This window comes from Panthera onca, chromosome A3 (assembly GCF_046562875.1).
Source record: "Panthera onca isolate mPanOnc1 chromosome A3, mPanOnc1 haplotype 2, whole genome shotgun sequence".
In the NCBI taxonomy this organism is placed as follows: Eukaryota; Metazoa; Chordata; class Mammalia; order Carnivora; family Felidae; genus Panthera; species Panthera onca.
Window position 1 is genome coordinate 108493595 of NC_138341.1, and position 144179 is coordinate 108637773.

General features: G+C 41.6%; 1 protein-coding gene and 2 long non-coding RNA genes across 4 annotated transcripts; 2 read left to right on the top strand and 1 right to left on the bottom strand.

Annotated features, from left to right (window-relative positions):
- The first annotated feature begins 28663 nt into the window (after positions 1-28663).
- GPCPD1 (glycerophosphocholine phosphodiesterase 1) lies at positions 28664-77458 on the top strand. 2 transcript variants are annotated; one of them, XM_078444246.2, is made up of 21 exons: positions 28664-28854; positions 33803-33879; positions 36359-36455; positions 40508-40592; positions 46385-46460; positions 48345-48386; positions 50287-50410; positions 54281-54512; positions 56388-56550; positions 56861-56993; positions 57735-57789; positions 60219-60311; positions 61607-61684; positions 62414-62453; positions 63855-63916; positions 65614-65679; positions 67202-67338; positions 67846-67981; positions 68410-68570; positions 72739-72810; positions 74011-74121. In XM_078444246.2, exons 2-20 carry the CDS (start codon positions 33831-33833, stop codon positions 72761-72763), a joined length of 1854 nt encoding a protein of 617 aa, XP_078300372.1. In that variant the 5' UTR covers positions 28664-28854; positions 33803-33830; the 3' UTR covers positions 72764-72810; positions 74011-74121. The 2 variants fall into 2 exon arrangements, with proteins under 2 accessions (XP_078300372.1, XP_060468745.1); XM_060612762.3 differs by lacking the exon at positions 72739-72810 and having other exon boundaries at positions 28665-28854; positions 74011-77458.
- Positions 77459-87570: 10112 nt separating this feature from the next.
- LOC132665596 (uncharacterized) lies at positions 87571-98337 on the bottom strand. The gene is made up of 3 exons (XR_013554574.2): positions 98164-98337; positions 91571-91699; positions 87571-90376 (listed from the first exon to the last, which is right to left on the bottom strand). It is a non-coding gene; the product is annotated as an uncharacterized LOC132665596 (long non-coding RNA).
- LOC145715369 (uncharacterized) lies at positions 91693-108533 on the top strand. Its single transcript, XR_014137431.1, has 2 exons — positions 91693-92643; positions 97183-108533. It is a non-coding gene; the product is annotated as an uncharacterized LOC145715369 (long non-coding RNA).
- Positions 108534-144179: the final 35646 nt, after the last annotated feature.

The following is a 144179-nucleotide window of genomic DNA, read 5'->3' on the forward strand; positions in this document are numbered from 1 at the left end:
GAGACAGACAGAGTGCGAGCAGGGGAGGGGCAGAGAGAGAGAGGGAGACACAGAGTCCGTAGCATGTTCCAGGCCCTGAGCTGTCAGCACAGAGCCCGACGCGGGGCTGGAACCCACGAACCGCGAGATCATGACCTGAGTCGGATGCTTAACCGACTGAGCCAGCCAGGTGCCCCTGCAGTGGCATTTTTAAACCTGAAATCTCCCGTGGAAACTGTGAATACATATACACATAATAATCCCCAAAATGTTTTTAGCACACTTGCTGTGTGCCAGGGACCATGCGTACCATTTCAGTTTTACGTTATATGTGCATACTTGTGTTATGTACGAACTCACCGGCACCTCCCAACAACCTTGTGAGGTACACACTATCATTGTCATTCGTAGTTTTGGGGGGAAACTTCTCGAATGCATTCCCAATAGTACAGAGAATGGTGGAATTTGATGAGTATGACTGTTTACTCTGAATAATAGACACTGTGAATGCAGTTTGGGGGGGTGGGTCACAAGAGTATAAAAAGCAGGAAATCGAATATATGTAGCAGAAATAGCATAAAGTAATAGTGCGCACACACATTCACACACAGTCACACACACTTATCTCTGAGCTTTAGCTGGCTCTCCGTGTGGCGGAGAACAGTTATTGAGGAATGCAGCCACTCAGTCACAGATCTCTTTCATATTCCAAACAGGCCTGAAAAAAAGCCATCTGAAAGGGGGAAAGGGAAGGGAAGGCAGATTAAGGAAAGGAAGGAATGCAACCTTATATAGAGATGTGGAGTTTTATATTCACCGGGGAAAGATAACTATGCCAATTATAGGGTATGTAGGAAAATGTTTAATTTCCTCGTTTTGGTTTAGACTAAGGACTTACGTCTCTCTTTGGGAGACTGTGCATGTGTTGTGTGTGTATGAGGCTTTAGCATCCTGAGGGGCAATGAGAGAATAAAGGGTTTTCTCTGTAACCAGACTGGCAGGGACACTTGGAGTTCAGAGTTAGGACTTAGGGACCCACATCCTTATTGGACTCTTGGAAGAGATTTGGAACACCGATACCTTCAAGAACCATCCTGACACCCATGTCCCCAACCTGTTGACCCAGACCAGATAAATCAGCCTTGAGGCCATGAAACACTCAGGGAGGGACACCTGATGAGGACCCAAGACAAAGTCATATGGGCAGGGGCTGGGTTTGAATGAGCAAAAGAGCTCTGTGTGGCAGTGAAAGAGACTCTTTCACAGACGGTAAAAGATGAGTTGGTGAGGGCAGATTTCAGAACTGGGGTGTGCCAACAGGAAGTCTCAGTGAATAACTGAACTGTTTGGAAAGTTTTCCCTTGAACTAGAGAAAACTTCTTGCCCAGCCTCATCTGAACTCATATCTTTCCCCTCCTATGTGATCTGAGTTTTCCTCAACAGTATGGTGAAATCTGACCCAACGGCATACCTTGTGAGCTGTGACAATCAGAGGGCACAGGACCTGGGGAGACCTGCATCCAAAGCAGAAAAGGGGAGGGGGAGGGCCTCTTAAGACTGGGGGGTTAATGGGGTCCATAATGGATATCGGGAACCTCTTGTGTCCCAAAAGAATGTGCTGGGGGCACCTGAGTGGCTCAGTCGGTTGAGAGTCTACTCTTGATTTAGGCTCAGGTCATGATCCTAGGGTCTTGAGATTGAGACCTGCTTGGAGCCTGCATGAGATTCTCTTTCTCTCCCCCTACCACTTCTTCTCTCTCTCTCTCTAAAAAAAAAAAAAAAAAAAAAAAAAGACGGTGCTGGCCCTCAAAGTGTCCAGAAAACCGACCCTTGAGTTACAGTAAGCTTTTCTCCTTAGCAGAGTAATCAAAATGCATTCCAAACATTTCTCTACAGAATTGAAAATATTTGTTCAACATTTCCTGTGGTAGAAATGTGAGATCATGTTAAAGGCTGATCAAAGAAGTTGTGGGAGCCATGTATTTCTTAAAGAGAGACATTCAGCACCAGTGGACCTCATGTTACCGTGTGCAGAGGATCCTTTATGCAAGGACCCCGGGTCCATGAAACACAAGCACATTTTAGCAAGAAAAGAGAGTGGTGTACGATGGGAAGCCAAGAGCTCCAGCTTCAACCCACCACCAGCCAGTAGGGTAACCTCCGGCACATCCCCTCAGCCTCTTGGAGCTTCAGGCTTCTCTTGTTCAAAATGAGAGGGTTGCAAAATCTGCCATTAGAGATTCATTCTTTTGGCCTAAAGTGTTTCCTCCTGCTAAAATATATGTACCCCTGAGTGTATGGTCAAAAACCATAATCAGGTATTTATGCTAAAGCGAATTTATTCAAGAACAGGCTTTAAAAAAATTGTTTTTAATGTTTATTTTTGAGAGAGGGGGAGAGTGAGCAGAGGGGGGCAGAGAGAGAGGGAGAGAGAGAAAATCTGAAGCAGGCTCAGCGCTGTCAGCGTAAAGCCCAACATGAGGCTCGAACCCACAAACTGTGAGATCACGACCTGAGCTGAAGCTGGATACTCACCCCACTGTGTCACCCAGGTGCCCAAGAAACAGGCTTTGATGGAGGAGAAGGGAGATGTAGAGGAGGTCACTGAGTTGGAGAAAAAGTACCAACGGGGGAGGCCGGAGAGGCCAGCATGCGGTTTTGATTGGACCTAATGAGCTAAGAGAAGAACAATGAGGAGTCTTGACATTGTTTCCATGTCAGAGTGAGAGGGAAGTAGAAGGCAGACACACGGCACCACAGTTGAGTTTTACTAAATATTGGCTCTCTTGGTAAACAGTTGCTAGCTGTGCTGGTTAAAACCCCGGGGGGCAAAACTGGGGTCGTCATATGACTGCCAGGTAGACCTCGGAGTGGGAGAATTAACTAATGCCTTTCTTTCAGATTTCCCCTCTGTAATGTATGTCTGGTGATCGTTTTCCAATTAAATCATTTATTGAGAATGTAGGAACGCTCTACTCTGTTTTATCAACTCCAAACTAAAAGATGAGTCAATGATTTAAAAAAGAAAAAAAGAAAAAAAGAAAAAAAAAAGGCAGCATCAGAGGAGGTCAGCCCTCAAGTTCCTTCCTGAGATATTTGGGTTGCCTGTCTTGCCTTGCATCTAGAAAGTGGAGGTATTTGAAGAAGGCCCAGGCCCAGGCCCACAGGACCCAATTAAAGAAAGGGAATGCGCCGTGCTCGGGGCTGACCAATTTGGCTGACTCATGGAGAGCAGAAAATGCACACTGTCGGTATTTACTGAGCAGTAAAAGGAGAGCTGTAAAATAAATAAACAAATAAAAATAAATAAATAAGTCACTGAAGAGCTGTGTCTTGTAGCTGGTGGCATCTCCTAATTTCTTCCAGAAGCAAGGCAGACACTGAGGTAGTGATGAAGCCAATGTCGTTTTCTACTTACAAGTTAAGCTGGTCACCTCAGTGCCGGATTCAGTACAAACAGCTCCCTTTAGAAGCAGCCAAGGAAACGGTCTTAACAAATACAGCATGCATGGATCGGTTAGGACAATCTCTTAATCCAATCATCTGATCCTTACAGTTCACCAAACAAAACAAAAATGCTGCTCTTGATATCATTTAAAAATTTGAATTGGGTCCTGCATACCATAAGGATTGTAATAATTGGCAGAAGAAAATATAAAAGTGGCATTTTGGGGGGCACCTGGATGGCTCAGTTTGTTAAGTGACTGACTTGGGTCCCAGTCATGACCTCACAGTAAGTTTGAACCCGCATAGGGCAGTCTGCTCTCAGCAGGGGGCCCACTTCAGATCTTTCTTCTGTCTCCCTCTCCCTCTGCCCCTTCCCCGATTGCCCTCTGTCTGTCTCTCTCTCTCAAAAAACAAACAAACATTTAAAAAACTTTTAAAAAGTGGCATTTTTGTCACTAAAATAAGCTTTCTTCCTCATAGAAACAAATACAAACTGGGCACATTTCCTCTTCAGAGTTTCCTCAAGGAAAAATGAGCTTAGGACCTTTGACCCTTGAGTATCTGTTGACTCACTCTCTACAGGTAAAAATCTTTTTAACTGTCTGAAGATTGGCCAATACAAGCCTATTCCCTGGAAAATACATTTCTTCCCAGAGAATTTTATCCACACACTTTTTTATGATTTATTTTGAAGCAATTGAAACATTTTTGGTTCTTTGGGTGGGGGGTTGGGGAGGATGACCTGAATTCACTTAACATAGGCTGAACTTTCCGGATCTGTAACTTGACAAAAGGGATTTATGGCTTTTATGAATGCTGGAAAGTAGGAGTTTCTGTGGGTTAAATTCCACTGATAACTTGCCGGTAATTTGTACCCAGCATTTAGTGATTTATTAACAAAACAGAAGGGGAGCTGTTTAAGGTGTTAGAGCAGGATTCAAATCCTGAGTCAGATGTAGCCAAGTAAATGACAGCTCCCAGTTGCATAATTATTAGACCTGTTGTCTGGCTCAGAGAGCATAACACAAAGTGGCTGTAGACTTAAAAGCGAGACATAGGACTTTGAAGGGTCTATTTCCTTAATGTTAATAGCTTCTATGAAGGTGAGAGTTTAAAGTGCCAGAAGCTCATCTGGAATTTCATTCATGCGCTCATCCACATGAGTTTAAGCCGAGTTCGAACCTCCTTTTCTTACTCCATTTCCCAAGACTTCAATCTTAGGGGCAGAAAAAAGAGAACAACAGTCAACTCCAATGAGAAACACAGGAAATGAGACTTGTGAGAAAATTCTTTCAGTCTCTGCATGTTAAGTTGAACGCAGCTGTGTGTCACTGAGGGCCAAGACCGCAGCAAAACAGGAACTGCTTAGTGAAACACTTCCCACTGAAGGGCTCTCAAGAATGTCCTTATTTTCGCTTTCAGATGCTGATTCACCTTATCAATGTTTAGATATGGATACTATTGGGGGTGGCTGGTCACATCCAGCAGGATCCCCAGAGAGGAGAGAATTCATTGTTTATGTCGCCTTTGGTTTGTTTCAAATCTAATAAGTTTCCTTAAAAGTTTCCCAGTGTCATTCATGGAAAAATTGGGCTGGCAGTATAACCATGGGAATAACTGTGATGATGGGGGTGGGGAAAAGGAGCCAAGAAGAGAATATAGAGGAAGAGAGAGGCTTACTTTAGATAGAATGGTCTGGGAGGCTTCTTCGAGTGGACAATAATTAAGCTAAGATCCAAAGGAGGAAAAGAAAGTGCTAGGATAAGAAGAGTATGGGAAGAGCTTTCATAAGAAGGTATAGCATGTGCAAAGGCCCTGAGGCTGGACAGGGCCAGTATAGTGAGCCTGAGAGACAGAGGTGTGAAATGACTTGGGGAGGTAGATAGAGGTACTATAGCAGCTAGAGGGCACAGCAAGTTTATATTTAATTCTAAGTGTGGTAGAAATCCATTGAAGGATGTTACATAGATCATGGCATGATGTGATTTTTAAAATCAACCTATTGGGGCGCCTGGCTGGCTCAGCTGGTTAAGCATCCGACTTCAGCTCAGGTCATGATCTCGAAGTCTGTGGGCTTGAGCCCCGCATCAGCCTCTGTGCTGACAGCTCAGAGCCTGGAGCTTGCTTCGGATTCTGTGTCTCCCCTTCTCTCTCTCACTTCTTCCCCCACTCATGCTCTGTCCCTCTCTGTCTCTCAAAAATAAATAAATATTTTAAAAAATCATAAAACATTCAAATCAAATCAACCTATTTAATGTGTAGAGAATGGGTACGATAGGGCAAGGAGATTGGGTGGTAGTGGAGGTGGACAGGTGTGAAGTGGGCTTTGGAGATAAAATCAATAGCCATTCTGATGAATTGGATATAGAGAGTGACGGAAAGGATGAATCAAGATACAATGAAGTTTCTCACCAGGAAGACTAAATAAGGGGTGGTACTGTTTACAAGGCAGGTTAGGATTAGGGTGTGGCAACAGATTTGGGAGGTGAGGAACTAAGAGCAGACACATTGTGATATCTGTGAAATTCTCTAATGGGAATATCAAGAAGGAAGTTGGATATAGGAGTCTTGAGTTCCAGGAAGAGATCATGGCTGGAGGTATTAATGTTGGCATTGTTGGTACCTACATGGTGTCAGAGCCGTGGGATGGATAAAGTTATGCAGAGAGACAAGAGAGAAAATTACCAAGTTTAGAGGTTGGATGGTAGAAAAAGAAATTTCAGACATGGTGAACAAAAGGGATTTATGGCCGAAGAGTATTTCCAGAAACAGTGGGATGGTCAACTGGGTCAATGATGCTTAGAGATCAGTTAATACAAGAAACAGAAAAATATCCATCAGATTGGGCAACCAGGAGGTTCGTGTTAACCATGATGAAAGCAGGTTCGATGAAATGATGGGGGCAAAAGCCAGGCCAGAGGGATTGGGGGAGGGGAAGAAGTTGAGACAGCATGTGGAGGGCATTCTTCCAAGAAACCTGGCTCTGATGAAAGTAGTTAAAAAGATCTTTGCTTCCATTCATGTTGTGCAAAAACAAAGCTCTAAGATTCTTTTCATATTAGTCTGGTTTTCCCTTCCTGTTTTGATTGCAAAGTCCTCTTTGCTTCAATTTTCAATTAGCACTAACTGGAAAATCACCTCCTTTCATCGCAGCATGAAACCTGGACATTATTGTCCTGTGAAGTAACTACTAATTATGTCGGCAAAAGTAAACTTCCTAAAAGATTGTGTCTTTGCTGAATAAAGATATCATTTAGGCAGCCCTGATTTCTTGTTAGAAGCTGAAAATATTTATCTTCACAAAACCAAATAGTTATTCAGGAGAAATAGTCTCCTTTATGGATCGGCCAAGAAATTGAAAATGACCTTTAAGGGCAGGGACAGTTTGTCTCCCATTGTTAATACGATAATAACTTTGGAGGAGGAGAAATTGGTCTGTCATGCTCCCTTCTGTTTCACTTCTTATCTTCCACAAGATGTGTCAGGGACTATTAGCCCTCAAGACTCTCTACCCCATTTCCAGCTCCCACATGAAAACTATTGCTTGACTTCTCCTTAAAATGCTCCTGGCTTCAATATTACATACATCCTTTGTGTCTTTTTTTCTTTTCCCAATCATCTTTTCCTTAGTTTAACTGAGCTCAGTTTCCAGGATGGCTCCCAATGATCTCTACCTCCTAGTATTTATTCATGTCCTTATGCAGTCCCCTCTTTCATTGAAAAGGGCCAATGTCTGTGACCAATAGGATATTACAGAAATAACAGAGGATGACTTCTGAGGCCAGATCACAAAAAGCAATATGGCCTCCACTTTGCTGTCTCTTGGACTGCTTACTCTGGGAAAAGGCAGCCACCGTGTCAAAAGAACAGCAAACAATTCACTGAGAGGTCCTCAAGGAGAGGAACAAAAGATTCATGTCTATAACCAGGACTATGTGAGTGTGCCATCTTGGAAATGGATCTTCCAACCCAAGTCAAGCCTTCAGATGACGACAGCCCCAGACTACATCTTGCTACAGTTTCCCACAAGACCTGGAGCCAGAATCACCCAGCTAAGCTACTACTGAATTCCTGACCCATGGAAACTATGATATAAAATGCCTATTGTTTTACAACACTAAGTTTTGAAGTTATAAAGCAATAGATGCCTAGTACATCACCAGCCCCTATCTGCTCCAGCCACCCAGCCGAGTGCAAGTAGAGAAGCCATCTTGGACACCTGGTCAGTCTTTTAGCCAGCTCCAGCCCCAGCTGCCATGTCACTGCAACTGCATAAGAAACCTGGGCAAGATCCTCCCAGCTGAGCCCAGCCAGCCAAAAGAACTGAGGGAGATAATATAATGGTTGTTTTACAACACCGAATTGTGGAATGGTTTGTTCTGCAGCAAAAATAATTGGAACAATGAAAGAGGGAATTGATCAGAGAACACTAGGATGTGTTAATGCTGGTCATTAGTTTGTAATGAAGTCATTATCCAGCGGTGTGACCTCCTCCAGCTTGGCATCTCAGGTTCAGGAGTAGAGGGAATAAAGGGTAGGGTTATGCAAGATTAATATTTTGCTACATGGCATGAAGAGACAGAAAACATTCCAGGGGTGATAAAACGGGCATGTAATGACACTGAATTTGATTTAAAAAGGAGAGAAGGAATCCAGAAAATGGAGGTGTGGTTCCTAAAGTCTTGTTGTCTAGGGCCAGTGGTACCCAAAGAATCAAGTTGTTAAAAAAAAAACAACACTACAAAACAAAAAAAGACAAAGCTAATGCATTTTCTCTTCTGAACTCTTTGCCATCTCAGTTCATTCACACTTTTGTGTCTTCCACTGTAATTACTTAGGCACTGAGTTATTTCCAACTATGACATGGTGACTTTTAATAGGGCAATGACCATCTCATTCTTTTGAACATCCTGGTAGTCCCCTGCCTTATGCTTTAATCAGGCCTTCAATAAAAGTTTGTGGCTGCTAGGCATTTAGTTTTTAAGAAGAAACATCAACATCCTCTTAATATTAACATTTTTCTTGATCATGAAGCAGAGTGCTGGAAGCTGTCAAATCCACTAGAGGGGCACCTGGCTGGCTGAGTCAGTGGAGTCTGTGACTCTTGATCTTGGGGTTGTGAGTTTGAGCCCCACATTGGGTGTGGAGCCTACTTAAAACAAAAAACAAAAAACAAAACAAACAAACAAAAAACACTGGAAATATGCTTCCTATCACTGTCTTTGGTCACTTTGATTACTTCTCTTGGTCAGGTCAACCTCCTCATTCTTGGGGTAGCTCTTGACTTTGGTGAGGCTTCCAATGGCAAATATTTCGGACTTGGATATTAGGTACACCACTTAATAATGAAAATGCTTATTCCTCAGGGAGGTAGGGTAAGGCAGGATGTTTTGTTTTGTTTTGTTTTGTTTTGTTTTGTTTTGTTTTCAATATGAGCCTTTGGCAGGGCATCCAGCTGGCAACAAAGTGACATTTAAGACATTATAGAAAGGACCTAGGAGATGAGTGCCCCTAAGCTTATCAAGTGGATGGTTTCTACTAGACGGTCAAGAGTAAGGTGATTTATTTTCAGAAAGCAGGTACATGCTATTAAGAGAATCAATAGGACAAAAGTTTATTCTCTTGACTTGTACGCCTGCTATTTTGAAGGTATTCTACTTGGAGAACAAAATGTGAGACTCATTGTCTGGGATTTCCATAAAAGCAGTCTCAGTGCCTGCTGATAAGTTACAAACTCTACAACAACCACTCCCAGACCATTAAAACAGGCCTGAACCCATCCTGTCTGACAAGTAGCTGATATTTCACAAAACAAAAGTGAGAAAAGTAAATGCAAATAGAGCCCAAGATTGCAACCCATGACTGTGTTGACTGGGCATAGAATATGAAATACCCCTATGTCTACAGCGTTGGGTTTTTAATCTCACTTAATACCCAGAAACTCTCAACATATTTCAAGCAGAGACAATCAAATGTGAATGCCCTCCTGTATCTACCAAAGCCTAAGGATTTAGGGACAGGAGACACCAACTTTCATTTCCCTAAAAAAAGAAAAATACAAAGGTTATTTATTACATACTTTGAAAAAAAAATTGTTGTTTTAAAATACTTTTTAACATCTTAATCTTTTTTGAGAGAGAGACAGACAGACAGACAGGGACAGAGAGTGAATGGGGTTGGGGGGGGTGGCAAAGAAGGAGACACAGAATCCAAAACAGGCTCCAGGCTCTGAGCTGTCAGCACAGAGCCCAACACGGGGTTTGAACGCGTGAACTGTGAGATCATGACTTGAGCCAAAGTTGGACACTTAACCCACTGAGCCACCCAGGCACCCCTGAAAAATTTTTTTAGATGACTTAATATCTTGAAAAGCAAAGCAGCTATAATTCTATAATCTCATTGTATCAAATAAATATGTAGGCTATTATATGAATTAAACATTAAACATACAAGTCTTTTTTCTGTCATTTAAAAAACACCTTAAGGGGCGCCTCGGTGACTCAGTCGGTTAAGTGTCAGACCTCAGCTTTGGAAGGTAAAAATCTTTAGTAAGTAAAGTAAATTTTAACAGTTATGAACTAAGTGTTCAAATAAACTTTCACCTATCGATGGCAGTTTTTTGTTTTTTTGTTTTTTTGTTTTTTTTAACGTTTATTTATTTTTGAGACAGAGAGAGACAGAGCATGAACGGGGGAGGGTCACAGAGAGAGGGAGACACAGAATCTGAAACAGGCTCCAGGCTCTGAGCTGTCAGCACAGAGCCCGACACGGGGCTCGAACCCACGGACCGTGAGATCGTGACCTGAGCCGAAGTCGGACGCTCAACCGACCAAGCCACCCAGGCGCCCCTCGATGGCAGTTTTAAATTTTTTTTTTTTTTTTTCAACGTTTATTTATTTTTGGGACAGAGAGAGACAGAGCATGAACGGGGGAGGGACAGAGAGAGAGGGAGACACAGAATCGGAAACAGGCTCCAGGCTCTGAGCCATCAGCCCAGAGCCTGACGCGGGGCTCGAACTCACGGACCGTGAGATCGTGACCTGGCTGAAGTCGGACGCTTAACCGACTGCGCCACCCAGGCGCCCCACGATGGCAGTTTTAATACATCACCTTGCAATTGCTGAGATTCTCAGCTATGATTATGCATAGTTTATAAAAATAGCTATCCTTTTAGCACCTGAGACTGGAAATGGCAGGGGATTTTTCCTAAATAATCAAGTTGTATAGAATCTGTAAGCTCAAAAGGAGATTTGCGTAGATGGAAACAACATGGTATAATTTAGTTCAGCCTAACTTCTACCTGACTTGGGGAATTTGTAGAATTTATCTCCGTATTTTTTTTTTTTTTCCTTAGAGAGATCACCCAACCCACAGTTTCACAACATCTCTGGTGGGTTGTAAATATTATTGTCTCTACTTACTGGCTGTGGAAATAGCATAAGAAGTTTGGGGATTTATCAAAGGTCTTCACAAACTTGGGGAAAGCTAAGTGAATTTGGAACCAAAGATGTTGAAGATCATCTTGATGTGTGTCATTTACCTTCTATGCAAATATTTTCCCACTTTTGCTTTGCTTTCATGAGTCATTATGTAAAAGCAACTGCACAAAGGTGGGGTGTGGATTATCAGCTGGCCTCTGCTGGCGGGGTGACCTGATTGATGGCAGGGGTGGCCAAGCCGTGCATGGCTGAGGGAATTCAATTCACCTGAGGCAGATCAAAGGCTCTAGAAGTTTAGTGAATACACCGCAAGGGAGCAGTGGCCCACTGGTCAGCTAGGGCTTATGGATATTTTGAGGTGGGTCATCGAATGGGCCTGTTTGCATTCAGCCAGGAGGTTGGGGGTCACTGTGGGGCCCTTTACCTTACTCAGGTTTCCATTGCTCAAGCCTATTGCCTAAAAGCAGCCTCTACAGGGGAGGCAATTTAAACCCAGGGTTGCAGGGGTGTCTGGGTGGCTCAGTCGGTTGAGTGTCTGACTTTGGCTCAGGTCATGATCTCATAGTTTGTGGGTTTGAGCCCCGCGTCCAGCTCTGTGCTGACATCTCAGAGCCTGGAACCTACTTCAGATTCTGTGTCTCCCTCTCTCTTTTTCCCTCCCCCACTCACACTGTGTGTCTCTCTCTCTCTTAAAAATAAAATAAACATTAAAAAAAATTTTTTTTTTTAAACCCAGGATTGCAGTATCAGGTCATGTGCAGGGACGAATGCTTTTGTTTAAGAGGCAACCCTATGATTTTAGGTGTCCATGTAATTTTTTCATGACTCGCATTGGCATCACCTTGAAAGCTAGTTGGTGTTCCACCATCTAGAGCTCCTGAAAATACCTGATCTAACCCAAGAATGTTAGGTGAGAGAGGAATCACAAAAGGCTTACGAAATGACCTATTCCTTGAGTATTACTCCACTGTGACTAGACTGTGTGAACCTCAGTGGTGATTTGAGGGTAAGTTAAAGTTTGAGAGGCACTGATCTAGGCCCTAGGTTCCAGGCCATCCCATTATTGTATTTAATTGCCTCAAATTATCCAAAGACCCATGACACCTCTCTCCGTCTCACTTCCACACATCTCTCTTCTGTTCTCTTTATCTCTTCACCCTCCTTCTCCTTCTTAGTCTCTTTCTCTCTCGTCCTCCCGCCTCCCTCTCTCCTTTTACTTCCCCCTCTCTCATCTATAGAACATATGCTAGGAAAATAGAGACCTTCAATTCAAGCATTTCTATGCGTATTTGCAAAGCCAAATAACCCAGCCCACATGGAGCATAAATCTGTAAAGAAACTGAGACTGGGGCATGGAAAGGTAGTGGTTCTGGTTGTTTCTGCCGAGTTGGAGCCTCTCTCTCTTCAGCAGCAGAGCAAGGAAGGAAAAGGCAGGTGGACCATGGCAAAAGGGGGGTTTTGCCTCCCTCCTCTGCTAGCCTGAGATTGGTCACTGAGATGTCATCACTTAACTGAAGTTATTGAAGAAGAGGCAAGGTATCATGACTCTGTACCCTTGCCCCCTTGTTTTCTTTTGTTACTGTTTTATTTTGATATAATTTCAATCTTAAAGAAAATTGCAGGGGCACCTGGGTGGCTCAGTCGGTTAAGGGCCCGACTTCAGCTCAGGTCACGATCTCGCAGTCTGTGAGTTCGAGCCCCGCGTCGGGCTCTGGGCTGATGGCTCAGAGCCTGGAGCCTGCTTCCGATTCTGTGTCTCCCTCTCTCTCTGCCCCTCCCCCATTCATCCTCTGTCTCTCTCTGTCTCAAAAATAAATAAAAACATTAAGAAAAAAAATTTTTTTAAAAATTGCAAAAAATAATGCAAAGAACTTCTGTATATTCTTTATCCAGATTCTTTTTTTTTTTTTTTAAAGTAAACTCTATGCCCAACATGCAGCTTGAACTCACAACCCCAAGATTAAGAATCACATGCTCTAGTGACTGAGCCAGCCGGGTGCCCCCAGATTAACCATTTTTTTTTTTTTTTTTAACGTTTATTTATTTTTGAGACAGAGAGAGACAGAGCATGAACGGGGGAGGGGCAGAGAGAGAGGGAGACACAGAATCGGAAGCAGGCTCCAGGCTCCAAGCCATCAGCCCAGAGCCCGACGCGGGGCTCGAACTCACGGACCGCGAGATCGTGACCTGAGCTGAAGTCGGACGCTCAACAGACTGAGCCACCCAGGCGCCCCAAGATTCATCATTTTTAACATTTTACTATATTTGCCCTGCTCCCTCTCATTCTCTCTGTACACACACACACACACACACGCACACGCACACGCACACACACACACATGAATTATTATCTCAGTAGTCTGTATCCATTATGTCCCTTACTCTTATCCCCATTTTTTTAATGTGGAGCAGACAAGGATCATACCATATTTTCGCAAACTTGTGATTTGAATTTTATGATTTGGGAGATTATCCTGATTGTTTAGTAGGAAAAAAGAAATTCAAAGTTCTCAACATTAAAAAGCTTGCCTTGTCCATGAATTCCACTCTTAGATTAATTAGGCTTCTGTTTTGTTTTTCCTCTATGCCTGTTTACATACTCTATCATCCTTGAGAACAAATAGCCACGTTTAAGCTGTCTTTCTAATCATTTTTATATGTATTTTTTTGATATGTCTGTAGGGAAAACTAGCAAGAGCTAACCACATTTTGCATTTGAGTGTGTGTGGGGTTTTTTTTCCAGCTTATTGAGATAACTGGCATACAACATTGTATACCTTTAAGGTATACACATTGTTGATTTGATACACTTCTATATTGCAAAATGATTGTCACCATAGCATTAGCTAAAACCTCCATCCTATCACATAATTACTATTCCTTTTTTGTGGTCAGATCTACTCTCTTAAAAACTTTTTTTTTCAACATTTATTTATTTTTGAGAGAGAGCAGGAGCGGGAGAGGGGCAGAGAGAGAGGGAGACACGGAATCCGAAGCAGGCTCCAGGTCCTGAGCTGTCAGCACAGAACCAACATGGGTCTTGAACTCACTAACCGTGAGATCATGACCTGAGCTGAAATCAGACGCTTAACCGACTGAGCCACCCAGACACCCCACTCTCTTAACTTTCAAGTACACAATACAGTGTTATTAGTTTTAATCACCATGCTGTACATTAGGTCCCCATGTACATCAGATCTCATAACTGGGAGTATGTTCCCTTTGACTAATATTTCCCCATCTCCCACATTCCCCAGCCCCTGGTAAACACCACTCAATTCTGTTTCTCTACTCCTAATACTTTAGTGTGTATTTCTTAAAAACAAGAATATTCTCTTATGAAATTAAAGTATAAGTTATCAAATTCAGAAATTCAACATTGATAGAATATTATTACCTAATGTATAGTCCATATTCCAGTTTTATTAATTGTCCCCAAATGTCCTTTATAGAAATTTTTTTTTCTGGAACAGGATACACTCCGGGAGCACATGTTATGTTAGATGGTCATGTCTCTGTAGCATTGTTTAATTTGGAACAGTTCCTCAGCTTTTAGACAAAGAAAGATGGGGTGACATTTTAGAACAGTATAGACCAATCATTACTTTTACATTATTAGACTCAGATTATACATTTTGGCTTGAATACTCCACATGCTATTATGCCCTTCTGCCTGTGTTTATTCTAAATTACAATCGGGAAGTTTTAGAAAGCTCACACAAGAGATGTTTTAACAACTTTGAGTCTAAGGTTTCAGTATAAAAATTTCAGATTCTCCATATCAATACTCCTTTCCCTGTAGGCTAAAATATTTTCCATGCCCAGGTTGGAACAACCAGAAAGTTCTGTGCAATAGTGGAAATGGTCTGCCCTTTAGATACCAGCATGGACTTGGGAAATGCAGAAAACTTGTGGGGCCAGACTCTTAACAGACATGACTCAGCAAGGCCATGGCCAGGCACTGGCCTCTTAGGAGGTGCCTTGGGGAAGGGAATATGAAGATTAATCAGAAAGGGTGGCCCTGGTAGTAGTTAATAGTCTTCAGGCTACTAATAACAAAAACCTGACTCTTCTTATCTTGTAAGAAAGGGAATATATTGGACTATACTCATGAATATATTAGAGCCTCACTACTTAAAAGTGTGGTCCCTGCACCAAGAGCATCACCATCACCCGGGAGCTCGTCAGAACTGCAGAGCCTCAAGCCCCACCTTGGAACCACTAAATGGCAGTCTGCAGTTTAACAGGATACCCAGGTGATTCACCTTCGTGTTCAAGTGAGAAACACTGACATGGGTGGGGCAGGGGTCTCAAGGAGATGGAAATAGCTGCACACCAAGCGCTAAGAGGCAAGAGCCAGGGCAATTCTGGAGCTGTAGGGGCACATGACTCTCCTGTTGGAGTTCACTGTCAGGAAGACTTAACACAAAGTCACGGAGATGAAAAGCACAGCATAGGGAATATAGTCAATAATATTGCAATGATGTCGTATGGCGACAGATGGTGACTACACTTGTGGTGAGCAGTAATATACAGAGAGCTGTGAAATCGTTATGTTGTACACCTGAAACTAATATAACATTGTATGTCAACTACACTTCAATAATACGATTTTTTTTTAAGTAAAAAAAAAAAAAAAGACTCAGCCCAAGTACGCCCTAACTCTGGTCTCTGTGTTCAAAACTCCCAGTTCCCAGTGAAGTAGTTTCTGTTCATACCCTAACCATGGTCCTCAGCTTCTCCCAGAGATCACCTGCACACCATTCCCCAATGTTCATGGCTTCCAGCGCCTTCTCTTTGTCCAGAGGTGTTCTCTGGCCACCTGCCTCAAGTGCGGCAAGCCAGCAGGTATGCAAAGCTCATGCCCCCAGAAGCAGCCCTCAGAATGAGAGATGGACTTGGGATAAAAGCCTCAGCCTCCTCACCCCTCAGCAGGACAGGGTGGTCTTCTACACAGCCTCTGTGCACCCCAGGAGGATTGAGCCCTGGTTGCCCACAGCGGTCACTCCCTCTCGTGTGATGGGCTGGAGACATGTTCTACTGGCCCTTGAGAGCGAATTGTTAAATTTTCAGAAATGTGGCAACCTTAGAACCATGATTAAAATAAATTATATTAAAAACAAAGGTAATACATACTCAAACTCACTTCCTAATTGCTTTCGAGGTTATTTACACCTATTGTATTTGTATGATGGAAATGCTGTATAAGGGCATGCAATTGTGTGTTTCATCCCAGCTCAACATTCAGTGATGTTAAGTTGGTAGGTGAAAATGGCCATGGTGGGGGTATTGATACTATGGAAATTGGCAGATGCTGTAAATTAGATTTTTTTTTTTCCTTCTGGAGGGTCAATACCATGAACTTACACATTCTTTACTGGCTCTTCTCCATTCCTTGTCCCCTTCCTCACTCCCTCATAATACTTTCTGAGATCACTATGCAAACAAACTACTTGTATACAAATCTTGGTCCCATAGTTTGCTTTTGGAGAAATGCAAACTCAAACAACAGGAGAGAAGGGCGCCTGGGTGGCTCAGTCAGTTAAGCGTCCAACTTCAGCTTAGGTCATGATCTCAAGCTTAGGTTCGTGAACTCAAGACCCACATCCGGCTCTGTGCTGACAGCTCAGAGCCTGGAGCCTGCTTCGGATTCTGTGTCTCCCTCTCTCTCTGCCCCTCTCCCACTCCCACTCTGTCTTTTTCTCTCTCTCTCAAAAATAAAAATACACATTAAAAATAATTTTAAACAACAGGAGAGAAAAAATTTTTCCAAGCTGACACCGCTGCTCATCTCTGGATCAATTAGCTATAGCCAGGGAGACTGGGTCTCTTAACACAAAGCTGCGACTATGTATCCACCCTTACAGTTTTCAAGCAATGAAGAATCCTTGTGAGCCCTGTAGTCACTGCAAAGGAGGCCTGATGGAACTCTCAGCCTGGTGAAAATGTATTTCAAAGGAGACATTAAGGGGAAAAGGAGCTGATGTGGGCTTCATTAGAGAAAGGAACTGAATTCCCTACTCCGCAAAGCTTGTGGGTGTTACGTGTATGGAATTCATGGGTTTTAGCACAGGTCAGTGGCTATCAGACTTTTAGAAATTTTAATCCAACAAGGTCAATTTAAAATAAAATTTTGGATCTAGACATAGGATTGCCAGTTTTTAATATTGCCAAATAGAGCATTATGAAACATCTGCCTTTTACTAGCCATGTGACCTCAACCTCCTTATGCCTCAATTTCCACAGTATTATATGGTAGTAAGAATCTACCATTGGTAAAAGAAAAAAATATATATAAAACAAAACAAACTACTGTCATTTCAATTTTAATGCTATTTTAACCTTTAAAAAGTAGAATAAATAGTATTTATTACAGGATATCTTTTTGTGGGATAAATTCGGCTTCATGGAGAATTAATGACACTTCCTTTGGGTTTCTCATTTCTCTTCTGACTAGTGAACGTGCCTCCAAGGAATCATTGGGGAAATCATTCTTCTGATCAGAGTTCTAATGGTTTTACAATATACAAAGAGACAGTCTCTGAAGTGAACAAACATAAAGAAGGAAATGAATGGTTTAATGGCAAGGATGCAGTGGAGATCACATGGTCCATATTTCAGACACTTTTCCTTCTGCTTCCTTCTGTACATCTATCCTGCCTGTCTGTTCTTTCCACTGCCTTCCCCTGTTGACTCATCTTGGACTCAGCCTGAGTATTTACAACCTCCTGGCCTAAATGTACAGCACTTGCTGAGGACTTCCTCCTCAGTGTCTGTTATGGGATGAACTGTGTCCCACAAAAAGATGAGTTCAAGTCCAACCCCCACATCTGTGAATGTGACCTTCTTTGGAAATGGGGTCTTTGCAGATAAAATCGAGTTAGGATGAGGTCGTTAAGGTTGGTATGAATCCAATATAACCCGTATCCTTAGAAAAAGAGGAGAAGAAACACAGACAGACACACAGGGGAGCATGCTGTGTGAGGACAGAGGAAGAGACAAGAATGAACCACCTACAAGTCCGCAATGTTGAGGATTGCTGGCAACACCAGAAGCTAAGAGAAAAACATGGAACAGATTCTCCTAGTGCCTTCAGAGACAGCATGGTTCTTCTGCTGGCTCTTCTGGCTTTCGGAACTGTGACAGAATAAATTTCTCTCATTTTAAGTCACTAAGAGTGCAGTACTTTGTTACAGGAGTCCTAGGAAACTATTATAGTCTGCTAGCCGAAGTTGCTGAGAGAAGCCTCTCGGGTGTCTAACTCTGGTCCACTCAGAGGCCAGCTTTGCTTCCCAGCCTGAGTAACTCTGAGTGGGGCAGTTTGACCTACGTGTCTAATATAGGAAGGCTGGCAGTCTAGGACCCACTGGAGAAAGACCAGTGAGTGTGGCCAGTGGCTTGAAGACATACGGGGAAGCAGGACTCTTACCCTCAATCTTCATTGACTTGCAACTTGGCTTTTAGAAGGGGACAATGAACCCCAAAGTCTCTCATTTCTTCAGCCATAATGAGAAACTCTCAATATTTTATCATGGGAGAAAGGGAAGCTTTCCAGGGTTGAATACCAAGGGCTAAAATAATGCTGACCAATACTGCCTTATTTTGATAAAATACCTTAATTTCTCCATGCCAGGCATTCTTGCAAGATATGGTTCCACAGGAGAAGAAACACAGCCTGATTAATGAACTAGCTGTTCCAAGGCACAAATATGCCAAACAAAATGGACTATTCATAAAATTATTAATCTGGGCCCTTTCTGGCACCAATAAGCAGGGTAGAGAGTCAAAAGAAAAAGAAGAAAAAAAGCTCACATCAACACCCAAAGATACTGTATGTGGTGTATTGTTTCTCTAATCAGATTGAAGCAGCTGAAATGGGAAAAATCTTTTTCTGGGGCTTTTTTGCCATTCTTGAAATTCCTCCACATTGCACTGGGAAAATAGACCTCATGACATGCAGAGCCAAGTGATGAATCATTTGCCATAAATAAATAAATAAAACCTGAATTTGAGCCAAACCAGTAAATCCATTATCTTTCAATCTAGGAGCTGTGGTGTGTTGGTAAATATCCAACAACCAAGTCTCCAGAGGGAAATGCTATGGTTTGCAGCCCTTGCTGGTTTCTTACTCCCACCATGACTTCATTTCCAGTCACCACCCTAAAGACAGTGAACTTGAAGTTGGGAAGAGGTGTCTACAACTGACTTGTGAGCTAGCTCCTGCACGCTATTGCTTAGGAGTTTATTTTAATAGTTATACTTGACATCTGTAGAGAACCTAAAAAAAGATGTTTTCTTTATACGGGGTGTTTCACAGAAGAACTCCTTCACAGTTGACGTCCTTTTTTAATCCTTATACTTGATGAGGTCGATGCTATCTTAGGTTTATAGGCCATAAAATTGAAAGCCTCAGAGAATGAGGGGTTTAGATGAAGCCAGGTAGCGGAGCTGAACCAGGCAAGTTATTTAATCTCAATGCCCTTTGTTTCCTTTGCTGCAAAGTGGTTTAATAAGAGGATCTCAAAGATGGTGGGGAGGGTTTAATAAAATAATGCATGTAAAATTCTTAGCACATTGCCTGGTATGCAGTTCTTCTCTATTTCAAATGCGATAAATATTCATTGTAGAACATTAGAAAGTACCAATAGGCAAAAAAGGAGAAAACTTAAAATATAAAAATTCCCATTTAAAATATTATAACAACATTGGTGCAGAATTCTGGTTCTGGCTTCATACGACTTAGGAAGGGCAGGCTGAGCATATGAAATATTTTTTCGGTGATGAAGTATCTGAACAATCGTTGAGTGCAATTCTGTTTGGTTCATCATGGGAGCTTAGGTCGCATACCGATGTATGCAAATTACTTTTTAAAATAAGTTAGAGCCGGAATAATAATGTTGTTGTCACTGGTGTGTGCTATGATGTCCTCTCTGGAGTGGGAATCCTAAGGAAGGAGATGTAGCTGGGGCCACAGGCTGGGACATGGGGACACATGGTGGTTGTAAACTATACCCCCCATGAATATTGCAAGAGAGATGGGGAGAGAACAGAGTCAGCTAAATTCATAGTTAGGGGGAGCTAATGTGTTTCTTCCAAGCCTGCTCATTGGTAAATGCTCTGTATGCTGTGTGCTACGTTGCAAAGGACAGCAAGGCCTGTCCTCTGAGGGGGGCAGCAGGCTGTGTGTGCAGCAAGCTTACCATGGAGAGGAGGGGGAGCGGTGATTTGCATGCCAAGGACATGCTATTTTTGGTAGGTGGCAGTTCTCTCTCTGAGTTGACTGAGGATTTTCAGTGGAAACATGAGGTGATACTTTTCTTTTGTTCCCCAAATTTTACATTCTCTTGTCTCGCTTTTGTTTCCTTTGTTACCATAACTCAGTATTTAGAAGATGGGCTGGTAGTTTAGTGTGCTTGTGTATGAAAGAATCTTTCCTGTTGTTCTCAGGCATGATAAAAAAATTAACACATATTCACATCTAATGTTTGAAAAACTGAGAAAAATGAAAAAAAAAGCAACAATGTCACATAGCCTCACTGTGCATTTCTTCAGCCTTTTAAAAAGTGTTCTAGCCACTAGGAGGAATTTATCTAAGGGATACAGGAGTGCTGATTCATAGGGGCACATGCACCCCAATGTTTATAGCAGCACTCTCAACAATAGCCAAATTATGGAAAGAGCCCAAATGTCCATCAACTGATGAATGGATAAAGAAGATGTGGTTTATATATACAATGGAATACTACTTGGCAGTGAGAAAGAATGAAATTCTGTCATTTACAACGATGTAGATAGAACTGGAGGGTATTATGCTAAGTGAAATAAGTCAGTCAGAGAAAGACAGATATCATATGTTTTCACTCATATGTGGAATTTGGGAACCTTAACAGAAGACCATGGGGGAAGGGAGGGGAAAAAAATAGTTACAAACAGAGAGGGAGGGAGGCAAACCATAAGAGACTCTTAAATACAGAGAACAAACTGAGGGTTGATGGGGGGTGGGGGAGAGGGGAAAATGGGTGATGGACAATGAGGTGGGCACTTGTTGGGATGAGCACTGGGTGTTGTATGTAAGCGATGAATCACAGGAATCTACCCCCGAAGCCAAGAGCACACTGTATACACTGTATGTTAGCTAACTTGACAATAAATTATATTTTTTTAAAAAGTGCTATAGCAACATCTATTTCTGTAGATATACATATATCAACATATACTTCTCAAAAAGCGGGATCATACTATGCACCTACCACTTGCTTTCTTTTACTTAAAAATAGACTGAACATCTTTCCAAGTCAGTTCGTAAGGAGTAATCACATTCTTTCAGTTATGTATCACTTATATATCCATTACCATACTTCCAACTGAAGGGTGTTTACATTGATCTACTTTTTTTTTTTGAAAATTTTTAAATATTTATTTATTTTTGAGAGAGAGAGATACAGAGAGCGAGTGGGGGAGAGGCAGAGAGAGAGGGGGGGCACAGAATCCGAAGCAGGCTCCAGGCTCTCAGCTGTCAGCCCAGACCCCAATGTGGGGCTCAAACCCATGAACCAAGAGATCATGACCTGAGCCAAAGTCGGATGCTTAACAGACTGAGCCACCCAGGTGCCCCGATTTACTTTTTTTTTTTTTAATGTTTATTTATTTTGAGAGAGAGAAAGAAAGAAAGAGCATGAGCGGTGGAGGGGTGGAGAGAGAGAGAGAGAGAGAGAGAGAGAGAGAATCCTAAGCAGGCTCCCTGCTGTCAGCACAGAGCCCACATGGGGTTCAATCCCACAAACCGTGAGATCATGACCTGAGATGAAATAAAGAGCCAGATGCTTAACCAACTGAGTTACTCAAGTGCCCCTACATTGTTTTACTTTTTACTTTTGTTTTTCATTTCTGTGTGTGTGTGTGTGTGTGTGTGTGTGTGTGTGTGTGGAGTTTTTTCTTTTTGGCAATTTCAAGCTATGCTACATGAATATTCTTGGTATATCTTTATGTGCCTGTATTAGTATTTTTGTAAATATATATTTCTAGAAGTACAATTTGTGGGTTGAAAGCTATGCACACTTCAATTATTCATAGCTATGATCCAAATATTCTCCAAAAAAGGGTTATCAATGAATCTGATAAGGATTAATATGCCAGAACACTCATTTCCTCACATCCTTCCAACAATGGGTATTACAAACCCTTATCACAGAAACAGGTAAGTTTCCATGATTTCCTCCTTATTAAGGATTCTTGGAAAGTGAGGAGGTTGAAGGCCACAGAACTACAGATGGGATGGAACAGATTGCTGCATGGGCTGCTAGGAGAGGTCTTTGGACCTAGAGTCAAAGGGGGCCATCCTGGGATCTGGGACTCACGGTTGCCCTCAGACCTCAAGGACTAAAGTGCTACACACAGTGTAGGCCTGTGGTGGCAGTAGGGTGGCATCGTAAGATGGTAGGTCCCAGTATTTGGCTCAGGGCAGCATCTCTTGTACGAGAAACAGGATGGGGAGCTAATGTGTACTGGAAACAGGATAGGAGGAGTTTAGTGCTCAGTCCCGTGCCAAATTTAAGTAGTCCTGTGAGATTAAAGATCTGTGATTCTGAAATCCCTTTAAACTCTATTAAAGATTAGATGATCCTTTAGGTGACTGAGTCTAAGTACAAGACAGGGTGGGCTGGGCTTTAGAAGGCAATCTTTTATTTCCTCAGGCAACATAATCCATCAATGCTATCTTATAGGCATTGTTCTAGGAACTGGAACTTCAAAATAGAAATAAGATAAGGTTCCTGACTCCAAGGAGTTTCTACTCTAGCTGGGGAGTGCAGAGGAGATTGAAAACCAGAAACCAGTACCTTCCCTGGAGTTCAATCCAGGCTTGAGGAACATTTGCTTATGTAAACTTCTCCCATATAAATTTTTGTCACACCCACAGAGGAAGAACTAAGGAGGGAAGAGGATGTTTGGAAGGATAATGCTTCCAAGATGAGTAGCAGATCACTCGATTGCTTCTTGGAGCTAATTTTACATTGGTTCAAGTAGGTGGGTGGGTGGCCAGTGAAGAAGGGTCTTGTAAGAGATTTTCTCAAACTTTGTACACGTGAATCCCTGGAGTTCTTGTTAAAATGTAGGTTCTGAATCAGCAGGTCTGGGGTGAGGCCCAAGAACATTTCTAACAAGCTCCCAGTGAATGTCAATGCTCCTGGCTCAAGAATCACACTTTGAATGGCAAAGTTCTAGACTGAGGAGGTCCTGAATCCTTTAGTATGACTGGGAAGGAAAGAAGTGGCTTGGGTCAGATATAAAGTTTGAGAGGTAGGTGGGAGATAGCTGAAGAATAGCTATCTAATTGTGGGGAGCCATTGGGACACTAAAAAGAGGAGTGATGAGTTGGGGAAGGTCGTGGAATCTAATTCAGAGAAGCAGACTATGGAGAATAAATCTCCTGCTTCCTCCCTTTCTCCTTCTCTGTCTAAGAATTGTTCTTCCTCTCCTCCTCCTTATCTTCCTCCCTTCTCATTATCATCATCATCATCTTTCACTGAGGCCATAAAAGTGGAGAATTACTTGAAGCAGGCAAAGGAGATTTCTAAAACTATAGATTCAACTTGGCCGATAGAACACAGACGACATATGCCAGCAGTATTTACAAAGAGGTGAATAGATACCCTGGAGGGAATCTTGGTTTGGTTGAGTTTGGCACACAGTGAAATCAGCACTATTGTGAAGACAAAAAAGAGATCTTTGGCTATTACAGGATTCTTAGGTCTCTGAATTCCTTAAAATTTCCAAGGTGAGTTTTTACCTATAAAACAATTTTGGGCTATTTGCCTTACACACTGGGTGTCTGCTTTGAGTGTAATTCTATGATTTGAATAGTGAATTAGTGAGTCGACAGTGGCTTCTCTGGACTGTGATCTGATACCTGAAATAATCACTGATTTTACTGACAAGTTTTCTCAGACTCTGAGTCCATTTTCCTATAGAACTTTCCTGTAATAAACTCTCTACCTGGAACTTCTCTCCCCAAACTCAGTAAAATCAACATCTGTACAACCAAATAGTTGAATTTATCAATGCTCAATTTCTGTAGTTGGCTGGGCAATACAATAATTCGGGAGACAATTTCCATTTCTTTTTTTTTTTTTTTTTTTTTTTTTAAATTTTTTTTCAACGTTTTTTATTTTTATTTTTGGGACAGAGAGAGTCAGAGCATGAACAGGGGAGGGGCAGAGAGAGAGGGAGACACAGAATCGGAAACAGGCTCCAGGCTCCGAGCCATCAGCCCAGAGCCTGACGCGGGGCTCGAACTCACGGACCGCGAGATCGTGACCTGGCTGAAGTCGGACGCTCAACCGACTGCGCCACCCAGGCGCCCCGACAATTTCCATTTCTGATGGTCTTTGGTTGACACACTAAAAATTAGTCCTCTAACCATGAATCATAGACATGATGTTTGTATTAAATAAAGGAAGGCCACTTATTCAGATTAAACAACAAAAAATGCCTAGTAGTTTGTTAAATCTGGAGGAAAAAGATGGCCTCAAAATTCTAGCTTCCATCACTTTCATAGGTCTTTAGAGTTTTCTTTCTTTCCTTTAGGAAACGATTTTGATTACTTTAATCTTTGATGGCTTAGCATTTTTATGTACAGTCACATTAATTGATTGCATGGTGAAGCTGATGAATCCCAAGTGGTTTGAATGATTCTCACCCTCTATACTCCTTGGGTTGGGACTTATAATTGCTTTTTTTTTTTTTTTTAAAGGAAAATGCAATAAGGAACACAGCCATAGCATGCACTTATTTCCATGAAAGGAAGACAAGGTTCTCTTGAGCCCCACTGGACTAGGATAATCCAGCTGGGTTGCCTTGGAATCCAAACTCAGAGGGCTATCTGGGCCAGGAAAGACAGAAGTTGTAGGATGAGGACAATGGATAAGTAATAGGGAATGGTGGGGCCTGTGTCGGGCTGGGTGTGCATTCAAAATTTAAAAAACCAAAAACCAAAAAACCAACACTGTATGAGCCATATATCCATGGCTGTAGGTCAGAATGTTATCTAACTAAATGTCAGTGTTGATAATCAGAGCAGTAATCCTGTAAGACAAGTGAGTGAGTGATGTGAGTGCAAGGAGAGGCCATACAATGGAACCCATAGCAACTGAATCCCTGCTTCTCCGGTGGGTACACACAACATTGCTCATCATTAAATACTGACTTCTAGAACTGATAAACTTACTTAATACTTTTTCCTAAAATTTTCAGTGATTTCTATAAGCGTGTTTATACCTGCTATGTGCCAAGCACTGTGCTGGGATTTGAAGGTCGATAATACGTAATCCCGACCCTCGAGAGCCTGATTACAGGAGGGCAGAATAGCACTATCACAGATAAAAGCAATCAAGTGGAAGTTCTCACTCTCATTTTCGTTTTATAGGAAAAATAACAATGGTATGGTGTAAGCCAACAAGTCAAGAGTAAGACAAAGGGCAGAATCATTGCCTCTAATCTCCCCCATCTAAATCATTCACATAATAGATGCACCACTATTGCCAAGAACCTCTGCCTTCCTGACTTCAATCCCGGCTCTCTGGCGTGTTGCCAGCCTCCAGTGAGCAGCTGGGATTTTGAGGCTGCTGTGTGGTAGCAGTGCTGTTAGAGTCCTTTTGTTCAAAGTAAGGATATGCCCTGAAAACAACAGCTCATTCTGTGGACAGTCATCAGTATTTTCACTAAAATGATAAAATGATAGCCAGTCGACTGCTGAACAATTTGAGCAGTAAAGGGAATTCCCTTGGGGAATCCATTCTGATGCAGAATGCACAAGACCGAGAGGCATTTAGAAAGACAAAAAATAATGAGAAGAAGAGGCTAAAAACAAAATGGCTCAGTTCAGCGTTTTCTGAAATAACTTGTGCTTTTTAGTTTTACGAGGTCTTGTCTCCTAGAGTCCATAAGATAGATGCCTTCTAGAGTTGTAATCATGTTAAATTACGTTACATGTAGTAATTTTTCTTTAGACACTGATGATATCCAGTTTTACCAATGTACATTTACAAATGGTATTCTACTCTCCTAAATATGAAAATTAGAGCTAACATTTATATGGGGTTGGTAAATGACCCCAAATGGGGCCCACACATGACTTATTTATAGATGAAAAGTTACTTTAGTCAAAATTGAATTGAAGATGTCCTCAATTACTTATGAAAAATGGTTATTTATATTCAAGGATTTATACTCAAAATGTCAGATGGTGAGGGGTAGGTTTCAAGTTGAAGTCTGGCTCCTAAATCTAGAACTTTTCCATCAATATCATTACCTTAACCCAGCAAACGTGAGTTGGCTCCTTGGTGAGTCACAGAAACTGCACTGGTTGAGTTGATACACAAAGAAAAAAACCCTTTATTTGCAGCAAATAAGGAGATCACTTGGAATAGCTTGCAAAGCCATGACTCCCCGAGAGAGGGTGAATGGGTACCTTCTGTGTAGGATTATGATGAATATTTCCATAGGGAAGCTTTGTCATCAGATGTAGAGGTGGACATAAGGTCAAGCATGCGCCTTAAGGAAACATCATATACATACATCGTATGTTATGTAAATGAGGCTGGGGCTCATTCCTTGGGAGGAGATTTACCTTTAATGAGTTAAAGGTCATGGTAGATTGTTCCAGAGGTCACTCCACGGCCCATCTGTGCAGGCTGGAGTTGGGGTTTAGCTCAAAGGGTGCAGGTGGTCTCGGCAGGTGGGAGGTCTTCTCAAGGCAGTTGCTATCACCTGAGGGGTGGTTTTGAGTTTCACTGGACTGAGATAAGAGGTAAGTTGAAAGAAGAGCTTAAGGAAAAATGCAAGACTATGGTTTGTGAGTACAAGCAAGTGGGCAGTAAAGGTCAGGTGTTGGGATCTAGCTGATGACATCACCACCTTTAAAAAAATTACAGTATAAAGTGAGATTATGCAGTGTTGATTTTAGACGAATGAAGTACCATATTTCATTATGTAATCAAATAAGATGTTAATATTTTGTAATATTCAATATATATGGAGCTCTTCTGGAAATAATGAGTAAATCAATCTCATTAATGATGTTTTTAAAAAATAATAACATTCCACAGAAGTGGCAGGAGGAAAGAATGTTTTATATTCTATCTGAATATCTCAATCAGAATGGGGCATATATGATGTAATCTAAAATATCTTGCACTATTAAAGAGTTTTTAAGCAAGGTTTTTTAATGTGGCATCTCCAGGAGTACCTTCTTCCCCTGTGTGGGTCCAGGTTTTTCTGTCCTTATTCTTCTTCCAATCATCTAATGCTATTGGCTTGTTTTAGATCTTGTAGAAATTCCTCAACTTCCAGCCCACTGATGGCATCTTTCGAATCTATGTAATGCTTCTATAATTTCAATAGGATTTAGGGAAGGAACACAGACTGGGTCCATCAACTTGAACCATGAACATCAGCCAATAATAACTTGACTAAGTGGTGATTACAGGAAAACAAAGATCTATTACACACATTTAAAGGAAGCAAACTTGGGGTGAAGAAATCCATCGCTCAAGTATGACTCACAACAGAAAGAAATGATATAAACTCCAAGCTATTAAGAAATGTACAATAGCAGACTTTAGCAGATAATGGTACATAATTAGGAGGAAATTTTAAGTCTTTAAGAAATTTGGGATTAAAATGAGCACTATCAAAAAACCACTGCATCCTGTGCCTAACACAAAGCAGGCACTTGATAATTATTTATTAACTGAATGGGTGACATTGTCATTAGAGCCCTGGGATCTCATCCAAGCTCAAACATCAAATGTGGTCGCGAGCAATTTGATTTATAAAACTAGAAACTTTCTAAAGCTAGCGTTTATCCGGTACAAACGCTTTTTTTCAACCAACTTGCGACTCGGAGCTATGTCTTAACTGCAAGAGTCCTTCAACATTCACTAAAAAGGTAGTTCTTTAATTGTCAGCACCTCACTTGATTTAAATGAAATCTGCTAACGTAATTTTGTATTAGAGGTTAACCAGAGGTTAACTTTGATGCCGGGCAGGTAACAGTTTAAGTTAGGTAAGTGGCAAATGCTGATTAATATTTCTGGGACCATCAAAGGAGAGAAAAAACTTCACTTTTTTTTTTTTTTTCTTGTAGGGTCGATTTTTCAGAAAACAAAAAAAGTACTACGTTTGCTGAGAGGGTCTTTCTTGCTCTAGGAAAAGTTCCTTTAAACTTTAATTTGCCTACAAATAACCTGGGGATCTCGTTAAACGCAAATTAGATGAGGGCTGAAAAGGTCCTGAGAATGCGAATTTGACAGCTCCCAGGTGACGCTGCTAGCTCTGTAATATAAACGCTCAAACATCTTAGGTCACCTAATTCTCGTTTTCAACTTTAAAGATTTGGTCCAAATGTGCTTGCTGTTTTGTAACGAAAGAAAGTTTCCAGAAAACCTTAGGCCTGCTAATTTCCATCACTTTTGAATGGCAAAAAATGCAACTCAGAACTGCGGTTCCGGCCTCCACATTCGGTCGTCCTAAGGCGGCTTCGGGAACCGACTAAGGAACGCGTCTAAGTCTCGAGCCCGGGTGTCTGCGCGGCATCCCGCCTCGGCTCGAGGTCTGCGGAAAATGCTCACAGCGGGAACTCCGGGGATGCCCGGCCGCCCCCGGCCGCCGATTCCCTTTCCAGGAACGCGCGAGCCCGCCCCCCGCGCGCGGCCGCCGATTGGCCAGGACGGCGCCGGCGTGACGTCACGCCCCGCCCCGCCCCGCCCCGCCGCCCCTCCGGCCCCGCCCCGCGGGGTGGCCTGGCGGTTTGGTCTGGAGCAGCTGAAACCGGTTTGAGCGGAGCCGCTTCCTGCCGCTCGGCGCCGCCGCGGGCTGCCTGGGGGAGCGCTGGCGAGGCGCTGACGGCGGGTGCCGGGCATCTCGGCCCGCGGCCCTCGCTCTCGGGCGCAGCGGTAGCGACGGCGACGGCGCGGACCCGCGGACCTGGCAGGTGAGGCGGGCCGCCAGAGGCCTGGCCCGGCGCTCGGTACGAGGGCCGCGGCGGCAGCTCACGTGGCGGTGGAGCTGTCAGGGCGGCCCGGCCTGGGACGTGGCGGGGCGAGGGGTGGGCAGGGTGCCCCGGCCCCGGCGGGCACTGCCCACCCCCCTCCCGGGGGGGGTGTGTGTGTGCAAACAGCGGCCTGGACCTTGGCGCCCGCACGTCGGTGGGCAGTCTCTGTTTATTCGACTTGTATTGTTTGCTGCCACGATTCCGCTGGCCTGCCTGGTGCTTAGTTCCCCTCTGAAAAATGTGTGAAGTCTCTTCCATGCAGCAGAAGGCATGGAGCGTAAGACCACCACGAGGAGACGAACTTAAGGAACGAAGAAACACAAATTGGCGCTGAAGCCGTTTGCGTACCCCTAACCCGCAGCGTGTCCCTCGCCGACCACCTCTCGATCCGTCCATAAGTAATTCCCGGTGTTTTGGCAGCTGCTTGTTTTCTGAAATTGCCCAACCGCATAGTGGAAGGCATGCTTGTGTAATTCAGCTGTATTCCAAAAAAAACCCCAAAGTGCCTTCCTGTCCTGGGAAGAGGTTCCAGGAATAGACATCTGTGCTGTCCATGCAGTTTTGGGAGAGCTGCACCTTGTCGCCAAATTTGTACTTTTCCCAGAGCCGTTCGGATTGCCTTGATGACTTCTGCGCCAAAGCCCCCCTCCTACCCCACTGCCCGCTTAGAAAGGGAATCATGCATGCGTTCAGTCATGAATCGTAGAGAATTGTTTCATTTTGAGGCCGCCGTGCCGTGCCGTCTGATGCAGTGATAACGTAGAACAAGATCCAACCAAGCAGGATGTTTCGACCTGATGATGTTTTCTTCATACTGTGCTGTGGGGCTCTCTGTGTGTCCCCAGCAGCTCCCCTCTCCGCTGCCCCTGCATGTGTCTCCATCTTGCTACATTTCTGACAGTTGTGACTTAGCTAAGAAGTGAATACAAGCTATCGGTCCTCTGTCAACTCCTGATGTTCTGGAGATGAGGAGTGAGTCAGGATGAAGCAAACAGGTCAACCTGCACATGGCCTCATCTGTTCTGGACCTAAGGACTAGGGAGAACCAGTATTCTGGACAAAGTAAGATTTAGGAAAAAGTTGTGTTCAGAAAAATAGTGACCACGAAAGAAGTCTTACAGCGGCAGAGTGGGTAAAATTTGATAATTACAGAATGTAGGTTGATGAATCAAATCTTTTTGTATGTAACTTCGCCAGGAAAAGTATGTGGGTTATACGTGAAATAATACCAAGACCAAGTGAGATGGAAAACATTTGGAAAAGTTTTACTGCATTGTTTACAAAGTTGAACAAGGAATTAACCTGAGTGAAATCTCCAGAAACGCTTTCTTTTATGAAAGTCCATTCATGTCTGCATACGTTTGATTAAAATATTGGCTCAACTGTACTGGGGTCAGAATAGTGGGGGGATCCTACGACAGGGTGAACAGAAATGAACTCTGAAAAACCTAGGCATTTCATATATTCCTTATGGCCAGTTATGAGGACCAGAGCTGCTGGCGTCTAAGAAAGAGCAAGACTTGGAAATGGCTTTTTTTTCTTTTTGAAGGAAAACAGAGATGTTCTTTTTGGCCAGAAAAACACACTTTAGCTAAAAATATCTATGACCTCAATTTAGCTCTAAACTAAATGTCCCTGTACCTTTGGTTTGCTTAACTATCCCTTTTGTTCCCCAAGCTGGTAAACCAGTAAGATCATGTGTTGGGATAGTTTATTTGACAAAAAGAATAGAGTAGAATTTATTTTGGCAGATAGTGTAAACTCTGAAGTATTTCTTGAATGTAAATTGCAATGTTATATTTTACTAATTGCTTGTGTCTTTAAAAAACTATTAAAATAGTGTTAAATGCTACTCAAAATCTCAGATAAGAATACTGTTTTATATTTGTCTTCAAAAAGCACAAAATGGAAGTTATATATAAAACAAATTGAGTTGGTTAAATAACATTTACAGTCAGCTCATACACATAAAAAGGACTAGGATTTTTCATCTTGTTTTGTGTATGTCTGTAAGACCTCCCCCCTCCAAGTTGGGGTGGTTTTTTTTTGTTTTGTTTTGGTTTGGTTTGGTTTAGGGTTTTTTGGCATGTATGGAAGAAGAAGTGTTGGTGAGTGTGTAAATTTTGCGTTCCATGACAGGACTGTATTTTACTTTGTCACTGTTTTGGTGGTAACTGGGTGTCAAAATTGTACATGCCAGTCCTGCACCAGAATTTTGGCCTCTGTCCACGATCAAGTAAACTGGTGTAGGAGCAGCTCCCCAGGCTTTTATTTGGTATGATATTAAATTGTGGGAGGAAGGGGAGTGGAAATTAAACCAGACTATAGGACTTTTGGCAATCCAAGCAGAAAATGATGCTTTGGTGATGTCCAGGGAGGTTTTTTTGGGTGGTATTTTTGTGGTTGTGTATATAGGTTTGTATAGTACCTTTACTGCAGCTGTTTACAGACAAGTTACTATGGCCACTCTTACAAGCAGCCTTAAGATTGAAAGTCAGTTTTAATAATCAGTTGAATTCTTTTATTAAATTTATTGTGTAAGTTCCCCATTTAATGCAGTAGAAATTTAGAGGTAATTTTGTACTAGTTGTTGATTTTAATATATAAGAATAATTATATTTGATTTCCCTAAAATTGGCTGAAGTAGATATTTAAAAGTGATCAAAAATAGTTAAGTACCACCTATGTAATTATGTAGACGAGATGATGTAATCTTAGTTGAAAATTGTGACAGTAAACACTGGGTGAAAGTAACAATTCTAGGTAGAGATTGAGGTTGGTTATTCAGCAGTTTTGCTGGATGATGGGGCTTTTTGCTGTGTCTTTAAATTAATTCAGTTACGTAAAAGCCAAGCTCTTTTGCTAGCCTTGAGGTTTCTTTATATTACATGAATAATTAAATGTAAGATGGCAGTGTTTCAGTCAACTATTTAATTATTAGAAAAGGATTATTCCTACTCTTAGAGTTATACTCAGATTGATATGTCATGTTAAAGGAGAGCTAATAAGATGTTTGGATTGGTTGAGGAGGGGGTAACAATGTAGAGCTATTTTTAGATTTAGAACATTCTTTGCTAGAACTGGATGTATATGCTTTAAATAGATCTTGTTTATTCTTAGACACAGAAAGTGGATTAAGGCATCTTAGAAATTATTTTGATCAAGGACAGGTTTTTCTCCAGCGCACGGTCTTGGGTTTTCTAGCTGAAATAGTAGAGTTATCAAATAGGGAATTCTGTATATAGGTGATATGACACTGACGGGTGGTCTTGCTTAATGTGCTTAACATTTCCGTCTTATAATTGATGAAAGTGGGATGATAAATAATACGTAGCTAACATTGAGCCTGGATTCTTGACCTTCATAGCAGCCCCCAATAGATCAGCTTTCTCAAACTCAGCTATATTATTAATATTTGCAGCTGGGTAATGATTTGTGGAGAGCTCTTCCGTGCACTGCATGTGTTTAGCAGCACTATTGGCCTCTACTGACTAGATGCCAGCAGTATCGCCCCTAGTGAGAACTGCTGCTATAGATCCACCTTGACTTTGAAGTGTAGTTACTGGAGTAGCAGTGTTCATTAAATGCCCATCGCATAGTTGTGCATGTATTCATGGTGGGGGGGGGGGGTACAGAAAAATGAATAGCTGTGAAAATTACCTTATGATTCTTTAAATAATGTATAAATGCAAATAACATTTATGCTGGTAAATTAATGAAATGATGCAGAGTAGAGCCATTGAAATTCTTTTAGGAACACATTGGTTCACATTGGTGAAATTCAGAGGGAGTTGGAGAAATTATGTGGAATATGATCTACCTTTGTGTAGAGTATGGGTTTTTTCTCTATATAAATTGTGTAACCCATTTTAGAATTGATACTGTATATATTTTTAAAAATCTATTTGTCATCTTTCCTCAGGTACTTAAATTAGGGGATAGTAAACAGATTGGTTTGGGTGGGGAAAACAACCAAGTAATGAAAAATCAACTAAAGAGAAAATGAGGATAGGACATCAAAGGCTTAGGGGTTTAGATTTCTATAAGTAATCAAGCTAATTTCAAGCCAGGGACATGAGGAAGAATATTCTAACTGACATAAATATATTATTGGGAAGACATTTAGAAGCCAAAACACAGGTTATAACGGATACTTAGGAGTTTGAATGAAGTTCAGACTGTAGACAGATAGGCATGGATGTAAGAATCAACAGGATTTGGTAATAGATTGCAGAGTCGAGACTCTAAATTCCAGTCTATAGAACTAGAGTAATGACAGTCCTATGGTTAATACAAAGAAAATCTGAAAAGAATGATTTATGGGGGAGGGGTGTGTTTCATTTTAAGTTATTAGTTACTTAGAAGCAGAATCTCCCTCTTGTTGCAGAACATAACTAGTTTGTTTCAGTGAATGGTACTTAAGTTCTTCAGTTGTTTCCTTGTTATTAAAGTTGAAGCGTTACTGAAGTAGAAATCTTTTCTTGAGCCAAGTTTTTTTCTATCTGTAGTTTTTTTGTTTTTGTTTTGCTTTTTTTTTCTTCTTCATAACATGAGCCTGGTCTGGAAAGATAGGCTGAGTTCAGACCAGCTGCTTATCAGAAGAGAAAGTTTGTAACAAGAGAATCTTGAATCCTTAAAAAAAATGTTTGGACACACCTGTTTTGCAGTCTTTCTGGCCCATACACACAGACTAGGTTTTAACATTAGGCCCTAAAAATTGCTAGGTACTTCTTAAAAAGTCTTTATATGTAAGTTTTCTGAAACCTTTTGCTCACAATTGAGATGTATTTTGGGTTTTTTGTTTGTTTTTAATTTGTTTCTTGGAGGTAGCTATCTAGAGATAAGATTTTTATATACTGTAAATGACGTTTTCTCTTCTTCTTTCTAGCACAACATTCTAAAATAAATCCATCAGAATGACACCTTCTCAGGTCACCTTTGAAATAAGAGGAACTCTTTTACCAGGTATTGTAAAGTTTTATTTTAAAACAAAATTTTAAGTTAAATGAGCATTTTTCTTATCTGGAATGTCTTAAATATAGAGTTTGTTAATACAATGGGCCTAATTTTTAGATGAAGATACCTTTAGGGCTTGTCTGATGTCAGAAATGTGCTTGGAGTATAGTAAAGTCATGGAAAAAAAACCATACTTCCCCAAATAGTAAATATCTTAGTCTCATGTTTTCCAAGAAAACTGTGAATGTATTTAATTTTGCATAGACAGTTGGACTATGATTTTTAAGTACTATGAAAATGAGGGAAGTTTTGCTAGTGCAAGAAGTTGGTGAAGTAAAATTAGTTGGCTAAGATAACTTTGTTCCTTTTTTTTTTTTTTTTTTTTTTTGGCTACTTGTATTTCTTGCTGTCTATTAAAGCAGTGTGAAATAATTTTAGTGTAAGCTAGCAAATCAAAACAGTATCATGCCTGGGATATGGATCTCCTTATTTGATATACTCTGGCTAAACTGACCATTTCTCAAATCTGTTACATTCCTTCCCTCTTTTGGGGGCTTTTTCAGATTATTACCTCTGTCTGTATCTTTGACCTCCCTTCTCCCCTTTAACTCTCCTTACTCTAACCCCACATTTAGCTAGGTTAGGATCCCTGTGAAATTCAGAATTTTAGTACCTTTAAGATTTTATTTGAGGAGCGCCTGGGTGGCTCAGTTGGTTAAGCATCCGATTTCGGTTCAGGTCATGATCTCACGATTCATGAGTTCAAGCCCCGCATCGGGCTCTGTGCCGGCAGCTCAGCCTGGAGCCTGCTTCAGATTCTGTGTCTCCTCTCTCTGCCCCTCCCCCACTTGTGTTCTGTCTCTGTCTCTCAAAAATAAATAAATGTAAAAAAAACGATTTTATTTGAGATTGATAGATTGTAACCACTGTGAAAATTTGACCTTGTGTTCATGCTGAGTGCCTGCACTTAACACAGTACCTGGCTCAGAGCTGGTGTAAAATATGTGTTCAAAGAATGAATGAATGGTTCACTTGTGTATATCCAGCATCTTTGGTATAGCAGCCATCAGAGCAGTTGACAGAGTGTGTGTTTGTCCAAGTTCAAAGTCTTAGCCAAGAAGATCTGGTAAAGCTCCATCTCTGGGCAGGATTCTGCAGATTAAAGATTGCTAGTCAGCTGATACGTTGTCTCCTTTGGGTCAAGAGCTCACCTCTAGTCCAGTGTGGAGCCTTCTCTATGGGTAGAAGACTGCAGAAGTGTATTGTACTCTCTCAGGGAATTGTTCACAGGCAGCTTAAACTAGGAGGAGGAGCTTGCGTATACCAGGCAAATGGACCAAGCACAGAATTAGCCACAGAAGGGTCAGCTTGATGAGGGTCTCAATCTTAATGACTAGAGGAAAGATAGTGGCGGATGTGAATGTAGATGAATCTGTAGGTGCAAAAGGGAATATTTGTATTTAGCAACAGTGTTTATCTTTTCTTTTTGTATCAGGGAGGGTAGTGATAACCTAAGTTTACTGCAAAACAAAATCTGGTTACCCTAAAGGATTGGTAAGTATTTTGATGTGAAATCTCTATATGTAACCCCTCTGTGCTTGACAAACATGTATTTAGAACCCCGAAAACTCCTGAAGGACTATCGCATTTGAAACTTTAGTTAAGTTTTAGACAATCCAAGCTTACAGAGTACTCATGCAGGTGGCTGAACCCAACTATAGTTCTCGTTTTACTAGAGTAGTGCCTAGAAGTTACTCAGAATGTGGAGGAGTTTGTCTTGAACTTTGTTCACTTGGGCTCCGTTCATCTTTCTCTTTTATGATACATAAGTCAAAGACTTCTTCATACTTCTATCCAAGAAGTTGTAGACTTTTACCGAATATACAAAATTCAGCAAATGTAGGCAATAGCTGTATTTTGGTTTGTCTCATGATGATAAGTGTTCAGGTAAAGCAGTAGTCATTATTTTAGTAAGGAAAATTAGATTTGTCACACTCTGAGTCTGTTTTGAGTAGTTTTTGTTATTGTTGTTACATCGCTGCTTTCCCATTGATCATTTTCTTGACATTTAGTGTGTTAATAGCCACTGTTTGTCCCTGGAAAAGACTGGTTACTATTTCTCTAGAATACTTAACATGCATTTAGTATTTGCCTTTTTAAATTGGAAGCTGCCTTGAAGGTAGGAACTGATCACTCGGACTGATCACTCTGTCTTCTTGGTGCTTGTTATTGGCTCAGTTAAGGAGTTGAACAAACGAAGGATAGTTCATCCCTACACATTCCTCCTTTTCTTTGGCTTTGGTTCTGTAGAGGTAGGTCAAGTTAAGAACGCAGGGTCCAACACATGTCTCTGGTGAGGTTCCTCCATCTGCTAAAGGGGACTCTGTATCCAGGTGATCTAGTGCAACGGACTGTTCTTTTCTTCTTTAAACTGAAATTTGAAACTTTCTTACTTATCCCACTGTAACAGGTTGTTCTGTTTCTTTAGGAGAAGTTTTTGCCATATGTGGAAGCTGTGATGCTTTGGGAAACTGGAATCCTCAAAATGCTGTGGCTCTTCTTCCAGAAAATGAGACAGGTGAAAGGTAAGCAGGAAGACAACAGTTGACAGAGTACTTGTGACATTCACATTATAAACTTAGGGGGGTTATAAGATACCTTCGTATAGTTTTCTCTTCTAGTTTTAATTTTTATCAGTTCTCACATGTGCCAAAGAGTGAGGTAGTTGTACAATATTGGTTGTAAACAAACAAGTTTCTCTGTTTCTCAATTTCTACCTCTCAACCATTTTCAGCTTTTGGCTGGTTCTTTTGGTAGTGACTACCATTTTTCTAAATAACTGGCTTATATTGCTATTTCTTTCTTTTTTTTTTTTTTTTTCTTTTTAACTTTTTTTAGGTATTACCTTTTGGCTCTCAGTACATATTCTTTTTTTTATATTTTTATTTTATTTTTTAATGTTTATTTTTGAGAGAGAGAGCAAGAGTGAGCACGAGCAGGGGAGGGGCAGAGAGAGTGAGTGAGAGAATCCCAAGCAGGTGCTGAGCTGTAAGCACAGAGCCCGACATGAGGCTGAAACCCATGAACCATGAGGTCACGATCTGAACCGAAGTCAGATGCTTAATTGTCTGAGCCACCTAGGTGCCCCTCTCAGTACATGTTCTTGATAAAAGATCTTATTTTTGCTTTAGCCTATAAAATAATTTTCTGTAGCAGAGAGTGGAACAAGTATGTTAGCTAATGTACCAAAATGAATTCACAACCAATATTAAATACAACACTAAACTTAGCATGGGTGTATTGGTGCATTGCCCTAGGGAAAGGAGGGTCTGGGTACTGGTTTCAGTTCTGTAGTTAACTGTGATCTTGGGCAGATCTGATTTCTCTAGGCCTAGGTCACATCATCTACACAGTGAAGAATCATGAATGTCGATAAAGGTGGGACTTGTTCAGTTGGGGATATTTGGAAGTGTTATGGGTTGTTGAGATGTTATGTGTGGGAGGTAAGGAGATATGAAATCTTAAATAGTATACAAACACATACAATGGCCTTAGGGAGAAGCACCAGATTGTGTGATTATTAGGCTCAAATTCTGTTTTCCTGTCGAGCAGTGCTACTGAAAATGTGGCCTGTGGGCCAGTGCTAGAGAAAAAACTTTATTGTCAGTGCATTATGGGAGAAATACAGAAATTAAGAGCAAGCAATGTTTATAGCAATTTGACATTGCTGGGACATTCATGCATGTCACTGTGGATTCATCTCTGTTGTACTGGATACATAGACCAGAAGTGTTGGTTGCAGGACAGGCAAGCAAACAAAAATTGGTCCTTCACAGCAAATAGTTTGAGGAGCACCAATGGCGAAGCAAAGGAAAATAACAATACAGTATCATAATGTAAGCTAACAAAAAGAAAAAACATCTATGAAACACTCTTCCCTATTTGTCATTAGTGTAATACATTTTTCAGCCAATTCTCAGCTTTTTTTTTTTTTTTTTTTTTAATGTTTATTTTTGAGAGAGAGAGAAATAGTGCAAGTTGGGGAGGGGCAGAGAGAGAGGGAGACAGAATCCAAAGCAAGTGAAGTTTTATTGGTAAATACTGGGATCACAGAGGAATGAGATGTTCATTCCTGTTTAGTGGCTGGTTTTTCCTCCAGTTTCAGATCAGCCATTCTGATCTGAAGTAAAACCTCATGTCTTTCTGAACTTGTTCCTAAAACACAACTCTGCTCTGGATGCTTGAGCTGCCCTGTCACCTGTCTTAAGTCCCTTTCCGCCAACCTGGCCAAAATTATGTGAACAGACAACACTTAACTACATAACTTCAAGGGACCAGCCACTTTTGCCTTACTGAAGTACACTGAAATGTAATTGATTTATATATGTAGGTAAACAGTGTTTCACATGAAGGAAAGAAGATGATGATGATACAAGATGATATAAAAGACATTTGCCTTGGACACCATTCTTGTATTTTAGAAGAGCGTTTGTTTGGATTTCAGTGTGCTCTGCATTTTTGTTTTTTAAGTAAACTTCAGCCTAGCACGGAGCCTAATGCAGGGCTTGAACTCATGACCCTGAGATTAAGAGTTGGCCGCTGAACCCACTGAGCCACCCAGGTACTGCCTCAGTGTGGTCTGCATCTAAGCTCTCTGTACCTCTTTTTTTAGAATCTCTTAAGCCTCTCCATACCTACAGGCTATTAGGATTTTTTTTTTTTCAACTTAAGATAATTTGAAGGTTGTAGTATTGTTTTCTAATAATGCAGAAAATGTGGGTCACTTGTGGTTTATTTGCTCTTGTAGATTTTATAGTATTTTGGGGCAGGATATGAGGGGGCTATTCAAAATCAGGCAGGTATACTAGACCTCATTGTCCCTGTGTCCTCCCTTTTCTTGAATTTCATCAGATTATGTTCATTTTTGATGTCACTGAACAGTTCTGGTTCATTTTTAACTTTGCAACCTTTATTTAAGGGAAATGGAGTAAAAAAATTCATTGCTTTGTTCTCCCCATCTCTTTTCATTCAGTGGTTCTTAACCAGGGGTGCACATTAGATCCACTTGTGAGGGCTTTAAAAAATACACGTCTAGATCCTACCCCTGGGCAATGAGGAATAAATAATGCTTGAGAGAGGGGCCCAGCACATTTTTCAAAGCTTCCCACTAATTTTATTGTACACATGGGGCTAGTTTCACATAGTCCGGCTGACTATGAATGAAATAGTATTAGAGATTTGCTATTTTTTTTGGAGCAGAGGTGAGAGAGAATTTCACCTCAGAGTTGGTAGAGTCTGCCTGGGGTGCTGTGTTGAAAAGATTCTGAGGCTTACCAGGGAAAAGTAGTGGGGCACGTATGCCAAGCATTTGCTATTCTCGTTTTATAGCAGTGCTTCTCAACCAACCTTACGTGTTCAGATACTCTGTGAAGTTTGATCAGACGCCACATGACCAGGCTCCACCCAGACCTATGAAATCAGAGTCTCCTAGGGTGGAGCCAAGGCATATGTATTTTATTGCTACCAGATGAATCTAATTGTTGACCATGGGTGACAGCTGGTTGTGGATATTAGGAACCAGGATTGAGTCAGAGTGAGGATAATGCCCTAAAGCCTGTGTTGGCAGAGCCAGGTGGGGAGCCGTGCTAGCCATCTGGTGTCATGGAAGAATGTTTGGAGCTGCTGTTTATTCACCGAACTATTCATGCTGAATTAAGGTTTGGGTAACGGCCTATGACGGTGGCTCTCAAACTTAAGTGTTCATCATCAGAGTCACCTGGAGGGTTGTTAAATTACAGATTGTTGGACCCTCCTCCAGAGTTTCTAATTCAGTAGCTCTAGGTGTGGCCTGAAAATTTGGATTTCTAACAAGCTCCAAGGTGATATTGATGGTCCTTGGGTCACACTTTGGATACCACTGGTCTATAACTGGAAGGTAAAAGTCAGTTATCATCATGAATTGTAGTGATTTCTTTCACTGTTGAGTCAAAACTTTTGAACAGCAATAGACTATGTTAGCGTAGCATTGTTCGGAGGAAGACGTTGAGTTGAGACAAGTAAGATACAGATACTGATTGCTTGGCTAAGGGAATGAATAGCCAGAGGCTGGGCGGGACAGTCAGAACAAGGGACAGTTGGGAACATGAGTATAGCTTGCCTGCCTCAGCCCTAAAGCCTCTTAGGCCTGTAACATCTCTGAATAGGTGGCAAGTCAGAGAAGATTCTGACTCTGGCTTCCACCTTTGGGCTACTTTTTCTGTTTGGAACACTCTGGCTCTTTTATGGCTGATTCCTTCTCATCACATAGCACTCCTGTCAGACAATTCTTCCTCATTGAGGCTTCTCCTCCAAAACCCCCTGTCATGTCAGAAAGGTCAAGCAGCCTTACTGCGTATGTTTGGTTATTTGTCTACCTTCGCAAGAAAGCAGTCTGCTTGAAGATAGGGCTCTTTCTGCCTTATTCATCACCGTGTTCCCCCCAGTGCCTGGTGCAGGGTAGGCCTGGAGTAAAATTTTGTGTGGGAATAAATAAATGCTGTTGGTCACAGACCTTGCTTGAGGGATTTTATGAATTGTGAAGTTTCTGTGCACTTTAGCTTCGTCTTAATGCTGCTGCTCTAATTCTTTTTTGTCACAGCATGTTATGGAAAGCGACCATTGTACTCACTAGAGGAGTATCAGTTCAGTACCGCTACTTCAGAGGGTGCTTTTTAGAACCAAAGGTATGTTTTCTTTATCTAGTTTCCAGTTTCGTTAACAAACTTACTTCTTTCAAAAGCAACTAATTTAAGTTTGGAAACATTCAAAGTAATATGAGTTTGGATCAAATAATGAAAACAGAACTCTAGCTTAATAATATTTTAGTACTAAAAATCAAGGAAGTAGCCACTTCAGAGGCAGACGATGTCTGCAGTGGAGTTTTAAAAGACTAATAGTAAGTATCTTCTGCAGTATTCTTGTTATGAAATTGGTTTTAATGATAAGTGAATGTTGTCAGTAGCTGTACATTTTCTGTTACTTTTGTAAACCTGTTAGTAACCAGTTACAAGGGTTTTCTTTTTGTTTCATTTTTTTAATCCTTATGTGGTATGAATACATTTGGAGGAATATATAGCCAGCCTTGAGTAATTCTTTAAAAAAATTATTTCATAACAGCCATCTCTCAGTGGCTGCGTTGTTTTAACTCCTATCAAAACTGAAGTCATTCCTCTTTAGATTTTTTCAACGATGGTGTTGATAGATTAGGATCTTTTCTGAAGGCTTTTGGAATATCTGTTAAACCTAATCTGCTTGCTCACAATGATTTATTATTTGGGGATTGTTTTCATATTTGGAAAAGAAAAAAAAAATTGATTCTTCCCTCTTATTTTAAAGATGCTTATTTCCTGAAAGGATTCTTTTCCTTCAGATTTTTATCTTTGAGCACACTTGGGCTGCATGTGAACAGGGGTTTAGGCAGGAGTCTAGGAAGCAAAACATGGAATAACCTTTTTAAAAGTTTTATTTCCCTTTGGGATCATTTAATACTTGTTACATGTGAAAAAATGCAAGCAGCCACTGTTAGCTCATTCTTTTAGCCACCATTACAGAAAAGAAAACTGACAAAGCCACTTCAGCTGTCTTTTGCACCTATTACGTTTCTTACTCCAAGAATATATTGTAAATACTCAGTGATTAAAACTACATTATGGTTGATCATTGTGTTGGCTTATCTTGACAATAGTCTCATTTTAACGACTTAAAAGATCGTTTATTTGGCATAGGGGTTATGCATTGTGGCAAAGTTTTTTAGTATAAATTGAACAGTTGTGCAGGGGCAGTAGGTCATAACACTCGTATCATCGAAGGTTTATTTGAGGATCCTGGTATGTGAAATTTGTAATATGTGAAATCAACTAAATTTTACTTACAGGGGTATTTGGACAAGAAAAATCATGAGTCTTTTGGGTGTAGTTTTCTAAAGTAAGACTATTGTCAACATGGATCAAATTAAGCCAACCTACAGTATTTTTCCTCTTCATTAAAAATGTAACCAAAAGCAGCAAATCAGTCCAAATTGCCTTTCTGAAAAAATTGGCAAGAAGTCTGCTTACAGTAAAAAACAAGTTTTTCCCCTTGTAATACTTGCAAAAGTTCACAGTATGTGTTGGTGAGTGTGTTTCTTTAAGTAGGTGCTCTGTATCGTGTACACATGTACCGTGTGATGCAGGGGCTGCCATGGTAAGTATGTTTTTCATGGACTAGAGTAAATAGCTACATAAAATCCCATGCATTATAGCTACAGGGTTTTTTTTCCCACATGCCAGCTTAAAGTGACACTTCCTTTCTTTTAAAAGTTGGTGGCGCTTTTTAAAGTGAAACATTTTAAATAGAAATAATTATGAAACTTTGTCTCCATTGTGCATTGTCAAATGATAAAACTAATGTGCAAAGAGCCTTAAACTGTAAAATGATACAAGCTATTAGGATATATATTTTATGAATATAAAGGATGATAGGAAAGCAAAGTAATTATGAAACATTGAAAATCTGAAATGAGTAATGAGATTAATTTTGCTGAGTCACAAGTTTTAGGAGGTAGTCTACCCAAGCATTTGTAGAGCCTAAGCTAGAAATCTTGTGATCTTGTCACTTGACCTTCATATTTCAGTTTCCTAATTTATAAAATGAAAGGCTTGAACTATAGATTTCCTAGGTCCCTTCCATTGCTAAAATTTTATTGCAAATAAATAAAATTTTACCATTCATGCTTTTTCGTCCATTTTTGCTCTTTCTAGCATATTCCTTTTAGATTAGAGGTTAAGAGTCTTGAAATCCCTTTTCTCTCAATTTTTCATGGCTAGCTATTCTCTTTCACTTTGTAGAATTCTAATAACATGTTAATAATGTTGAATTTTAAAATAATGTCATACGTGACAAATCAAAATATTATCTTAAACGTAGCACACAAAGGTGGTAGATATTCCTGGAATGAAAACACGGGTGTGAGTCTGCAGATGGTCCATTAATTTCACATCTTCACCTAAGATGATTTTTCAGTGAACATGTAACATTTTTTTATCCATGTCTGTCCCTCTATATTTGTGGCTGGAATTAGGAATGTAACCTTATACTGAAATGTTACCCAATTTTTTATTATATTGTCTTAGAGATTTTTCCTTCATTTCAGTGGAAATAGCTATTTTTCAGCAACTCATCTGCTTCTGATTTTTATAGGTGTTAATGTTTACTCATAATTAGGTCGTTACAATCTCTTACTTTGTTCTTAATCTCCCTAGATTTTTGTTTAAATCCTGTAACAAAAGAATCATCTGTGATGGGCACCTGATTGTTTATTTTTGCAGTAGCCCAGATTCTTGTTTTGTATAGTAGTTTTCTTAATAAAATTTTCTTGGATGTGAAATACCTTCACCTGTTAACCTCAAATTTGAACCATCTCAGAAATGTCTGTCTGCCTCGCTTTCTTCACTTCATGCTTACTTACCCATAGGTGACCATTTTCCTATTGGTCTTATTAAAAATAATTACTAAATAGCTATAGGTCTAGCCTCTGCCATCATAGATAAAAATTGCTCAGAACCCCTTTTTATATGCATCTTTTTTTTTTGATTTTTCAAAATGTGGAAAAACAATAGTCAATAAAGTTTTAGAAGTTTACATTTGCATTTTTCATATTTGAAAGCAGCGATATTGCATGACTAGTTGATAATTTTGCTACATGGTTTGTTCAGAACAAAACAGACCAAAAACCTCAGTCTGCATGTTGTTTCTCTCCATGCTTTTGATATTGCTGAGTGGTGTCAGTCACTGTTTAAGAAAGCAGTCATTATACTTTTTTCTTTCTTTTCAGAAATAGATTATTGGTATTTTTGTTAATATGTATGTTTGGAAACATTTCAGCAACTATCTGATTTAATATATGCTAAATTATGAAACAACTGTCAGTAATGGAATACTGTCTTGGACTGATGATGTTATTTTTTTCTTCAAAGATCCACGTACACTCGACTCCAAAGTACTTAAAATTGTGGCAGCCTTTTACAGAATGGAACTGTTCTTTTTTTTTTAAGATCTTGAAGAATGAGTTTATTACAGTTAGCATATTAAAAAAGATTGCATGTTTTGGGGTCATTACTGAGATTTTTAATTTCCCAGTGCTTAAGTCTTAAATTTCTTAAGAATTTCAGTAAGCTAAAATTTAAGATTACCTTCTAAAGTTTAATAAAGTAGTCACAACAATTTTGAAAGTTCAGTGTATTTTGAAACTTGGTGGATTTTTTTCTATATTGTAACATTTTGTTGTACCAACCAACATGGATTTGTAGTGTGAACGCTTGTATACACAATAAGTCACCTGTTGAATCAGCTCTTTGGACTGCTCCTCAAATGGTCCATTCTGTCAAGCCTAGGTTATTTTATGCTGGGAGTAGTGGTTTGCTACTAAAGCAGATGAGGGTGGGGTTATTAACATATTATTAAAATATGTTCTTTATCATATATATTTTATCCATAGGGCTATTCTTACGTGATTAAATGTAGATATTGTAGCCAACACTTTGTAAAGTTCCCCCCCCACACACACCTGAATTAATACAAAAACAAACTCTTCTATCCACTTCTTATCCCTGCTGATATTTAATATTATGTTCCTGGCACCCTTTGAAGTCACCTGTGGTTTAGTAACTTCTATAAGACTGTAGATGGCACCATCTTTGTAGCAAAGAGGGTATTTTCTGGGAAGGAGGGCATGCAGGGGAACTGAGAAGAATGGAGGAAGGGAATACGTTAGATCTTTCTGGCTGCTGTTTATTGCTAAGAAACATTGTTCCTTTTTTGATATATACATTTGCATCATCTTTTGAGGATTAGAAAGTTTGATGTTTAAAACAAATACAGAAAAATGTGATAGGGAAAAGTTGTAGTAAAAAATGTCTAGCGGATGTAGGGTTAAATGTATCTCCTTTTTTTTTTTTTTTTTTTTTTTTTATTTAGTGGAAATGAAATTCACCATATTTAAGATGAATAGTTTCACATTAAAAAAAAAATTCACGAACATCTGCCCAGTCTACCAGTTCATAAGTGAACCCTTAAAACAGGGAGGTATTCAGCTAGAGAAAATAAGTATTTGCTATATTATCCCAGCATTAATGATTTGAATGAATACCTAATGCTATTTTAGTTTTCAAGTTCAAAAGTTTGCAAGTTTTAAAAAAGATTTCAACCTCTGGTTATTTTTAAGTGGCAGAATTATCTCTTGTGTTTAATTATTTTCTGTGCCTAATTTGTCTCATGCTCATTTGTTCTCATTTGGCACATTTATTACTCATCAATATTGAAATTCTATAAAATGATATAGAAGAGTATTTAATGTTATCTAAAAGCGTACAGTATATAGAGTGAAACTTATATGTTCTGTGCTTTTTAAGAGTATGCTTAGGAAAGGGCTTGAAGATTATGTATGACAACATTGACAGTGATTATCCCTAAGTGGTATGATAATGAATGATTTGTTTTTTCTTTTTGCTTCTTTATATTTTATTAAATGTCTTCTGAAGATGCGAAAAGAAGAGAAATGTAAAATACCTTATGAAGTTACAGTTTGAAATTTTGCTTCTAAAATGTGTACTTAAGGGTTTTGGCACATAAGTTTAGTCAATTTTTTTTTAATTAAAGGGAAATTAGGAAACAGTACTTCAGGCCTTTAGGTGTTGATAGTTCATTTTTTTTTTAATTGCTGTAGATATTAACACATAAAGCTTTATTTTCTTTTTTTAGTAAGAGAGCTTGATAACAGAAGACAATATTAGTTGTCACACTGTATGAGTTTATAAACTCTAAGGCATAGAGTAAAACTAGATGTTAGTTCCCCTTTTATCAAACTTACTCTTCAAAGTTACACATGTACATGTCTTCTATTTTAGGGTTTTCTGTGCTTTTTAGAAACACTGGTTTCTATGAGAAATCTTACGTTCTTCTTGCTATTTACTTACTATAATAAAGCACTTTATTCCCTCTAGTTCCTTGAGTAACTTGTGATCATTGATCCTGAAGTACTTGTACCTACTGTTCCTACTATCACAGTTTAGGCTTTTTCCAAACACTTGGAGAGTTACTTACGATGAGCTACTTTATTCCTTGACTGCTGACATAACCAAGCCTAAATTATATTTGGTGTTAGTTTAACTTAAGACAGAACATCAGCTAAAGATGAAAATTTCTTTTAAAATATTTTGAATATTGTAGGCAGATTTAAGAATAAGGTTAAGATGGTTTTATGTGCCAGTTTCATCTCATTTTTCTCTGTTTACTGCCTCACCCTCATTTTCTTCCAGCACTCATCATGTTTTGTGACCTGGTACATTCCTGATTTCTGGCATATAACATTGATAAATAACAAGATGAATCTCTTGGTTTCATATTTAGTATAAGACCTAGGCCACAAACATCTAATGGAGTCATGGGTAGAAAATAAGATCTAAGAAATTATTGCAGACGTTTAACTTTTAAATTGCAGACTATCGGTGGTCCATGCCAAGTCATAGTTCACAAGTGGGAGACTCATCTACAACCACGATCAATAACCCCTTTAGGTATGGGCATTAACTGCATCTGTTTGAGGCATATGCATTAAAGTTACTAATATGCTGCACAATGGCTTAGTGGGATTTAATAAATTTTTATTCTAAAGTTTAAGGTCAATGCATTGTCAGTACTGCAAATTTCACTTAGCATATCATGGATCTTTTAAAACTAAACAGTTCTTAATTGCCTTTCTTTATAAACTTTGTTAGAAATGCTTGCCAAGTTATTTGGGGGGTGGTTAGATTGATTTATTGTGGAATATTTATTTTCATTTGGAGTAGTTACAGAGTTTGTAAAATACCATTCTTCTTGACTGAGCATCCATGGCTTTGATTACTTGCTCAGAGAGCTTCAGAGAACATTTGAGGAAAGAATTAATCCAAAACAAAGATTCTTAAATTTTTAACTTTGAATAGTAAGAGCAGTAGAATAAGTTATCCTATTTATTGTGTTTTGTTTTGTTTTGTTTTTAACTAGTAAGTACTTGAATAAGCTTGTATGATTCTGAAATCGCATTCAGATTTCTTGGTGGTAGCAGACGTATTTTCCTCCTAATTTACTTAAATACCTGCTGGCTATGTTTAAATGGATAATCAGTTTTGTTTTGTTTTTTAAACATCATTCAGTTTTCTTGTGCCTAAAAATGGCATTTCTCTTCATACAAGTATTTTTGAATTTTCTTTTCCATACTGAGATTATAAAATTTGAAGTTCATTTCACATACGTAAATTCCCCACTTGGATTCATCTGTAAATTGACTCAGTGCTGAAAACTGTTTCTTTTAGTTTCTAGAGAGAATTAACACTTAAAGATAATAAATGGCTTGCTAGTAGCTATCTTAGATTAGAAAGTAGTGAGAGATCCTGCTTTACCCTGTGGCAAGGGCACATCTTTGTTTAAACAGATATTTCATTCCATCCTCTTTATTGGATTTTCTTTTTTTGTTGTAATACATTTTTGATAGTATATTTAGAATTTTCATGATAGTGTACTTTAGAATTATAATAGTCCCATACTGAGGTTGGAAAATAATTAGGTATTAAAGATTAAAAAATAATTTGCGTTTGGAAGCATCTTGCCGTTAAATATATATTTACTTATTGTGAGAAGTGAGATGTTTGTTTCTGGTCTTCTAAAAATTAATGTTATACTTTTAGAAAACATAACTTCTAAACTTAAGAGCTGCGTGAAATCTACCAAGAATCTTTATTGGAAACTATCACACTTATTTTAAGGAATATATCAGACTTACGTTTATCGTAAAACTGGGAAAGGAAGTAGAAGGGGAGATAGCCTTTTACTCAAGAGGGTGGGGCTTACCAGCTTTTCTTACTTAGCTGAAATTTCTGTTAGAAGGGAATGTGCTAGCACTTATTCTTTTGGTAGTTCCTCACAGCTCTGTATACGCAGGTAAGTTTGTGCTGTTTGTAAAGCTTGTAGCCGGCTATAGAGAATAGTTGGGGTTTGAGGAGAATTACCTGTTAGATAAGTTCAGAATATGCACTACATAAGAATAAGCATTTTAATTGTGCCAAGACCTTTGGTTTAAACAATCAGCCGGGAGATACTGTTGTCCAGCAGCCAGTCTCATAAATTGGTGGGTGCAGAGGTTTGCCCCAGAGCCTCCAGAGCACCTCTCTGAGGAGTTTTCTTTCTCTTCTTGTAACACCACGAATCATCACCAAGTTTGTAAGCATTTTTACCGTTTGAGAGTCTCCTTAAAAGGGAATTCTTTATTGAGGGCTACAATAAATATGCTTATTCACTTTGCGCTGCTTGTAAATTTTAGATTTAATATTTTTAAAAATCCTTAAGGTGGGTGATTTCTCAGTTGTTCACTCTGTATACATCATGAATTTTAACTAAGTTTTTTTATTTTCCTTCAATTCTAGAAAGTGAAATTATTATTGACGACGGACAATTTGGAATCCACAGTAAGTGAGACTGAGTTTTGAAGATCTTTACTACTGATAATTGAGATGTTACTTTACATTTCATTGGAAACAGCACAGGGAACTATGACAGAGCATGATATTGAAAACAGAGACTAGATCCAAGAAACAAGTACATTCTCTTAAGTAATAGTTTCCAATATAATTCTTAAACTTTAAAATTTTATCCTTTCGGTTTGTATTTGACTGGTGACTTTGGGTATATGAGTTAATGTACTTAACTTGAAAGTATTATACCTAACTGTTAATATATCATCACTTTTTGACATTTATGTTTGATATTAATGTTTCTAAATGTTCTAAACTCTTCAGCTAAGTTTGTGCATTTTGTGTATGTGTATATGCATTTACAGTAAGATCCAGATTAAACAAAATGTTCCAGTAATTCTCCTGAGATTTTTAACAATTAACTTACAGTATAGTAGACAACGCTTTTTCTTCTGAATATGTTGAAAATGTTACCCATTCATATATTTTTTTGCTTCAGTAAATACTTCATCCTGAGGGTTTAAGTTGTCTTCAATGACTGGAATTCTCACAGTATAATAGCATTATCATGCTAAACTGCATTTTTATTTTAGAACCTATACTGTAGAAGTCAAAGATAGAAGCGGGGGGGGGGGGGGGGGGGGGGGGGAGGTGGTGAGCAGAATGTGTGCTTGCAGTGACTGTGAACCAGAGATAAATTGCTGATCCTAGATACTTGTGTTTATGCATTTCAAAAATATACATGCTTAGACAGTATTTGGATAGGAATTTAACTTCTTTTCCTTAATTTTATTTGGGATTACTGTATTTATATTACATTGTAAGGTAGCCTAAAATACTTGAATAGCTTTAGCATGTAGTGTTTTAGAGTCTTGTCTTCTTTATTTACAAAAGATTATATTTTTATGTCACATGTTTTAGAGAGCTTGGTTTATGGAGTAGTTTTCTCATGTCCTTAACTATAGTGCATGACATTACATCCCTCTATTGTATGTTAGTTACTATGTGTAGTTATAAATGTATGGCATTTCTTTCCTCCTTTGTAGTTGTTATTCTCTTAAAACTCAGCTTAAGTTAGCTTTCAGGATGAAAAGCCATTTCTCCAACTTTGTCCATTTCTGAGAAGAGTTTAAAATTAAAAAGGATAATGGTTTCTCTTTATTTTTAAGATTTGAAAATTATTAAACCTTTTAAAGTTATACCTAAAGGAAAAGGTTTCGTCTTTTTTTTTTTCAAGTCCTGTTGATAAAAAAAAAAAAAAAAAACAACAAAACAACTCACGTTCAGAACAGTTGGTAACTCTCTGGTATTTATGAAACTTTCATTACATATGTTAGCAAGAAATTTCAAGTTAAATAATGCTAACACAGTGTTACCATGATCATGCAATTTATTTATGGCAGAAAATATAAATGTGAGAATACACAATTCACTCACAGTTTTGTCCTTACCTTCTCATGTTTGGAGCTTCAGCTGTAGTGATATGACTAGTTTCACCTGCATAGCTCATGTGAAGCTTTGCAAGTGTGATCCCCAGTGAAACAGCTGCTAGATTAGAGATATTTGGAACATATATTCTTCCAGAAATAGATTTGTATAACTTCGATAATGGATTCAGTGAGAATTTACTTAAGTTTAAATTTAATTTACGTAAGTTGTTACATATGGTTAGTTGTTAATATTCATTTAACTTTTTTCCCCTTAATATAAAAGTGTTTTTCAGTGATAAATTTAAGACTATCTCTGTGTTTGCTTTGGAGAGAACTTCCAGTGATATATAACTTGAGTGTATTAAAATGTGAACATGAACTAGAATTATCAACGTGTGTTGTACTTAACAGATTGCTTCAAAACATATGTATAATAATTACTGTTTTCATATTTACTCTGCCAGATGGTGTTGAAACTCTGGATTCTGGATGGCTGACATGTCAGACTGAAATAAGATTACGTTTGCATTATTCTGAAAAACCTCCTGTCTCAATAACAAAGAAAAAATTAAAGAAATCTAGATTTAGGTATTGCAATGTGTGTATGTTACTTAGACCATTTGTTTTTACTAATGCTGTAGATTTCTTTTTTTTTTTTTTTTTAATGTTTATTTTTGAGAGAGAGAGTGCACGCACATGAGAGGGGGACGGGTAGAGAGACACACACAGAATCCAAAGCAGACTCCAGGCTCTGAGCTGTCAGCACAGACCCCGACATGGGGCTCAAACTCATGAACCAGAGATCATGACCTGAGACAAAGTTGGACACTTAACTGACTGAGCCACCCAGGTGCCCCTGACCCATTTGACTTTTAGCCTTTAAGTGTATAAACTAAGAACATAACACACCTATAGATAATGTTACATTTTCTAATTGAAGGGTCTTGTAAGAGTGAACTGCCTCCCTGACTCAGATTGTTACAGTTAAACATACTAGTCTTTTTTTTTTTTTTTTTAATGTTTATTTATTTTTTGAGAGAGAGAGAGACCAAGCATGAGCAGGGAAGAGGCAGAGAGAGAGAGGGAGACACAGAATCCAAAGCAGGCTCCAGGCTCCAGGCTCCAGGCTCCAGGCTCCAGGCTCCAGGCTCCAGGCTCCAAGCTCCAAGCTGTCAGCACAGAGCCCGACATGGGGCTTGAACCCACAAACCATGAGATCATGACCTGAGCCAAAGTTGGACACTTAATCAACTGAGCCACTCAGGTGCCCTACTTCTCTTAGTCTTAACTGCTAAATTTGAAACCAGAAAATTTTGGTTTTATATAGATAAGTGATTTCCAAGTGTATGTATCTTTGTAGTTTCTACTATTTAAAATTTCTTAGTGTTGCAGTATTTAAATTTGCCATTTGAACCCTGCGTTGGGCTCTGTGCTGACAGCTTGGAGCCTGGAGTCTGTTTCAGAGTCTGTGTTTCCCCCTCTCTCTGCCCCTCCCCTGCTCGAGCTCGCTTGCTCTTTCAAAAACATTAAAAAAAAAAAAATTTTTTTTTTTTTTTTTTTTTAAGAAATTAGATAATTAATGGTTGGGGTTCTGCTTGGATTGCAAATGCATACGGAGTCCTATACCATTCTTGTTTATGTAGAAGTTACTTTGAGTATTTGTATATATTATTGTGTTACTCAGGCTTATATTGGGATCTTTTTGTATAACCATACTTTGGTGGGCTCTACTAATTAAGTAACTGATTCCTATTGAAATAATTGTGTATGGGACACCTGGCTGACTCAGTTGGAAAAGTACGTGACTCTTGATCTCAGGGTCTTGAGTTAGAGCCCCATGCTGGGTGTAGAGATTACTAAAAAAAAGAAACTTAAAAAAATTCTGCATAACTAGAAATTTGTGTTTGTTCTGACCACCTTTCCCCCACCCCCCAATTCATATTAGTGATAGACTAAACCCTCATGGCATAGGAAATAAATTTACCTGCAAGAATATCAGGACTTTAAAAATCTAGCAAAGGTTAAACATTTTAACACTTTTTTTTTTAATGTTTATTTGTTTTTGAGAGAGAGAGAGAGAGAGAGCGCGCGCGCGCGCGGGAGTGGGGGAGGGGCAGAGAGAGAGGGAGACACAGAATCTGAAGCAGGCTCCAGGCTCTGAGCTGTCAGCACAGAGCCCGACGCAGGGCTCGAACTCACGAACCATGAGATCATGACCTGAGCCAAAGTTGGACACTCAACTGACTGAGCCACCCAGACACCCCAAAAGCTTGTACATTTTAAGTTAAACACTAGACGTGTTGTTCTGTCTCATTATCACTAAGTTTTAAATACAAGTTTCTCTTTTATTTGACTTCATCAATAAGGGGAAAGCAGTGTCTCTTTATGATAGATTATAACCTTCATATAGCTACTTGAAGAAAACCTTTAACATAAATGACTAAAATTCTTTCGTGGATCCCTTTAAACTTGAAATTTTTTATTTTATTAAAACTTTTTTTTTTTTTTTTTTGCTAAAACACATTGCTGTTAACAAAATTGTCATTTTTTATTTTTATTTTATTTTTTTTAATGTTTGTTTATGAAATGGGAGAGACAGAAAGTGAGCAGGAGAGGGGCAGAGAGAGGGAGACACAGAATCTGAAGCAGGCTCCAGGCTCTGAGCGGTTAGCACAGAGGCTGACGTGAGGCTCGAACTGACAGTCTGTGAGATCATGACCTGAGTGAAGTCGGTCACCCAACTGACTGAGCCACCCAGGTGCCCTAATAGTCATTTTTAAAAAAATCTTTATGCCTTTCTTGCCCACTTATTACTATGCAGTTGTGATCTCTTTTCATATATCCTGGTAGAAAATGTTTGTTCCTTCAGGCTAACTAATAGAGTCAATTGTCCAGAACTCTTAAGAGTTAGACTTCTGAGAAAAGATGATTTTTGTTTCTATTATTAAAATACTACTCTTGATTTTACTGTGTGATTATAGAACAGTATTGCTAATTGAGTTGTGTAGATATACCCTCTGAGAGACCTTGGGCCTCAGCAGTGGTTGGAGGCAGTAGGTTATGTAGAGAGAGCAGGCCCCACTAAAACAGTTCCATTATTTGTGTTATCAGATCTCATTTAAATCTAGAGTGAAAAGTTTTCATACCTTAACTGTTACTCTATACAGCAGGTAACATCACTTCTATGTTAATAGTTTATAATTGTTTAATCTATGTACACTGTTTTCTTTTTTCTTTTGTAATGTTTATTTTTGAGAGAGAGAATGAGAACGAGTGGGGGAGGGGTGCAGAGAGAGAGAGACACAGTATCTGAAGCAGGCTCCAGGCTCCAAGCTGTCTGCATAGAGCCCGATGTGGGGCTTGAACTTGTGAGATCATGACCTGAGCTGAAGTTGGACATTTAACCAACTGAGACACCCAGGCGCTCCTAATCTATGTACATTTCAATTGGTGCAAGAAATATTCTAGAATTGAGTTGACTCTTTGGCATTACAAGTATGCTATGCAAGTAATTGTTTCTCATTGGGAGGAGACTGGTTTTTGTGGCTCTGTGGCTTAGACAGTTTGGTCTTTGTTTTCATTGCTTGAAGCCTATAAAAAGTTTTAGACCCTTGGTCTGTTTTTTGTTCATTTGTTTCATTTAGAAAGCACATAAATATAAATACATAACACATGTAAAAAGTATGCATACACACAAATAGATTTAATACAATATTTTTCCTTAATAATGTGCTTTTCCCAGAGTACCTGGACTCACTGTGGATAAGGTAGAAGAAAAGGGAAAAGTTTTAATTTACAGCCTCCAACTCTAGTCTTTTAATGTACACTAACAATATGGTTCAATTTTATGCTTGTTTTACACGTATGTTCTTTAGTAAGACATTTCAGAAGAATTTGGCATGGCCAGTTATAAATGAGATAATAGTAAATGCCTCTGTAGATTCAGTTTTTTAAAAAACAATGAAAACAACTTCAGGCATAATGAGCATGTATCTTGTTTTTTTTAATACTTTGCAGAAATATATGTAAATAAAAACATAAGTATTTTATGAAACAACTAATGCCATAACCTGTAGTATGATGCAGTCTTATATAATATGGTATTTGTGTTATTTAAAGAATTAGCATATTCAAGGAAAACTTGTTTTTTAATTAAAAAAATTTTTTTAACATTCATTTTTGAGAAACAGAGTGTGAGTGGGGGAGGGGCAGAGAGAGAGGGGGACACAGAATCTGAAGCAAGCTCCAGGCTCTGAGCTGTCAGTGCAGAGCCCAACGCAGGGCTGGAACTCACAAACTGTGAGATCATGACCTGAGCTGAAGTCAGGGGCTTAATCAGTTGAGCCACCCAGGTGCCCCCAGGGAACACTTTTGAATTTAGCATTTAGGTAACATTTGTATGAATTTTCCTCTTCCATTTTTGTTTTTTGCATTTCATTATTTTTTCCTTTCATGTAGGGTAAAGTTGACACTAGAGGGCTTGGAAGAAGATGACGATGATAGGGTGTCTCCTACTGTTCTTCACAAAATGTCCAACAGCCTGGAGATATCCTTAATAAGCGACAATGAATTCAAGTGCAGGCATTCGCAGCCAGAGTGTGGGTATGGCTTACAGCCCGATCGTTGGACAGAGTACAGCATACAGACAATGGAACCAGATAACCTGGAACTAATATTCGATTTTTTTGAGGTAAGTGATTATTTCACTGAGGGGATTGAGAAAGAATGCAAGCATGGGCTTATTTTTATATGTTTTAATTTTTGTAGTCTGATTTGTGTAAACCCATGATCATACATCTTTTTAGATGTTTATTCTCTATACATTTTAGCAGGCTTAAAAAACTTGGAGTTGATAGACTCAAGTACTATAAAGAGAATTTCAGCTGAATTGATTAATGTTTTACATCAATGTAAGTGCCTGTTTTTTTTGTTTTTTTTTTTTTAAGATTTTTAACGTTTTATTTTTTATTCTTTTTTTGTTTTGTTTTGTTTTATTTATTTTGAGAGAGAGAGCAAGGGAGAGGGGCAGAGAGGGAGTAAGAGAGTCCCAAGCAGGCTCTGCACTGTCAGCACAGAGCCTGATGCAGGGCTCGATCTCACAGACTATGAGGTCATGACCTGAGCTGAAATCAAGAGTCACTCAACCCACTGAGCTACCCAGGCACCCCAAAGAATTTTTTATTTTTAAGTAATCTCTGCACCCAACATGGTGCTTGAACTCACAACCCTGAGATCAAGAGTCACATGCTCTTCCAACGGAGCCAACCAGGTGCCCTTGTGCCTGTTCTAAATGTAAATGAATATCCAAAGGAGCCGCTAAGGGTAGAGGGACAAGTAGACTGTATAACTATTGGTGGGCAACCCAGTGTAACCAGCATGATTGTGTCCTCTTTATGACTGAAGTCTGTGGTTTATTGAGGCATTTTATTGTAAGAATGCATCATAACAGTGAACTCATTTTTGCAACTTTACTTGATATTATAAATACGTAGTAAAAAATAGTTACTGTGAAAATTGTGCCAGGTTGTTTAGAATCTGCTACCAGCTTTCTAGAGCTGCTTGTGACTCTCAGCATTAGAGCTCTCTGGCTTGCTGGCTGTACAGGTGCTCTCCTCTCCACAAGTCATGCGGGGTCCTCCACTGAGGTCCTTGCTTTATTGTGCCTGGCTAGTAGTTATGTGTACTGCTTTCCTGACACTCTTGCTCTTTGTCATTGCACTCCCATTTCCATTAGATTAGAGCACCTAACCACAGTTTTGTGAAAATAGCAGAATACAGAATGGATTTAAGCTCACAGGTAGCGTTACCCATAATTAAAATCATTATAGTCTTCAAGTTTTAATAGTCTTTATGCATAGCTGTTGCAACTGGCATTTTGGCTACCTTGCATTGTATGGGATTTAAAGTGTTCCTTTCAAAAAACTACAATAAAGAATTCTATTTTTAAAAAAAATCTCTGATTCAGTGTTCCCTAAGTAATAAGATCTGTGGGACTTTATTATAAAATGTGAGGTTTTGGTTGACTGTTTCCTTATTTCTTCAGGACCTACCTTTTAATACTCTCTTGAACATCCTAACTTCCTTTTCATTTGGTGAGCAGTTTTGGAAATACTATTTCTTTCATAGATTAGGCTGATAAAATATCCAGTGTAATCTCAAAGTGAGTATTCAGTTTTCTAGAGAGTTAACTATCCCTTTATGTCACCTGTGTGGATTCATTTTTAGAGAATATAATACACATTAACAGCCCACTACAGATACTTATTAGTCTTTGAATGTAAAAGTACTTAGAAACTTCATCAGTGTTTTAAATTCATCTAATACATGTTAGAGGATCAGAAGTGCAAATCAACAGTTACAACTAATCAAGTACCATATAAAATCTTAAAATATTATATATTAAAAGAAAATGTATCTTTTATATTACAAAGAAGCTATCTGAATTACTTGAATATAAGTTTGATTCATATTTTATGGATCTTCCTCCATAGGTTCTGGATTAATAGAAAATATTGAAGTGTAAGAAATTGAATTACTTCATACCTCTTTTTTTTTTTTTCCCCAGGAAGATCTCAGTGAACACGTAGTTCAGGGTGATGCTCTTCCTGGACACGTGGGGACAGCATGTCTCTTATCATCCACCATTGCTGAGAGTGGGAAGAGTGCTGGAATTCTCACTCTTCCCATCATGAGCAGAAATTCCAGAAAAACAATAGGCAAAGTGAGAGGTAAGCCTGGAGAAGCAGAGGGTCCCTTTACAAATGAGCAAAGATTAAGTTCAAATTTTAGCTAGGGTCAAATTGAGCTTTTGCGAATGGTGGTGATTAAATTAGTAATTTGTTTTAGAATATTTACTACTATAGTAACAAGGGGCATCAATTACATTTTCTGGAAGCTTTATTTGAATCAGTTTTGACTTGTTATTTTCTATTTGATAGAGATAAAGTTGGTTTGATTGGTATTGAAATGTAGTGCCATTTAAATGTTCATCGTGGCCTTTTTAATCATCTTTGTTTCTCCCCTTTTTTTCTATGAAAGTTGACTATATAATTATTAAGCCATTACCAGGATACAGTTGTGATATGAAATCTTCATTTTCCAAGTATTGGAAGCCAAGAACACCATTGGATGTTGGACATCGTGGTGCAGGGAATTCTACAACAACTGCTCAGTAGGTTGACTATTTGAGTGGTATTAGCATTTGGTAGCTTATGCATGGTAAGGTTCCATTGGTTTGGACCACTAAAGGTCAAATGAGCCTTTTATTATTACCTGGGATTTAATGTAATTTGGTGATTAGGGTTCCCAATTCAAATTAATTGGAGACTCTCTCCTAAGACTATCTGGTTAATCTAATGTCTGCTGAACTGATGTCGGGAGGGACGTTAACAAGAGAAATCCAGGAAAGCTTGATGTGGGGAGGCAGCCCAAACTTCAGTCTGTTGTGATCCCAGCTTTTGGCATGCTTCCCTTTCTGGGGCTCAGTTTCCTCACCTATTCTCAGTATCATTTCCATACTACTGCCCTGCTGGGTGTCAGCCTTTCCCCACTCCCCCGGTCTGCCAATACTTAAGTCCTCTGAGGCACCATTGCAAGGAGCAAGTATCTGTGTCTCTCATACTTCATGCCGCTGCAAGATTGTTTTCCTTGATAGGTCAACTCGGGGAGGTATGCGTGGGTGTGGGATATGTTTATATTAAGCTTGTAAATACCTGTAATCATTAGAGCTCGCATTTATGGAATAAATGCATACACCAACTAAGTGATGGTCACAATCTTAATTTGGTGGTGGCAGAAGTAGCCTCAAAACAGGATAAGAACTGTTTCCATTGTTGAAGATAGAGTTGGCTTATCACATTTGTTTTGTCTTTTCTATAGTGGATGATAACTATATATATTTCTTCTCTTTCAGGCTTGCTAAAGTTCAAGAAAATACTATTGCTTCTTTGAGAAATGCTGCTACTCATGTAAGTGACCCTCTCTTCTTTTAAACAACTTGGGAATATTGGTCCAAAGGTAGGAAAGTAGAGAAATGTGGGCCTGGGGAGTCTCTTCCATTAGTAGCTTAAAAAAGTTAAGTAGGTTGAAACTGTATGCTTCTTCTGAATGTATATCTAAGTGAAAATAAAGTATCTCTAAGCATTTGTTTTTAGATTCTTGGTGAAGATTGGCATGAAAACAATGGAATCATTAGCATCTTTGTTTGAGGTTACAAGTTTTGAGTGATGGGGGCAAGGAAAACATTCCCCAGTAAGCATTCGTTTTCATTAACTCAGTAATGTGCTCATTCAGATACTTTGGAAATAATGCTTATAGAAGGATTTGATAGTGGTTTTATGTTAACATTTAAGTCTGTCAGTTTATATCCTGCCTACCATCTTGATTATGTTAAATTATGTTAAATTAAGAAATTTATCCAGTTATAAAGTGTCCATTTTTTAGCTTGTAGTTTTTTCCAGCAACTGCAACTTGACATATTTAATCAAGAACCTGAGATTCCCCTGTGGCTCCCTGCTGCCCTGTACCTGACCAAAAGGCCTCATGCTCCCAAGTTAGGCTAAGGTGAAAACGGAGGACCATCTCATGCTCTTATTATCATTTTTTTCCCCACAGTGTCCTCCACATGCCTTAAACTTTGCCTTTTAAAAAAGAGTTCAGCAAGTAAACTTGATTAGAGAGATGTTTAACTTTATCACTTATATGAGTACACTTATTCTAAGACATACTTTTTCATATTTTAGCATCTCTAAAATGGGTATGGGTTTTACAACTTTCTTAACCTTGCATCATGGTTTGGCACCATTTTTTTCCCTTTTAGTTGTATATAAATATTGCATTTTATAATTCATTACATCTTAACATTAATTATTTTAATGCTTAAAAATATTAATAGTGGACACTTCTATCTTTGTGTTGAAAGGATTATATTAAATCTATGAGTATGTTGGGCTCTAGTTCATCATTTGGAACCAGTTTTAGTTCATTGTAGCTAACTGTTCTAAACATTGGTTTATTAGCTGTAAGTACGTGAAGATCCCTGTTAAGGAACTTTAGCTGTCTCCATGCTTTTTGAGAGAGGATGTCATTAAGCCTTTTTTTCTTCCATGTTCTGATGAGATCCTTTGTAATTCATGCTGATCACATTTCAGAATGCCATATGCAAGTTATTAATGGCTTGTTTGTTTTAATGTTACAAATATCCCTGTAGAGGTTCTGGTACGTTATTGGCTTATTTCTTAGAGCTCACTCACACATGGATTTTGGGATCAAGTTTTATCACTTGGTAAAATTATCTTCCTGAAGGATGGTGATCCTGTAAAGTTAAACATTTAAACTAAAGAGCTACATAATTCGTTTAATTTTTGTAATTATTTAAGGGTGCTTGGGTTTGTTCTCTTCGGTAGAAAAGCTTTGTGTTATTGTCTTGTTTACAGTACTAGAGGAAGGTAAACTTATTTCCTGCTGCAGAAGTCATTAAGGAAATGGGCTCCTTCGATTCTAGTCTGGGATCCACGTGTGCTCACAAGTTGAATACCCTCTGTGACCTAAAGCTCGGGGAGGGGTGCAAGTGTATCATCTGTCCCCACACAGCACTTCTCTGGGCTGCAATATCGAACAGAATTCTCAGACCTTTTTTCCTTTGATCCCAACTGGCTTTCTTTCAGTGAACTCAAACCTTTGTGGGTCAGTTTATGTTCTCAGCTTTATTTGAATTAATTCTTATGTCAGAGTGGGTCCGACTTGGAAAAATGCATCCTTAACTCATTCTTGTCGTCCTCCATCCTGTTGCGGCTCTGTCCGGAGATTGGGCTTGTGTGGTGCGGTTCTTGACCCCATTGCTGCTCTCTGTGTTTTCAGCAGCACCGTCCTTTCCTCTTGACGCTGCTTCTGGGGTTTTGCCTGGAAAGGCTGGAAGGTGTGCTGCTCATGTTCAGCAGGGAGCAGAGCTAAGGCACGGCAGTTTACTCCTTTCCCTCCTCATCTCCGAGGGCCAGCTGTCCAGCTCTGGGACCTAGGGGCAAGAAGGCACCAGTTGGCCCTGTACTCCTGGCTCTTGGTGGACTCCATTTCTGCTAATAGCAGTAGTGGAGGTGACAGGCCAGCCGTTGCCACAGAGTGGCCCTGGGATGTGTTCAAGAAGATCAGTGCCCATATTTTTGCCAGGAAAAAATTGCTGTGCTATCACAATGAAGTAAATACTTAAAATTGTTTTCAGAGAAGAAATTAGTTTTTAGAAAAAGCTTGAAGTGTAACATTAATTCATGAGGAGGTTTTTTGTTTTTATGTACAAGTCTGTAAGTTTATAGTGAACAGTAAATTTTTTACGTACTTGTAGTTTTGGATGTATTGTGGGCCAGGTAGTGTTTTTCAAATCCCTGTTTCCTTTATTTGTTAGGGTGCAGCCTTTGTAGAATTTGATGTACATCTTTCAAAAGATTTTGTGCCTGTGGTGTATCATGATCTCACCTGTTGTTTGACAATGAAAAAGGTATGTTGAAATTCCTTCATTTTTAACTCTTAGAGTTACTTAGGTTTGAACACTAGAAAGTTGGTTTTAGTATTACTGATCCTATTGTTAATCAGATTTTGTCTTGCTCTTCAGTTGAACCTGGATGATGAGTTAGGGAATGAAAGTATCAAATTGTATATATTTTTAGTTTTAATTTTTAAGCAAGTACTTTAAGCAAGTTTTATTTCATAAAACAAATTCATGTTCATTATAAAACAGCAGAAGGGGCGCCTGGGTGGTTTAGTCGGTTAAGTGTCCGACTCTTTATTTCGGCTAACGTCGTGACCTCACGGTTTGTGAGTTTGAGCCCTGCTTTGGGCTCTGTGCTGACAGTGCAGAGCCTGCTTTGTGTTCCCTCTCCCTCTCCCTCTCCCTCTCCCCCTCTCCCCCTCTCCCCCTCTCCCCCTCTCCCCCTCTCCCCCTCTCCCCCTCCCTCTCCCTCTCCCCCTCCCTCTCCCTCTCCCCCCCCTTCCAAAATAAATAAACAAAAAAAAAAACTGCAAAAGATTATGAAGAGTAAGCCTTCCTTTTTCCCCTTTTTCCTTGGTCACACTCTCTTACTCTTAATAGTTTATTTTGTATCCTTCTAGAAAAGCTTTATGCATACATGGCTTCATACCATATGTACATGAATGAATATACATGTAAAGGATTTAGCATATTTGTTGAAGATTTATTGGTGGTCCATTAACTCATGCCTGAACAATGTGACATATGATATGGTATTAAAATATAAAGCATTTGCTCATGGGGAAAACATAATAGATTAGAGTTCCTATTACATATTACTGCTTAGCGCTAATCAGACATTTGTTTCCCGTGACCATTGATTTCTGTGGCTGTTTTTAACCAACTTAAGTATAAAAGATTGAGAAAAGTTTAGAAATTTACTGACAGAAATTAATCCTTACATAGTACTTGTACATGTTAATTGTGTAGTCATGTAACGTGGATATATAGGTCAAATAAAATGTGAACAGAATGACAGGAAGTAGGGGAAAATAACTGATTTCTGGCTTTGTTCTCTGTGTCTTCAGGGCCCTATCCTCCCCCCAGCTGTTATTTTCTTCCAGGCACTCCCACCTACATCAAAAACAAAAGCCAGAATTTAAGAGCTGGAAGGTGGTGCTAAAAGAGAGGAGCTCCCCTACGTGGGCTCACTGTGGCCACTGAACAATTATTCTCATCATTCACTAAGTTGGGATGTTAGGCCTGACTAGGGTCAACATTAAGTAATAATTTGAGGCTTATTTTTCTCTTTATTTTCTTTTTAGAAATTTGATGCTGATCCAGTTGAATTATTTGAAATTCCAGTAAAGGAATTAACATTTGACCAACTCCAGTTGTTAAAGGTAGTCACAATAGCATACAGTGTAAATGATCTTTCAGTTTTAGAACGATTTATACTTATTTGTTTATGGTAGTGTTCTCTTTGTGCATGGAGATGACTATATATTTAGCATGTATAGAGCGTATGCTTTGATTTTCTGTTCTGTTAGGAAAAATGGGTTTGTGCTAATCCATTTGTCTTCTCTAACAGTTTCCATGGACCCCACTGTTTCTGCATATGTGAAGGGGCTTGGCTCTAATCCTTTGTAGGTAGACCATAAGGGCTAGCCCTTCTTTCTCATTCGTAGTCTCAGGTCGCCTCTGGTCGGCATTAGCCCTTCTTTATCTAACTGTCTTTATTTTACAGTTGGCCTTTTATGCTGTCCTTGGTTTTTATATTTCTGTTACTATCTAAGCTTTGTGTATCTTTTATACCGTGTAATTTTATATGATGACTCTTCCTGTTCTCGTTAGATACCTAAATAAATGGTTGATTGAATATAAACACTTTCTTAAGAATTTTTATTTATATTCTTCTCCCCTACTTGGGTATTTGATCATGATCTGATGTGTATGTATGCACATATAAAATATATACAGTTGTTAGTGATTATTCTTACTGACTAATATTTCTACATTTTACAGTTTTCTTTAACTTGCTAGCTTTTCAAGTTACAGTTCTGTTAACCATACACCTTCATAAACTAAGACTTTTTTTCCAATTGCATTTTGTGTGTGTGTGTGTTTTCTAGCTCGCTCATGTGACTGCACTGAAATCTAAAGATCTGAAAGGTATGTACCGATATGGAAGCGCTGTTTTCATTTCATAGTTAACATATATATGGTATTTCCTTATTCTTTTTAACTACTGTTGGTCATTTTAATGTGTATAATACTGGGCTATCTAAATAGTTTTATAGATATGAGGTCTTTACGTATATTAATTTTCAAATGCATTTATGTCGTGTGTATAGTAATGACATGTTTTTACTGTTACGAGTTTTCTTAGCTTGATCATCAAAGTTCTTTATGATTTTGTACCTATCATTCTTTTCTAAACATTCTTTTTCTTTTCTCTTTCCAAACATTTGTAACCATGACAAAATAGAGGAAAAATCAAGTATAGAAGCTGGATCCAGAACCAGGAGTCTGAATCCAGTTCTAATATTTACCTACTGTAACCTTGGGCAGGTTACTTTAACCACTCTGTGCCTCAGTTTCCCCAAAGCTTGTCCTGCCTGTGGAATCCCTTTGTAACTCCACTTTATACTCTCATAGAACTTTATAGTTTGTGTCATTCATTTGAAATTTAGTGGATCCTTTTTTTAACCCTTTATTCTGTACATGTCCTGTCTCTTCAACTAGAATGTAAACCTCTCTAGGGTGGGAAAAATGTTTTTGTATTCCCTGAGACCCTTACAGTGCTCTGTATATAGTAGGTGCTCGTTAGATGTTTACTTGCAGTTGTGATAACAGGATAGTTGGAATGCCTTTATGAAGAAATTGTGAAGTGCTAAAGACCAAAGTGTATCCCTAGAGCATAGATAGGACTTTCTAAGCTTTGTAGCTATTTCATGACTGTTAAAAATAAAATATATTTTATTCATTTAATTTATTAGTATTACTTAATATTTACATGGAAAATATTCTATGACTTTAGTCTTTGTAATACACTTCTGTTTTTTTTAAGAAAGGAAAAGTTGAAAAGTTTGATATTAAATTTTTTTGCCCTCTTGGAAAAAAATTCTTACATGTTTTGAGATAAAATTTGAATTAAATGGTAGTGGTAACAAAAGCACAATAGTAGCTTTAGATTCTCTTAATTTCTAGCTTCTAAACTGATTGTGATATTTCAAATAGAAGCCTTAGCAAGAGGACCCTGCTGTTTAATTCCATTGAGAAATAACTAATCACTGCTGGTGATTACTTTGTAAAAGTAGTAAGAAATAATCACTGTTGGACTCTCAAACTTGGTGTTTCTATGAAATGTTGCAAACTAGTCTTCATAAAGGATGCTTATTTCAAAATGGAGGTTTTATAAACATAATAAATATACGAGTTTTCAAAAAATACTGCATAAAAAGGATCTCCTAATTACCTCTACATCTCTTTCTTTGTCCTAAGAGTTTAGGAAAAGATCTTAGTGATAAAATGGTGTTTTATCTACTGAGTTTTTATAATTTAAAATTTCAGAATCTGTGGTTGAGGAAGAAAATTCTTTTTCTGAAAATCAGCCATTTCCTTCTCTTAAGATGGTAAGTTTCTTAGGAAAACTAGCACAAGACTTACTTCATTCATTCTGTTATAACTTGAATAATTTATTTTGGGCACTAACAAGGCTGTGTCAAGGACAACATTTATAAAAACTTGTTATTGATTCCTTTTAGAGAAGATACATTTTTGGTTTGTGTACCTATCCTACTTTTTTTTTTTTTTTTTTTTTTAAGAATAATTCACCTGCTCAAATGAATAAAAATGCTCACCTCAATGGGTTAATTTGGTAAGAATAGGAAATTCACACATTTCTGTATATAAACAAGAAATAGAAGGCACAGAAAAAAGGGGTGAGAGGGACATGAGATGGTGGGAGAAGTATTTTTACAATGTTTAAAACTGTTCCTGGGACATCTGGCTGGCTCACTTGGAGGAGCCTGCAATTCTTGATCTTGGGGTCGTGAGTTCTAGCCCCACGTTGGGTGTAGAGATTATTTAAATAAATAAAAACTTGAAAAAAAAAACAAACTGTTCCTTAGCGTTTGGAGAGAAATGAGATTGTCCAACCAAAGAAAATGAGTACCCTGGTTACATAAAATGAGACACAAATTTCGAGAACTCCCCTGAAAAAAACATAAATACTAGCATGAGGATTTAAAAACTAGACACAATTCATACAGGAATCCCTTTAATATTATCAGGCAAGCCTATATGGATGCCAGGCACTCCTTGGTCATGCTAGGTCTGCTTTTTTTCCCACTGGCTCCATTTCCTAACTTCTGCTTTTCTCCATTGTCTTTTTCTGGTGATGTCAGGTACAGTAGATATATCTTAGGCAACAATATATCATTTCAGTTTATCATGATTATTCACCCTGCAGAGGAAGCTACCAGAGAGCTCCTAAAGTGGACATTGTTGTAGTGTGTTTAAAACCTGATTGGAGTAATTTTTCAGTTATTTATGAAGCCCAGTTAAGTTACGTCATTTCTTCTAGTTCAGAATTCTGAAATCATTTGGTTCTGAGAAATCACATGATTCCTAGACTTGTGATTAAATACAATTATTAAAAAATTGTGTATTAACAGTTTAACGTTTATTTAACCAGATAAATTAAACACACATTTATTCACTCTGTCACCATCGCTGTAATTTAATCACAGATGTTTTAAAACCGAAAAAGGCTAATAAATACAATCCTAATTTAAAGGAGAAACTTTGATGTTTAGGAGTCTTAACACGAATATACAGTATTTTCCTTATTTTTCTAATTTTGTATTAGCTCGGTAACAGTGTGATAGGTACATTAAATAAAATAAGGCTAAAGATACCAGAGAAGAAGGTCAAACAGCCACACATGAAATTGTTTACAAACTGTTTCAGGTACTTGTCATGCAGCTGGTTAGGGCAGACCCAAGATCCCTGATGGCGAAAGGACTTTAGGTTAAGGATGTGTCTTTTGTAGTGGTAGTGTATCTGCCCTCCCAGATCTTGCCATAGACCACTGCTTTTGCTGCTTGATCTCTTGTTTAACTTAATCACCAACCGTGTTGTAATTCGGGGTATGGGAAAAGATAGTGGTTTATGCCGAAGGCACAAAACATTTTATCCTTACTTAGTGATATGTTTTACTATCGGTTGCTTTTTGTAGTAATTCTGTTTTCCTTTTTTTCTTCTCTTATTCTACCATTCATCTCACCAAAAACAAAACAAAATTCACCTCCAACAAACAAAACTCTAGGTTTTAGAGTCTTTGCCAGAAGATGTAGGGTTTAACATAGAAATAAAATGGATCTGCCAACAAAGGGTAAGTAATCCTTGACGTAACACATTCTTCTTCCTCTTTCTCCCCATTTCTTCAAATGCATTTGTTCCTCTCTCCTTGTTTTAGTGGAAAGGTAAGACTGAAATCTTACTCTGGCTTCTTTCGGCAAGCACAGTGCTTGTTGGACCTTTTTAATAAAAGCATACTTTATCCTTATATGTGAGTACTTGAAAGGAGTGATGAATGTATTGTAGTATAAATTTCAGTTTCAACATGTCTCATGTGGATATTAATATGGTGGTTTCTGGACATACTTATAAAATGAACAGTGGAAACTAAGAACTTTATATAACTGATGAGTTTTTGTTTTCTTATCCTCCATTTAAACATATATTTTCAGTAATTTCCTAAGCAGTTTTCTGTTAAGTGGCAATAGTAGCTAGTAATAGTTAACCAAGAAAAGAAATTTTCTGCAGGTGTGTTTTAGATCAGTCACAGATTTAGACTTTTTGCTGTTGTTCAACAGTTATATATTGAAAAGCTGCTATGGGTGAGCATTTTGTTGGTGCTGGGTTCAAGTACTGAGCAAAACAGAATAAAACTTGCCTTCTTGGAATAGTGTAGTTGAGGAAAATAATTCACTATTGAATATATCAGATGGAGATGTGTGTAAATGGTTGGGATGTATGGTAAGAGGGTTGTTGGGGTGGGGAGGGCACTGTAAGCGGTTAATTCAGGTATGATTGGGCAATCAGAGCAATATCCTAGAATTTGTTTTGATCAGAATAATCTACAACTGCCCTCAAATCATGCCTTCTAAGTAGCTGTTAATGATAAGCTGGTCCTGGTTAACATAGTGATTTTTCTTAATAAGTGATTTTTAGTTTTCTGAGCTCTTAGGGTTATTTTATTTTATTATCATTTTTTTTCAATATATGAAATTTATTGTCAAATTGGTTTCCATACAACACCCAGTGCTCATCCCAAAAGGTGCCCTCCTCAATACCCATCACCCATCTTAGGGTTATTTTAATGACTAATATATAAAATGCCTAATATTTGAATATCAACAGGACTCTTGGTATCTTAGCTATATTTAGAGACTATTTTTATTACGTGTTGAGGGTACTTGATATGCCTTAGAGCCAAAGAATGAGATTTTTAACTAGTAATTCATAATTACCTGGACTTTTTGTAATGAGTTAGCAAGTGAAGTAGAGTCCTTTTGTCTTACAGTTCATGAAGATTATATAAAAATATTTTAAAGTTAGTAAGGTGCAGATTTCCAGAGTTCTGGTTTTTACTCTGTTAAACTTATTAAAGCAAAAGTTTATTGATGATATAATCACTTTGCATATAAGTGTCTCTACCTGAAATATGACAGCTGCACCATCACTAAGCAGCTGTGTGGTCTTGGGCAAATCACTCAATCTTTTCAAGCCTTAGCTTTCCTCATGTAAAATAAGAGTTGGGTTAGATGTTCCCAAGATTTTTTTTTTTTTTTTGGCACTGTGATCCTAGGATATTTAATGGCCTTTGTTTTTCTGTTTATTTTTCCATATAGGATGGAATGTGGGATGGTAACTTATCAACGTATTTTGACATGAATCTGTTTTTGGACATAATTTTAAAAACTGTCTTAGAAAATTCTGGGAAGAGGAGAATAGTGTTTTCTTCATTCGATGCAGATATTTGCACTATGTGAGTAATATTAAATTTTTTTCACTTAGACTCTTAAACCGTAGCTGGGATTTAGGGACAGAGGTTGTGATTGGAGGTTGGGAAGTTGCCCAGACTTCACCCTTCACTTGTCCTCTCAGTTAGGTTCTATATATTCTCACACCTCTTCAGAACTACCCTCTACTCCAGCAAACCTCACACCCACAGGGTCCTAGTACCTCATACTCTGTGTTCATTTTATAGGCAGGTAACATCCTCCTTACCAAATATAAACCCTCAAGGGCTTTCTTGTTGGCCATTTCTGAAAATATTTTAGCTTTTTTATAGAATAATTAAAAAGTTTTCTTTTATTGATTGAAAGATGCAATACATGTTAATGGTGATTATAGCTCAGTAATGGGATTATGCTCTTTTGGTGGGGGGGGGACGGGGGCGGTTTCTTTATATAGTCACAGTTTCCTAAAATTCTAAAATGATATATAAGAATTATTTCCCTGATGAAAAGTACTTTCTTATTGTCTTCTTTAGGGTTCGGCAAAAGCAGAACAAATACCCCATATTATTTTTGACTCAAGGAAAATCAGATATTTACCCTGAACTCATGGACCTCAGATCTAGGACAACCCCCATTGCAATGAGCTTTGCACAGTTTGAAAACCTACTGGTAAGTTACATTTGAATTTTTTAGATTTTAATTTTTTAAGAAATGTCTTAGAGCAGTAGTGAATAAGTTTTTGTGTTATTTTACACATCTGATTGGTTAGTTTTGACCCATGTGTAGCAAGCTGATAGCTCTACTTAAAAATGAGGATATTAGATCTCAAAATAAAAAGCAGTTAAATGAACATTAAAGTATTTTCTTCCAGGCCTAGGTTAAGTAAGTTCTTGTAGTTTAGTTTTCTGAGTGGATTTTATGAATCATCTAAAATGGCTAGACTGTAGACTTCTTTGATACATAAATTGCAAGAAAAAGTCCAAACGGTTTTTTCCCTGTGCATTCTACTTTGGAGAACACTGATGTAGAGTACGACCAATTAGTATTTGCAGTTAATAAGTTACTTTCTCATGAGTAAATTATTTTTCTTCTTTTAGGGAATAAATGCACATACTGAAGACCTGCTCAGAAACCCATCCTATATTCAAGAGGCAAAAGCTAAGGGACTAGTCATATTCTGCTGGGGTGATGATACCAATGATCCCGAAAACAGAAAGAAATTGAAGGAGTTTGGAGTTAATGGTCTAATTTATGATAGGTATTTGTCTTTCATGAAAAGTTTTCATGTATTGTTAGGAAAAAAATAGTTATAAAATTAAAAATAATATTAAACTTAGTTAAAATTCTGTAGTTCAGCCTGAGGTTTAACATTTATTTGTAGAGTTTTTCAAACTTTGGAGTATAGCACAACCACTTGGGAAGCTTGTTAAACATTCAGATCACTGGGCTCCATACCAGATGTACTCTTGTCTTGGTTGGGGGGCTCTCTCCCCCAGATGCTTCTCTCTCTCCACCAGCTTTCTTGGGGGTCTCATCCAGTTCTGTGGCTTTTCATACCTTTATTCTTAAGTTTTATATCTCCAACCTTTACATCTCAGACGTTTCCCCTAACTGCTTAAACTTTTGTATCCAGCTAGCAACACCTGTTCTTTCTGTAGACTTCTGATTTCAGTATGACAACTCTGTCTTTCCAGTTTCTCAGGCCAAATCGTTGGAGTCTTTCGTGACTGTACTTAAACTCATACCCCAAAACCAGTCAGACAGAATCTTGTTGATTCTGTCTTCAGAATCTACCCTGAATGTATCCACTCGCCACACTTGCTATAGTCAGTCTCCACTGAGAAGGACACCTCATTTCTCACGTGGATTATTGAAGTTGTCTGCTCACTGGCCACTGCCTTTACTCATGCCTCCCTGCTCTCTGTTCTTAGCACAGCAGCCAGAGGGAGCCTGTTCTAATTAAAGTCAGATCCTATTACTGCTTATAACTTGCACGGTTTTCTGTGTCACCTAGAGTAAAATCACAGGCCCTTCCAAGGCCCCGTGTGAGCGGATTCCATCTCTTTTCCCCCCTCCCCCACCCCAACACGCCCACATAAACAAGCTCCGTGAGGACAGGCTCTTTGCCTGTTTTGTTCACAATTCTATCTCTAAAAATTAGAATAATGTGTGATACACAGTAGGGGTTCAAATATTTGTTGAACTTTTTTTTTCTTTTTTTTTTTTTAAGCTCCCTAGGTGTTTCTGATGTAAGTTTGAGAGCCACCAATCTGATAGATGAAAAGATTGCTTAATATAAAGAAATTTGGGGTTAGAAAGGATGTCATTTAGTCCACTGAGGGGTGGGCAATCTTACTAATACTTGAGCAACATCGTACAAAGAGTAAGTGATGAAATTCTTACCAGGCTTGTTTTAAAAAATACTTTCCTTGGGGCGCCTGGATGGCTCGGTCGATTAAGTGTCCGACTTCAGCTCAGGTCATGATCACCAGCCCCACGTTGGGCTCTGTGCTGACAGCTCAGAGCCTGGATCTGGCTTCAGATTCTGTATCTCCCTCTCTCTCTCTCTCTGCCACTCCCCTGCTCATGCTGTCTCTCAAAAATAAATAAACGTTAAAAAAAAATACTTTCCTTGATTTTAGTTCACTTTACTGTTTGTCCTGTATAGTTGTATCACTTATAATAGACCTTTCCAACTAGTTCAATGAAGATAAAAATTTTACATCACTTATATGAGACATTTCCAACTAATTAAAGGAAGATAAAATGTTTACATTAATCATTTGAAAGAAGTGCTGGCTTTAGCAAAATTTTGGAGAATATTTCTTTCTTTGAGGAGAAGGAAGGGATGATTGCAAATATTTTCAGGCAAGGAAATGTATTGTGAGACATACCATGTATAATAACTTCCCTTCATCTGAAGGGCCTTACTTAGAGCCAAATTGTGACATGTAATGGAGAACAGGAATATACTTTGTGATAAAAAGCCCCCAAGAAAGAGAGTTCTTCCTGGCTAAGGATCAATAAGAGTACCTTTTTTAAAGTTTATTCATTTATTTTGAGAGAGTGAGAGAATCCAAAACAGACTCTGTTGGGGCTCGAACTCATGAACTGTGAGATCACCACCTGAGCTGAAATCAAGACGCTTAACCAACTGAGCCACCCAGGTGCCCCAATAAGAATGCTTTCAAAGAGGAAGTGTTGAGTTGGTTTTTGGGAGTGGCTAAGTTTGCTTTGACAGGATTTGAGTTTCATGCAGAAGCAATAGCATGACTCAGGGCAGGACTATGTTAAAGACATTGAGGAGATAGCTCAGGGTGGGGCTCCTGCTAGGATCTGTTAGAGTTGGTGTTTACCCTTGAACTTTTTTTTTTTTTTAACATTTTAATCTGAGAACTACATATATAAGTATGTATGTGTGTTTTGTATGTGTATACAAGATTTACAGTGAAAACCAGCAGTCCCCTGTGCCTGTTATCCCTTTCATTGTTTTTAGCTGAGTTCCTGTGCCCTGATGTTTTTTAAGCTATTTTTTTCTGGTATGTAATGTGCTTATGTTACTATTTTTTTTTTTTAATCATCAAATTTAGACATTGTAGAGAAGTTTTTGAATGATTAGTGATTTGGGAGCCTTTGATTTATTTTACATTGGGGAGAATTATTGGTAAGACGAGGTGTTTTAGTGGGTCAAAAACCGATTTAGTCTCCTTTTACAAAGGTATTAACACACCGTAGATTTTACATTTAATCATGTTTTTGCAATACGTTATGGCATATAAAGAGCTGTGTTCGATTTGGTGATATTTGGAGTTTTTGCAGTTGTGATAAGATGACCTTTAATTTACCTTTCTCAACTGGTTGTTTCTCATTTTGGTATGTGGCAAATACTTGCCAAATAGAGTAATTAGGCAATGTTCCTATTTTTATAAAATAATTACTGTACCTGCTCAAATGGTTAAGAAATTAAAATATAAATTCAGTAACAGACACGCATGTTAAAGAATATTAGCATTAGATTTGAAGTCTGCCGTTTGCCTCTCCCTAATTCAATTCCCTTATCTCCTCTCTCAGATACAACTTTATCAAATTATTATTCTCTTTTTAAAAATTTTAAATTCTTATTTCGATCACTAAATAGTATCATTTAGTTTCTCATGGCTTTAGACTTTATTTGTACTTTTTTCCCACTTGTTACAATGTTCTTAAAGTCCGTCTGTTTATCGTGTATAATTACAATTTATTCGTCTTTGTGACTGTGTAATATTCGTGGCTATGTCTCTACCACCGCTTATTCTACTTGAGAACATTTAGGTAATTGCCAAGTTTTTGCTTTTGCAAAACTTTTGCTTTTGCTTTTGCTTCCTATCATCCTGAGTGAAGACTGCTCCCTGACCCTTCCTGTGTCTACGCTTCCATTTCCTGTGGCCCAGATATTTTTTGCTTTATGGTTATTTTTATGGAACACACCCTTCAGTAACTTCTTAAGAAAGGAAGACATGGAAAGTAAATGTGTGGTCTTGCATGCTTGGAAGTATTGTGGCTGGGCATAAATTTTCATGTTAGAAACCATTTTCTTTCAGAATTTTAAAAGCATTTCTCCGTCAGCTTCACAGTTTTCAGTGTTACTGTTGAGGAGTGTGAAACCATGTTGAATCTTGTTTCTGCACGAGTGGTTTCTTTGTTTCCTGTCTGGAAGCTTGGAGAGTCATCTTTCTGTCACCAGTGTGGTAAAATTTCATAGAGATGGGTCTTGTTGTGGGTCTGGTTTCATCCCTTGTGGTGGGCACATGGCAGCCCATTTAATCTGTTGATGCGTGTCCTTGAAGATGCCGAAAATTTTGTAAATTATTCTTTGATTTTTGTCTCTCCCATTTTCTGGGTTTTGTTTTTTTTGTTTTTTTTTTTTTTTTTTCCCTTTATAAAAGAAATCCTTTAGTTTACATAAGACACACTCTTGGACCAGGCTTCTAATTCTTATTTTTTCTTCTATTTTCTATCTTTGTCTTTTTGCTCCACTTATCATCCACCCATTCTCTTGACTTTTTTGTGTCTTTAATTTCTAAGAACTGTCTTTATTCTCTGAATGCGCTTTTTTTCCTCTATATATAACATTCTGTTTTGGCTTAATGAACTATTTCTAGGAAGGCATCAAGGACTTTGTGTGTGTGTGTGTGTGTGTGTGTGTGTGTTTGGAATTTTCTTCTCTTTGGCTCACTATCTTATATGTTAGAAGCTTTCCTCAAGTTGCTTAGAAACCCTTGACTGCTTCTCGTGATAAGAAATAGGGATCTAAAAAGCTTGTTGGAGGCTCTGAGTGTGTGCATGGGGCGTGTTCACTTGGATTTCACTGTGGGATGATGTGAGTGGCCTGTTTGGTCATACTTCTGATGTCAGTAGATTCAGAACTTTACTTTTTGACTGACCAGATTCCTCACAGAAGAATCTATATAAACTACCTAGAGGATCCAGATCTGGCTCCCAGGGTTCTTGGGAATCAGGTAAGGGACGAGATTGGGGAAGGGAAGGCATGTCTCTGAATTTTGCATGTGTGATATGTGTGGACTGTCTCCTGGTGCTGGTGGCTTTTGTAAAATGCCCAAACCCTTACCTGGTTGTCTTGTCCTCCATTCCAAGACATTTCCTGTTAAATTCTTGAAATACCAACCTCAGGGGTGTGGGGCAGCCTCCATGGCAGGAAGTTAGGAAGGGAGATGCTCACTGCTGCTCAGGCCCTCACCTCATCTGCCCTGTTTTAGTCTCCCCTCCCCCTAGTTCTAGGGGGAAACGGGTGCTGCTTTTAACTCTGCCTTCTCATGGTTTCCACTACTGGCTTGTGATTTGGTGATTTGGCCTTTTCCGCTCGGCTAACTGAAATACTTTGTTATTACTTACACATCTATTTCCCAGCTCCCAAAACTGTGTTACTGTGTCTCTTTGTTTCTGTTTTTCCCTGTATGCATGGATTCTTTTTTAATCCCTTTATTTTCTTTTTAATGGGATATACAGGGAAAGTAAACATAGATGCTTCAGTTCAGTCTTCTGTCTTGACCCAGAGGTCACTTCTCATTTTCTTGGAAATTGTTTCCTGCTCTGATACCACAACGACCTCTGTCATCGCACCTCACGTGAGCTGCCCGGCCCTCACGTTTAGGCCTGAGAGGCCGTCCTCTCTCTGCTGATGGGCAGTGCAGTGCTGGCATTGTCACATGGGCTTTTTCTGGGCTCTCAACTGTGAGTGCGTGTGCCTGTGCCACACAACTTCAGGACAGTTCTCAGTGCACATCTTCAGTGCTTTGAAGTCACAACTGGGTATGGATTCCAGCTCTGCCTCTTCCTAGCTTCCCGTCATAAAATAAGGCCTTGTCGATTGATTCGCTTGGAGAGAAGATACCTGAAGAATCAGTCACTCAGTAAACTACAGATTTATTTCATTTTCTGTTTCAGTTGCTTTATAATCAGGCTTTTTCATCACGGGCCCAAAAAGAAATGCTGTTATTCCGCATTATTAGAAAGATGGAGAAGTATTTTTAAACAGAGCTGATAACTTCCATCTTGTAAAAAGTTGGGGGAGGGTGTGCTCCTGTACTATGAATGTTCCAGGCGTTCTGTAATCAAATTCTCCTGAAAAGGTTAAGTCAGGTCTTAAGGGAACCATGAAATTACACTATTTTATGTGTTTGTTGTTTGTTTCATCATAGGATATATGATTGGATGCCTGAACAGCCAAATATATTCCAAGTGGAGCAGTTGGAACGCCTGAAGCAAGAATTGCCAGAGCTTAAGAGCTGTTTGTGTCCCACTGTTAGCCGCTTTGTTCCCTCATCTTTGTGTGGGGAGCCTGATATCCATGTGGATGCCAACGGCATTGATAACGTGGGGAGTGCTTAGTTTTTACTGGGCAGAGGCCCTTTTGGGGCACGCACCACTGTTGTGGGGGTTCACTTTTCATCACTGAGCATTGTTTATCTATGCCTTCTAGGTTTCTCAGTCCAATGAAGCAATAATGAAGTATTTTACTATTTCACTACAATTCTTGCTAGAATTTCAAGTATGCTATTTAAATCATTTGGCCAGGTATAATTACCAGTCAGTCTCTTTACAATGAGAAAATTTATTGGTTGGCAAACATTTTAAACTAAATATGTAAACATATAATGTTAAACGTCCATTAAAACCATAGTGCTTGGAAATTAACTATATAAATATCTTATATTTACAGTTCTTACAACTTTCATTTGATCAGGTCTGAAATATTTAGCACTTGAGGAACATGACTATGCATAATTATACCTGACCATGGAAAAAATAAGTACCTCAAATGCATGCATTTGCACTGGTGATTCCAACTGCACAAATCTTTGTGCCATCTATGTATATATGTATTTTTTACATGGATTGACATGCACACACACCATTTTCATTCAGTATGAACCTTGAGGCTGCTGCCATTCTCCCACTTAACCAAACCAATGCCTGTGTAAACAGCCTGGAGGTGATCCTTGAAAACTTGTCTCATAAGTCTTTCAAAAGTTGTTTTGCATAAATGTTAAAGTTTCAAAATGCTGCAGGGTAATTTAATGTATAAAATATTAGAAGTATGTAGTGCATACTTAATAGAGTAGGCCGTAATGTGTAAATTCTATTCCATGCATGCTTTAGGTTTTAAGCATGAGATTGTACATGTTTACTGTAAGTCCTTGCATCTGTGGTGCTAGGTGAGTGTGAGAAGGTGTCAAGGACTGAAAATATTTTGTTGCCTAAAAAAAAAAAAAAAAAAAAAAAAAAAGCCTGTTTGTAGGCATTTTAAATATGCTTATTTTAAGTGTCTCTCACTACCTATTACACACCGTTGCTCTGTGGGTTTGTTGTGTGTGCGTGTGTGTGTTGTACAGCAGTTAAATCTCCATGCAGAAAAATAAATGTCCTGAATTCTCACATTGGTATTTTTTATTGGTTAATGTATATCAGGCATGTAACTTATTTAGGAAATGTAGACGATCCTTCTAAATGTATATGCATGTATTTAGGATTATACTAAGGTTTCTTTCCTTAGAGGCTGATTGTTTTGGCGTTAACTGTAACTTAAGAATGAATGTTGAATAAAATACACAGATTTATTTTCCTCCTTTTAAAACAAAATTTCAGGAAGGTATTACTTTTATAGACTTGGTTCTCTTACTACGAGACATTGGACTCCTGCCCTGAAGTAATGCCCTACTTGCATCTACCTTTTACTGCATGTTCTTCACTTAAGCAGTTTAGTCATGCATTGACACATTTTAGTACTAGCTGAGAATCCTAGCTGAGAACCTAAGACTTGGAATTACATGGTGTATCTTTTTATTTTTTAAGCCAAACAATGCAGTTTTGGTTCAGTCTTAATCGTGTGAAGATAGGCTTTGAAATCCTATGTATGGTGTTGTGCTGTAACACTGATATTTAATGGAAAAGAGTTTAGGAAATGCAGTCTTCTGCAAGTGTTCTATATACTTTTCTCACACTGAAAGATTTTCCAACACTTTGGTGTGACTTTGGTGTGAATTAGGCAGTTTTAGAAAACTCCTGGAAAAATTCATTTTGTCTGCAGACCTGTGTACAGTACAGTGACCGTTGACCTTATGGTAACTCGGTTAGCTGTAGGTGTGCGTTTTCGGTCCTGTTCACTTGCCCTCCTCCCCTGTGCCTTTCCAGTCCCAGGGCAGTGCGGCTCCATGTTGAAGACTCAAGATCGTAAAGGGAAAGGAGAGGTGGGAGGGGCGGGGGGGGGGGGGGGGGTTCCTGAACAATGTAATTTGCAAAGAGCTCGCAAGGACTGCTTATGACACAGAAAGAGCCTCACTGCTCACTTCCTTTGCATCCCTTCCTGACCTTATAAACCAGGGTTAGTAGAAAATTAAAGCATAGCAAGCAGTAGCTCCCCCACTTTTCTAGGACTAAGTCCAGGCTTCCATACCACTAGCCGTTGCCCTGTGCAGTGCTCTGGCCACACTGTACCCACTGTGCCCACCATTCCCCTGGCCACGCCATGCTCCTACACTATTCCCTGTCTGTAGCCGTGCGCCCTGTGCCTGGAAGCCCTCTCCTCCCCACAGACACTTTCGCCCTGCCAGACTCTTTGCTCCTTGAGCCATCGGCCTCTCCTCTGAGTCCTTGCTGAAACTTGTTCAGAAGGGATGAGTCCATCTTTTACTCCATAGCCATGTCCATACCTGGATCATGCCGTGCATTCTAGGTAGGCATGGTGGTTTGTCTCACCAGGCTACAGTCTCTTCAAGGGCAGGGACCTTGGCTTTTTATTTCCACAGTGCATGGAACATAGTAGAAAAATGTTGGAATTATTGGGATAATAATTTGTATCAAATGTCCTTTTGAATTAAGAGATTTAATTATGTTTACTAAGAATGTAAACTTTGGCTTACATTTTGACAGTGGAAACAGTTTGTTGATGTCAATTTTCAATGTAGAGGTATAATGTTAAAATCGTTTTATATTTTCTGGAAATTGCAATGTTTGATAAAATGCCGCCATTGTTCTCTGGTGTTTTCTACTCTCTGGAACTCTGTACTGTAACTGACTGGATGTGAATGTGAGGAATACAGTTCATTCCTGTGTCGGTAGTGCCTCAGGGCTACCACAGCCGCTCATTACCTCACTGCCATTGTTCCTTGTGTCTCCTCTCCTCCCAACCCCTCCCCCCCCCCCTCAGGCCTACCTCAGTACCCCTTTCCTTGTCTGAAATGCCTTCTCCGTCTTCCTTCAGTGTCCAGCTCAGGTACTGCCTCTTCCATAAAACTTTGCTCAGCTTCTGATTGGAATTATGATGCAAACAAATGCGTGCAGCCTCTAAATCTCACTGCTTCGTTTTGTAGCTGGGCCAGTAAACCCAGAGAAGTGAACTGACTTTTTTACCAGGTTGGGACTAGAACTGGGTTTTGTGATTCCTAATCCCGTGTTCTTGAACTATGCTGCCTTCTGAATTCTCGTGGCGTTTGTTAGCATGTGCTTTCTTACCGTCTCTCTATGTGCCTGTTCTATTTCCCTAAGATTGTAAGCCCCTTAAGGGCAGGGACCTCTTTGCATTTCTAGCACTACTATAGTGTTCCATACTTAGTCATGAACTAGACAAATAAATGGCGGTGGCAACGATCCTAGTTTCCTAACTCAGATTGTTTCACAGTATACATACGGTTTTGTACGGCATGCTTGGCTATGTTGTCTGGAGTGTGTGTGCTCGTGTGCATGCGTGTGCATGTGTGTTTGCATGTGTACTCTGCCCCAGTTGCTTGGGGTCTCAGGTGGGTTATTGTAAACCAATTTTCTACTTCATGCTAAGTGAGGACAATTATGAGACTGAGTGGAAGATGAGGTACAGGTCTCCCCCCCAGGCCCGGCTGCCCCTTCCTGGGGAGTACACCTAAATCCTGCAGCTGGTGGCCTGATAGGGCAGGGTACGTGGCCTTGGATAGGACTTGGGTGACCTGCAGAGTGGCTGTCTCAGTCCCGGTGGAGTGTCATTGTGTTTTGTGCCTTGGCTCTTTCTCTTCACAGCTGGACCGCATTTCTGTCTTTCACGTTATCACTGGCTTGGTATTCTAGGTTGGCAGTGGAGTCCTGTTCATTTAGATTTGGCTACAGCCGACTCCTTTGCATTTTCGGTTTGGATTGTGTGGTGTTGGGGTAGGAAGCAAAGTAAACACAGGAGGAACACTGCATTATTTTGGTGTTCATGAGTGGAAACTTACTCAAATATCTCAGTGGGTTTGCATAGTTTGAGAAATAGATTCAAAATGTTGAAAATGCAAGAGAGCATATGATTAAGACCGTACAAGTATGTGTTAGAGATGAGAGAAAGAGGTTAAGTTGAAACAAAGCTCTCGAGCCCTTGCAGAATGGGGTAGAGATCAGGGTGGTTGTGAAGCCACTTTGGGGCATAATCATTGTAAACTCAGGCCAAGGTAGTATTTGTAGTATGTTTAGGGAGAATGAAGAAGCTATCCTGACAGTGTGGAGGATATTTTTTTTTTTTTTTTTTACTGATTTTAAAGGGAAATGAGAGAAATGCATTTTAAAATAATGAGGAAAGTAGTATTAGTACAGGAGTAATAAAAGAAGTACAGAGATTAATTTATCTAATCTTGTATGAAATTGGTCCAAGCATACGTCTACCTGTTTGCTCAGAAAACAAATGCAGACAGGATAAGTGAACTTCTGAAACTAAACTTGCAAAGCCAAACTATGTAATGTCACCAGAAGATAACTAAAAGTCTAGCAAATGTTCCACCCCATGGCTTCAAGTGTCTGCAGCCCAGACTTCTGTAAGCTCAGATTCACACATCCAGCTGTCTGTGCACATCTCTAGTTGAAGGTTGAATGGGCACCTCACACGTCATGTGCCTCCAAAAAACTCTTCCTCCTTCCTTCCGCTAAAACTTCCCATTGTACCTCCCGCAATGATCCGAGTCTTAGTAAGTGACATCCAGGAGTATTACACTAATCTCTCGTTACCAGGAAGAGAAAAATCATGGAAGTTTATGTTATGGTATGTGATAGGTCAATTGCCCATTTGTTTTTAATTAAAAAAAAATCTTGCACATATTCTTTTAATTGCATAGAATTACCTTATCAAGTGCCAGAAAAGTCCCCTTGGGATTTTGATCAGTGTTGGGTTGATTTTCTGGATTAACATGTGGGAAGGATTTAATGTTTTACAAGTATGAAGTCTATCCAGAACATAGTGTGTGTCTCCATTTTTTTCAAGATTTTTACATCTTCCAGTAAAATTAGTTTTTCACATAGGTGTTTTAAACTTTTTAAAGCTTATTCTTACATTAGAAAAACTTAATAAATTTGTTTTTAATTCCTATTTTCCGTAAGTATGTTCTTCAGTAATCAGTTAATTTTGGTTTACTGCTCTCATCTGTAGCTACTCTGCTGAATCCGATTAGTCAAAACATTTTGTTATTTAACTGGGATTTTCTAGTTGATCATATTATCAAATACGTTTTCTACTTTTTAATGACAGCTTTCTCTTTATCTTGTCTTACTTCAGTAGCTAATAACAATTGTAGGCGTCCTTATTTCTTTACCGTCATGGGAAATAATATGATGGCTGCTGGAGTTTCTAGTTATAGAGGTGACCCTTACGAAATTAAGGAAATTTCTTTTTCTTCTAGGTTAGCTAAAGGATCCCTTCTCCCCAGCCCCTACCCACCCCCAAGGAATAGGTGCTGAATTTATTCTGTGGGTTTTTGAGGAGTTAGAAAACAATCATAGTTCTTATTTTATCTGTTAATATTAATGGAGTGAATGATGCTAATATATTTTCTAATGTTGAATTACCCTTCAATAATTGGTGTAACACTTATTAATGTTCTTTTGACAGGTATTGACTGATTTGTTTAGGATTTATTATCTGTATTCATTAATGAGATTGACTTTGTTTTCTTTTGCTATTTTTGTCTAGTTTTGGAGACCATTAGGATAATCTTATAAAGTCAGTTGAGTAGCTTTTCAGGTTTTTCTGTCTTTGGAACAGTTTATGTAATGTTAGTATAGTCTGTTCATTGGCACTTTGATAAGTACTCCTATAAAACTATGTGCATATTTTGAAGTATTCCTACCCTTGCAGTTACTTCTTTAGTTAGAACCTGTTAATGTTCTCTCTTTTTTTTTTTTTTTTTTTTTTTTTTTTTTACTTTTTAAAAAAATATTTATCTTAAGAGAGAGCATGAGCAGAGGAGGGGCAGAGAGAGGGAGAAAGAGAATCCCAAGCAGGCTCTGTCCTGTCAGTGCAGAGAGCCTGATGGGGGCCTGATTGATTCCAGGAACCATGAGATCATGACCTGAGCTGAAACCAAGAGTTGGATGCTTAACTGAGCCACCCAGGTGCCCCTCTCTACTTTTTTTTTTTTTTTTTTATTAAATTTATATTTTTTGGGCACATCAGCTAGTTTTCCTAGATTAAAAAAAAATTACTTGTACATCCAGCTGTATAGTGTGTATATATTATACATTATATACATTATAATACTAAATACTGGATATCATAAGTGTATGTAAACATACATACGTGTATATATGTATGTGTGTATATATGTATGTGTGTGTATATATATATATATATATATATATATATATATGTATTTGTATATACTTCCAAGAAGTCTTCCAAGAAACAATCACTTTTTCTTAATATTTTCTTTGGTGTGAAGGGGTGAGTTATCCTTGATTAGATTGCTAAAGATCTACTTTTTAAACTAGGCTTTACTAGTATTGAGCAGTGTTTGTTTTTGTTTTTTTTTTTCATTAATTACTCTTAAATTTAGTGTGCAAAATTTTACCTAATGTAGATTTATTTGGTACCTTTTCTTGGGTTGAACCTCCCTCAATACTATAACAACATAATAGAGTTGGCCTTGGAAAAATACTGTTGTTGTTTTTAATGTTTTAATGTTTATTTCTGAAGAAGAGAGCCATGAACTGGGGGTGGGAGTGGCGAGAGAGGGAGACACAGAATCCGAAGCAGGCTCCAGGCTCTGAGCTGTCAGCACAGAGCCCGACACATGACTCGAACCCATGAACTGTGCAATCATGACCTGAGCCAAAATCAGATACTTAACTAACTGAGCCACCCAGGCACCCTGGAAAACCATTGTTTTAATCAAAGGGGAACAAGAATTTTACTTTTTGAAAAAAAAAAGTCTATACAAGGAGCTATTGTTTCTATCATGATGGAAGTATGTATAAAGTGTGAACCTTATGTTTTAGTTTCTAGCTAGACTGAGGGCTTAGGAGAATAAAGTAGCTTCTGTCTTCAACATGCTTATTACTTAGTTGAGGTATAATGTATGTTTTAAGATTGTAAAGCAGTTGTCGAAGAGGGCAACAGAAGGAAAGTAACTAAGTGTTAGCCTGATATTAGCTCATTTAATGACAGATAAGTCCTACCACACTTCAGCCACAGTGACTCTGTTCTGACCTGTTTTGGTTCTCCTAATAGAGATGTGATTTGAAGGTAGGATTTGAAGGTAGGGCTCCTTGGCTAAAAACACTTAAGATGCCTGTCAGACGTGTAAGTGGAAAGGTTGTGTGTGTGTGTGCACGTGTGTGAGTAAGATGGTTGATTTCCTCAGTGTTGTATTCCAATTGTTTGCTTCCACTGTATCTCATTTACACTTCTTACTGAATTTTTAAATATTAAACTATATTTTTCATTTCCAGGATTTCTAATCAATTCTTTATGTCCATCTGATTTTATTTCATTACTTCCCATTTTTATTGAATAATTTGCAGTTCTTTTTTTTTTTTTTTTTTTTTTTTTTAGTAGAAGTGTAACTTCCACTTATCTCTTTAAACATTCTCAACCTATTTCGTTTTACCCTATGCTTTTTAGGCCTTTCTGAAACGAATTCTTTTTCTGATTTTGTTGGATATCTTTATTTGCATTGAGTTTTCTGGTGTGGTTTGGAGTTTTGGTGCACGAGCTCATGCTCTTGTTTCTTTCCCGCTTCCAGCTTCTCTCCTGGTCTTGTGGTTGGCTCCCTTAGGAGTTCTGGGACCTCAGTGTAAATCCAGGTATATGATTGCACCTGGTAATTACTACCCAAAAGGAGAGTGGGGACATTTGTACTCCATCCCAGAGTCTCTTGGTAGCATCATTTTGATTTCTTGTCCAAGGAGTTTTTTCTATTTTATTTTATACTTTTTTCCCCCCTCTTTTTGTGATTTGCCTATTTTTCCTGTGTATTTGTTTGGTGTTGTGTTTTGTTTTGGCACAAACTCACCAAATCATCATCCGGTGCTAAAAATTCCCACCATCCCAGAGGATTGTGATACAGGTTCCTCCTCTCCAGAGGGGACCAAAGTTCGTGTGTGTGGTGTATGTGGTGGAGGTTTATGGGTGTCTAGCTGCCCAGCACCCACCTCCTATCTCCTGAGAGCAGTATTTTGGGGGGTTGTTCTCTCTCCTCTGTTGGGTACAGTCTTTGGGGACCTGTAAAATAAAGCATTCTCCTTTAGCCAAGGGGCTAGGTGCATGAACAAAGGCAGACCAACTGGACCCTGTCCTGCATCATTGTCTATTAATCAGAACAACCATAGAATAGAACAAGTGCTTAGACTGTTTCCTTTCTAGAGCAACTCTAGTACCTACAGCGAAGCCCATAGAATCTTCCCGCTTGCCCCTTCTGACCTCTGCTAAGGCCTTCCCTTCAGTTATGTGAGATCACCTACATCCCTCTAGTGAATTCCTTTCTTCTAATATTAGAGGCAGGTTTTGTTGCTTTAACACCCAGGAAAACTTGACTGGTAGACCATGTACCCTTACACATGTATATGCACCTACAAGCATGTAAGTGCCCAAATATAATTTTTACATACTATGCTTTGCAGTACAGCAGCCTGCATTTTCCTCACACACGTCAGACCCTCCATGTACTTGGCATTAAACAAGCAGTAAATAATTCGAGTAGGTTCTACTCTGACTTGGTGTAGGGATAAATGAACAACGGGTAGGTCATATCTCAGTTAACCAGGCAAGTGTCGTCTTGCTCCCGTGAAAACAATGTGGCTAGAGTGGCTTTATCCAACCTCATGGATGCTCTCCTTCCCCTGCTGCCTCCCAGCCTTTTCTCTGGCCATTCTCAGCCCAGGCCCTCCTCTCCTGTCACATTTCTTTCCTCGCTGTCAGAAAGCTCTTATGTTCTCTCTTCTGGGTGTTTGCTTTTGCCGTATTTTATTATTTCACTTCTCCCTTCCTGCATGACCACCTCAAAGGCCTGAAGTGTTTTCTGAATTCTGAATAGCCTACAGGGCAGTGCCCTTTCCCCTGCCCTGAATTCCCCGAGTAGCTAACTGCTGTTCACTTCACAGTTGCTTGCCTTGTTACTTGTGTGTCTGAGTCCAGGATATAAAGAACACTCTGACGTTGCTTTGATGGCACGTCAGAGAGGCTTATCTCAATGCTTGGTACACATATACTTGCTTTCTGTCTTTTAAATGCCCATCATGGTGTTATATGTGCACTGTTTCATCCACTAAGCAGGACCCCACACACACACAGGAAATTTATTTCATTACCCAGCACCAAGGGTGAAGAAGCCCGCTGCCCCCCAAATGATTTGATTCTGCTTCTGCCTCAGAAACCTTGTGAAGCCAGTTTTTTCTATGGCTGGTTCTAGTTCTTAAGGAGCTGTCAGGAACTCTTGTGCGTTATGAATTGGAGAGACCAAGGTGCGGTATGTCCTCAATGACTGGAGCCTGGACCTCTGGTTACAGATGTGGTGGTGGCCCATAGGAATGTCTTGTTTGTAGGGTACGTGGACATCTTTGTTCACCTAATAAATTTCTTGTTTTGGTAGCATGACAGACTCAGAGACTTTAATTTCTGAGAACCAACAAAAGCCAAAATACACCTACATCAATCAGAGGTGATAATAGTCTCTTGAAAATTTCTCAGATTGCCAGGGGCTCAGCAATATAGTAATATTTAAATACTGATTACATTTTATAACATGTGAAATCGTTTCATAGTAATGTCCCTTAGTTAACATCCATAGGAAATGAACTGAGCTGAATATATGAAGTCTCCTCTGAGAAAAGTTAACTAATAGTCTGAAGATGAGAATGGTAAGTGGCTGCTTTCTGCCAAAGACAAGCAGGAAGAAAATATTTTAAAAATTGGAACAGAGTTCATATTGTCAGTAAGGAAGGGTTTCCTGTTTTAAGTTGCTAAACACGAACAAGTAGCAGTTAATTAGTGAACTAGTCAGGACTAGAACATTAAAATGTCAAATGACCCATAAAACGAGCATGAACAATGACTAGATATTCTTCTGGCATATCTAAGCCATTTTCATGGTTTCTTTAAAAGTTAACATACACTTACCAGTCAGCCATTCTACTCCTAATTGTTCACCACAAGAAATGAAAGCCTGTGTCCACATGAAGACTTGACCGTTCATAGCACCATATCTGTACCAGCCCCAAACTGGAAACAACCTATGTATCTATTAAGCGGATGGATGCAAAAATTGTGGTATATCCATAGAATAGAATGCTTTCATCAAGACAAAAGAGTTCATGCCACATAAGCCCATTTATTTAAATTCTAGAATACAAGAACTAATGTAATTAAGCAAATCAGTGATTCAGAGGAATGGGGGTGAAGTGGGGAGCGAGGAAAGGTTACAAATAAGGCTTGGGGAAATTTGGGGGAGTGATACGTTCAGTATATCGATTGGAAGTGCTTGTTCTTAAGAAAAAAATTATTCTTTGTACCCCAGCTCCTCCTGGTGCACTAGTCATGCTTGGAAGATAAGCCAGATCTCACAAGAAAGTCTGTTAGAACTGACCCCAGACCACAGCCTATTGCTATAAGGTAGCAAAGTATATACTTTGACTCTCGAGAGTATCCACTGTGTTCATACAGGGAGGCAAGGAGGTAAGGGTTGTTCATATCTGAACTGTCCAGCCCACTTACCAGTGTCATTTGCTGGTGGTGGCAGTCAAGGAGGGTCTTTGCCCAAGATACCAGCCTTTCTGCCCTCTGGCTCCATTGATTCTCCATTTGGGAATTTCAAAAAGCATTCTAAAATAAGGGTCCAAATAGATCCAAATACTGTTTGGCTTCAGTAGTTTGGAACCCACACTCACATAGCAAAAGTGAATATAACCTGGGGTTTTCATATGAAGGGAAGACACTAGTCGAAATCAAATGGTAGGAAAACAATTTTTTTTTCAATTATATCCAAAGTGATACATGTTCATTATTTTAAAATGGAAAATAGAAGTAAACAAGAAACACAGATATTATCCACAAGTCTATGACCCAAATACTACTATTATTGTAATTCCGTATACTGTATACTTCTAGTCCTTTTTCTGTGCATGTAGTACATTTTATTTTTGGTAAAATTGTAGGTCTTTTTTTTTTCATTTTTTGATTTAATATATAATGAAAAATTGGACTCCTTCCAGAAAAATGGAAGAGACGGACTTTCCATATTCCTGCTGCTAGTGCAACTGAAAACCTCATCAACATTATATGTAACACAAACATAAGACTGAAAGGCAGAGGGAAGAAAGATGGCTAGGGACCTTGGGACTCAAGGAACAACACGGTGGTGAGTTCCCTGGGTTTTCTTTTTGCTTCAGCTATCCCAGAGAATACTGGAGAAGCTGGCAACGAGGAAACACCGAGTGTAGAAAACAACAGCAAAGCTTGCTCTCTACAGCCACAAAACCAGGAAAAGGAGAGCCTAGCAAGACAAATCTTTTAGGCAATAACGGCTCTATTCCAATCAAATGCCATGGGAAAGACTGCAGCCCCATCCTCCCCCTGCAACCAGTAAAGGCCAGGTGGAGAGCCTAGATTCCACCCATGCCAGGCTAAAACTGCCCCGCCCCCCAATCCCTGACAGGACGGTGCCAGAGAAAGCCTAGAGGGAAACCTGTACTCCACCCTCACCTGCAGTCGTGAGGCACCCTCCCCTTCCCTCCCGGGATGGAGGCAAAAGAGACCCAGGAGAATCAGGGTTTTTACCACCACACGGGTAATGAGGCAGCTCTGGCTACAGTGTTCGTGGAAACTACACAGGGAGCCCAGACTTCATCTCCTTCCTGTGGTAACAAGGTGCCTCCCTCCCCGCCCCACCCCTGTCCCCAGTGGGCGGTGTCAGATGAGGTCTAGTGTGGAGCCTGAACTCCCAGCCCTTCCAGTCTCCAGGGGCCGACAGGAACCTTCTCCCTGGCAGTAATGAAGCAGTGCAGGGGCAGAAGAGGCCTGTTAAAATACAGGATGTAAATAAGGTCCAGAGTCTTGTAACATACTGCTAAAAATGTCCACCTACCATAGCAAGCACTAGGAAGATCTCAAACCACGTGAGAAAAGACGATTGTCAGCACTGAGGTGACACAGACACTAGAGTTATCTGTGAATGATTTTAGAGTACCCCATCACAGGAATACTTTGACAAGCAATTAGAAACACGCCCGAAACCAATGAAAAATACTCTTAGCAAAGAAGAACTGCATACACATTTTAGAACTATGAATATAAACAAATTTAAAAACTCAACAGCAGAATAGAGAGGACAGAGGGAAGAATCTGAGAACTGGAATATAGAATAAAGATTACCCAATCTGAACAGAGAGAAAACGGACTGAAGAAAAAAAAAAAAAAAGAACGTAGCCTCAGGAGCATGTGGGACTAAAGCAAAAAATAAAAAAAATCTAACATGTCATCAGAGTCCCAGAAGGAGAGGAAAAAAGAGGGTGGGGCTGAAAAAAACGTTCAAAGAATAAATGACTAAATTTCCCAAATTTGGGGAGAAAACCCCATAAACCTAAAGATTTAAGAACCTAAGCAAACCGCATACAAACCCAAAGAAATCCACACCAAGACATCATAGTCCAACTCCTGTAAATTAAAGACAAAGTCTTAAAAGCAGCAAGGGAGAAATGGTCCATCACCTACGGGGGAAAAGCAGTTCAAATGCCAGCACATTTCTCTTCTGAAACCATGGACGTTAGAAGGAACTGACATTTTCCAAGTGCTGAAAGAAAAGTACTTCCAGCCCAGAATCCTGTATGCAGCAGAAATAATATCCTCCAGAAATGAAGGGAAAATCAAGATATTATCAGATAAAGGAAAAGTAGGAAAATTTGTTGCCCAAAAAACTACCCTGAAAGAATGACCAAAGGGAGGTTTCTAAACAAAAAGTAAATAATGAAAGTAGAAATGTTGAAACACCAGGAAGAAAAAAAGAACTTGGGGGGCACCTGGATGGTTCAGCTGGTTAAGCATCCAACTGCGGCTCAGGTCATGATCTCACTGTTCCTGAGTTCGAGCCCAGTGTCAGGCTTTGTGCTGACAGCTCAGCGCCTGCAGCCTGTTTTAGATTCTGTATCTCCCTCTCCTTCTCTGCCTCTCCTCTGCTCCTGCTCTGTCTCTCTCAAAAATAGACATTAAACAATTTTTTTAATTAAAAAAACTTGGTAATAGCAAAAATATAGGCAGATACAATAGAATTTCCTTCTCCTATTGAGTTTCCTAAATATCATTTGATACTTGAAGCAAAAATAGCACTAATGTTCTCAATGTATGTTGAAATATTTAAGACAGTTATAAATGGGAAAGAGAAAATGATGTAAAGGAAATGTTTCTACACTCAAACTGGTAAAATCATGGCCCCGGTAGACTTTGATAAGTTATGTACATACAAGGGAATAAGTTAAGTAACCACTTAAAAAAAAAGCTATACAAAGCGATAAACTCAAACGCTATAGACAAATAACAATGTGATTGTGAAAAATGTTCAAGTATTCCATAAGAAGGCCGGAAAAAGAAAACAAAGGATAAATAGAAAACAAAAAATAGCCAATTTAAGCCTTAACATATCACATCATGATATCAATAATCACATTAAACGTGAACGCTTCTAAACATACCAATTAAAAGACAGATTGGCAGAGTGAATTAAAAAAGACCCAACTATATACTATGCACTTCAAATACAATGATGTACATAGGGTGAAAAGAGATAAACCCTGCAAAAGTTAATCAAATGCAAGACAGGAATGACTCGATAAAGTAGACATCAGGGCAAAATAGCCCAGAGTAAGAGGGACATTTACAAAATGAGAAAACAGTCAACCCACCTGGAAAACTCAGCTGTACTAAAGATTGTGTATATATCAAGCAGAGCTACAAAATGTGAAGTAAAAACTGATAGAACAGAAAAAAGAAATGGACACGCAGTTATACTTGGAGACAACAATATCCTTCTCTCAACAACTGATAGACCAACTAAACAGAAAACGGCAGGATATGAAGAATTCAACATCACCATCAGCCAACAGGATCCAGCCGACATTCGCAAAAACATTCCACTGAACAGCAGAACACGCATTCATCTAAGTGCCAAGAGAAACGACATCCTGGGCCATAAAACAAACTTCAACAAAGTTAAGTGAATCGAAATCCTACAGAGCAAGTTCCCTGACCACAGTGCAATCAAACTAGAAATCTGTAATGACAAGATAACAGGCAAACCTTCCAATACTTGCAAACAAAACATTGCTAAATAATCCATGCATTGAAGAGGAATTTTCAAGCCAAAATTTTTAAAAATGCATAGAACTGAATGAAAACCAAGCAGCATCACGTCAAAATGCGTGGAACACAACAAAAGCAGGCAGGAGAAGGGAGCCCACAGCACTGGCATGCATCTCTTGGAAACAAGGAAATGCTTCAGGTCAACAACCAAAGTTTCCATCTCAAGAAACTAGAAAGAAGATCCAGACAAACCCAAAGCAAGCAGGAAGAAGGAGGTAATAAAAGGTAAATCAGTAAACCTAAAAACAGAAGGAAGAATAGAGAAAAACCAATAAAACAAAAAGCTGGGTATTTTAAAAGATTGATAAAATTGACAGCCCTCTAGTAAGACTAACAAAAAGGAGAGAAGATATAAATTATTAATATCAGAAATGAAACAGGTCCTACAGACATCAAAAGGATAACAAGGCTCCTATGAAAAACTCTACACATAAACTGGACAACTTAAGAAGAAACAGGCCGGGGTGCCTGGGTGGCTCAGTCGGTTGAGCATCCGACTTCAGCTCAGGTCACGATCTCACGTCCGTGAGTTCGAGCCCCGCGTCGGGCTCTGGGCTGACGGCTCGGAGCCCGGAGCCGGCTTCGATTCTGTGTCTCCCTCTCTCTCTGCCCCTCCCCCGTTCATGCTCTGTCTCTCTCTGCCTCAAAAATAAATAAACGTTAAAAAAAAAATTTTTTTAAAAAAAAGAAGAAACAGGCCAATTCCTCGAAAGACTACCAGAAGTCACCCAAACTACCAGAAGTCACCCGAAATGAAACAGATAGTTTGAATAGCCCCATATCCATTAAGGAAATCAAGTTTTAAAACCTCCTGAAAAACTCCAGGCTCAGACATTTCCCATGGAGAATTCTACTGAATGTTGAAAATAGAATTAGGACTGACTCTACAAAATCTCTTCTAGAAAATGTGGGACACCAGGTGAAAGGTATGAAAGACTTCTCTTTGTAACATCTTGTGAAACTATAATTATTTCAAAATGTAAAGTTAAAAAACATACATATATGCAATGACAAATTCCCATGCACTTTCCTGTATTTTACAACTTCATCTGAAATGGCTGCTTGGGGACCCTGACACTTCTGATCACTATTTTAAGTGTTTTACTACCTTTTATTTTTTTAATTAAAAAATTTGTTTTTAATGTTTATTTATTTTTGAGAGAGAGAGACAGAGCAGGAGAGGGGGTCGGGGAGAGAGAGAGGGAGACACAGAATCCAAAGCAGGCTCCGGGTAAAAATGCAAAAACTTCAGGACAAGGTTTCCATAGTGTGTGCGATGGCATTCTGGAGCCAGAGGTAAGGTGGAAGAGGTATTATACAAGGCTCTATAAGTGAAAGTTTAGGGAGGGGCACCCAGGTGGCTCAGTCGGTTGAGCATCCGACTTCGGCTCAGGTCATGATCTCACAGCTCGTGAGTTTGAGCCCCGCATCGGGCTCTGTGCTGACAGCTCAGAGCCTGGAGCCTGTTTCGGATTCTGTGTCTCCCTCTCTCTCTGCCCCTAACCCACTCACATTCTGTCTCTGTGTCCCTCAAAAATAAAACATTAAAAAAAAAAAAAAAAAGAAAGAAAGGTTAGGGAGACATTCCTGCCCTCCACCTTCACAAATTCTGACCAACAGCCCATCAGAAATTCTGGGGAATCAGTAATCAAGAAATCAGGAATAAAGGAGTCAGTCATACAGAAATGTATTTAACCTCAAAAATCATTTGTATCTTTTCTTGGAAACGCAGCTATAGGAAGATTTTCATCTGATCAGTCCTTTACCAGAGTGTGGGTTGATTTCCAGATGTAGGTGCTGGTGAATGTTCTGACCAGCAAGGAGAGCAGGCAGAGAATTTTGGAGCACAGGATATCTGGGCCTTGTCCTTCCTTCCAGAATACAGGTGTGCCAGACAGTACGAGGGACAAGAGCCCAGGGAAACAGGATATAGAGGAGGGTGTGAGAGCCTGTTAAAGAGAAAAAAAACTAATAAACAGCATTTTGCCTGGTGTGGCCCTGTACCAAGAAAGAGACAAGCCTCTTGTCTTCCTCTCCCTCCTCATCCCCATGACCAGAAACTCAGACTAACAGTTCAGCAGTTCAGCAGCGTTCATCGGTGGTGGGCTAGCCTCCACTGCCTTGTAGAACATGCCCAATGGGTAGATGGTATCCAACAGTTTCAAAGAATCAACTCATAAGTAACTTTCAGCAACACAATTTCTTGCGTCAAGTGTCTCTATTCAAGATGGAACTAGGAATCTGTCTCCATTGACTTTCAGCAAGGCCAAGGGCCAAGGCTTCGGGACTAAGTGTGATGAAGCTATTCCAGGCTTGACATTGGGAGGAGAAGGTGGGGTGGGTGGAGAGAGAGGGGCCCAGGCTCCAGACAAGTTTTAAGGGCTCTCTGGAAGTACAGGATTTGTGTATCATGACTCAGTCCTCTCCCATCTGGGGGAATCAGCAAGGACTCACCTACCAGTCCAGCTTCCAAAGTGAGCACCATCTTCCCCTCTGAAGGCATTTCATGGTTGTCTCAAGAGTGTATGGAGTCTGGACCCAACTACTCTATCAACATATTGATTAAGTTTGGGTGGCGATACCTTTGGCTCAAGAAGAGTCCCCAGAATGTTTGCACTTCTCACAGTTAATTTTAAGCTTGGGAAACATTAAGACATAAGGAAGCCAATGGCTGGTGATGCCAAAAATGCAAAAGCAGCGACCCCTCTGCTGTGGTCCTTGTGATGTGTCCTGTGGTGGAACAGGTCAAGTATGGGCAGGGCTCAATGCTGCAGCTCCTGTTGTCGAGTCCTCAGTTTCCCTGTGAGGTATGCTTTGGGGTGCGGGGAGTGCTCCTGATTTTATATAATCCACAGACACCCACAAGATATCTTTTACCAAGTCAATGCTGGTGCTATGCCAGACACTGGAGCCTCAACAGTGAGCACCAGTTACTCTCTCATGAGGCACCACACCTACAACAGCTAATGCACTAGAATCCTGGTTCCATCTGTATGAATCCAAATCTCTGAGCCTCAGTCTACTTATCTGAAAAATGGGGTAACAGTCCCAAGCTGGCAGAGTAGGGTGTCGGTTAAAGGTATGTGTGTGGCATCTAGTTTAGTGTGAGATAGATGTTTGGTCGTTAGAGATCATTGTATTACCTGTGGATAGCTCCTGTGGGTTCGTGGTGCTGCCCTGCCAGAGACAACCCCAGGGGCGAGCATAGGGCCGATGCCACTCAGACTCCAATCACTGTCTGATTCTGCGAGCTGTACCTGGGGCCAGCATGCCTGGGAAAAAGGGGTGTGGGGGTGAGATCCCTTCTTCGCCCTCTAAGAACAATTGCCTTGAATTATCCTCAGCCTTATTTTACCCAGATGAGTCCCCTTAAGCCACACCAACCTCTTTGTGCAGGCACATTGCCCGCGTGCTGATGAAGGTGTAGTTAGTGCCAAGAATGATAAGAGCCCTACGCACAAAAGCTCCCTCCCCTTCCATCCTGTATCTACAGCCTGTTTCTGGGCATCTCCCCTGCACCCTCAGGGCACTGAGCAGGCTGCAGATGAGTAGGGGCTTATCCAGAACTTTCTGGCCTCATCACCCCACGTATGGCACTTGGCACACTGATTTGTGCTTTTGATGTATGTGTTCTTCGTCGTACTGTGCTCGGGCTGCTACAACAAAACACCACAGCCTGGGCGGTGGTGTAAACCACAGGGATCGATTTCTCACTGTTCCGGAGACTGGAAGTCCAAGATCAAGGTGCCATCATGGTCTGTTTCTGGTGAAGGCTGCCTCGCTGTGTCCTCGGCTGGCCTTTTCCTCTGTGCACACTTGGAAAGAGAGCAAGCTTTCTCTCTCCCTTTTCTTGTAAAGATACTAATCCCATCGTAAGGGTCCCTCCCTCATGAGCTAATCCAAGCCTAACTACCTCCCAAAGATCCCATCTCCAAATACCATCACATAGGAGCATAAGCTTCAATTTTGAGAGGATGCAGTTTAGTTCCAATAGGTACACAGGCAAATAAATAACAATGACCTAAATATAACACTGCAGGTCTATCCCCTGATGACGGGGTTATACCAGGTCCCCCATGGTCCTGAGTGCCTGGAGAGGTCCCAGCGAACCTGGCAAGGCGGAGCCTTGGAAAGGAGCCTGGAAAGGAGCCCTGGTGAGAAAAACACCTCCAAGCATATACCCTGGGATGGATGGTCCATTATGGTTCATTATGAGGTAAGGTCTCACTGTCTTTCTCCTCCAAAAATATCTTACAATCTGTAACTTTACTACCTTAAGGAAATTTAGAATATAGATAAGCAAAAATCAAAAATGAATGAAATAAGGGCCTCAAGAATCCCTGAACAAAAACGCTAATTTGGTTAGGCTATTTCAGACCCTTCTCTGAACTTAAGTGCACGTGTGGTTGCATGCTGTGTATCGCTTGGACTCTGCTTGTCCCCACTGGATGGTACATCTTGGGGAGAATTCAACCTCTTTGGTAGCCTTTTCAGCATAATGTAAAAAGGCTGCTTAGCACTTGGTCTTCCTTGCTTCAGGGAGGCAGCTCCTCACAAGGGCTGGCTGAGGACATGGACCCGGATTGCGGGGTGAGGGTGTTGCCCTCAGGGAGCTGACGATGTGACCAGGGCCCTGGGCCACCATGTTGGGAGAAGTGAAGAGCAGGAAGGAGCGAGGCAGGTGATGCTGCCTCGACTGCCTTCTGCTCCAAGGGAGCAGAGTCAACAGGGACCCTCTAGGCCACTCCGGGCTCTGTAACCTGGAAGGAGTGGCTTCCCCTCCTGGGAACATGGAGGATGGCTCTCTGCAGTCAGGACAGATCTCCCCTGAAGCAATGACATCACCCCAGGGCATGAAAGCCAGCAGCAAGCTCTGGGGAAGGCAATAAGGGAAGGAGGGGACAGCCCTGTTTCTCTTTATCTCATCCGAAGCCCCTGAGACTAGGTTGCAGGCACTTGGAAGCCATGTGGGTGGGAGAAGCAGTTCTGTCTGAGCTTTCCTAAGAGACAGAAGGGGGAATGGGGAGACAGGATGCTTAAGATAAATGCAAGGGTCCAGCGTCACTGTCCTGACTCTTACACCAGGAGGACTGTCTCCAGTTTCTGCTTCTACTAAGAAAAGACATTGTTCATCCATTCAGTCATTTATTCTACAAACCTTTATTGAGTCCCTACAGTGTGACAGGCACCACAGAGTAAACACATTTCATCTGTACTGTAAGAGGCCTTCACTGTCAGAACAGTTTAAAGTTGAGCTGCCTTAGGGGTAGCGAGGGGCTCCTTGCTTGTCATGAGATGGGATGGTCACCAACTACCTTCCTGAATGAGATGAGTTTCAAAGCTAATATTAAAATTTTAATGAGTGTTTGTTGCAATGAGTGAGTCATTGACTTGTTTTGACCCCATAATCTAACCAAGTTCACTCCTGGTGTCACAAATTCTGGGCTTCCCTCTAAAGTTGGGTGAGGGCTCTTGGGAGAGGGTCAGAGGGAGTGAGAAAGGAACTTATCTGTCTGGGGCCCGGTGCTTCCTAGATGGGCTGGTGGCAACACCCACATCCCCATGTCAGGCCTCATTAATCACCTGTGCTGACTCACACTGGAACGTCCTAGTCCTGACCTCTGGGCAATCGAAGGTCACAGCCACTCACCCTCTGCTGAACTCCAAGCTCTATCCATCCTTCCATGCAAAGGCTATCATCCCTCCACTGGAGCTGGGTCACCATCCCCTCAGTACACTAAACTGGACGGCTAATGGTCTGATCCCATTTGGAGATACAAATATTTCGATATGCAAATGACAAAAGATGTAATCATCAACCTGAGCAATCTCAGGACAAAATTGTTTTACAACCACTTTGCTGTACTAAATAGACAAGGTAGTGGACTTTCAGCTTGTTCAATGGGACTTTTAGCTGGTATGTGCACACTGGGTAATTTCACTCCATCTTCAGGCCTCATTCTGCCCCCCATGGGCTTCCCTCTCTTCCTCATCCTCTCTGATTCCCCCCACATCCCTGAGCCTCACCTCCGGCCCTGAGCTTCACTCCCTCCTGCTCCAGCTGCTCCTACCTCTGCTCTCTGTCCCTTATCTCTGATCCTCAGAGACAGGGGAAGAGTCAGAAGTGAATAACAGTAGGCAGAAATTTGTTCTTTGGATGTTGGATGTCAAAATGCCCATTCCAGAACCTGCCTTAACTGAGCTTATCCACCTTGGGCCAAGGGCACCAGTGTTTGGTGAGAAGGAGATAAAGGAATGTCTGAACTGAGAGTGAATTCTTCCAACAGCAGAACTGAACCTCCAGAATGTTCTGATTTCTTCCCCTTCCCCTTTGTTTCTGCCTACGTGGTTATGAAGCAGCCATGTTAAAGCCAAAAGCAAAACAAAAAGCAAAGCAAAGCATGAGATCTGGGTATGCAAAGGGCTCCAAATGCCTAAAAAGAAAGGAGCCATATAAACTCAGAGTATAACTCTCGAGGTATCTTGCCAAACGTAGAGGAGTCTAAGACCAGCATCTAATGACCATGACTGTTAGCCAGAGGAAAGGCCCAGAGAAGTCCAAAGGAATAGGAGATATCAGGAGACGCAGTGAAATGTCACACAAGTCCCACTAGACCAGAAGAAAATAGAATTTAACAGTTTAGGGCAGGGCATGGAGACACGCATGGACATCTCACTCTGCCAACAGCAAGGAAGATGTCAAAGGCTAATGGAATGAAGTCAGAGGAACACACTAGCCAACTTGAAGGGACTTTCACTTGCCTAAGATCAAATGGTTCTGGCATCTAAATGGATAGTGTCTACAATGGACTGAAACATCACAATGATACAAGAACAAAATGAAAGAACAGAAAACCCTGCGTTTGTCACCATTAGAAGTTTCAAGAGCACAACTGATAAGTAAATGTACAGAATCAGGCATTTATCCTACCTTTACTGGACCAGCTGTATTTCAGGAAGTCTTCCTTTATAGAAGAATTCCAGCTAATAGAAGCTAAGAGAATGATAGAATCAGAAAACTTGTCATCTGCAAGCACCACAAAACAGTGAATGCAGGCAGTGATCATTATAAAATGCTGGAATCACAGTATGAAAGTTGATGGGGAAGGGCGGGGGCGGGGCACTTGGGTGGCTCAGTCGGTTGAGTGTCGGACTTCAGCTCAGGTCATGATCTCACAGTTAGTGAGTTCAAGCCCCACATCAGGCTTGCTGCTGTCAGCCTGTCAGCGCAGAGCCTGCTTCAGATCCTCTGTCCCCCCTGTCTGCCCCTCCCTGCTTGCAATCTCCCCCAAAATAAATACATATTAAAAAAAAAAAAGAAAGTTGTTGGGGAGCTTATAATGGGAGGTATCAGACCAGTGCAGAACCTGCAGAACGGTCTTAGCACCACCAGAGGTAGTCAGGAGCTAGTATATGGCCCCCAATGGGCAGCCACAGCAAATTCCCAATTTGCCTCCTCTCAATTCTTCTTGCCTCAAAAGCTGAATCTGAATATGAGCAAGCGTTTACACCTGACTTCCAATATACAGGCAATATAGGGAACAAAAAGCACCAGGGTACATGGAAGACACCATGGATGTAAAAACAAACAAACAAACAAACAAACAAAAAACCAGAACAGGGAACATTCTAGAACACAATTGATCCACTCTCTCTAAGGAATTAATGGCATTAAGACAAAAAGAGAGATAAGATTGCCATGGACCAAAAGGTAGTTAATAGACATACAACCAAATGCAACGTGTGGACCTCTTTAATCCTGGTTGAAACAACCCAACTATTAAGCCAACTTTGAGATAAACGAGGAAATGAATATGGACAAGCATTAGATGATATTAAAGAAGTCACCGTTAATTTTATTGAAGGCTTAATGGCATAGGTTTTTATTTCTGAATATTCTTAGATGAGTTAGAGAAGCCTGCCAAAGTAGTACAAGAGAAATGATGAATCTTGGATTTGCTTTGAAACAATCCAGTATAAATATAAGTGTGTGTGTGGGGGGGGGGGGTGGGGGTTGGATAGATAAAATAACACCGGGCAAAATGCAGCTAATTGTAGCTGAGTGATGAGTATCTATGAGTTCATTAGGCTATTCTGTCTACTTTTGTATACACTTGAAATTTTCTGTAACAAAAAGTTAAGAGAAGGCAGAAACTGACCAGTTCTAAACTTGAGCAAGTCAGCTCACCTTGCTGGGCTTTGGTTTCCTTATAGGTGAAATCAGTTCTTTAAAATAACCAGCTTCCACCTCCTGACTTCTGTGGTTCTTTATCCTCTCTTTGATCTGGGAGCCACTTTTTTTTTTTAATGTTTATTTATTTTGAGACAGAGAGAGACAGAGCATGAGCAAGAGAAGAGAAAGAGGGAGACACAGAATCCGAAGCAGGCTCCAGGCTCTGAGCTGTTAGCACAGAGCCCAACACAGGGCTCGAACTTGTCAACCACAAGATCATGACCTGAGCCGAAGTCAGACGTTCAACTGACTGTACCACCCAGACACCCCTGATCTGGGAGCCACTTTTAAATGTTTTCCCAGTTATGTCCATGAGAAGAGGCATCTGTAGTATCAGTTGCAAAGGAAGTGTGGGTGTTGGGGGTTCCGAGGGAAGGAAGTGGAATGCAGAACCAGCTTAGGGTTAAAGGGTGATAAACAAGGGTTTATTGGTGTTCTGTTTTAGATGACCAAGGAACTGCAAAAGAGAAGAAAGCTTCATCTGATGCAACTTCCTTTTTTAATTTTGTTTTTGTTTGTCAGTGTATGTATGCTGTTGGTCAATTTCTCACAGAAACCTCTACGCTGAGAGTCTGGACAGGAGAATTGCTTGTTTACCGGTTGGCCTAATGCAGAGGAAATGGCTTTCTTCAGCTGGGGTGATGTGGCTGGTTCAACCCCAAAACTTCTTCCAATTTTAGTATATGCACTGCCAAAGTGAGCACTCAACCCCAAAACTTCTTACCCAACATTTTATGCGTGTGTGTATGTATGTATGTATGTATGTATGTATTTTAAATGTTTATTTACTTTGGAGAGAGAGAGCTCAAGCAGGGAAGGGGCAGAGAGAGACAGAGAATCCCAAGCAGGTTCCATGCCATCAGTGCACAGCCTGACACAGGGCTCAATCTCATGAACTGTGAGACCATGACATGAGCCAAAACCAAGAGTCAGACACTTGAACCAACTGAGCCACCCAGATGCCCCAAATTGGGAGTTATTCATATCATGGTTATTCATCAAGCTATAGGAAGATGGCTGGATTGATCTAGAAATCATTGATCTCAGAATTCCCATCCCAGAGCTTTAACTACAATCTAGATGCAAAGACCCTCGGCTGGATTTCTCTCTCTAGCTTCCGCTCTTCTGTGACCTGCAGACCCCTGTAGTCAATTGCCCCTTCAAGATTCCCACTTGGAGGTCTAGCAGGGTCCTCAAACCTCACATGCCCCCATATGAAGTCATGGCGTCCACTACCACCCCCAACATTCTACTTGCTGTCCCCCTTTTCAATAAAAGGCAACTCCGTTCCTCCAGTTGCTCAGGCCAAATCTTAGAGTCACTCCTAACACCTCTTAGACTTCCATGCCCCGAATCCAATCCACTGGCAAATCCTGTTGCATGCTTCCTTCAAAATGTTTCTGACAGAGTAAATGGGAGTCCCTGACTAGGACTGGATCACCTCCTTGACTCCCAAGTCACAGCTTCACCATCCGTATCTACCTTGAGAAACTCAGGACTTACCTCTTTCTGACTTTCTCCTGGCACCACATGTATCTCTGGACTCCCTGGAGATCCCTCAGCCCCAAGACACTCGTCCTCATGTGACTATGCCTCAGCCTTTCGGACTCTTTCTGGCAGCCCCCACCAACCCCTGGAGCCATTCACTATGCCTTCAGGACATGTGGTCAGGTGACTGCTAAGTGCCCTGTGTCCTCTATTTCTTCACTAGCTGTCCCTTTCATCATCGTTCTCTAAGCCAGCACTGCCCAACAGAAATGTAATGCCACATATGTAATTCTAAATTTTCTAGTAGTCACATTAAAATAAGCAGAAGATAAAGCAAGTAAAACGAATATAGCATTGTATGTCAATTATACTTCTATAATAAAAAAAAGCAGGTGGGGCACCTGGGTGGCTCAGTTGGTTGAGCTTCCAACTTCAGCTCAGGTCATGATCTCACGGTTGGTGAGTTCAAGCCCTGCTTGCTCCAGGCTCTGTGCTGACAGCTCAGAGCCTGGAGCCTGCTTCGGATTCTGTGTCTCCCCCTCTCTCTGCCCCTCCCCTGCTCACACTCTGTCTCTCAAAAATAAATAAACGTTAAAAAAGTTAAAAAGGGAGCCTGGGTGGCTCAGTCAGTTAAGCGTCTGACTTTGGCTCAGGTCATGATCTTGTGGTTTGTGGGTTCGAGCCCTGCATTGGGCTCTGTGAGGACAGCTCAGAGCCTGGAGCCTGCTTTGGATTCTGTCTCCCTGTCTCTTTGCCTGTTCCACACACCCCCCCCCCCCCCAGAAATAAACATTAAAAAATTTTTAAAAAGCAGGTAAAATTAATTTTAATAATATATTTCATTTAACACAATAGATCTAACATGCAAAAACATATTTTATGTAGCCCAATATATTTCAACAAGAAAAAAGTATAAAAATACTAATGAGATCCTTTACATCTTTTTTTTCTTCATACTGTCTGAAATGTGGTGTGTATTTTACACTTAGCGTATACCTCAGTTTCGTGGGTTTTTAAAAATTTTTTTAGTGTTTATCTTTATTTTTGAGACAGAGAAAGACAGAGCGTGAGTGGGGGAGGGGCAGCGAGAGAGGGAGACACAGAATCCGAAGCAGGCTCCAGGTTCTGAGCTGTCAGCACAGAGCCCAACACGGGGCTTGAACCCACAAACCGCAAGATCGTGACCTGAGCCAAAGTTGGACACTCAACGGACTGAGCCACCCAGGCGCCCCTTAGTTTCGTTTTTTGATGGTTAAAGTGAAATGTAGTCCTACCAAAACACTAAAACTGTGTTTAACAGAAAACATAATTCATAGTGCTTCGATTTTTAACTTAATTGGAATTCAATTCAATTAAATATTCAGTTCCTCATTTCAAAGTGCTCTGTAGCCCCGTGTGGTTGGCGGCTGCCATATTGGACTGTGCAGATCTGAGTGAAACCTCACTTTCCCAGCAACTGTTTCAAGGTGTGGGCCTTTCCTAGATCTTTTGTGTTATCTGTGGGCCTGAAGGTGGATCGGTGTCTTCTTCGACTCTCCTTGTTGCTTGGCTGGGACATTCTCCCTACTTCCCACCGCAAAGCCCAGGTAGATACCTCTCTTCCTTGAAGACTTTGCTTCCTGGCTCACTGCTACTTTCTTTAACACACTCCAGTCACGATCCTTGGAAATATCAATATCTTTAAATAATATTTCCAGCATAAGAGCTATCAGTTCTCTACCAATGATCTTGTCTGCTCAGCCATTCATTCCCATGATCATACCCTAGACCTGTTCTGCCACTATGGACAGCCCCTCAAAACAGAAATGTCAAGCATCACCCTCTCTTGTCACTGTCCACCCCCTTACACCCTCCCCTCAACAAGATCACCAGTGCATTGATTCATGTCCTTTAACTACAGCCCACCCCCTGCCTCACCAAGCTTCTATCGTCAGAATCCCTTCCTCACCCATGCCCTCAAGGCCCTGCCCTGTCTTGCTTCATCAAGCCCCTCTGATGACATCCACCTCACCTCCAAATCTGCGTCTGCACCCACACAACTGAACATTGGGGGGGAGGGAAGCAGCAGTTCTGATAGGATTTGGTTAGCTTTCTTTATTCCTTCTTTTCCTTTCCTCTCCTCTCCTCTCCTCTCCTCTCCTCTCCTCTCCTCTCCTCTCTCCCCTCCCCTCTCCTCTCCTCTCCTCTCTCCCCTCCCCTCCCCTCCCCTCTCCTCTCCTTTCCTCCCTTCCTCCCTCCCTTCTTTCCTTCCTTCCCTTTCTTTCTTTCTTTCTTTCTTTCTTTCTTCTTTCTTCTTTTTCTTTTAAATTGAGATATAATTGACATATAACACCGTGTGAGTTTTAGGTGTACAATGTATTGATTGGATACACTTCTATATCCCAAAATGATTACCAGCATAGTGTTACCTATCACTTCCATCGTATCACATAATTATATTTCTTTTTTGTGGTGAGAACATTTAAGATCTATTCCCTTAGCAACATTCAAGTATATAACACAGTATTGTTAACTGCAGTCGCGACACTGTGCGTTAGATGGATTTGGCGCTTTCAATAATACTAATAAAAAGACAGGAACTTCTTTTTTTTTTTAAGTTTATTTATTTATTTGGAGAGAGAGTGCAAGTGGGGGATCCAGGGCTCAAATTCATGAACTATGAGATCATGACCTGAACCGAAGTCGGACGCTTAACTGACTGTGCCACCCTGGTGCCCCAAAAGACAGGCACTTCTGATTTCCTATTTGCTTTCTCCTGAACTGAATCTTGTTTCCTTCCCCCAACTGAGCCAGGTGCCTGAGTGCCTGAGTCAGATGGGTGTGTATGAACTGCTAGGCCTGAAGTGGCAGGATTCCCCATGGATGAAGACAAGGCATATGTGCTTCAAGCAGACCTCACCTGTCTCCCTCCTACCTGCCTACCTGTCTTTTCATCCATTCACCATCTTATCACTTACGTACTATGTGTTGTTGAATATCTCGAGCCCCTCCACCCATTGTCATAAATAAGAATGGAGAATAGCCAAATTTCCAAAATTAAAAAAAAAAAAAAAGGTGTTACTATTCATCTCTGGCCACCTCACCTGCCCCCTGCCCAGCACCAAACTAGCTGTGCGTCTGGACACGGGCCACGCAATATCAGCTGTATATACTTACCGGAGATCTGTCACTTCCACGAGTCTTTTGCCAACCTATGGCGCTTTGGGTATCAAGGTAATTTTAGTCCTGCAATTACTAGAGTGAAAAAAAAAAAAAAAAACAAACATCAGGTGCCCATGTAATGTTATGATGCTTTTTCTTGACAACAGTTGCTAATTAGCAAATAGTCTCGCTATTTCAAACATAGGGTTCTTCTCATTTGGGGTTAGATGGAACATACCAATGATTATATTTGTTATGAAATATTTCTGATGGAAGGAGAAATACCCCCCTTCAGTTAGCATATTGGTGCTAGACTTCTGGGAATCATGAACCAGTAAAAGCTCAGACATGAGCGCCACCTAGAGGAGTCCTCGTGTACTGGGTGGCATTGGGTGTCAGACTGGCTGAGTTCAGAGTGCACCTCAGGCTTTTCTTGCTCTGTGCTGTTACCAAAGTTCTTAATGACTCTAGTCCCTGCTTTTCGCGCCTGTAAAATGAGGCTAATAATAGCTACTCCAAACGGCTGCACTAAAGTTTGATGCATAACGTGTGTAGGACATTGCCAATATGCCCAGCGTCTGGCTAAACTCTCAATAAATGAGATGCAAGGACAGTACCCCGCACAGCCAGTCTCAAGCCATGAACCCAAGCAGGAAACCTGTGCTTCACAAATCCTTCCATCAAATATTGTTAATTTTTGGCTTCAGGTGCAAGATACGTAGTCTAACTACATGATCTATGGTCATCCTTTGAATCTGTGTATCTACCTAAAGAAATTCTTCATGTTTTGCAACATATTATAAGAACATGCTTCATGGTAAATCAGAAAGTGTAGGGTTTCCCAGAGGGCGGGGCCGTTTCTGGACAGTTTAATTGCAAGGTTATGTGTGGGTGAAAGAGCTTGAATGTCATGTGCATGTGCTGCCATCTTGTGGTACTTGGGGGAACATGTCTCTGATGCATTCTGGAGCTGTTAACTGACTCAGTGCCCTCCATCCTTTCTGGGGATTACATACACGTCTATGTATTACACGGATGCCCGTAACTCCGCACACACACAACCACAACACTGGGTTTCACAAAGTGGGTCACTTTGCCCATGAAGTTATTCAAGGTTGTTCTAAATGTAGGAGAACAGATGGGAAGGCATTTTTATTCCCTTCTTACTCTATTTTTACTCTATTTCTACTCCCCTGAGATTTCCTTTTTGATTCACACATTATTTAGAATGTGTGGTTTAGTTCTCAAGTGTTTTGGAGGTTTTTCTCATTATCTTCCTGTTATGATTTTCTTTAAAAAATTTTTTTTTTAATGTTTATTTATTATTGAGAGACAGAGAGAGATAGAGCGTGAGCAGGGGAGGGGTAGAGAGAGAGGGAGACACAGAATCCGAAGGAGGCTCCAGGCTGTGAGCTGTCAGCACAGAGCCCAATGCAGGGCTCCAACTCACAAACCGAGAGATTATGACCTGAGCGGAAGTCGGATGCTTAACCGACTGAGCCACCCAGGCGCCCCTCCTGTTATGAATTTCTAGTCTGATTGCTGAGCAACTAGTCTTCTGTTCCCTTCTGTGCTGTCCTGGCCAATCCTGCCTAGCTTGCCTCCTGCTGTGGGGGTAGAGGTTACAAAGGGACCCTCATGCCCTCACTGCCCCTCCCCGAGGTACTTGATTCTGGGAGTTGCTCCCTGCTTGCCCCAGCCCACCTGAGGCTGAGCCAGTCTCAGAAGGACCCATCAGCGACTGTCCTTCCCCACTTCTACCTCTTGCTTCCCTCTCTCCCCACCCACCCTGATCTGTCCACAGTGAAGTCAATTATACATCCCAGGTTTGCACAAGAAGAAACATCTGAGATTTAAAGAGGGTAGCATTGCCACAAGTTGATAGCCAGGTGTGCAGATGTAATGAGCAGGAACACAGAGGGCTGGAGCCTCCAGATGCATGGCCAGGCTTCGGGGACTCAGACAAGAAAAGGTGAGGCACTGAAGCCCAGGGCTCTGGACCCGGGGATCAGGCTGGCAGTGATGCAGAGCACAGGAAACCAGGGTCTCAGCAGCTTAAGTTGGGGAATATGGGTAGAGGTTTGGCTGACGCATCCCAGATTATTTCTGAGCCCTTGGTGGCCAGTGCTAGGACCAGCCTGAGGAAGACATAATGTGGTGGGGAGAAGGGGGTCTGTTTATGGAAGACCTTGGTGGGATTGTCCTGGAAGGGACTCAGCGCTTTGTCAGCAGAGGCCTGAGACCCCCGCAGGGGACAGAGTCTATGGGTCAACACAGGCCAATGGCCAGGAAAGGGGCTCTTTTATATTATTTTCTATTTTTTAAAAATCAAACTTATTTATTCACATAGATTGGGCAAAGAACTTCAAAGAGGTTTTATTTCAGGAAACCTCCTCCCTGACCTGTCCCCCATTGCCTGCCCAATCAGAAAGCCATTTTCTCCTGTCTGAGCTGAGCTGCAAAGATCTTCCGTCCCATTCCCTCCCTCTCCCCATGCCCCCAGCTCTGCCAGCTCCTGTTCACGGAGTCCTGCTGTCTCCCCTTCTGTTCTGGGAGCTGTTACATCTCAAGATTGCTGCCTGATAACTCGTGGCAACAATTTGGGTCATAGTTGTCTTTGCTCTAACATTCTGGTGAGTGTTCTCAGTAGGACTTGCTTTGCCCTTTCTTTTCTTTTTTTCTTTTCTTTCCAATTCTTCTCCACCCCCCCCCCCCCCCCCCCGTACTTCTCTCCAGCTCTTACCACTGTTATATATTCTTGAATGATATAAGCTTTACCCAGATTGGTTTTTAGCAGGGGGTCTGTCCAGAGGAGGACTGAGCACTGTGGCCCAGATTCTCACCGAGACTAAGGTTTTTGTGTGTGGGATCTTTTACTCCATCTTGAAAAATGAAGTGCAGTAGCCAAACTCAAAAGAACATCGGTTGCATACATGAGGCAGGAAGGGATCTAATCACAAAATGTCTCCTGGTGGAGCTATCCCTGAGCCCCAGAAACAGTCCCCTGTGATGATGTCCGCAGGCCCCTGTGCACTCTCACCACCAGCCACGTCCTCGGAAACCAATGTCCAGAACTGTGGTTCTCAATCAATTGCCTTTCTTCTTTCTTTCTTCCTTTTCTTTTCTTTTCTGAAAATTTTTAAAAGTGTTTATTTTTGAGAGAGAGACAGAGAGACAGAGAACGAGCTGGGGAGGGGCAGAGAGAGAGGGAAACACAGAATCGGAAGCAGGCTCCAGGCTCTGAGCTGTCAGCACAGAACCCCATGTGGGGCTGAAACTCACAAACCGTGAGATCATGGCCTGAGCCAAAGTCAGAGCTTAACCGACTGACCCACCCAGGCGCCCCAATCAATTGCCCTTCTTTGTAGTTTGATTACAATTCTTGTATATTTGCAAGGATTGCATTGAAGGGTTTTACGTGTCTCTTCACACCGTGCTGTTCTTCTGGACTCCTTGGCTGCTCCACCGTGTTTGTGACTTGCTTGCACACTGAAGTGTAGCGAGCTTGCACGTCTATACCTCTGTGGATATGCCTCTGCCGTGGTTCTACCACAATTTATGTCTCCATTCTCCTGTTAATGTACATTTGGATTGTTTTTAGTTGTGCTCCTTGGAACAAGATTCACCTGTCCTATGGGACACGTGTGCAACATTGTATCTAGTAGTGGAATTGCCGGGCGGGCCAAAGGGGCAAAGTTACACGCTCGACTTCATTGGATGAGGCCAAACTCTCTTCCAAATTGGTTGTACCAAACCCACTGTAAATAAGTTCCTCCTATTCTACTTCCCTGCAAATACATTAATTTTTTGCGTTAATATTAACCCTTCACTTCTCACCCAGCTGACAGTGACAGGTAACTGTCAGTTACAGTAACAGTGACGCTGCTTACCAGAAAAGTCTCCCCTTCCTCCTCCATCCAAGTGTTTTTCCTAGTAGCGATTTCACCACCTAGTATCACTGTCTTTTTATTGTTGTTTCCCCTTTCCTCTTAAAATGTAAGTTCCAAGGGGCAGGGATTTATTTCATCTTCCTTTTCAAAGCTGTTCCTTGGGGTTTAGAACCGTGTAATGCACGCAGTAGGTACTCAGTAAATACTTGTTAAATGAATTAATAAGAACATGAACTAAATCAGAATTATTAAGGTAAAAACACTAAAACACAGAGCCTTAAAATTACACAAACACTTAGGAAGAGGCCCAGAGTCAAAAAGAAATCCACAGAATTGCCTGGAAAGTGTTCTATTACTCTCTCTCTCTCTCCCTCTCTCTCTCTCACAGGTTACGTTCTCTGTTTAGGCACTTATTTCTGGCCATCATCCCTCTCTACCCACTTTCTAGTCCCTCTTCCAACCACAGGCAAATTTCTTGAGGCGGCAGTTGCAAATTCTGAATAGCTTCAGTCCAATCCCATCTGGTCTCAGAACCCTTCTCCCTGTGGTTACCGTGTCTCCCATCCCCATTTGACCCTTCACCTCTGGACAGGGTACCCCGGGTCGAGCACTCTGTTCTTCTGAACCCCTCTTTTCCTGAACCTCAACGGCACCACATCCGCCCAACTCCAGCTTAACCCATTACATTTCCTACACTGGATCCCCCCACCTCTAGGATCCTAGAGACAGAGCTGGGCACGGGATCACATGACTAGTTGGGGGCTGCTCCCAGGAGAAACTGAGAGAGCAAGTGGGGGTTTTGCCCACTGGTGGGTGCGGTGAAATGGAACCTCTGCCCGATCCTGGGGTGCTGTGGAGTGTGAATTGCACTCTGTAGTCTGCCCCATCTCTAGACAAGGGACGTCCACTCTTGTCCCCCTCACCCCAGGCAGGCCTTTGATGCAGGCCTACAGGGAGGCAGGCGGCACGCATGGTCGCCCAGCAGCAGGGAGGATTCAAGCGTGATCCTCCAGGGGAGGTAGGTAGGGCGAGCCACTCAGCCAAGCCCCCAGAGCTCCTGGGATCCCAGGGTGTCTGGGTGGGCACAACGGACCTTCTCTTACAGGAACTTCTGGGGAGCACCTCCGGGTCAGCCCTGGGTTTTCTCCTCATTTCCCACTCTCCACTTCACAAGCAGGTCCCTGCACACAACTTCAGCCGCTGTCTATGTGCCAACCACCCCTAAAGGCTTTCCTCTCATCCATGCCTTTCTTCCCAGTTCCAGACCTAACAGCAAACCACTCCAGACCATCTCCTCCTGATGCTTATTGAACATCTCAAACTCAACCTTCTATTAAACAGGGCTTTTTTTTTTTTTTTTTTTTTTTAAGTCTGTGCCACAGTGAAAGGGTGCAGGGGACCTTGTCCGTGGCTGTGTCTCAGGGTGAGCACAGTGCCTGGCATGGTAGGTGTTGAGTATGTATGTAAACGGGGGATGAATGAATAAAGCAAGATGCTGGGAGGTCGGACAGGGCAGGGCCAGGTCTGGGTGAGGGGAGAACCAGCACCTGTGGAGAAGCAGTGAACGGGCCTCCAGGGAGGCTCAATGGTAAACACACTGAAGAAATCTCTCATATTTGAGTGGGGTCTCTGGGTTGGAGATGGGATAGCTATCGAGTCTTAGGGAATAGCTGGGTTTGAGATACGGGATTTGGATGCTGTTGGGATTGAGGATGATACACTGAGGGCTTGGCGGTGGAATTCTTAGGTGTTGGTGCAAGGAATCAGGTGGGTCGGTGTGGCTGAGGCTTGGGACTTTTGAGGGACACCAGGTGCTCTGGTGGAGAGGTGGTGTTCTGTAGAGTCACGGGGCCCCCTGAAATGTGTACAGGAAGCGTGTAGCAGTCACAGGTGAAGAGAGTCCTCATTAGGGGAGCAGGGATGTGGCCACACAGCTGGTGATGGAATCACTCCAGTGAGTGGAAAAGAAGAATGAGTTTGAGGGTTGGGATAAGAATGAGGGTCACTGAGGATAGATTATGGGGTTGGAGGAGGATGTGTGAGGCCCTGGTGCAGGGGAAGGTGAGGCCGGAGCTTGGGACTGCTATGTAGCAACTATTCCTTCTCTGGTGAACCCCGACAAATACAGCTCCCCGAATTGCTCTCTAGGTGCAATGCAATGCCTGTCAAAACTCCAGCTGGTCTCTTTACAGACGTTGACAAGCTGATCCTAAAATTCATGCGGAAACTCAAGGGGCCCAGAATAGTCAGAACAATATCGGGAAAGAACGGCAAGGTCGGAGGAGTCGCGCTTCGTGATTGCAAAACTTCCTACAAAACTACACTCATTGAAACAGTATGGTACCAGCATCAAGGATGGATACATAGATCAATGGAATAGAATTGAGGGCCCACAAAGAAACCCTGATATTTATGGTGAATTGCTTTTTGAGAAAGATGCCAAAACAATTCAGTGGTAAAAAGATAGTCTTTTCAGCAAATGGTGCTGGAATAACTAGGCAGCCACAGGCAAAGTAATAAACTTGGACCCCTACCTCACATCATATATAAGAATTAGTTCAAAATGGGGGCGCCTGGGTGGCTCAGTCGGTTAAGACTCGGACTTTGGCTCAGGTCATGATCTCGTGGTTCATGAGTTCGAGCCCCACGTTGGGCTCTGTGCTGACAGCTCAGAGCCTGGAGCCTGCTTCGGATTCTGTGTCTCCCCTTTTCTCTGTCCCTCCCCCACTGGCTCTCTGTCTGTCTCTATCTCTCTCAAAAAAAAAATAAGAAACATTAAAAAATTTTTAAGAATTAGTTCAAAACAGATCAAAGACTTAAATGTAAGTTCTAAACTATAAAACTTTTAGAAGAAAACATCGGAGTAAATCTTTGTGATCTTGGGCTAGGCAATGATTTATTTTCTTTTTTTTTTTTTTAAGTTTATTTATTTATTTTGAGAGAGAGTGTGAACAGGAGAGAGGCAGAGAGAGAAGTAGAGAGAATGCCAAGCGGGCTCTGCACTGACGGTACAGAGCCAGACCCCGGGGCTCGAACCCACCGTGTGAGATCATGACCTGAGCCAAAATCAAGAGCTGGACACTTAACCGACGGAGCCACCCAGGTGCCTGGCAACCATTTCTTAGCTCTGGCACCTAAAGCACAGGTGACTAAAGACAAAGAGAAATCAGGACTTCATCAAAATTTAAACTTTCGTGCTTCAAAGGACACCACCTAGAAAATGAAAAAGACAGATCACAGAATGGAAGTATTTGCAAATTGTATATCTGATAAAAGACTTTTTTCTGATAAGAAACTTTAGGATACATAAAGGACTCTTTCAACTCAACAAAAAGACAAAAAAAAAAACCAAACAACTAAAATATGAGAAAAGCATTTGAATAGACTTTTCTCCAAAGATGATATACAAATAGCCAATGACACATGAAAAGATGTTCAACACCATTAGTCACTAGGGAAATAGAAATCAAAGCATGAACTTAAGATACCACTTGACTAGGACAAATGAGATACCGTCCCAGTAGGGGTCTGTCAAGGAGACAGGTGATAACAAGTGTTAGGTTGGGGGACAAATGGAGTCTCATGCATATATTACTGGTGAGAATCTAAAATGGTGAAGTCACTTCAAAAAAAAACAGTTTGGGGGCTCCTCAAAAGGTTGAACACTTTGACCCAGAAATTCCACTCCCAGGCATATGATACTCAAGAGAAATGAAAACCTATATCCGTGCAAAAACTTAGCACAAATGTTCATGGCGGTTTTATTCATAATAGACAAAAAGTGGAAACAATCCAAATTCCTATTCAATGAGGAACAGATAAATACCATGTGATGTATATGTACAATAGAGTATTTTTCAGAAACAAAGGAATGACTTTTTGAGACATGATTTAATAAGGATGAACTTGGAAACCATACTAAGTGAAAGAAGCTGGTCACAAAAAAACATGCATTGTATCATTCCGTGTATATGAAAGGTCCAAATTAGCAAACCTCTAGAGACAAAGTAGATCAGTAGTTGTGTCTGACTGGGTGCTGGTGGTGAATAGAGAGGACAGCTAATGAGTACAGGCTCTCTCTTTGGGGTGATAAAATGTTCTAAAACTAGATCGTGGCAATGGACCCATGACTCTGAGTATGCTAAAAACCAGTGTACATTTTAAATGGGTGAATTGTAGGGTATGTGAATTATATATCAATACATCTGTTAAAAATCAAAGAGGGAGAATAATAACAAGGTGACTCAAAGAGCCTGTGGTCAGCCTCCGGGCATTCCCGACCAGCCTCCCCTCTCTCCTGTCCACCCCGATCTCTCAAGCTCTCCTGACTCCCAGGGCCTGTCCCTCTGACAAGCAGCTGGTGACCAGTTAGCCAGCTGGGCCTATGCTGCTCGGCCAATCAGCATCATCCGGCAGTTGGTTCCCTGGAGACAGAATCAGTTAAACTGACAAAGCTTCTGTCAGACTCCTCGGTGAGTCACGACTGTTTGTTGGTCTAGGCTCAGGCAGGAGGGCAGTTACTGGAATGTTCGGCGTCAGGGAGGTGGCCGACAGTCGGCAGGGTCAGGCCACGGAGGGACAGAGTGTATACAGCCTGCCATGCGCCCTGGAGACATGCAGACACGTGCTGCTAGTGGTGGATAGAGGAGCAGGTGAGGATAGGAAAGTCACTCCCCTGGTGAGAGGTGACAGCACGCAGCAGGGCTGGGCAGCATGAGATCCCTTTGGGGTCAGCACCCTCCCCCGCTCCCCCACCGTACCCAGGGGCTGGAGTCCCGCCTGTGACCTGAGGTCAGGCCTCTTTGGAGCCAACTGAGGACAGGCTGGGAACTTGGGAGGGGGCAGGGGCAGGAGTTCGGGCACAGGGATTAGGGTAGGATCCTGGGATGTGACCTATCAGGGTCAACAGGGAGCTGTCTGTCCTGTGGGGAGTGAGAATAGCACCCACCATGGTTGAGGCTGGAGATGATGGTCTGAACCCTGGTATTACTTCTTATTCTGATGGGTACTGGTGAGGGTGCCATGGGAGCCGTGGCCTGGGTGGGGAGGGGCCCTTGTGCTGAGCTCAAGTTTAGCCTTAAGTGCCTCACTATACTATCTGCCAAAATGTGGCTTAGAGGGTGGGCGAGGGGTCTTAGTACACCTGGGCCACATCCCACTTCTGACATGACGACAAAGCCACCCTGTGCAGGTGACAGCACACCTGTCTCGGCCTCCAGTTCCTTATATTCCAATGCCACGAGCAGCCCCCGCACCTGGGAGCACATGCATTCAGGAGCCCCTCGGAGCAGCTGAGCCTCCGCTTCCTGGAGGGGCTGCCCCTGGGGAAGGGACCTGCCATGCTGGTCCACCGGGGGGCCCCAGGGCTGGCGGGTGGTGCCCAAGAGGACACACCTCTCCCCCGACAGCCCCAGTCACCGTCCCCTCCAGGCGTCTGGTGAGGTGATGGTAGCTCAGACAGGTCCCCAGGGCTTCCCCCTTGTTCTTCTCCGGGAGGCCAGCCAGATGCCTGTTCTGTTTGGTCTTGAAGTTAGCAGAGGAAGACATGTGATCTAGAGAACACTCTCGCTTTGATCGGTTCTTCCAACTGAAAGCAAATCGGACACAGTTGGGGAATTTGGTGGGGAGACGCCTCCCTCCAGCTCTGGAAACTGCAGTGACCAGAGAGGCCCAGTTTGGGAATCTCTGGGGTCTGTGTGTGGGGAGGCTGGTGAATCTGGGAAGGCGATGGACACGAGGACTTAGGCTGAGGTCTGTTCTAGGCGCCTCAGTCGGGCCCTGGCCCCAGGTGCCAGAATGATCCGAGGTAAAGGCTTGACCTGAATGAGCTCTCCCTGCTCTTGAAGTGGCTCCAACGGTCCGCACAGAGGGGAAGGGTACGTGGTGTTGGAAAGTCCGCTCTGGGTGGATTGCTGAGTTCCAACACCAGCTCCCCCCTGTATGCACCCCGTGGTCCTATTTACTCCACTTCTCTGTGCATCTACATCCTCATCTGTGAAGCGGGCGTGACGATAGCCTCTCCGCATGGGAGTAAGTCCAGGATGCAGTTAGTCAATATCATGGACTTAGAGTGCTGCCAGGTACCCAGGAAGCACCCACACATCAGCAGGTGGCATAAAGGAATTTGGCAAGCACGCGGCGTCCTGTTAGTAAGGCAGACACCTGCTGATCAGTTGTGACCTGGGAGTCATCCTGGCCATGGAGATATTGGGCTCTGACCCCTATGCAGGAAGGTCCTTTGAAATGTCTTTGGGCAGAGTGGAGTGTTAAAGGGACACAGCAAGCCCAGGCTGGCCGGGGGCTCTGTTAGCCACTGGGCAGGGTAGACACAGTGCCTAGGGCCACAAACTTATGTGGTCCATGAAAATGTTTCAATTGATCTATTTTTAAATGTTCAGTCATTTATTTTTGAGAGACAGAGAGAGAGGGAGCACAAGTGGGGGAAGGGCGGAGAGAGAGGGAGACAGAGAATCCAAAGCAGGCTCCAGGCTCCAAGCTGTCAGTGCAGAGCCCAATGAGGGGCTTGAACCCACAAACCATGAGCTGAAGTCGGATGCTTAACTGACGGAGCCATCCCGGCGCCCCTGTTTCAATTTCTTTAAAATTCAGGAGGAAAAAAAGATAAACTTTTAACTGGAAGAAAATGTTTTAATATATAATATATATATTTATCATATATTCGTATATATAATATAATATACAAAATAGTATAATATTAATTATATAATATATAATATGTAATTTTACCATGTTCATATTTATACCAATAAATTATAAAATCAAATTTGTTTTTTTTTTTTTTTTTTTTTAATGGAAAAAAGGGCTCAGATGAGCACAAGTGCCCAGGACCCACCTGTGTCATAATGCAGCCCCGTGTGGGTGTGACTGAACAGGTTGGGAGTCTGGTAATCAGACGTTGACGGGGGTCATGGGCTCTGCTTCATTTTCAACCATGGCTCCGCTGCCCTGCTGTAGACGTGCAGAAGGGGCACCGTTGGTTTATCAAGGATGAATTTCATTTAGCAACACTGGGCAGACAGCACGCAGAGGGGTTTCTCAGCCAATGTGAATCCCCCCGAAGAGACCGGTTTTACTATGTTCATGCACATAATCCCTCAGAAAGAACAGAACCTGACAGAGCAAAGAATAAATATTAACATTTGATTAGAAATACTTGTGGAATGTGGGATGGGACAGAGGTATAGAGGGGAAAAGGTCATCTTCAAATTAAACTTGGTTACTGCTCACTTTTGCTCAGGATCATTCCCTGTCCTCGCGGGGAAAAGTGGTAACAAAACTGCCCGGTACCCGCATTTTCTCCTGGAGTCTAGCTGATGTGAGGGGTCACCCGGACACGTAACGAAGGGGGGTTTTGCTCAGCATGTACCCATGCAGATACAAGCACCTAGGCAGCCAAGGGACACACTGAGACACACGCACACTCAGACAAAACCCTGTACTTCTCCCTGCAGCTTAGAAGCAGCATGTGGCAGGGGTCTTGCCTGGAGCACATCCAGGAGGAATGTTCCAGGGGGACTCCCTTGTCAAGACAACCTCTCCTTGGCCATAATGAATTCGTGGGAGCTGGACCATTGTTTGGGGTGGGGGAGTGTCAGCTGGAAGGGGAAGGCGGGGGGAACTGCCTAGAAATGGCTCACAGGGACACTGGGACACCCCTCCCCCCCAAGAGTCCACAAGGGGACAGGAAACCCAGAGGGAGGGGAGGGGACCTCCATGTGACAAAGGGGCTCACAGACTCGCTCCATCAGGGTATCAGTTACTATTGAACTTGGAAGGCTGCCAAGTACCAAGGATGGGGCCACCACCTGCTGAGTCCCTGGCCTGTGTCTTCTGCTCCTGCCTGAGTTTCAGGAGAAGAGTAATGCCTTGTTCATCTTTTTCTCTAGCAATCAGCCATGACTGTCTTTGCATTGCCAGCCCTCCCTGCCTCCTCCTTCCTCACTCTTGTGCTGCTAGCCTTTGGGCTGGGCCATGGGAGTGGCAGACACACTTCCCTGGAGATGAGGACAGGGGACTAGCCCCCTCCCCCAACACCCCTCAGCTCAGCACTGCTGCAGGGGCCGTGGCCACACCAAGAGCCAGAGACAGCCACCACCTGGAGCTGGGGCAGAGAGTCTCAGAAGAGGTGACAGGACTGAAGGACCCGGTCATCAGGCTCCACACACTCCCAGGGTCCTGCAGGTTCCCAGCACCTTCCTCCAGGCTCCTCTGGCCCCGCCCGCTTCTCTGAAAGTCTTCGGGGGGACAGAGAAGGCCTGAAACACTACCCTGGGCTCCTCCACGGTGCAGATGTTGGCCACTTCTGCTCTGGGGGCCAATTTTTCTGTACAAAATACCTGCTTTCCTCCACCCCAGGCTGCCCTAGGATGTCCAGCCTCCCCACCAGCCCACCTGGGCTCTGGATCTGCAGATTAAGGTCACTTGCTTTCCTGCCCCTTAGGGAACCAGAGTCATGGAAATGAAATGAAATGAAATGAAATTTCCATTAACCTCTTGGTGGTGATATTATTTTATATATTCTTCATACGCTTGAAAAAACAAACGCTGAGAAACAGGGAAGGAACTGCACACAGAACAGTCAGCAGGTCGTCCTCAGAGCTGAGCTGGTGCGCCTTTGCTCGTTCTCTTCCAGCTGCTGCTGGACTGCTGCGGGCATTGAGCGGTCAGACTCCCAGAAGGACTGTCAGGTGGAGAAATTCCAGAGGCAGGACCCATGTGACTCCTGCCCGAGGCAGTGGCAATGGCCACTCTGCCAGGGGACAGAAGGAAGCCCTGGGCTGGCCATGAGATCCACTCTCCCTCCCACCTGCCCTGTCCCTCTGGGCCTCCTATTCTGAACAGGAAATGAACACAGAGCAAGACCCAGAGAACCAACAGAGTCAGCAAGGATCATAAAACTCTCAGGCCTTTCACTCTCTCCTTCTGCCAGTTCACAGGTATTGAACTGGTTAGGATGCAGACGGAATGGAAGGAGGAGGCCCCGTGGGTGGCTTCCACCTCCCACAAGATGACCCACACCCCTCCTGGGGTCTCAGGTTGTTTCCAACGCTGAGGGTGGCCCTGAGTGCAAGATGACTCCTCTCCTCCCTGTCCCACCTGGGGCAGGACAGGACTTGCTGATCCCGGAGAGGTTCTGTGTGCCTTGTGGCTTCCCCTGGAAACTTGTGCCCACCAAGGCTCCCCTCTGCTGCCATCCTGCTCTTAGCCCTCACATCTGCCAAGAGAGAGCCTGGGCTCGAGAGAGAAACCTGGAACCTGCACACAGCCCCTGAAGGTCCAGCTGGGTCCATTTCCTGAACTCTCCGGGCCTCAACCTTGTCGTCGTCCTCCTCCTGAGTGAGGCCCAGGGGAGTGTGAGAGCAGGGCAGAGAGCTGGGAGGGAGAAAGTCCAAGGAACCAGGATTTACCAGATCATGCCCTTCAGATGCCTGGGATCAAAGGCCAGCTGGGCCACCTGCTGGCCATGTGCTTTGGGCAAGTGTAAGAACCTCTCTGTGCCTTTTTTGTCCTCCTAACATGTTGATAAGAGAACCAATTCCACTCATGTCTGTGCAGAGACCCAGGGCAGCATCTGGGGCCTCTAAGCAAGGACCGCTCCTCATCACAGTTTGCTGCCAGGAGCGGCTCGGAGCACCATGACGTACGTCTCAGAGCCTGGCCATCGGCATACACCTCCTGCCTCAGTCCGGAGGGTCAAATGAGGTAAAGGTCAGAACTTCCTTCAACAGCCATCCAGCTACCTCCCTCTGGACTTCCCACATCCGAGTCCTGTTGACATGGCCAGTGGGTCCATTTCCCAAGACTCACCAGGTGAAGTTGGTGGTGCTCTTTTTGGTGTTGCTTTTCATTAGAGAAAACAAAAATATGGGAGTGTGTTTCATGTAGCCTCAAGCTGTAATCACCTGGGGAGGAAGTGAAGGCCCGTCTTCAAACCCAAGTCCATTCTAAGCCCATCTCTGTCATGAAAAGGGAAGAAGGTCATTGTAGGTGGCACACGATTGTGGTACCAGGCACCTCACCAGTGTCGGTGCTTGGCCCAAGCTGTGGATTTGGCTCTGAAGACCTCTCTGGAAGGGTTTCATGCCCAGATCGTCCTGGAGATGGCAGCACAGGCTTTGGTCTTTGAAGTATTTCTCTTGCTGGGCCCTGACTTTCTTCTCTGTTCTCTTCCATTCTGTTGTCTTTTTGAGCTCAGTTGCTGGTTGTTCACAGGGTCTTACAGAGTAACTATCTTCCAATGGCTCACATCTCCAGAGAGTTTATGCTCACCTCCTCCCATTCCTTCTGGAATCTGCTGCTTTGGAGGAGCCATGCTTGTGTTTTCAAAAGCTTCCTTGCCGCCTTGTCTTTTTTTTTCATGATCTGATCATCTTTTAACCCCTTTTTGTTTTTTTGTGGTGACATTTTTTGAACTTTTGCTAAATCCATTGTTGATCCCCTGATATTGTGGGTTTATGGAGCATGTCAAAAGAAAAATATGATCATTATGGGGTCCCCTGCCCCTTCAAAAAAACCCTGGCCCAGGTCTGTGAGCCTGGGTGGGGCAGCCAGTACCAGCCCAATCTTATCCTCTCCCATCTGTGGCTTTGGCTATGAGAGTTCTTCTGAGGTTACGGTGACACTTTAGTGTTTTAGATCCAGTGGGGTCAAACAAGTCAGAACTGGTGTAGGCACTTCCTTTAGAAGACCTATTTTCTCATGACTTTTCATATTTCTTCATGAGTAATGAGCTTCATCTATTTTGCTTATTGATGTTTCCATTCCTTTCTTGTCAGAATCTCATTGATTAAGGAGTGTCACTAAGTAGTTGTCATCCAAGGTCCAAGGAGTGGCCAGTGAGACACGAGCCTCCCCTAGAGAGGGTTTGTACCTGATTGGTTGGGCCTTACTTGAGGCACTGACCTGCTGCCTTCCCCATCCCCATGGCACCTCATCTTCCCACGCTGGCTATGTCCCCATGCCCCAGGGGTACCAGGTAGACTCATCGGTAGATTGAGTTTGTAGCGTGTTAGGAAGAAATGTGTCAGAAGAAGTGCAGGGGCGGGAGAGTCTCTCTGGGCCCAAGCTTCTTTATGCCTTGTCCCCAGGGGTTTTATCTCCTCTCGGTGGCTGCCTGGCCAACAGCCAGCTCCTTCTGTCATTGGATCTCAGTGAGACCCTTGCATCCACCCGTTCCCTCTCTCTATGACTCATCCACAAACATCTCCCTGGATCTACTTGCTCTCTGAGTCCATGCTGCAGAGGGAACCATCTTCACATTGTCCCTTGTCACCTTCCAGCTTGGCCTATCTCTCACTCCATCCTACCTGTTCACTATTCCCTACTGCAGTCAGAAAATGCCCCATGCATTAGAGGTAAAAAGAAAATTGGGCTCAGAAAGAGTGATCTTTGTAAGATCAAATGGAGTTGCAGTTGGTAAGACCTCCGATCCAGGGTTTATGATCCTGGGCTGCCTCCCAGGGATTCCTGATGTCCAAGAGTCGCCAAAGAGATAAGATAGACATGGGGCCCAAGAAGGGTTGTCTGACGCTGCCACCTCCAAAGCTCCACCCAGTGCACCTGGCCTGAGGTTTCCATGGTGACGGTAAATAAACTTTACCTGTTGCCTCTTCTATTACTGCCATGTCTCCTCTCATCCTAGTCCATGATGAATGTCCAAATATTATCAACAGAATTGGGGAATGGAACCCAAAGTTGATGGCCCAGACCCAGGGAGTGGCATCATTAGAGTCAGAACAGGGTCTGGAGGGTGCCTGGGTGGCTTAGTTGTTAAGCATCTGACTTAAGCTCATGGTTTGTAAGCTCGAGTCCCACATTGGATGAGCTGGAGCCCTGCTTCAAGTGAACATGAGCCCCACTTAAGGTGAGCCCCACTTCTCTCTCTCTCTGTCTCTCTCTTTCTCTCTATCCCTCTTGGGATTCTCTCTCTGCCCCTCGCTCACGATTGCACCCTCTCTTTCTAAAAAAAAAAAAGGGGGGGGGGCTGGAGGCTCGGAGGTTCTTGAGTTCAGGGTCTTCAAACCTTTGGAGTTGAGTAGCAGTGCCCAGGGGAATGGGGGTTTTGGGGGCCAAGTTTATACTGGGAAACAAGAATACAGGCATGATTTTAAGAATGATATTTATGTGGTCCTAGCACACAGAGCTAGGACTGGCTGGATTGAAGACTGGGTACTAGAAGGTTCCCCAGGAACAGGGCAGACACATGGATCAGCATGGGATCTCCCAGACACTGGAGGCCCAAACTTTGCAGCAGGGACAGTGTGAAGGGGAATCAAACATGAGGGAGGGGTAGGAAAAGGTGATTTTTATAAATTTGCAAAATCCAAATGAGAAATTCACATTTTAAGAAACAAATAGTTCTGCATGGTGCACAAAGAACTTCCTCTTCCTCTTCCCACTGTCTGCTCTCACATGGAGCTGCTGTCATTTGGCCTTTTCCTATTTTTAAAAAACCTCCTTCCGCTCTCTTTTCATCTCATCCTTTACCCCTGATATTTCTTCCTTAGTCTCTTGTATCTCTACATTTGCCTCTTGTTTTTAGAGATGACTGCTTTATTACCTTTATTAACTGCTGTATTAATATGGTTGACAATATTTGGTCATACTTTTCATTCGCCTTGTGGCAACCTTTTTTTTTTTTTTTTTGGATCTTCCCGTCCTTTTTCTGGTCTCATCTTGGATTCAATTTTGTGCTCATCCTTTGTAAGGAACTCATATTTGAATGAGTTGAGTTTACTTCTACTCGATTTCTGTAAACATGTTGTGTGGGCTCACCCGATGTGGGACTCGAACTCACAAACTGTGAGATCATAACCTGAGCCAAAGTCACATGCTTAACGACTAAGCCACCTGAGCACCCTCCAGACCCTGTTCTGACCTCAATATACTTTATTGCGTCTTGAGGTTTTGTGTGTGGTTATGTTTACCCATCTGAAGGAGAACGAAAGGCATAGAATGTACGAGAGGTGTTACAGAAGGTATAGTAAGCGATGGTGAGTACTAATAAAACAAGCTATGTGTCCAACTCTCAGCTTAAGAAATAAACTACCATCGGGGCACCTGGGTGGCTCAGTCAGTTAAACGTCTGATTTTGGCTCAGGTTGTGATGTCTGTAGTTCATGAGTTCCAGCCCCGTGTCAGGCTCTGTGCTGACAGCTCGGAGCCAGGAGCCTGCGTCTCCCTCTCTCTGCCCCTTCCCCGCTCATGCTCTGTCTCTCTCCGTCTCTCAAAAATGAATAAACATTAAAAACAATTTAAAAAAAAAAGAAAAAGAAATAAACCACCATTATACTGAGCTCCTCTCTGTGCCCCCAAACACTGTATCTCCCTCCCTCACACGCAAGGTAACCACTATCCTGAATTTTACTTGTCACTTGCTTTTCTTTATAATTTTACAACATTTCTGGTATATTCTTAGAATTCATTAACTGCATTTGCGTGTCCTAGGACATTATATAAAAATGATTTTCATCTGTCTTATCTACATAATAAGCTTATCTACATAATACTAGCTATTGCTTGACAACGCTACATAACAAACCATCCCAAATCTCAGTGGGATGCCACAGTAAACATTTATTTCGCAGCTGTGTGCCTGGGGGGTCAGTGACACTCAGCTGGGCTTGGGTGCAGGATCCAGGCTGTGTCCACATCTGCTCCACATGTCTCTGAGCTGTTTGAACCTAGAGCTCCCTGAGGCATGCTCTTTGCGCTGCAAAAGACAGAAACACAAGGCAACAAGACCAAGCACGCAAGTTATTTTAGATTTAGGTTTGTGTCACATCCATTAATCCCAGTGGCCAAAGCAAGACCTATTGCTTAGCCCAAAGTCAATGGTCAAAATTATGTTGTGGAATTATTCCACATTGGAATATTCCACGTTGGAATATGGAATACTTTGTTTTTTATTGATGGAACATAGTTTATCGTACAGACTATTTTTCCATTGTTCTCACAATAAACCTTTGAGTGGTTTGCAGATTTTACTAATGAAGATAATACTATTGTGAATAATCTGGCAAATGTGTACTGGGGCAGACGTTGCAAGAATTGCTGTGGATTATGTAACTATTTAGTATAATTATCCAAAATTTTGAACCAAGGTAGGAAGATGATTTTGTGACATTAAGTCTATTTAAAGGTCATCTGACTCCCATGGACTGGAACTTTATTGACTCTCTTTTGCAGTTGATTGTTTTGTAACAATCAACTAATTGTTACAAAACAATCAGCTAATGTTTTGTAACTCCCTAATGTTAAAGGTTAACTGGTAGAAAACTGATTAGGTGTGTTGGTTCTTTAGTCAGTAAAGGAGGTAACATCAAAAGTTACAGTAGTTTCAGGGGCACCTGGATGGCTCAGTCGGTTAAGCGTCCAACTCTTGGTTTTCAGCTCAGGTCATGATCTCACGGTTAGTGAGTTCGAGCCCCACATTAGGCTCTGCACTGACAGCATGGAGCCTTCTTGGGATTTTCTCTCTTTCCTTCTCTCTGTCCCTCCCCTGCTCATGCTGTCTCTCCCTCTCTCAAAATAAACTTAAAACAAAAAAATACAAATGAGCCTCTTTCCTATTATAAATGCCTGAGCCCTTAGGGCTCAGGCCCCACCTGCCTGCCCTTCTAGGAGGATCCCATCAGCAAGAAAGTCTTCTAGTGCTTCCTAGAACTAAAACTTCCTAGAACACTAGTGGGTGTTCCCTCGGCTGGCCCTAGCTTTGGGGACCTAAGGAACCTCTGGGCTCTCTCAGCCATGCTTCCTTCTGAGGTCCCCAATCTCTGCACTTGAGACTTTGTGGCTGACCACCTCCTATGGGGACATAATTGACTGGGTGGCTGCTTCACATCCCCACCCCAGGGGCATTTGCTTTGAAGATGCCTTTGTGTCTACTCTCCCTGGTAACTGACTTCCTGCTAAGAGGCACCTAACTTTGTTGCTTTTGTTTCAAAGACTCCCCACAGGCTCTGCCTGAATTGAAGTCTAGGGCACTCCCACAGGGGATGAGACCCACGTGGAGGTCCCCTAGCCTTGTGTAGTTCTCTGGTTTTCTTTTTACACATGTATGTCCTCTCTTAACTTTAAAAATAAAAGTTATTTCACTAGCAAAAATAGGTTTATTTGTGTATAGCGGAGATTTGCAATCCAAGACCTGTAAGCTACAGCAAAACCACAGGCAAGTTCAACAAAGGAGAGAAATAATATTTTATGGAAAAGGAGGAAGCTGGGAGGAGTTGTTTTGAATGAAAGTCCATTGGAGAAAAGTTCAGGGTGATGATGGTTTCTCATTCGCTGAATTGCAGGGGCAGTTGGTTTCTTATAGAACATTCAATTCAATGTACATCTTTTCTTGCTGGGGCCTGTAACTGATCATTCTTTCTTGTTGATAATTCTGTTGGGGTTTGTAATTGACATGTCTTCCTGTACTCAACTTTCAGTGCTATGGCTCCCCCTTCTGGCCTCCCCACTCCACTTTGGTAAGATTTCCCTTCATTAAATCTCACACCCCTGATAAAAATCCTTCGAAATTTAATCTAGTCTTCATGTCTGCTTCTCAGAGGAGATAGGTAAGAGACACCCCTACCCCAACCCCTCTTGCAGTGGTTTGGGAGAGAGGCCTCAAAAGGATGACCCCATCTCTTGGCACCCTAGTGATGATCCCTGGCCCCTGGGTGTGTGCAGTTTCCAAGGATTGTACCACCTCTCCTTAGATGGCAGGATGGTGGGTTTAGGAGCCGCTTCTGCCCGGAGAGTTTTACCTCCATTACTGGTGCCTGCCTGGGGAATCCCCAAGAACTGCTCTGCAGTTAGCAATCAGATGTTTTTTGTCTTGTCCCCTTATTTACTGTACGTTTGAAATCATTCAGTAACCAAACGTCTATAAATTGACCTGTCTTCTGTGTGTGGCTTTCTATGTGCCAGGTATGGAGGATGAAAAACCAAGGTAAGAGACTGTTCCTTTCCGTCAGGAGCTCACAGTTCAATCCCTTGTCACCTCTCTCCTTGCTCAGAGCACAAAACAGCGACTCTCCAAATCATGATGCTCAAAACCTTCACTTCATGGGGCACCAAGGTGGCTCAGTCGGTTAAGCGTCTGACTTCGGCTCAGGTCATGATCTCACGGTCTGTGAGTTCGAACCCCGCGTCGGACTCGGTGCTGACAGCTCAGAGCCTGGAGCCTGCTTCAGATTCTGTGTCTCCCTCTCCCTGTCCCTACCTGCTGGCATTCTGCCTCCCTCTCTCAAAAATAAATAAATATTAAATTTTGTTTTTAAAAACCCCTCACTTCTAAAAAGAACATCATGTTCGGTGCCTCTGCTCTTCCTGACTCGACCTCCCTTCTCTGCCTCCTCTGGGTCTCATGTTCTTCCCACCCACCCAACTCCTACAGTCCTGAGACAGCTGATGAAAAATTGCATTTCTGAATCCTTCATTTGCTTGTGGATGATAAGAATTCTTTGTGAATTGAAGTGGTGAACATATTTCTCAAAACTTTGCCATGAAGGATTAAGAAAGTCTAAAACAGCCTCTGCCCCTTAGAAGCATATTCACCTACAGGGGAAAGGAAAAGGACATCCGCCCACCCTTCAGACTACTCAGTTTCCATATTCAGCCTTCAAAACATATTAGAACTTACATAAAAAAATGCAACATCTCTATTTCCACCAAACAAAATCCAGATTTCTTGTTGTGTCTGAAGATGTTCTCAGTCTCAGCTATGTATGTAGTGGAGGGACCCCCAAACTCCATTCCCAAAGGAGTCAAGTCCTCAATCATCTGGCTGTCTTTTTTTTTTTTAATTTTTATTTATTTTTGAGACAGAGAAAGACAGAGCATGAACAGGGGAGGGTCAGAGAGAGAGGGAGACACTGAATCCGAAGTAGGCTCCAGGCTCCGAGCTCTCAGCACAGAGCCCGACGTGGGGCTCTAACTCACGGACCGTGAGCTCATGACCTGAGCTGAAGTCGGAAGCTCAACCAACTGAGCCACCCAGGCGCCCCACATCTGGCTGCCTTTTACTTCCCGTAGTTCTATTAACCTTTACAACTGAGCAGGGAAACACAAGGAGGCACCCCAGACAATCCCCTGGGTTTCTAACATAGCCCTCCTTGCCCACTGGGTTACAACAACCTCATTACCCTTGGAATCAGGATCAACCACACTAAATAGTAATATTTGTTCAATGGAATAATGTCTATTCAGGTAAAATTCAATGGAATTATTTTTTTAAATGTTTATTTTGAAAAAATATTTATTTTGAGAAAGAGAATGTATACACTTGGGGGAGGGACAGAGAGGGAGAGAGAGGATCCCAAGCAGGCTCCACACTGTCAGAGCAGAGCCCAACGTGGGATTCCATACCATGAATCATGAGATCATGACCTGAGCCAAGATCAAGAGTCCAACACTCACCGACTGAGCCACCCAGATGCCCCCAATGGAATAATTTCTATATCCCTTGATATTAACCCCTTGGGGATTAACCCTCTAAATGAACACAACCCTAAGTTGCTGGGACAAGGTGCAAACATTCTGCAGGTGGGTTGCTAGGTGTAATCGTCAAAGGAGCCACACCCAATTCTACTCTTTCGTAGTCCAGTATCCTGGCTATGGAGAGACAATACCATATAATGGTCTCTGATTCAAAGCATCTACTGCATCACGTAAAACAGAGCCCATCCTTGTAGGGTTCTCTCCCAACTGATGCTGCAATAAAATCTAAGCCAGTCTACCTTTCAGTTAGGCAAGCCACTTCTGGGTGATGGAGAATGTGGTAAAAATTCCATGGACGTGAACTCACTGCTGACCATCCTTTGTTGTGAAATGCGCTCCTTGATCAGACATAACAATGGGTTGATTGCCATGACCGTGAAGAGGCATCCTACAAATCTGCAGATGGTGTTGCTGGCAAGGAAGGCAAATCCATTGTCCTTCAGGGTCACCCCATAGTGCTGCAGCTGGCTACTTTTGTGTCACAGCTTATTGTGCAAACCCAGCTATAAATCAGATTCAAATGGTTTTCTCAGCCAGGTGGTCATAACGAACATGTCGTGAGGCCATAGGCATGGATTAAAAGAGAGGATTGATGCAACAGGTTCAGGATCAATGAACAGGGGTTCATGTCAAAGGAGTCCGAGCCACCTGCTCATTCAATCTACTCATGTCTTCCCCACTTCCTCAAACCTGATCTCTTACATACCATTCCCATTTGATGATAAATGCTTCTGCACTTGCCCACCCTTTTGGATATGTGTGTTCATGGCAGGGAGCTCAGGCCACAGGATTACATGATGTGCTAGAGTTAGATGTTCATTATCTCAAGGTCCAGTAGAGCAAGCCAGAAGTTGCTTTCAAAAGGAGAATAGCTATCGGCAGAAAGGGTATGGATTTCCTTAAAAATCTTAGAAATCAAGCCATCATTCTATCCAAGCTTGTGAGAGGCTCCATGCATCAATTATATTTACCACAAACACTTTGTGAATATTATTGGATCTACTGGATCATAAAGAACCGGTTATAGAGAAGCGTGTACTACAGCTTGAACTTACCACAGAGTCTTCTCTTTCTCTGATCCTGCTTGACACTGGCGGGCTTATCAATGTCTCTAGAGATGGGTCAAAAAAGCACATGCATACGTGACATGTGTTGCATCAAGAATCCAAAAAGGCCCACCAAGAGCTGTTTCTTTTGTTCTTGGTAAATGGTACAAAGTGCAGAAACCTGTCTTTTGCTTCTGAGGCTATCGCTGCATATGACAGACTACTGAACCCCCTGAAATGTCACTCAGGTGACAAACTGCTGAATTTTCATGACCTGTGTCTTCCACTTCTGCAATGTGGTTCACACATCTTATTAAAGGCATGTAAAGTACTTGCTACTTCCCGCTCATCAGATCCAGTCAGCATCATGTCAATATAGCGGACCAGTGTTCCGTTTTGTGAAGTGTCAAGAAATCAGTATCTCTGTAGACTCTATCATGGCAGAGAACAGAATAGGCCAAGCCCTGTGGCAATTCTGCGAAGGTATACTGTTGGCACTGCTAGGTAAAAACAAACTTGCCGGCGGACCTTGCAAGTCGATACAAAGAAAAATGTATTAGCCTGCTCAGCAGCTGCGTATCAAGTCCCAGGGGCCATATGCATTTGCTCCAGTAAAGTTTTTTTTTTTTTTTTTTTAATTTTTTTTTAACGTTTTTTATTTTTGAGACAGAGAGAGACAGAGCATGAACGGGGGAGGGTCAGAGAGAGGGAGACACAGAATCTGAAACAGGCTCCAGGCTCTGAGCTGTCAGCACAGAGCCCAACACGGGGCTTGAACTCATGGACCGTGAGATCATGACCTGAGCCGAAGTCAGACGCTTAACCGACCAAGCCACCCAGGCGCCCCTGCTCCAGTAAAGTTTTTATATCTGAGCCTGCCATCACAGGTCCCTAACTGATTAACTTAATGATAACCAGTCACTTTGCACAATTCGTCCAAGTTCTGCACAGGCCAAACTGGTGAGGTACATGTTCAAGTCTTGGACTGTGGCATAAATCTCTACAATTCCCTGAGTAATGCTAAGTTTGGCTTCGGGTCTGCAGTTTGGCTTCTCGGTACAGAGGGGAAGTTGCAGGGCCTTTCCTTTATCAAGCATGCACACAAAAAGGGCAGGATTTGGCTAGTAAAGACACAAAAGCCGCCCCTAGGTTCAGCCAGTCTATTATGTACATAGACAATGAAAGAAAGAGTAGCCAAAAATTCCAGCTCCCTGTTGTACTTGCACACACATCCAAGACCCAGAAATAAAGGAGCCAGGGTGCCTGGGTGGCTCAGTCGGTTAGGCATCTGACTTTGCCTTAGGTCATGATCTCACAGTTAGTGAGTTCGAGTCCCACATCAGGTGAGCTCGAGTCCCGCTTCTCTCTCTCTCTCTCTCTCTCTCTCTCTCTCTCTCTCTCTCTCTTTCTCTCTGCCCTTCGTTGGATTCTCTGTCTCTCTCCCTCTCTCTCTCTCTCTCCCTCATTCACTTGTGCCCTTTCTCTCTCTCTCAAATAAAAGAAAAGAACTAAAAGGAATCAGGTGACTGCAGCACAGGCTAGGGGATTCCCATTACTGAGGAGACAATTCTAAACTGCCATCAAGCATTTCCATATTCTGTGACTATTCTGAGGGGGGTTGCAGAATGCCTTATACCTCAGCAGAACCAAAAAGGCAATGGTGGTCTTCAGGGCATACAGGGTAGTGAGTAGAAAATGGCCCAGAGCAGCTCCTCGCACATACCCCATCCTTCTGTGTTCCAGGGAGATCACAAGGTGTTCTGCCAAAGATCAGATGACCTGTGGTTCAAGCCTTTACCTGTGAGGTCTATGTTGATATGTACAAGGTTGCCAAGGTGCCAAGGTGGAGCCATTTCTCTTCATGTCCACACCCTTGGCCTTTCATATATCCAGCTAAGAATTCTTAGCACAGGCCATCCCATCACACGCTGTAAGTAATTGCATTGATTGGGGCTCAGACCAAGTCTGTTGTTTGTCTCGGGCAACAGTGAAGGAGAATGTCCACGCTATGACTCTCATTAGTGTAATAGGCCTAATTTGGAAGATGGTCCACAGCCAGATTCTCCATCTGGGCCGAGTCAGTTAAATAGGACGTTAACCCAGATGCAGCATGAGGTATTGGCAACCACACACACCCTAGATTAACTGGCAAGCAGGAAGCCCAGGGTTAGGTGATTGTCCATTATTTGTGCTACAGCATTTAGAATAATCAATAGTCAATGAGAAATGTACAAAACAAAGGTCTCCCAATAGTATCAGTGTCCATACGTTAATCTCATTCTGTTGTTTCAGGTGGAGGCTATTCCTTTTGGGAGTCGGTGGCTTTTGGGAGATTTCTTTGTTTCTTTTTAAGTTATTATTTTGAGAGAGGCAGAGACAATGCAAGTAGGAGAGGGTCAGAGTGAGAGGGAAAGAGAGAATCCCAAGCAGGCTCCATGCTGTCAGCACAGAACCTGATGAGGAGCTTGAACTCACAAAACCTCAAGATCATGACCTGAGCCCAAACCAAGAGTCGGACACTTAACCAACTGAGCCACCCAGGTGCCCCAGTGAGGAGGTTTCAGAAGAATCTTTTGGTCAGCTGATGAGGGTAACGGTGGCGGTCTGGATTAAGTTGACAAAATGCCCTGAGGACGGCGTTCAGAGCGAGATTACGGTACCTCCCTCCAACCCTGATATCCCAGGTTCTATAGGGTTCTGTTCCCACTGATGGGGTTGCCCCTCTCCTTCCACAGCCAGGTGATCATATGACCAGCGCCTGCAGCTGTCACTCCATCACGTCTGCAATCCCTCTCGTGTCTTATCCACACCATACATGTGGACAGGCCCTTCAATGGTTCCAGTTTGTTTCCTTACTTTGTACTGTCTTAGAAAATCTCTGTCAGCCCCCAATGTGTGGCTCACACCAAGACCACTTTAGGAGTTGTCACCTCGCATTCCTGGTCATTGCCATATGCATAATTGCCCAAATTCAGCGAGCGTAGCCAGACGGCAAAAGCAGCACCAGATTACAGTCACCCACCCCCTGGCTCTTGTTGGCTACTCTGAAATTCCAGTAGCCCCGTTTCTCTACCATGTCAGCATGAGTGGTAGAGCACGGGCTAATTATGTGGTTTGGGAATCTTACAACTAGTCTGGGCCTCTTCCATCTCCCAACCTGACCAATATCCTATTTAGATAGGACATACCACTTCAGGGAATTGCTTCATTTTGAACCCAAAGTGCTTGTATGAGGAATATGCTCCCCTGGGAGCTGAACCTCCCGTGTCCATTATCTTGGTCAGTTTCTCCCTTCAGAGGGGCCGATTCCATCCTTTAATGGCACCTGCTACCTGAAAGCACAGGTCTGATGAGCTGGTGGATTCCAGTGACGTTCACCCTCGACGCTGTTTGGTATCCACACGGGTCACCAGCACGGGGGTTGGGGTCTTGGGCAATATGCCGCCATAACGTTTGTCCCCGCAGAAGATGAAACTTCTTCATCCAGTTGTCCCACCATGTGGCTGCCCACAGGTCAGTGAAAATGTAAGAGGGTGCATTTTGGGGGATGTTTCTGGGGCCAGCCTCACCGTCTACAATTCCCTGCACTGGGCAGAGTTCCCTTATCCAGGCACAGTTTTGAGTTTTCCTTGGGGTGTACCCCATTAGCCTTTACCTAGCTCGCCCATTGGTGAGCCGGGGGCCAGGTGTCTTCAGGAAACTCAGTGTACTGAGGCCCCCAAGAAACCCAAAGCACAGGCACAGACCCTGCATGCGAGAATGCCATATTTGGTGAAAGGATGGGCACTTCGCACGTGCTGTGAGATGCCACTAATGCCTCGTTTACTTGCCCGGATCTAGATAGCCTTCCCCCTAGTAATGGATGCTTGTTGGGCAATATGCCCTCTGTTGGTGCTCTCATTTCTTTGTCTTTTTTTCTTTCTGGTGTTCTCATTTCTGACTCATCTCAGGATAGGGATGTCAGGTGTAACAACAGGGGTCCACCAGGGCCTAATAACAAGCAATGACTTCCTCTCAGATGGCGTCTACCAGGTGGCAGTGTCGGGCACAGGTACTGCAAAGTGGCATTCTCGGGTTGTTACAGACAGGATTCTCACCCAAACAAATGGCGAGCATTTAAAATTTTAATTCCATAATGAAGGAAGCAGAAGAATGACAAGACTTAATGAGGATATGTGAGCCTAGGATTTATACAACCAGAGGAAAAAATGACTAAATATAACATTATTGTACAAGACATCATTGTACCAAAAGGGGCAATAAAACTGCAGATTTCAGGGTTACCATCTTTACCGCATACAAAAATCACAACTTAACTGTTTTCTACAAGTTCACCTCTCTCTATACTGAGTTGTAACACTTCATCTATAATATTTCTTTATGAAATTAACCATTAATAAGTTACATCCTTGAGGGGCTCCTGGGTGGCTCAGTCAGTTGAGTGTCCAACTCTTGGTTTTGGCTCAGGTCATGATCTCACAATTCATGAGTTCAAGCCCCACACTGGGCTCTGTGTGACACTGCTTGGGATTTTGTCTCTCTCTCTCTCTCTTTCTCTCCATCCCCTGCTTATGCTCTCTCTCTCTCAAAATAAAATAAATTACATCCCTGAGCATTAGAGGATCTTTAGGAGGCTTGATGAAAATGCTCTTAGAATACTATCTACAGCTCATGTGGTCTTTTTGATTTCAAAGTTCTGGGTAATTTGCTCTACAATAGTTTAATCTTGAGCAACTCTCAGACACCTGCCCTGGAGACATGTACCAATGCGCTCAAAGCAGCATTGTTTGTATTAGCAAAACACAAATGTCCACAGAATCATAGACACATAAAATACAGGGGTGCCTGGGTGGCTCAGTCAGTTAAACATCTGACTCTTGATTTCAGCTCAGGTCATGATCTCACAGTTCGTGGGTTTGAGCCCCACATTGGGCTCTGTGCTGGCATTGTGAAGTCTGCTTGGGATTCTCTCTCTCTCCATCTCTCTCTGCTCTCTCTCTCTCTCTCTCTCAAAAATAAATAAAATAAACTTTAAACAAATAAACTGGGGCGCCCGGGTGGTCAGTCAGTTAAGTGTCCAACAGTTGATTTCGGCTCAGGTCACAATCTCACAGCTTGTGGGATGGAGCCCCCCACGTCGGGCTCTGTGTTGACAGGTTGGAGCCTTCTTGGGATTCTTTCTCTTCTTTCTCTGCCCCCTTCCCTGCTTGCACACACGCTCTCTCTCAATAAACATTAAAAACAGAAGAAACCAGTTCTCTCTCTAAAAAGTAAATAAACACTGAAAAAAGAAACATAAAATACAGTCATTGTACAAAAGAGTACTACTCATCAGTTAAAATGAATAAAGTACACGGGGTGCCTGGGTGGCTCAGTCAGTTAAGCGTCCGACTTCGGCTCAAGTCATGATCTCACGGTCCGTGAGTTCGAGCCCCGCGTCGGGCTCTGTGCTGACAGCTCAGAGCCTGAAGCCTGCTTCAGATTCTGTGTCTCCCTCTCTCTCTGACCCTCCCCCATTCATGCTCTGTCTCTCTCTGTCTCAAAAATAAATTAAAAAAAAAATGAATAAAGTATAGCTACATAGTTCCTAGATGGAATCATATAATAAATATGATCGTATCATTCTGGTAGGTTGAGGAACAAACTCCAGTTGACTTCCAGCTCTTGTATTATAGATCCCCATTCTTCCCAAAGCCTCTTGGTGGACAGAGGGGAATTCCTCATCTCTAGATTTCAAGCTAAGCCATGTGACTCACTTTGGCTATTGGGATGTTGTGAATGTGACATAAGCTAATGCTAAAATTGTGCATCTGTGGTTGGGCTTGCTCTCTGTGCTCCTGCCTTTTACCATGTGAAAAGAGTGCTTCAGATAAACACTGGGAGAATGGGACATACATGGAGCAGACCTATACCCAAAACAAACCAGCTGAACCTAGCCCAGTCAAACCCAACCAACCCCTACATGCATATATGAGAAATAATTGCTTATTGTTGTGTGGTACAGAACTTTGAGATTGTAATACATGATTGGACAATCGTTAACTCAAAATGACACATGGTGTAAAAATATTTTTCCAAGAACATGTAAAACTTCTTAATAAATTTTTTGAGCATACAGAGATTTGTAAAAAATACTACAACAAGAAGCAACTGCTCAATAAAATTCAGGATAGGGATTACCTTTAGGGTGAAGGAGGAAATACGATTGTTGGAGGACACACAGAAGACTTCAGAAATTAAGGTAGTGTTGCATTAAACTGAAAGATGGGTATACTGGTATTCCTTAGACTCTTTATACAGTACATATAAGCCTTAAATAACCTCTTTATAATATTTCCTTTTATTTAAATTGGGGAATAATAATTACATGCAGAAACCCTAAATAAGATGATGTATAGGAGCATGGGCCTGAGCCATCCCTAACATGAATTCTTAAAAACAGGTAGAAAATATGAGTTAACAAAAAGAAATGAGCCAAAGATTTAATCAAAATTATAAATAAAGGAAAAGAAAGCCCAAATGACTGAGAAATAAAACTCACCAGCAAGTCCACAAAGCAAGTTAAAAAAGACTTGAACGAAAATTTCAATAGGATTAAAAAGCTTAATGAATCAATTATGTCTATGAACAAGAGGCAAAAGTAGAGATACAAGAGCTCAGGGCAGAGATAAGAACTGATGAAGCTGGGGGTGGGGGACAGGGAATATCTCAGATTGTTGAAAATCATTTCTCCTGGGAGCAAGAAAAATGGAAAAGAAAGAATTCTTCATACAGGGGTATTTGACACTCAAAACCAAGTGAGTGTACAATTGCCTTACTGCAAAAAAAAAAAAAAAAAAAAAAAAAAAAGATAAAAAGTACCTTTTCCTACCTCTGCCCCACGTTTGAATACCCTTGGTGTCTCCCTGCAGCAGTGTTTGGGCCTCCAGTGACTGGGAGACCCCACATTGGTCCATGTGTCTTCCCTGTTCTCAGACAACCTTCTAGCACCAGTCTTCCCTAGCTCTGCATGCTGGGACCACTGAAGAATACTGAATACCAGGCCTACATTCTTGTTTCACAGTATAAGCTTGGCCCCCAGTCTCTTGTTCCCCTGGGCACTGCTACTCTCCTTCCAAGGCTTGAAGACCCTAAACTCAGTGCCTCAGAGCTCCTAGCCCCTGTTCTGACTCCAACACTGCCACTCCCAGGGTCTGGCCCCCTTCACCTTTCGATTCCATTCTTGCTTGATTCTGTTGATCACATCTGGAGGTTCAGCACAGAATAGGAATGGCAGTAATAGAAGAGGCACCAGGTGAAGTTTATTTACCATCACCATGGAAACTTCAGGCCATGTGCACTGGGTAGGGCTTCGGAGGTAGCAAGGTCAGACAATTCTTCTTAAGCCTCTGTTCATCCCAGCTCATTGAGACTGGGACATTAGGAGTCCCTGGGAGAGAAGACAGCACTATGGAGCCCCCATTCCAAAGGTCTACCCCACTTCTAACTCAAAATGTGACTCTCTGAAGATCACTCCTGTGAACAACCATTTCTTCACTTGTAAAATATAAATTTTCTCCTTTATCCACACAGTGGGAAAGTGGAATGGGAGTAAGAGAAAGGACAGAGGTGGACGTAAGGAAGGAATATTGTGGGGATGATTCCTTCTGGAGCAGGCTATTGGAGAACATGTAGCCCGTGGGAAATTTTGAGGATGAATTTGGAGCACGTGGAGTAGGGAGGATGTGAAAATCTGATTGAGACATACCTGTGGCAGGAGTATTGGGTATTGGCCAGGCAGTCCTGAGGAGGGGATTTAAGTCTTGGTTAGCAGCCCCAAACCAGACAGAGTAGTCTGTGCAGAAAGGGATGATTCTCCAGCTTCTGATACTTCTGGATCCTTTCCTCCAACACCCTTCAAATCCAACTCTCCTGTCTTATCCAGTAGCAATGCCAGGGAAGCCAGGGTAGAAATGGCTGCTTCCGGAAGATGAGTCACTGTGGGGATGAGGAAGGTGGCAGCTGGGGACATGTGAAGAGTCGACTGTGTCTTCAAGCCAGGAAGAGATCCCTGATCAGAAACAAACCCTACTGTACCTTGGCATGGACTTTGCAGCCCCAGAACCATGAGAAATAAACTCCCATTGCTTAAGCCGTTCAGTATATGGCATTTTGTCACAGCAGCCTGAGCAGACGAAAACACCTTTCTCCTGCATGCTGAAAATGAGGGAACTGCCCCTTTCCCCCCACTAATGCCCTAGAATTCTTTAGTTGAGCTACCATTTAGTTTTGATCAGGCATTGTGGCATTCAGATTTAAAGTGTTTCAAATAATCTGGGAGCATCTATTCATAATAGCTCTCATTTGCTGAGGCTCTGTGTTAAGTCGTGTTTAGTAGGTACTACGTTGCCCAATCTCCACAATCACCCAATGAAGCAGTGCACCCATTAAACAGACAAGGAAACCAGGCCTCAGCAGGGTGAAGTGATTTGCCCAGGATGATCCAGCGAGGGACAACCAGAGCCAAGATGAGATTTCAAGGCTGCTGGGTTCAGAGACAATTCCGCTCTATTCTGCCTCTCTAGTGCAGAGAAACTGGACGCCAATTGCAAATAACTGTGACTTGTTCCCCAAGCAAATGAATCCCGAGTGACAGTGGTATTCCTTACCAAATGCGTTCTGCTTCAGCCTTCTCTCAAGCTCCCCACCCCCCCACCCCAAACACTTGGGATGAATGGAACCCGCCCCTGGACAGCCCCCCCTTTTTTTTGTCTCCCCACCGCCCCCACACTTTTCTGTCAGGCTGCCCCAGATTTTTCTAATTCCCTGAAGCTCCTGTTCAGGATCTGTTCCCCCCTTATTGACTCATACAGTACACAGGCTAGTGCTGGTTTCAGGAATCCAGGGCGGAGGGCGAGAGCTTCCAAGGGGGACAGGGAAGGGGGCAGAGAGGGGAGGTCCATGAAAAGAGGCCCAGATCTCTGGAAAGTGGACCTTTTGCCTAGTGGTGATTGGGAGAGCAGCTGGGACAGTTGATGAGGAAGGAGGAAGGAAATGAGAGCAAGGGTTCCTGTCTCCCCCCCTCGACTCCCCCCCTCCCCCTATGCCCAAGCGGTCTCCCCTCCCCCACATCAGAAATCCTTTTCTCCTTGAGGACTCCAAACGCTGGCTTCCCCAGAGAGGCCTCGTTCTTCCCTTCTCTGTACCCGCCCGGCCCTTTTTTGTTCGGTATTGGCCACTCCGGCTTTGCATCTGGTCGGCCGCTGGCGTGCTTCTCTCACCCAATAAACCTTAGATTCCTTCGGGGCCAGAGCCATGCCTTACTCTCTAGGGTTCCTGCAGCACCAGTCACAGCGCGACTGACACACCGCGCCACTGTTGGTTGGGAATCAATTATTCCAGGGATGCAGTAAGAAGTGAATGTGCCCAGTACAGAGTGCGCACCGGGGAGCGGTAACGACGGAGGGGCAGTGAAAAGCGCTTTGGCTACAACCACTTTGCATCTCAGCTCGGGGACGAGAACGTTGCTATCCAGTTGGCCACCGGAGGGCGCTCCGAGCAAAACCTCTTGAGCCCGCTCTTCCTGCCCTTTGACTTCATCTCCCCGCAAGGTCTGGAATCGCTGTCTCCCAGAGGCAGGGGGCCCATGAGTCCCATGCCGGTTACCGCGGTCTCAAGGCATGGGTGTTTACAGTTTGCTGGCATTTTCCCTGGGAAAATAGAGGCAAGAAAATCACCAAATTGATGGTGGCCTGTTTGTTGAAGAACAGGGCTGGAAAAAGGCAATGTGGTTAGTGCACAGGTGTCATGAGCCCTGAGCTGTCTAGTCTCCGCTTTACCAATCTCTGGAAGTGTGACATTAAGAAAATCATTCTCTTCTCTGGGCCTGATTTCCTTCTGTAAAATGGCGAGGCGCAAGTTCCAGCCTATCTGGGGATGTCAGCTCTCACAACCCTCCTGGGCGGTCAGTGTGCATGCAGTTTAGTCCACACAGAAGCTTAGTCCCTGCTTTCTGCCTTTCTTAGGGACTTGCCGTCATGGAAACCATACAAGCCTGCAGCCCTTGCTACAGTAGGAGCCACTAAGTCTTGGGCACTCCCCATATTCTTCCTGAGATGCCCCATATACAACCAGAGGAGTGAAACATTCAGAAAAGCAAACGCAGCCCAAGGCATCTTTCAGAAATGAGCCTAGAATGGGTTTAAGCAGGTGGAAACTATTCATGCAAATTCTTCCAAAACACAAAGATGACGGCATATGATGTAGGACTCATTCTTATGCACAATGATAGAACAACGTGCAAATGAATGAGGCAAATGAATCAGGATGGGGGCAGCCTTGGAAGGGAGACAGGAAAGGTGAGGAGGGAGAGAATGAATTGTTTCTGTAGCATTTTATTTCATAAGAGACCAATGGACAGACTTCAAGCATTTGTAGCAAAGTATCAACTCCAATAAATCTGGTTGGTTCTTAAATTGTTTTCTGTAATCCTACATCTGACCCATTCTTTTAATTGAAAAGAAAAGATGATTTAAGGTGATTTTTAAAATAACAGAGGCCACCAGCCCCTCAGAACACCTCAGAACAGAACCTGGTCTATGGTAGGTTTTTTCCCCCCTAACACAACTTTCCATAGCTGCAGACGTGTTTATAGAGTATCTTAGGTTTCCCAGGCCCAGTGGGGCAGGATAATCGTAAAGGAGGATTATCCTTGGAATAACTGTGGGAGAAGGACCAGCCTCTGCTCTGGATCTAAGCAGCCCTACAGTGACTCAGATCCATGGGGCTTTGCCCTTCTGCATCTGTAAAATGGGGATGACTTTTGTTCTTTCTACTTTACTAAGACTTGCATTCAATGAGATACTTGTAAAGATAATATGCTGCTTGAAAATAATGGTAGAAGCAGGTAAACAGCGATTATTGTCAAGCTATGAGTCCCCAGGTCTCATTAGTAACATTAGCCATAACAACAACAAAGGAAGAAACAATAGGAGGCTGAATTAAGGCGTATAAAGGGAAGAAACTGTGAAGAAGAAAAACCTAGTGATGAAAGCTAAAACCTCCAAGGAAATGGCTGGTCTTTCTAGATCCTGACTTGAGGCCTGTCTTTCGAAATAATGAAAATTATACTCTGTGAAAAATGATCCCAGTGGTCACTGCGATTAGAACTTAGAAGAATGTTTATATATCTCACCACAGTGAGTCAACGGTTATTTCCTATGAAAGCCACAGGGCTTCAATTTTCAAACTTTAAACAATGAGCATAGAGATATCACCAAAGAAACACTTATTAAATATCAATATAGAATGAACTGGAAGAAAAAGAGGAAAAACATCAAGCTGTTCACTGCAGTATTTCCAACTGAGACTCCGTTCTGCAGGACCCGGGCAAGGACACGGATTAGACAGTTTCCTGAAGCTCAGGTTAACCCTGTCAGCTGCAGACTTCCTGGGGCCAGTGACAAGTTAGTTTGTCTTCTAAAACCCTGGCACTAAGAAAATCCAAACCCATCAAATGGAAGCTTTGCAGGAGGATTGTTGGTGGTAGAGTGCTCAGAAATTCACCCACAGAGGGGCGCCTGGGTGGCTCAGTCTGTTGAGTGTCCGACTTCGGCTCGGGTCATGATCTTGCGGTTCATGGGTTCAAGTCCCACGTCGGACTCCGTGCTGACAGCTCAGAGCCTGGAGCCTGTTTCAGATTCTGTGTCTCCCTCTCCCTCTCTCTGCCCCTTTCCCACTCATACTCAGTCTCTCTCTCTCTTTCTCTCAAAAATAAATAAACATTTAAAAATTTAAAAAAAGAAGAAATTCACCCACAGAGACTTTCTGATAGTTGCTTTCAATGACAACAAAAGCAAAATGCACAGTGGGTGACAGTTATTGGCCTTTCCCAACTCTGCTTCTTGGTCCTGTCCTCTGCTCGGTGTCCACCATTTCCCTCCCCTTGTACCACGCCAAAGACCCAGGCTTCTCCACCTCTCTTATTACATTCTTAACATAATCAATGCATCTTCTCCATGCTATTTCAGGCTTAAGGTGATCTCCTTTTCAGAAGGACCCCCAAATTTAAGGAGAATGCTGGAAGAGGGCAGCACAGTGCGGTCAAGGGCTTTGCCATCAGACAGACCTGGATATGAGTCCTAATTTCTTCATGTGGTAGTGATTCTCCATCACGGCCCACAGTGATCCTGCCTCCTGGTATTCATGACCTTGCTACTCACCCCACATATGGAATCAGGGCTGGTCCTGGGTGACCAATAGAATATGGTGGACGTGACAGTGTATGAATTTTGAAGGTAGGTCACAAAAGGCATTACAGCTTCTGCCTTGACCTCTTGGATCACTCTCTCTGGAGAAACCAGCTGTTACTGTGTGAGGACACTCAAGTCGCTCTGTAGAGGGACCCACATGGAGAACTGAGGCATCCTGCCAAAACCCAGTATGAACTTGCCGGCCTTGTAAGTGAACCCTCTTGGAAGCGGGGCTTTTAGCCCCAACTGACATCTGACTGCAACATCATGAGAGACCTTGAGTGTGAACCAAGGTCTGACAATACCTAATTGTCAGCTGAGCTGCTTCTGAATACCTAATTCACTGAAACCATGAGAGATAATCAATGGTTCTTGTGGTTTTAAATCCTAAAGTTGGGGGCAATATGTTACATAGCCATATTAACAAGAACTTAACCTTTCTAGGTAGTGGGAACAGTTAAGCTGATATTCATTTGGGAGACAACTGTACAGCTATATCAATTGTTAAAATGTTTAACTGTCATTGAACATTGCTTAACTGCTTTGTAAAGAGCCCTGTACTTGAATTAATATGATCTTGGGTGGCTAGTTCCCCAAGGTCCTTTGAAAAGGCAAATCACATCCTCTTCAGAAGAAGGGAACATTTTCCTTGGGCTCAAATTATTTCAACAAATATTTTACAAATACCATGTCAAGCACACAACCAACGACAAACTGATACATGATCAAATGCAGATTTTTTTAGGCACCCGAAAGACATCCTTCACCCATAGCTTCTGCATTGGAAAAATTAAGCATATGATGGCAATGGATTTAGTGTGAGGTGGGGAGGGAGAAACCAAAGTTTGGAAGGTGTGCAAATGGGCCTAATGAAAGAGGAAAGAGGCTCCCATTGTTTCCCCAAACTGGGATCCAGCTCTTGGAATAACAGAGAGCAAACCCCTCTCCTCGATGTTCTTCAGAGGGTAGCTGGACCTCCGATGGAGTATCCAGAGACCCCTACAGCCCAGATTTTCACTTGTCTCCCAAATCCCATCTCCAAACTTGGCTGGAGAATGGCAACATTGCTTTTCAAAGTGGCCCAAACCACGTTGGACCCATGAAAGGGACCAAAGTAGTTAGAAGATCCTTAGCTGAATGTTCCAGACTGCATGAGACCCAGAGACTCCTAGAAAACATGACTGAAGAAAAATGCTTCTTCATCCAGGAAGGTGAAGACTGGGAACAGCTATATGACATCTAGAAGGAAAAGAAGGTAAATGTGTGTGTCACATAATGTAAAATAAAATGGAAACCCACTCTAGGATATTAGCAAGATCTGTGGCAAAGTCCCTCGTTATACAGACGAGGAAAAGAAGAACCAGATGATTAGAAAGCAAGTCCTAGACTGCTGGTCCACACTGTGTGCAGCTCTGTCCTGGTGGCTGTTGTCACATCCTATTTCTTTTTTTTTAAATTAATTAATTAATTTTTAAATTTACATCCAACTTAGTTAGCATATAGTGCAACAATTGATTTCAGGAGTAGATTCCTTAATGCCCCTTACCCATGTAGCCCATCCCCCCTCCCACAACCCCTCCAGTAACCTTCTGTTTGTTCTCTAAATTTAAGTCTTTTATGTTTTGTCCCCTTCCCTGTTTTTATATTATTTTTGCTTCCCTTCCCTTCTGTTCATCTGTTTTTGTATCTGTAAAGTCCTCATATGAGTGAATTCATATGATATTTGTCTTTCTCTGACTGACTAATTTGCTTAGCATAATACCCTCCAGTTCCATCCATGTTGTTGCAAATGGCAAGATTTCATTCTTTTTGATTGCTGAGTAACACTCCATTGTATATATACACCACATCTTCTTTATCCATTCATCCATCGATGGACATTTGGGCTCTTTCCATACTTTGGCTATTGTTGATAGTGCTGCTATAAACATTGGGGTGCATGTGACCCTTCGAAATAGTACACCTGTATCCCTTGGATAAATACCTAGTAGTGCAATTGCTGGGTCATAGGGTAGTTCTATTTTTAATTTTTTGAGGAACCTCCATACTGTTTTCCAGAGTGGCTGCACCAGCTTGCATTCCCACCAACAGTGCAAAAGAGGTCTTTCTCTGCATCCTCACCAACATTTGTTGTTGCCCGAGTTGTTTTTTTTTTTTAATTTAAAAAAAATGTTTATTGATTTTTCGAGAGAGAGAGACAGAATGTGAGCGGGGGAGGGGCAGAGAGAGAGGGAGACATGGAATCTGAAGCAGGCTCCAGACTCTGAGCTGTCAGCACAGAGCCCCATGTGGGACTTGAACTCACAAGCTGTGAGATCATGACCTGAGCTGAAGTCAGATGCTCAACTGACTGAGCCACCCAGGTGCCCCCTGAGTTGTTAATGTTAGCCATTCTGACAGGAGTGAGGTGGTATCTCACTGTCGTTTTGATTTGTGTTTCCCTGATGATGAGTGATGTTGAGCATTTTTTCACGTTTCAGTTGGCCATCTGGATGTCTTCCTTGGAGAAGTGTCTATTCATGTCTTTTGCCCATTTCTTCACTGGATTATTTGTTTTTTGGGTGTTGAATTTGATCAATTCTTTATATATTTTGGATACTAACCCTTTACCTGATATGTCATTTGCAAATATCTTCTCCCCTTCCGTTGGTTGCTTTTTAGTTTTGCATATCTTATTTCTACCTTACTCTCAGGATATTGATACCCTGAATTTTATAGACCAGCTGGCACTTCTTTCTCAACAAGCTAATATTGGCCCACCCAAACTGAAAGCCTTAATTTGACATCATTTCAAGTATCCCGTTTTTTCTTTCTTGACCCAAAGTTCAACATCCACTGCTTTTTCCAGGCAAATATCCATACCAGGTCTTTCTTCTGACCCTGACAACTCACCATGGCATACTGTTTTGAGTGGTACCATCTAGAATATCTTATTTCTCTGTGCCTTTAAGAGTTTTATATACTTACCTATTCTGACAAATAGGAGCTTCCTCCTTCCTCTTTATAAAGTAATTTTGATTAGTGATTTCCCAGTGGAGCAGGTGACATGGCCGGCACTTGCCAAGTGCTCCCAGCCCTCTGAGGGGATAAGCTCCCTGTCCCTGTAGATATTTGAGCAGGGTCTCAGTGGTGGTCTGCCATTCTTGTGAGTCAAGGAAGTTGGTCCAGATATCGAAGGCACCTTCCAGAATTAATCATTACAAATAAAAGCTTTTGATTTCTCAGCCTTTCTGGGGTGCCAACTCTGCCTTACCAACCCCCCCACCCCAATCTTATCTCCATTTACAGTGGTTTCCATTCTGTTCTTCTCTACACCTCCATGGTAACCTCTGTCATGGTCTGGAGAGACCCAGCTTTCATTCTCGACTTGACCACCAATTAGCTGTGGAAACCTGAACAGATTTGCTAACTCCTGTGAACCCAGTCTTGTCCTCTTTCCCTGCATCATGGAGCAGTTGAGGAAAAGAGCAATAATGAATATATCCAGGGCAAAGTTCCTCAGTGCACAGAAGCCTCCGTAGCCTGGCCACCCTGTCTTAAGATCACTGATTCACATGTCCTCCTTCCCTTTAGCCTCTTGGAGGGCAGGGTCTGTGTCTTCTCCATCCGTGTCCCCAGCCCCTAGCCCAGAGCCTCACAGCTAGCCGACACTCCACGAATTCATTACTCAAACATTACTGAGCTAGAGAAATGGTGCTGTTGCTACAGGGTCAGACAAGATCTAGACTCTCAAGGAAGTTGTATTCGAGCAAGTGAGATAAAAGCAGGCAAATGCTGAGTTCTTAGAGCTGAGTTGTAATGTTTAGCTTCCCTTGACCTTATAATGTGACTGCTACTGCTTTAGCATATGTCAAAATAATTGACCTGGATGGGCAAAATGTCATTAAGTAGGGAAGCATTTCAATTAAGGGATATTTTATTTTCCATGGGGTCTTTGAGAGCTCAGAGAGAAAAGAAGCAATGGTAAAATAATAGCAAGCAGACTGCTGCAATTAAATGTGATTTACCACAACTTAAGTATCACTTTCAGATAGTGTCAAATTAAAGCATTTAAGAAGATTGCTGAAAAAAAGACTTTTTTTTCTTATCTAAGTGAAATGCTGGCACAGGAGTCCTCCAAAGGGAAACTGCCAGATGCTGTTTTATATGCTTGGCATGTTGGTGCCTAACATCTCCTTAGTGTTTTTGAATTTTACATTGTCTGCAAAATTGCCACTTCATTAAAACTGCCTCAGAAATTCCTTTTTAAAACAGTGCAGGTAGCTGTCAGTCCATGTCTGTCCTGCCTCGTTTGCATTTTAGAAATGCAGGCGTTATTTTCCAAAAAAAAACCCTTTATTTAACCTCAAATTTCCTGTGTTATTGGGAAAAATGCCAACTAGTCAAGGAAACCAAAGGGGTGGTATTTTAAAGGTGATATGTTTACCTCTTTGTTTTAACTGTTAGGAGCTAAAATTCCTAAAGTTTGACCTTCCTGCTGCCATGATAAATGCCCTAAAAATCCTCAACATTATTTTAGTTCAGAATATAGTCTCTTACTACTTGGGGTTCAATAAGATTTAAGTAAGCCCCGCATTGGGCTCTATGCTGACAGCTCAGAGCCTGGAGCCTGCTTCAGATTCTGTCTCCCTCTTTCTCTGTCCCTCCCCCACTTATGCTCTCTCTCTCTTTCTCAAAAATAAATAAACATTTAAAAAAATTTTAAGCAATATAAAATATACACAAACAGAGAAAGGATTCAGCCTCATAAGTTAGTATGGCTTGTTCCAGCCTGGGGTCAAGGCTTACTGTGGCTCAAGTACCTATAGTTTATTTCTCAGAAGAAAATATAGATTCGAAAACAGTAGTAGAAAGGAGAAACTCTTCCTAGATGGCAGGAGCCAAGGTGAATTACTAGGTGATAGGTCACATCGACAATATTGGACACACTTGATAAAGAACAGGCCAAAAAATATGTGGGATATTGAAAGTTTATTGGTGATAATTTATATCAGATCTTTGGGATTTATGTAAAAATTTAATCTTTTTATCTTTTTCTATAATTTTCTTTTTCCCAATCCAGTGAAAAATAAAATGTATTCTATGTTTAATTATATGAAGTTCCTTTGTTATTGATAAAGTTTGCAAGTGTTTGTTTATTGTTATTGGTTTAAAAATTACAGTTTCCAATATCACTGAAGTGGATAGGGGAAATGATGCTGACCTAAGTAACTGGAAATGAGTAGCATCTGTAACACTAAAGGTAAAAGGAACTGAACATAAGCACTATACTCTAGCTGATGAAATTGTTTCCCTTGTGAGTACAGATTAACAATTCTGATATTGCTATTCTGTATATTGGAATTGAGCAATCAAGCATGTGGATGGCAAATGGTGGGAACCAGATTTCTCACTTGTGGGGTGAAAATTACAGATAAGCAAGAGGTTTAGGAGGATAGAATGATCCATGTTTTAATGGATTAGAGTTGGAGACCTCAGCTAAATTCGTATTTGCTTAAAACTGATAGAGATGGCTACATAGAAATATCTATAGAAGTGCAAATATATGAGTGAGTATACACACGTGTATTTCCTCGAGGTGAAAGTACCTAAAAGAAATGAAACCCAGCGGCAACTAGCACACCTGGCTTCCAGATCTTGGCTTCTATTGCCATTCTCCATTAAAGGAAATTGGGCTTCTTGGAGAAATGGCTGATTCTAGGACTGGGGCAGGAAATATACAAGATGAATCTGGAGCATGTCTGACAGGAAGTGCTAAAAAAGTAAAACAAGTATGTCAGAGGGACATAAGAACCAACTGAATATCTCCCAAATGCAAAGCTGGAACAATAAAATAAAGTAGCATTGGATTGTAACCCAAAATGTGGCATAAATATCCATGGGTCCATATCATATAAATAAGTTATTGAATGAATGAATAAATAAATAGGACAAAAGAGGTAATGCAGAAGAATTCCAAATAATTTATGTATTTTGCTCTCAAAGAGGGGGAGCATCAATTGCCACTCCTTAAGTGTAGGCTACACATAATGACTTCCTTCCAAAGAGCACATTGTGGAAAAAAGGCAGTAGTAACTTCATAGTGGAGAATTCTGACAAACATTACCTCTGTTAGGCAATCAAGGTCACCATCAATGATAAAAGGTCATGTTCATAGCATGTTCCCTTTACACTACGACCTGATAAAAATGGTACCTTACCTCCAAGTTTTTCCTCCCCATACCCATAACCCTAGTCTAATCCTGGGAAGAACATGAGATGAAATTCCAATAGGAAGGCATCCTGCCAAGTACCTGGCCAGTGCTCTTGGAAAAGGAAAGTCTGAGAAGCTGTCACAGTCAAGAGGAGCCTAGGGACACATAATGACTCTCCGAGATGGGATTCTGAAACAGAAAAAATACATTAGGTAAAAGCAGAGGAAATCTGAATAAAGCATGGACTTTAGCTAATAATAATGTATCTTATTTGCCCATTAATTATAACAAACATCCCACAGTAATGTAAGATGTTAGCCATATGGGGAAGCAGTACAGTGTATATGGGATCTCTCTGTACTATCTTTTCAATTTTTCTGTAAGTCTAAAACTTTTAAGAAAAATGAAGTCTATTAAAAAAATCAAACATAAGTGATATGGACTATAGGCCAAATGCAAATCCAAGGCTATGGAGGTACACAGAAAGAATATAATTGGCACTGATATGTCTATAAACTTGTGTGATTCTCACGTGAGGAATGTGCTATTGATATTCTCATTTTAAAGATGATGAAATTATGGTTTGATAAGGTTTAATGCATTGCCCAAATTTGGACAATTAGGAAGTGATAAACAAAGATTTGAACCTGGGGAATGTGAATCCTGTACCCACAGACTTAACCCTATGGGTACATATCAACATTAACAGCTGAAAGTAATGACTTTTGTTTTAGACAAGCTTATTTGTGGATTATTTTTCTGACAGAAGTTTGAAATTAGAGATTGTTGACTATTGGACATGCTGTGGGTCTGTGATTTAAAAAACCCATAAAACTTCCCCAAAAATGACCATCTTAGAAAAAATTCCCTTCACCACAATTTTACATAATGTTTAAAAAGATTATTGAACTTAGAAGGTCAGGTTTCTGCCTGAAAAATTATTCCTACTTATCAAGAGATGTTCTTCAATGGAAGTGAACACTATGTCCAAGGCACTGAGTTCTCATTAAAAAAAAAATTAGAGACAAATGCCTTTTTTCCATGAGGATGTGGACTTCTCACGTTGGTTACTCTTAGTATGTTATGAGTGAAATTCATTAATATAACATTTCAAAGAAGCTGCTTATCCTAACACACACACTCCCAAGATAGTCTTTGACCAGGAAGACTTGATCTAGCAAATGGTCTTTTCCATAATGTGAATGTGACTTTCAGCTCAAGATGGTACTGTCAAGTTTTTGCCTTAAGGAACTCAAGAACTCCGCCTTGCTCATGAGACCAGGGAAAGAATCACAGGCCACACACGGTGGGTGGACCTCCTGCCCACACAGCTGTCAGGGACCCTTTCCCAAGTTCCCCAACCTGTTCTACCTTTATCTGATGTTTTTGAGTACAACTGTGGGAAAGGCAAGCACTTTTAGTCAGCAAGTGTCAGGAGATTGATGATACTGTTAAGGGCATCTTGGGAAACCAGGGAAGGAGGCATAAGTCTAATTCCTATTGTGTTTCCCTGGCCTCCAGCAAAGCCTTCTTTTGTATTAGAGAGGTCTATTTTGATAAATATGGACTGCCAACAGTGAGACACAGCTCAGGCAAACCACCCAACAGATGGTCAACTTTGTATGCACTAGCCAAGGGCCAGTATGGCAGACGGTAGCTTCTGTTTGTGCCTTAAGTCAGCATCGTGGATATAGGATAATTGTGGGATGACAGAAGTCCCTGGTACAGTTCCATCCAAGGCAGACTTGAGACATGCTCTTTCAGATGTTTGAATACACAGAATTTTCTGCTGCCCCCTCAAAGCCTTGGCCACCCAAGCTCACTGGCAAAAGGGGTTAAAGGCTCTGGGTGGGGGGGCAGACACATTATCGCGTGGCTCAGAGAATGGGGACAAAACTTTGGACTTTCTATTCTAGCCAAGAGCTTGGTCCTTTGACCTGTGGGCAGCACTGGAGTCCAACCCAGGGAGTGGGATAGTCAAGGGGCTTGCACAGGGGGCTCTTGTTTCCTTCGGGTCTCTGA

Bases quoted from the DNA above. Each gene is read 5' to 3' on its own strand.
- GPCPD1 (XM_060612762.3), top strand. From the start codon at position 33,831: ATGACACCTTCTCAGGTCACCTTTGAAATAAGAGGAACTCTTTTACCA. The intron at 63,917-65,613 runs GTAAGTTTCTTA...ACAAAACTCTAG, and splicing joins CATTTCCTTCTCTTAAGATG to GTTTTAGAGTCTTTGCCAGA. The intron at 68,571-74,010 runs GTATTTGTCTTT...GTTTCATCATAG, and splicing joins AATGGTCTAATTTATGATAG to GATATATGATTGGATGCCTG.